This window comes from Bactrocera oleae, chromosome 3 (genome assembly GCF_042242935.1).
Source record: "Bactrocera oleae isolate idBacOlea1 chromosome 3, idBacOlea1, whole genome shotgun sequence".
Taxonomy (NCBI): domain Eukaryota; kingdom Metazoa; phylum Arthropoda; class Insecta; order Diptera; family Tephritidae; genus Bactrocera; species Bactrocera oleae.
This window is the reverse complement of record NC_091537.1, coordinates 25,732,100-25,876,278: the sequence shown is the minus strand read 5'-3', so window position 1 is coordinate 25,876,278 and position 144,179 is coordinate 25,732,100. Positions and strand designations below refer to the sequence as shown.

Here is a 144,179-nt window from a genome sequence, read left to right as displayed (position 1 = left end):
GTTTATACAACAGTTTGAATCCTTAATTGTCGCGTACGTTGATACGCCAATTTTGTCAAGGTGCCACATGTCAACAGTAAGCTCACGTATGTGTATTATTTCTGTACATATGAATAATACATACCATTTTACTCTACAAGTGTAATATTTTTCGCATATGCAGAAATATTATTTTTTCGTTCAAATATATCTTTGCTGTCATAAATCATTTAAGCTTTCCCAGTTGCGGCTAATTCTTTTATTTATTTTCATTTTCCGTTTATAATCGGCGATTACAGCGACGATTGTTAAATTGCGGACACAATATGATGTCAAGTTAAGTTTTTCGTGGGCAATAATGCCGCATATCCACACAAATACATGAGTGTCTATATAATAATAAACCTCATGGTTTGATTGTTGTCACGTTTTATTTTATTTTATCGGCTACTAGCGCATTTGGGATTTGATCATTTAAAAATTTAGTTAATGTAAATTTTAATAAAAAATAATCATTTAAAACTATAAAATTTGCTATATTACACATATTCACCATGACTTGTCCAATAATACATAGTAAGAAATAGGCCTAGAAAAGTATAGAAAGCTTACAGGAATGATTATTGTAACTAAACTATCCCAAAAAGACGAAGATTGGGATAGTTATTAAAACCTGTTAAGGGTATAACAAAATTAATAATAAATGGTATGGAGAGTACGGCAGAAGTGTCTAGGCTTAGGAAAATAGTACCACAGTTGGTGGCATTGGTATAGCATTGGGTACCTTCAGAAGGCAGACCGCAGCTGGACGTTATCCAGTGAAGAGTCCTAAATCCTGCTGATGAATACTCACATCACTGGTAGGTCTGAAACCGATGTAGTTGAGTACAGACAATACAAAGGAATAGATATAGATTCTATTTCTGTAGATTTAGTATCAGAAAGTAATGTATATTGGGCGATAAGCAGTTTCAAGCATTCAAATCGCGGGACCTACGGTATATTCCCGGCTCAATTAGAGCAGTTCCAGAGCTATATAAAAGTCTGGTTAGTAACTATTCATAAACGGGCGCTACAGTTAAGCTATATGTAAGTCCAAAGGATTTCAGTCTTTCCTCATTCCCCTTAAAAACGTTAAAAATACTTATAGAATTACAAATAATAAGAAACAAATTACTCCCAGAATAGCAGTTTTACAACATGCGTATTCTAAGGGAAATCCACAGAAACAGCACTAAGCTAGATGATAGCAGAGATTGAAAAATCTCTGGAGGTCCTAGGAAACTAGGAAACGCTTTCAGTAATATCCAGCCTAACGTCATATTGAGCGCGCTTAAAGATCTGGGCATCTCTGAACCTATCGTGAAATTAATTGATCAAATGCTGATGAGCAGTAGGGTTGATAGAAACAATTTTTCTTTTATTTTTTGCCTAGCCTAAATGTCAAATTTGTAGAGTACAAAAAAATTAAATTTTTGAAAAACTTTTAAAGTAAAGTTTCGATTTAAATTTTTTATTTCGTAAAAAAATTTTGATAAGAGTTCTAGAAGCTGTGGAGAGTCCCCTTTCTGGCCAATTAAAAGTTATCAACTTAAAAATACTTTTTGTGGTCATTATTGGAGTTTAAAAAAAAAAGTCTTAAACGACAACATGCTTTCTGTAAGCGTTAAAATAAATTTTGAGTCAAAACTGTCAAATTTGATAGTTTTTATATAAATGTGAAGAGTTTAAAATTTTTTCCAAAAATTTTCTCTTTTTATAATCTACAAATTTATTATCAGGCTAGCAAAAAAAAATGTTTTTTTCGCTCCACCCCAATGAGCAGGTAAATAATTTCAACGCTTCAACGATGTGCAGATCTCTGTAAGAGGTACACTTCAAGGAGAAGAAATGGAGATTAACGCCTCGTATAACTCATTGGTGGTGGTCATTGTTATGGTGGTCAATAATGGAAGGCAAGTAAGGAAGAGCTAAGTTCGGGTGTAACCGAAGACTTCATACTCCTGCAACTTGCCAGGATCAATGCCAGGTGAACATAAGGTTTGCTAGAACAACGAAAATTAATATACATATATAGTATATGGTAGTGTGGGGAATTTGTGAACCAATTTCGGCATTGAACTATAGTATACACAATATTATACGTTCAGTAAATTTGTCTAACGTATCTTACTTATTTGCCGATATATGTGATATAAAGTCAGCCGGTAGTCGAAAAACTTTCTATTAGGTATATGGGGGCTAAAGAAATTGTTGACCCCATACAACCCATTTTTGACATAAAGGCATATTATTATCAGAAAGAATTATTTTCGAATTTCTGTAACATATCTTAACGATTGACCGATATTTTCGATAAAATGTTCGCAGTAGGAACTGGAGTCCACATATTCAATATATGGGGGTTGAATAGTTTTAGTTCGATTTAGAAAATTTTAGTTCGATTTCACCCATTTTTGCTCTAAAACATAGGAATGTCAAAATAATAAATACTACATTCTAATTTTGATCGAGGTCCTGAGATATGGGATTTCACCGAAATGGGGGTGGTGCCACACCCATTTTCCACTTTTAACCCCAGATTCTATAAAGTCTTCTTGCATCATCCTATGTGTAAAATTTCATGTCTCTGGCATAATTTTTTAATGATTTATCGCGCTTTTAGTAGCCTTTAACAAAACCGTCATATGGGGAGTGGGCGAAATGATCACCCGATTTCATCCATTTTTACAGTATCAGGGGAGTACAGGTGGTAGGTGCGGAGATTTGTATTGTTTTTGCTTTTGGGGATATGTACATAAACTTCTTAGAGGGCGAGGCTATACACATTTTCTCAAAGTTTTTAGCCCACAGGTCCTCCTTGCTACTGTGGTCCTCTGTGCCGAATTACAGTTTTATATCTTAATTTAGGGCTTATTTATGGATTTTTATAAATTTGAATTTAATGGCGTTTTGTGGGTGGTAAAGCCAGCATCAATTTTCATTAGGATATCTCAATGTTTACTCAAGTTACAGCTTGCACAGACAGACGGATAGACAGACATCCGCATTTCAAATCGCATTGTCACCCTGATCATACAAGTATATATTCATATACATATAATAATTCTATCTCGATTAGTTTAAGGTGATATAAACTATCGTTAGGTGAACAAAACTATTATACTCTGTAGCAACATGTTGCAAGAGTTTAAATATACGCGGTAAGGCGTACGGAAAGCATACAAAGTATAGCTAGTTTATGCGTCAGTGGAGCCTTTAGAATAACGCCAAGCCAGGGACTAGAAGTTATTTTACATTAAGTGTGCATAGGCTTCTTCTGTAAGCAGCTGGCTGCGAAGTCAGCTACTGCTCGTTCGTAATAAGGGGTATTTGCAGATAGTAAGCAAATTCCCGTTTGTACCCAATACCCCAGAACTCGAAATCCTGTAGAATTATACTTAAATTTGCATTACTTTTCAGAGAAGAGTGGGATAAGGGCGAAGTGGACAGAGACACACCTTTCAACAAAATTAGATATCATAATCGCCTTCCGACTACAAGACCACTGCAGTGTCTTTCACACGGATATCACAACAATTAAAAAAGCCTTCCTGTTCTGACAAAGAGAGTGCTCACAACAAAAAATATATTTATATATACATATAGCTTAAAGTCTTTTAAGCTTTCATTGAAGATAGTGAAACCTGCAATGGGTTTCAGGACATAGTGACATTTCTGGTAACTGTGAAGCAGATGAACTAGCCAGAGCAGGCAGCACCCTATATTTAGTCAATCCCTAACTGGCTCAACATGCAGGCAAACGTGAGATGAATGGAATATGAGCCGTACATGCCGACTATTAAAATTCAAAAGGTATAACTTAAGAACTCTAGTAGAATATCTAATAGGTCACTGTCTAATTGAGAGACATGCCAACAGAATGGGAATACCATACCACGACTATTGTAGAAGCTGGCAAGAGGTAAAAGAAAAAGAGACTATAGAACATCTTCTATGCGATTGTAAGACTTTGTATAGAATAAGAATCACAACTATCGTTCGAGAGTTTCTTGACGTTGTACATATAAAACTTTTTGTATTGACGAACTTCATCAGAAGCAGATATTGGTTCAGACAGGACATAATAGAGTGAAGGGATTTTAGTCCCGTTGGTTTCACAGGGCCTCCTAAGGGCCTAGGCATCCCACGCACCTACCTACTTACTTAAACATATTCAGTTCTTCCTTTACCAATTTCTTAGCCTTTACACTTTAATATTTGCCCCCTTTACATCATTATACATTCCGATAATCGGAAATTCGAATATATGTTCATGGATTGTTTATAAAATTTGTACTAAATGTTCAAATATATTCCAAGTCCACATGAAAAGTAGGAGTGGTTTACCTCGCATATTATATAAAAAGCTGGCATTGTATAATATTTAAGACTTACTAACGAATTGAGTTAGTTAGACATATTTTAAAAAACACCAATTACAAACAACGACGGAATAGTGACCCTTTACTTTGTGGATCTTTCAGCTAGGTTTATTTAATATGCATATCGTCGACAACATCGTAGCCAACAGACACCATCTGACAGGAATACTCATCGTCTGGAGCCGCACTTTATTGTGCACGCCGCAGTGAGAAATCGTCAATATGTAACAACAACCAATGAGTTCGAATGGACTGGTTGAATCTTTCGTTAATTTGGTCTGCAGACTTTAGTGAGCGAAATTGCCGCATTTGAAGAGATTCGTAATGAACCTTCTTCAGTAGCAATAACGATAATTTCTAGAAATAAGAGACAAAAGGTTTGGCGGTTTTCTTTGTATAGCCTCATTGTAGCTATAAAATATTATTACTTCCGATTAAGCATATATATTTATTGCGAGCCTTAAATAACTAATCAATCGGTGTTGAAGCTTTTCAACACATAAAAAGAATTTAAAAATAAAATACACAAATATTTATACAATCAACCATTAGGCGATATTTTGACCAAAATTGGAGGCTATCTAAAGAGTTTATTGAGATATTAAGAAATAAGTAACATCACATATGTAAATCAAAATAAAATCTTAATATTAAATATTCATAATTTTGCTTGATTTCTTACAGAAAACGCAATTTGTAACCTGAGCTGATATATGCGAGAGGAGTTACGAATTTCGGGCAATTATCAAGAAGTTATTGCTCGAGTGAAATTTTAGTTGAATATGTAGAGTAGGAATCTGGTAGTCATGAGTAATAACACAGTGTGTTGTGGTCATAAATTCGTGTCACTTACGAAAGTGCAAAAACACCGGCAGCAAGGAAACGGCGCCAATACATATACAGGTGTGAGCATATATATAGTAAGTATATATTTGTTTGCACGTATACACACACACACATGCAACTCGTAGCAAATATGATGACTCGACTGCATGTGGAAACAAGAACGATTGCACCTTATACATACCCCCTGCCTGCCGGGAACGAAAGGTCCACTGAAGCACGTTTGTGGGTAGGCATGGGTTGTGCGAGTATGCATTTGCCGAATTGTATGCAATGCAATGTGATCTGAAGCCACCAACGAATTGTGGTGCCTGTCACAGTCATACTCTTTGTTTGAGCGCTGAAATTTATGCGAATGCTGAAAGCCCAAGGATGAAAAAAAAAGAAAATAGCAGTGAAGGCAGTGAAACAAAACATCGGTGCATCGATGCATTTAAGGCGGTTGAATGTCTTTATGCATCATTCCTGTTCGTTCTGTATTGCCAGCGCGGCTATACACGATTCAATATGAATACTCCCCCCCCACTCACTGCTGGGAAGCAGAAGAGGAATTATACAACCTTATACTTTTCAGAAAAATATCAATTGAATACCAATTCTAGAACGATTTTCTAAGTTTTTATAACAGACCTATGTTTTTGCTTTGTAAGCAAACTAGAAATGATGTTCCTCTATTTTTTGAACCGATATAACTTGTCTGGTGTATGGTTGATATTTGAGAATTGTCTTCTTAAAAAATACCTCAGAAATTGCAGTTGACTATTTTGAAAAGGTACAGTTGGCTAACTAGTCGTGTTTCTGCTTAATACCAGTATGCCGATTCTGGTTGATCTCGTTGATTCGACTGCCTGGTATGCATTCAATCAAATACAACCCGCGGCAGTTGCACTTCATTCAACCGTTTATTTTAAGTTAACGATTTTTGTTTCTTGGTTTTCGAAATTCATTTTTCAGCGCGCTTTCCAACGGAAAACTTCACAATTAGTATTTCTCCCCTTCTACCAACTTACTCTGCGCTATAAAAACTCTTTTATTTATCGCATATGCATTTATTGTTTACACACACGAGTATGTATATGTGAGTGCAAGAGGCTAAAATTTTAATACGGTGCGCCATTGTGCGTGGAAATGAATTGTGAATTGAATGAAAGCTTGACAATGGAGCAGCTGCTGATGCAAAGCTGGAGATCAAACCAATAATGTAGTGTTTTCAAAGCTGTAGAGTGCTTCGAAATCTCTTCAATATTGTATAAACATTCTATAAAAATCGCAGTTTTCGCAAATCTTGTTTTATTTCGTGGCTTTGTTGATATGGATACATGTGCAATATGCACATAGATTGGATATACTCGTGGATTGTAGTTGGTGTTTTGTTGTTTCATCCTATGGTTTCGACGCGTTAAAATATAAAACAATTTTGATCAATACATTTAAAATTTTTAATACACACTGTTTAGGTAACCAATAAATGAAAAAAACTTTGCTTTTGAATTATCATTATACATAAATAAATGTAGGAGATTTATAGGCACGGGCAGGTGTAGGCTAGGAATAAGTGTTCCTAAAATTTCGTCAGTCTATACTTCCCATTAACTCTAAATCGGTCAAAAATAACCTTTGGAGAGCAATAAATAAGAATGTTTGAGAACAGAAAATGGAAAATTAAATTTCTAACTAAACAAGTAAGGAAGGACTAAGTTCGGATGTAACCGAACATTTTATACTCTCGCAAAGTCAAATGGTATACTCGTTTGAGATTTCTTTGTGGATTGACTGATATTTTCGGTAGAAGGTCAACTATAGGCACTGGGGTCCACATATTTAGTACTTAGGGGTTTGAACTGTTTTGGTTTGATTTAGACAATTTTTGGCCGCAAGGTGGCATACTTTAATTGCATTATTCGCGCAAAGTTTTACCCCGATATAATCATTGTTACCTGATTTGCATAGTGGAAAGTGAAAGAATCAGATGGAATTGAAAATGGTGTTACATGGGAAGTAAGCGTGGTTGTAGTCCGATTTTCGCACTATGACATAGAAACATGAAAAGAACGTTATGCACCGAATTTGGTTGAAATCGGTTGAGCAGATCTCAAGATATGGGTTTTCACCTAAAATTAGGCCATCTCAGAGATAAAATTTAATGTCTCTGGCGTGTTTAGTGCTTGATTTATCGCGCTTTTAGTAGTTTTTAACAGTACCGTTATATGGGGAGTGGGCGTAGTTGCCACCCGATTTCAACTATTTTCACACCGTCAATAGAAGTGCTAAAACCATTTGCTTCTAGTGAATTTTGTTATTATAGCATTAGCGGTTTAGGAGATATGCTCATTAAATCTATTAGAGGCGGGACCACGCCTACTTTTTTAAAAAAATTTTATTTGCAGATGACCCTCCCTAATATGATCCTGTGTACCAAATAACAGTCTTGTATCTTATTGCGGAGCTTAGTTATGGCAAGTTATTTGTTTTTGATTAATGGCGTTTTGTGGGCGTGGCAGTGGTCCGATTACGCCCATCTGCAATACCAACCGTCTCACGGTACCAAGAAACATGTCTACCAAGTTTCATAAAGATATCTAAATTTTTACTCAAGTTAGAGCTTGCACGGACGGACAGACGGACGGACGGACAGACAGTCACCCGGATTTCAACTCGTCTCTTCATCCTGATCATTTATATATATATAACCCTATATCTAACTCGATTAGTTTTAGGTGATACAAACAACCGTTAGGTGAACAAAACTATTATACTCTGTAGCAACAGGTTGCGAGAGTATAAAAAGCGAACTATTATTGGTTATGTTCAAAGTAACAAGTCAGTGACCGAACCTGATGAATTTTAATATGTAATATTAATATTATTAAATATTTCACCTTACTTATTCGATAACTAATTATATACATTAAAGGAAATCAAACATATTTATTTCCAAACAAATAAGGAAGAGCTAAGTTCGGGTGCAACCGAAAATTTTATACTCTCGCAATTTGCATGCTCAAAGCCGAGTAAGATTTTCAGGTATTGGCAAAACTTTATCTTAAATAATATTACATAAAACTTCAACATTTATAATTTGAAGAAACCGAGTGGATTACAATAAAATTTTCGTTTTATGAAAATAAATATTTATTTATCCGTCTACATTAATGGTGTCATAAAAACACGGCTAACCCCAGTAAGCAATGAATACAGCTGGAAATTGTATCGTACTTCGGGGGCATGTATATCGATATAAAAAAGAAATTTCGATAATTGGACTCTCTAAACCCGCGAATTTTAAACTTAAAAGTTCTTGTTATTTTTTGAACACCCTTGTGGGCGTGAAAACAGCCCGATTCCACCCAATTGTAATGCCAATCTCCTTTATTTATTTATATAATTAACCTTAATTTTTGAGATATCGATCTGAAATTTAGCACACGTCTTTTTCTCCCTAAGAAACTGTTCATTTTTAGAAATCGGCCATATCGTGCCACTGTAGCATAAATATATGTAGCTGCCATACAAACAGACCAATCAGAATTAAGATCTTATTATACCCTTTCAATATAATATATAGAGGTATAAAAGAAATGCTCCGGTAAAGGTATTATAGCTCCAGTGCAGCTGAAGTTGAGATTTTTTCTTATTTGAACTAAAATATAGTATAGCATTATTAGTTTTTAGTGACCTGAAGCAAATGAAGAGAGAGTTATTCTAGTGTATCGCCAATTCGAATACTGTAAATTTACTCACGTATCAAGTATAGAATTTACAATCAAGTAAGCAAGTATTTAGTTGATTAAAAGCCACAATGCATGGCAAATTAACTCACTACCGTTGTTTGAAAACTTTTCACTTTGCAACTAGCCGTGGAATTATAGCACATGAACTATGAAGTTTGTGCAAGCTTCATACATTGTTTAGATTCCACTGACTGATTTGTTGTCAGACATGTTGTAACTATATTATTAAGTAAATATGTATAGTTATTAGACTTATATCAAACAGGCAGTACTTTGCAGTATGAAGTACGGATAGTGTACTAAGTTCCGGTATGTGCTCCTTTCCACCACAACAACAGCCGTATTAAATATTGTAATGCACTTAGGAAGTGCCAACTCGTAAATGATATATAATTGTATAACTCTTTGTATTTATATATATATATATATATTTTTATTTTTATATATTATTATATTTATATATATATATTAAAAATTAAAAAAAAACTTTGCTTTTGAATTATCATTATACATAAATAAATGTAGGAGATTTATAGGACGGGCAGGTGTAGGCTAGGAATAAGTGTTCCTAAAATCTCGTCAGTATATAGTTCCCATTAACATTTATAGCTATTATATATAACTTTAAGTATATATATTTATATTTTTATATATTATTATATTTATATATATATATATAATTCTACGAACTAATAAAAAAAGATAAAAATACAGTTGACTAGCTCACGCGGCTGTGTCTTTTCATTCACGTTACAGTAGGGCTTACGTAAGACCCGAATTTTAATTTCATTTAAGGACTGTCGAATCGAAAGAATATCACAAAATTATTTGAAAAGTATTTTTTGGTGCTACAATAAAAACAGAAAGCAATTTTTCCCATATATATGGTCATGGATGGCATTTTCTTAAAGCAAAATATCTTCGAAATATTCTCTGAAAATTCTAAGTAAATCCATTAAATATTCTTCGAATTATTCGATTATTGGCAAATCTCTCTTGAGCACTCTGGAACGTTCGTGTAAAACAAGAAATAACAATGTACCTATTTTAAGCTGGAGACCACTGATCCTTTTTTTTTTGAAAATGTGCAAAACTAGTGCCTGATAGAAGTATTTTTGTTTTTATACTCTCGCAACATGTTGCTACAGAGTATAATAGTTTTGTTCACCTAACGATTGTTTGTATCACCGCAAACTAATCAAGTTAGATATAGAGTTATATATATATAAATGATCAGGATGAAAAGACGAGTTGAAATCCGGGTGACTGTCTGTCTGTCCGTCCCTCTGTCCGTCTGTCTGTGCAAGCTGTAACTTGATCAAAAATGGAGATATCTTTATGAAACTTGGTACAAATATCTCCTGATACCGTAAGACGGTTTGTGTTGCAGATGGGCGTAATCGGACCACTGCCACGCCCACAAGCGCCATTGATCAAAAACAAATAAATTGCCATAACTTAGCACCACAATAATATACAAGACTGATATTTAGTATGCAGGATCACATTTTTTTAAAAAGTGGGCGAGGTCTCCTATTAATGGGGTTTAATGTGCATATCTCCTAAATAGCCAAAGCTGTATTAACAAAATTCACTGAAAACAAATGTTTTTAGCATCTCTATCGCCAGTGTACACTGGGGTGAAATTGAGTGATAACCCCGCTAACTTTCCATATAACGGTACTGTTAGAAACTACTAAAAGCGCGATAAATCAAGCACTAAATTCGCCAGAGACATTAAATTTTATCTCTGGGATGGTATGAGATGACTGTATATATAAAATAAATAAATGAAACTCTCGATAATAGTATGGTTTTGTGTCAAAAATGGGTTGAATCGGATCAATACTTTAATATACAATTTTGCCAACACCTGAAGCTATTTCTCTGGAGTTGATCCTTGCAAGTTGGAAGAGGATGAAATGTTCGGTTACACCCGAACTCATAACTTTCTTAACTGTTAGTTAGGACCTCTGCGAATGGCAGGCACCTTGCCGTGGTGCAGGGGCTTAAGTCGCAATTAAAAGGCTGTATTATAACGGAGCCTTCCCAACACCGGGCCGCATTGGGAAGTAACGGTGGCCTTACCGCGTCAAGGGCTCTGGCGCGACGGACTCTCTGTTCCCCTATACAAAAGCTGACCCGACTGCTCGCCCTGTCGAGCCAAGGGTCGTAAGAACAAGATGAGTAAAATAAAAACAAAAACCACAACAACTACAACTACTGGAACCCGGCAATAACAACAGCAAAAGACCTTGGACAACGGTAACAACAAGAGCAGCGGTGCAGGTAAGGGCGATTAAGGGGCTAAACGTAAGTTCAGCATGACGGTATTCCTCCCCAGATGCGCAGGAAAGTCTTACGAGTTTGCTCTAGGACTCATCCGCAACCAAAACGATGGCCTCGACACATCGGCCTGGCGGGTGACCAATAGCATAGCTGGGGATTCAGGGTGGAGGCTCAACCTCTGCATTGATGACGAATCATACAAATTCGTCAGGAGGGTGAACTTCCGCCTGAACTACAGGTTCAGCTCGGTGGTCCTGAGGCCATTCAAGCCAAAAACGATCACCGAGGGTGATGCGGGATAAAATGCAGGTGGATGAGGTTGCGATTCAACCCTGCGCAAGGACGTCGAAGCAGGCGGCAACTGCTGAGACAACGGCGAAGGTCCCTTCCGAGAAGACGGGCGAGCAAGGAGGGGCGCTACCCTCGACTCAGGAGCTTTTGGAGGGGCTCACAAACCTGGCGGGAGACATCGCGGAGGACGGTGAGCATGAGGACCAATTCCTCATGGAGCCGATCCTGTAGTGGGGCCGCGCTTAGAAGTTGCCCAGGTGAACCTGCACCCCGCGGCGTCGGCATCGGCGGTTATCGCGAGCAGGTTCATGATGGATGGACTGGGCTTACTACTGATCCAGGAGCCATGGGTCAATAAAGGAGAGGTCAGGAGCCTCAAAACGGAGTCAAATAAGGTAATCTGGGATCTCTCAAGTGAGAGACCTAGAACCTGCATAGTACTTAGGAACGGTATTGACTTCTTCTGTATTTCAGAGTTCCTAACTCAGGACCTGGTCGCTGTGCAAGCAAGGAACGACGAAGGAGCGACTTCGTCGTGGCAGCGGCCTATTTTCCGGGGGAGACTCCGACAGCACCCCCAGAGGCAGTCGGCAACCTGGTGGAGTATTGCAGGCGGAATAAGCTGCCCCTCATCATGGGTTGCGACGCGAATGCCCACCACACCGAATGGGGCAGCACGGACTGTAACACACGGGGTGAGTCTCTTATTGAGTTTATGGTCAGTAAGAATTGAAGTAAAGCAATCGTGGGGTGTGAACCCACCTTTGTAACTAGCGTTAAAAGGGAGGTGCTTGACATCACTCTCAGTAGCGAGTCTGAGACAGGGCTGATCTCACAATGGAGGGTGTCATCGGAACCCTCCATGTCGGATCACCGTATCATAAGGTTCGCACTGGGGATGGGGGCCAGGCAACTCCCTCCCAAGCGCATCCCTAGAAACATGGACTGAGCCGCTTTTAGGGATTCGCTTTCAACAAATGTTAGCAGTAGGGTGCAGCTGGATAGGAGTGCGTCGGCTTCTGGATTGGAGAGCAGACTGTCTGCCATAAACCCATCCATTATAGAGGCATATCACAGCAGCTGTCCCCTAAAGACAACCACCAAGAGCCGTAACTGCTCTTGATGGTCTAGCAAGCTCTCAGTGCTAAGGAAAACGGTGCGCAAGCTATTCAATAAGGCTAAGCGCACCGGTAACTGGGAGGATTACAAATGCAGCCTATCTGCTTATAATAAGAAGATTAGGACTGCAAAGCAGAAGAGCTTCAGGAAGTTCTGTGAAAGCGTCTCCTCAACCCCAGAGGCAGCTAGGCTGCATAAGGCTCTGGCTAGGGGTAAGACGGACACAGTACTAGTGATCAAAAGATCTGATGGGACCTATACGTCCAGCGCAGAAGAAAGAGCCACGGCTCTTCTACTCGCGCATTTCCTGGAGACGATTCAAGAAGACCATATCCGACCTATGGTCGAAAGCAGGCCATCACGCTTGGACTGGGTAGTCGCAAAACAGCTCTTCACTGCAGACTCCATCAAGTGGGTTTTGGCCTCCTTTGAAAAATATAAGTCCCCGGGTGCGGATGGTATCCTTCCAGCTTTTCTGCAACAGGGGGAGCAGGTGCTACTGCCCCACCTTGTTCGGCTGATGAGGGATAGCCTTGCGCTGGCATATATCCCAGAACCATGGCGCACTGTAAGGGTGATCTTCATACCCAAAGTAGGTAGGAAGGACTACTCATTGGCGAAATCTTTTAGGCCAATCAGTCCTTATTTCTTCCTACTTAAGAGTATGGAAAAGATCATAGACCACGAAATACGATCGAAGGTGCTGAAGGCTTCACCGCTTCATGCGAAGCAACATGCCTACAGAGCAGGCAGATCAACAAACACTGCTCTGTACCAGCTAACCTCAGAGATCCAGAATTTGTTAGATGGGGGCGAGGTGATGTTATGTGCCTTCCTTGACATCGAAGGTGCCTTTCACAATACGTCTCATGAAAGCGTGTCAAGGGCACTGGAGAAAAGGAGTGTGGCAGCACCAGTGCGCAGATGGATTGAAGCCGTACTGCGCACTAGGGTAGCGGAAACCGCAGTAGGTGACACTAAAATTCGTCTGGGCACAACAAAAGGATGTCCACAGGGTGGAGTGCTATCCCCCCTACTTTGGAGCCTAGTTGTAGACGATCTCCTTGAGCGGCTAACTAGCAATGGAATCCGCTGTCAAGGATATGCGGATGACATTGTTATCTTAGCTAGAGGAAAATTCGAAGACACACTCTGCGATATCGTACAGAGGGGACTGGGACTGGCAAAGGGATGGTGTAGCGGGGTTGGCTTAAACATCAACCCCTCCAAAACTGCAATAATTCCCTTCACCAGACGGAGGTCACTGCCAGGCCTCAGAAGCATATCCCTTGACGGCAGAGTGGTGGAGATGGCCAACACAGTCAAATATCTGGGCCTCACGCTGGATTCCACACTACGATGGAAGCAGCACGTGGACCAGACCTTAACCAAAGCCACAAAAGTAATCATGGTGTGCAACCGACTTGCTGGGAAATCCTGGGGGTGCTCCCCAAGGACAATCAGATGGATGTACACCATGATTGTGAGACCGATTATCACGTATGGAGCGGTATCGTGGGTTGCTAAAGCAATGCAGACTTCGGTAGGACTCAAACTATCGAAGCTGCAAAGACTTGCCTGCATTTGCGCGTCGGGAGCAATGCGAACGTGTCCGACCGCTGCACTGGAAGTCATGCTGGAACTTTCACCGCTACATCTGGTAATCAAACAGACAGCCAAACGAACTCTACTCCAAATGACATCAGAGGGAGTTGGCAAAGGGAAGGTAATCTCATTCCAGCAGATGAAAGCGCTAAGTGAGGAAATACCACTAGCCCTTCTTCCAAGGGACAGCATTACCAAAGTAGTAAACTTCAACAGGAAGTTTAAAGTCACCCTTGGCAGCAAGTCTGAATGGAATAATTCATCACTAGACCTGCTGCTACGGGAAAGTACTATCAAGTGGTACACCGACGGGTCAAAAACAGAGGAGGGGATTGGTGCAGGGGTCGCTGGGCCAAGCACCAAACTCTCCATTCCCATGGGAAACTTCCCGAGCAGCTTCCAAGCCGAGGTCTATGCTATAAGTCGGTGTGTAGGGATAAACCTCCAACGCAACTATCGCAATAAAAGTATTGCTATACTTAGCGATAGTCAGGCGGCACTAAGAGTGATCTCTGCCAATGAGGTCAGATCTCTTCTAGTGCTGGAGTGTATAGATTGACTGAACAGCCTATCAGAACACAACCGAGTGCACCTTATTTGGGTACCTGGCCACAGGGGTATAGCCGGAAACGAACTGGCTGACGTGTTGGCCCGCTCTGCGGCCTCCACAAAAATGATAGGACCGGAACCATTCATAGCGGTTGGTCCACATACACATACAATCAAAAAGGAAAGAGTAGGTAGGGAGACCCATTGGCAACAACTTCAGGGCATGCACCATGCCAGACTGCTAATGGGGGGTTACGACCACAAACGGTTCAAAACCATAATTAATCTCCCAAGGAACAAATTCCGGCTACTTGTCGCTTTCTACACCGGCCACTGCAGGCTTAAGAAGCACCTCTTCAACATGGGCATAGCTTCTTCTGCAAATTGCCGGTTCTGCGACATAGAGCCGAAAACACCTGAACATCTGCTGATGAACTGCACAGCAGTCTGCAGACGCAGAATCAAGGCCCTGGGATCCATGTTTCCACACAGGGATTGTATCGCCTCACTAGCACCCAGCAGAATTTTGGAATTTATCAACATGCTGGGCCTAGATGATACGATATGACTTAGGCAAGGGCACAATAGACCATAGGTCGCGGTGCATACCTCGAAATTAATCTATCTATCTAACTGTTAGTTTTGAGCTTTTCACGCGATCTCTGGGATGGGAACTTTATCAAAGTGTCTAAGGTACAGAAACGTGGTTGCGTTAACTCCGCGGAAAGATTTTTCTAAATATGTGGCCAGTTTATCCCTAAATCACAGAATAGGACAATTACTAAAATGTTATGTATGTACATATAAAAAAATATCTGTACGTCATGGAAATTTTTTGATCGCAAATTTGTAATCGTGACACCTCAAATAACCCCACATCAATCGCAAATTTTTCCTTCAGATTTGTTGAGAAATAATATTAAAGGATTGAAATAATTAACATACTCGCATGGGAATGGGGAAAGGTGTGGATTGGGCACAACCAAAGAATTTACTTTTGATTTTTTCAGAAATCAGGTTCAGTGTCAAACGTTCCAGCCACTGTTTGCCCGTATTCTCACCAATTATCGGATAAGAAAAGAAATTGTTGAAAATTCATAACATACTGGCTCCAATGATGTGGAAATGTTGAACGCCTAAATCCAAATTCTTACATAGTCAATACCGACAGAAATGACACACCCTGTACATATTTAATTACCGATTTATACTATTTGAGAATGCTTTGAACATCAGCAATATACAGTTGTCACAGTATTTGCAACACAAGAACACATGTTAGGCAACTATAATTTCCTTAAAGTTGTACTCTATTGCATTCACCATATGCAAGTGTTTTATACATTAATGGAATTATACAAATCATTGTATATCTAACTGATATATTTATATTAGTATGTAAGGAGGTACGAAATTAAAATATATGCCTTTCGTTTTCAGATTATTTAATGTTTTTGAAACCACTCACCAGCCGTCAGCTTTGTTACAATGGCAATTAAGCCTATTCTCCCATCCATTGATTTGTATATATATTTGTTTGCCCTCTAGTTACTTTTAGTTTTCTACGCCCCTTGCTACCAGAAACTCGAATTACGTCCCGTTCTACCTTTCTATTTTACTCATTTTATTCTGTTGTACAATTTTATTACTCACACTTGTGCTAAATCGAATTTACGTTTACTCAACGCTCATTGGATTCACGAACCAGTAAGGACACACTCGCTATATTACCTCAGATTCGCACACATGTTTGAGTGTTGTACTACAAGCACTCACCCACTTATCTACATACATACATATGTACGAATGTGTTTACGTACCAGTGTTGTAAGTGAATCTAAGGTAATAGCCTGTCTGAAATGTGATAGAGATGGGTAAACTGGAAAATCGCGATACAACTCTGGCATTATCAACTGCAGGTCGATTTACCTTTATTCACTTTTATTACAGATCGAACGCGACAAAATGCTAAATCGGAAAAATGGCCATAAGAGATGTGGCACGTGTGAAGTGTGGGTGGTGTATGGTTGCTGTTGGTAGTGGAGCAGCGGTATTCCTTGTTATGCAAATATTTTATTTTACTACAGTGTATTGTTACATTTATATCAAGTAAAACATATACCTATTCACATTGCATATGTACACATTGTACACGGATATGCAATATGGTGCTTGCAGTGTTAGTAGAGTTAATAAAATACGCAGAATAGCTATTATATTTTTTGAAACAGTTCGTTATTGTTGAATTTTTGTGATTTTGTTTATTTTTTATTTTTTATATATATATATATATATATAATTTACAATGTAAGAAATAATCGTTAAAAACAATAGTGTAGAACTTAAGAGATAGCCACGTACGAGTGCAACGGAATTTTATTTGTTTGCGTAATTTGTAGGAATTAAAGCTACTCCTATATCATACTAAAGTTGGAAGAACGTGTTGGCGCCAATATTATTAATTTTTGTTGTTGTTCTACTTGTACTTTGCTAACACAGGGTAGTTCAGAGAGGACATAATAGGGTGGGGGATTCCTATTCCAGTGGTTTTCCTCCGAAAGCCCTATGTGCGTTATAAATCCACGCTAACTACCTATATACTTATACTAAGCTAAACGAGATATTATTTTTAATGTTAGATCAATCATTCTACCAAACTTAGCTAGTATTTTCCAAGCGGAAGTACTAGGCATATGGTAGGCCTGTGGAGTTCTACTGAATAACTACAGGAGGATTCAGAAAGCTACCGAAAACACAGATAGCCAGGCGGCAATGCTAGTATTGTTGTAGGGAGACTTTAAGCTCACTGGGACGTACACTAAAAACTCAGATATAAAACCTTTTCAGCTAAGAACGATCAAGAGGGAGCTTATGCACAGTTTGAACAAATAGCTCAGAACATATAAAAAAGCAGATAGTGTATCAAAATGGCACTAGTTGAGCTCGAATGGCCTGCACTCTTATCTACCTACATACCTAGATAAATCCAGATGAAAGGATAATACAAATTTTGATTTTAGATAAAATCACGTAAATTTCAATATTTTTAGGAAAATATAACTGAAATATAGGTTGATTTGGGCCATTCTAGATGAGAGTTGCCACATGTCGGAATATATACCATACTTTCACAATGTGTTCCACAAACATACATACGCATGTAATATAATATTTTGTTTAAGTATAGTAAAAGGAAAGTAAATATATCAAGAGTTAAGTATATGGTAAATTTAGCTACGTAACTTTAATTTGATTAGCAATGATGTGAAAGCTATCATCTTTCTTATTAAATGTTATTTCTTTGGCATTATTCAGAATAAAAATCAGATAACTAATTAACTAGTACTTGTAGTTTATGGCATATACACGTTTTCCTATTAGGTCTCGTATCCATTTTATGTATAACAAAATCGAGTTGTCGCCCGCCCCTAACAGGTTTAATGTACAATACATACTTCACAAACTTCAAGAGCAAGTCAGTCACACTTGCTGAGAACAAGTCTTTATAGCGCTAGGGTAAAATCGGATTATAACCGCACCTACTTTGCATATATCAAAATTTTAAACTCTTTCTGATCCTTTTACTTTATAGTATATACTTAAATCAAAATGTAATGCATTTATCAGAATAAAACTTTCCCGAAATAGTGCCTTTGAGTATGCCATCTTAGGTCTAAAAATTGTCGGACCATAACTTTTCAAACACCCATATACTGAATATGTGGTAAACAGTGCCTATGCCCTTTTCTGGTAATAATGTGGGCAGACGCCAAAAATTAATAAAATCTGGTCAATATTACCCATAGCACTTATATACCTAGATAGAGTGGAATAGAGGTATGCACCGCGACTTATGGTCTATTGTGCCCTCCCCTAAGTCACAACGACTTATCTAGCCCCACCTCATTGACAAACTCCAATATACTGCTAGGTGCTAGTGAAGCGATGCGAACCCTGTTTGCGTCTGCAGACTGCTGTAAAGTCCACTAGCAGGTGTTCTGGCAGTTTGCAGAAGATGCTAAACCCATGTTGTATGCATGCTTCTTGATCCTGCAATGGCCAGTGTAGAACGCGACAACCAGCCGGAATTTGTTTCTCGGGAGAACTTATATACCTAACATACGAATTTCAAGCTTTTGGTAGGCCTTAGACCTTATAAGTCGGTCAATGTGTTAGGTATCTTAGCAAAATTAAGGGAACATATATCATAAGATATACTATAGTTTAATGCCGAAAATGTGTTAAATCGGTCCACGAAATACTCCAGCTCTCATCTCATATACTACGTATAATGATTTTCGTCATTTTAGCAGGCTGAATGAAGAATATGTCGGTCAGTGTTTGAGTTATATTCAGAGGATGCGTTTAAATATGTTCTCCAGTATACTTGAATAATGTCAAAAGGTATAATATGTTAAGTTTCCTCTTGGGTTAAGTTTTTATCACATTTAAATTAATAAGATTGATTTTAGTATAAATATATCGGAGCTGAGGCAAAATGTCGTACTAAAACTAAGTGAGTCTATCACCTATAATATAGGTACAAAATATGATTGTAATTCATTCTAGCTTTTGGTGAATACTGTAAATTGAATTCTTACGCAAAATTTTTTAATATAAAGTTTTGCCAACACCTGGAGTCCACTTTCTTGGTACAAAAGTTTTTCAAAATCCTATAACTTACACAATCTTATATTGAGGTTCGATGTCCATTTTCTTGAAAATTAAGCACTGCAGATGGCGGAAGTATAAAATCTTCGGTTACATCCGAACTTAGCCCTCCCTACTTCCTTGTGTATGCAAATTTATAAACACATACCACACATTATGCAACATAAAACTGAACACTGCTCTTGTGTAAATTTTTACGCGACTTTGAAACGGTATTGCATTTTACGACCGATTGTACATGCGGATAATAACTTTATTTTTCACTTTTTATTGTCAAGCATAGACTTTAATTTGCGTCTGTAACTGCTTCCGCTGTAAAAAAGTTAGGTGCCGAAAATTAACACCCTTCTGAAGGTCCCAAGGAAGGAAAAGTGTTGAGCTAAATAAACAAACAAAACAACTATGCTTGTAGTCGCAGATTATCTGTACTCACAGGCGGTAAAGTCTTTTCGTTTGGTGTTTAGTACGAGCTTGAAAGTCGCCTGAAAGTTGACAGTTATTGCTTTCGGCTCCTTTATGCGCCTTGATCGCCTGCAACGGCTCTGGAGCAATTTCATTTTACTGGGTTTAGTTTATTTTTTACTGCATTGACTAGATGACAGCAGCTTGGAGAAAACGTTAAATATATGCGCACCAAATGCCCATGGTTGCATGAATTCAAGCAAGTATGTAGGTATTTATATGTAAGTACATACATATGTATATATAATTGCATGAGTTTGTGTGTTTTGCCGGGTGGCAATGACAGTTATTGTTTGTTAAACTCAGAAAGTTCCATTGACATATTTTTATAGTCCAAATCATCGCTATCACTTTGGTGCATGTAAATATATGTATATATATACACATAGTGTAGTTCCGCAATCCAACTTTTTTTCAGGACACGTTCGAATAATTGCCGTAGTCTTTAAAATTTCCTTATGAAAATTTTTAAGGGTATTTTTTATGCAAGTGGATTTCAAGAAAAAAAAAAATTTAATATTAAAATCCTATGGCTAAGAGGTTAGTTTTATTATGAAGATAAGGGTTTGCCATTATGTTTTAAATAATATCAGGAAAGTGACCACCGCTTCTGGCTCGGATAAATTCCAGCCCAACTTCGACCACGTTTTGCAGCAATTGGACATTTATGTCAGCAATAACGCGCCAATTCGACAATCGTCTTGGCCTTGGATAATATGCTTAAGACCCACAACAGGAGATAGGGCGCTCACTAAAAATGTCCTTTAATAAATTGATTTTTGCCTTGATAGAATGGCATTTAGCGCCGTTTTGTTGGACTCAAAGGTCGTTCACATCAGTAGCCTTTAATTCAGGCAGGAAAAAGTTATGACTCTATAGCTCAATGGCCGACTTAATTTTTGAAGAAATATGGATCACCAAACAATCACTTTTTTAGGATATAACGGCGTCTCAAGAATGGCTTGAGGATTATCATCACTCTAAATGTGACAATTTGGTTTAATAACGTACACAATAAACCAAAAGTGAGCTTCATCGCTGAACAAACTTTTTCTCTGAAAATCGGGATCGGTGACCGTCATTTTAAAATATTAGTCTGGACTCCATTGTTAATGTTAAATATACAAATACAACTTCAATATATAATGATTGTGCCATAAACAATGCTATGGCAGTTGCGATTTTATAATTGGTAACATTAATCGTTCGTAAGAGACAGTCATTGCAAATATGAGTTCCAAGTTTATCCCAAATAAAACAAAACTTCTAGCGAGCTTCCATTTACAATAGTGTTTGTCAAAAGTTTGTAATATTGCTTACAAACGACATAAAAAAGTTGTATCAGAATGTAATAATCCAGACAATGATTTCACTTTTACTCGTAATATTTTCACATTCGTTTTGATTCAGAACTTTAAAATTGCCGTTTACAAAATTTATAACCACAGGCAGTGCGAAGAACATGCCAATACTTTTATTGATATAAATACACGTAGCAAGATTTGTATAAAGCTTTGTCATATGGTAGTTGAAGTAATAATTTTAATTTTAAATTAATTTTAAATAAAAGTTCTATCTAATGAAGCTATAAAACTCAAATCGGAAAAAGGAGTTTATAGGTGGACATCGGCAATTTTGTTGATTATACACGATTTTCCAATAAGAGTGTTATGATTTCTTTAAAAATAACACACTATTGTTAAGGAAATTCAAATGTTTTTTAGTTACAAATTCGATTAAACCAAGTTTCGAGTTCTTTTTTCACTAAATCAAGTCGTATGTCAAACAGCACGTTCAATATTGACTTCTAAAGCTTGAAGAGAATCTGATTTCAATGATTTCAAATACACCTACAAAAACTAGTCTTGGAGGCCATTCAATGTCCCAATTTCTTGAAATTATCGAATCTCCAAACTTTTCTCACAATAATTCGGTGGTTGCACGTACTGTGTGGCGCTTAATCCCGTCTTTTTGGAACCAGATGTTGCCAAGATCCACATCTTCCAATTGCGGCCATTACAAATTGGTTATCATCGATCTATACCGCTTTCCATTGACAGTAACGGTGTCACTAGCTTCGTTTCGAAAGTAGTACGGACCGATGATTCCACCAGAACAAAAATTACACCAAACGGTCAATTTAAGTGAATGTAATGATTGTTTATGAATAATTTCTGGATGTTCTTCGCACCGGAATCGACAGTTTTGTTTATTCACCGCACCACTCAGACGACCATAAAATGGCAAAAGTGCACGAAAAGTTGCTATTGGAGAACGGTTATTATACTCTGAACTGGGTATATTAAGTTTGACACGAAGTTTGTAACACCAAGAAGGAAACGTCGGAGACCCTATAAAATATCTACATAAATAAGCAGCATGATGAGTTCGCCCGTCTGTATATATGCAAACTAGTCGCTCAGTTTTTAAGCTATCAATTTGAAATTTTGCGCCTGTCCCTTTCTCAATAAGAAACTGCTCATATGTCGGAACGGCCGATATCGAACAACTATAGCATATAGCTGCCATATAAACTGAACAATCGGAAGCAAGTCTTTGTATGGGAAACTTTTTTATTTGATGTAATATCTTCACGAAATTTGGCATGAGTTATTTTCTAAAGCAACAATGTAATTGCCGAAGAAATTGTTTAGATTGGGTCGCTATAGTATATTCACGAAATTAGATCGGAAAAGTTATTGTAAGGAAACTTTGTATCTGTGAAGAGTATTATAGCTTCGGTGCAACCGAAGTAAACGTTTTTACTTGTTTTGATAATAAATTTGAATAATTTGTTACAGTTGTTCTTGCGTATATCTTTGCACAATGAAATTGTAAACATTACTGAATACAATGAGAAAAAAATTAATGATCATGACATATTAAACATCCCTCATAAACACGCACAATATGATATAAGGCCAAAAATTAATAAGGTCCCTCCATACCTTCCCTTAAGCACAATTTATTAATTTTACATCGTCTTTGCACTATTTCTAACTGTAAATGGGTTATATGTGTATGAAGTTTGTATGATGATGAAGTTTACTTATAACTTTCCCTAACCTCCATATACTGATACTAGCCTATTTGTACTTGTATTGATGTGCTAATAGCGAGCTGATTCTCATGTGGGCAACCAACTAAATATATGAAGAGTTGGTAAGGTTTCTATGCTAACTCTTTGACGGAGACTACAAGGATACTACTTGAAGAGTTAAAACACCGGTACTTTGTGATTCCAAAAATTCTTAGGTATGTATCTAGAGACTCTCATTTATCGATAATGATATCGATTTGAAAACTCAGTCCAGTGAAATCTGAACATTAAGGAGAATGTGTCGATAAAGTTTGACAATAGGCGTACCTAGCTAAAACAGTTAGTAAGGTTAATATGGAAACATCAAATATAATTCTTTAATTTTCGACTTACTGACCACTCGACAAAAAACCTGGTTTAACTACTTATATATACGATTAAAAAAATAATTTCGGCTTTATTGTGTTTTATATTGCTCATATATTTTCTTAACTTGGGTATATTTTTGTTTATTTATTTTGTCCTTTTTAAGTAAACCTTTTATTTCAAACAAATAATAGGAAATTAGACAAACTCATAAGGGGAGTAGGTGAGCTATCCCACTACTAGTCTCCCGTTAGGTGTCTATAATTTGCGGACTTGCTGTTGTTCAACTGATGATTTTTACCTTTTTTGCTCGCGGTTTTTTAATTAAACACGCACACTTTACATCAGATTTGTTTTTTCTTTGATTGCTTTCCACAAGGTGACCACTTCCACCACTTTAGTGTAACCAAGTGCTATTTCTGTCGGTGTGAGAATTTCTGCAGCTGGCCCAAGACACATAATTATTGGTTAGACGAGCTTTTATTACGCCAACAAATTACATACGAACTTTTCGACACACACAAATGAAAGCGTAAGAAATTCGACCCTACGCGCTTCAAAGAGTTTTGTCCTACACTTCTGGCTTGCTCAATCCAGTAACTGGGGATTCGTATCGTATGATTGTTGTATAGTTTTGTTTCGTCTGTGCGTTGATTTCCGCTATTTTTCGGTACATTACTGCACGTTGCTAATCTATTTCTTTCCGCTCTTTATGGTTTGCTACTTTTTTGTTTTTCCGCTTTTTTACCCACGTCTATTTTTATAATCTAGCCACATGTTGCAAAAAGTATAAAAGTCACTACTAATGGAATAGGGTGAACTACAAGGATCGAAAAGTTTTTGGCCTGAGCAAAAGATCGCACCAAAAACAGAAAATCTCTATATGTATCTGTATAAGTGAACTAAGCTTTTTAGAATGTTATCAAAGTTTCATGATATTTCACCCAAACGTTTACAAGTTATTGGTCCTTGTTATTTCTATTTAGTTGAAATGGGAGAAGTGAGTGTCGTCTTTTGATAAAACATTGTTTCCTGATGAAAAGAAGTAACATTGATGCAAAGCAATGGCTTGGATAGTATTACATAATATCTAACCTCGCATATTCAACGGTCAAGCAAAAGTTTGCTAAACTTGGTCGTAACTGCACTAACTCAAATGATGCACCCTTTCAAGTAGTAATGCGAGAAAATATCGTGAAAATTTGAGAATTTGTGTTGGTTGACCGTAGAATGAAGTTGCATGAGTTTATTAATATCATTGGTATCTGAAGGAAACACGTAGGTCATATCATTGACGAGCTATTGAAAATGAAAAGGATTTGCTTGTGATGGGTGCCGCGTTTTGTAAACATTGCACAAAAAGCCAAACATTTACGACTTCAAAAGAGCAATCTGGCACTGATGAATCTACGTTGATTTGTAACAGTAAATGGATGCATTATTATTTGATAGTCCATTAAAACATGGATTTTTTACTTTCATTGACTACCTAGATCTTAGTAAAGCGCTCAGTATATAAAATTAGTACGCGTTACAGGAACGATTGAACGACGATGTGAAAGTTAAACCAAATGGTTCGGACAAGGTCTTTCCGCCCCTTGTAGTATATCAAATGTTCGTCGTTTCACTGTACGCTAAACTTGAGCAGAAATTGAGGTATCTGATGAATCTTACACTTGAAACGTTCGTTTCTTAGTACCATATGGAAATTAGTTTAGCAAATCGAATATGAAGCAAGCTTTTGTTACGCCAACAAAGTAGCATTTCTCCAAAAATCAATTAAGTCTAAATGCTACCGTTTTTTAAATGGCCGAAGACTAAAACTTTACCATAGAAAAAACTCATATGAATAATTTACAGCCAGCGTACGGCTAACTTTAAATTAAAAACGTAATTATATTGACTTTATAAAAAATAATTCGGTTAGTTTACGAGTTTATTAAAAAAATAGGGAAATCGTTTTCTTTTTGTGGTTATCTACAAGTATTAGGGAAAATTGCTCTAACCTAAATATTGTGATTTGACGTAGTACCTTGGTGTTAATTTTTTGAATGCTTTACCTTTCCTTAAGTCTTTGATTTGAATCTAAAAGAGAATTAAATTTAGTTGAGAGATACTTGTTATTCATTTATTGTTCCAAATCGGCATTAAAGATAACCGAACGGACTAGAAACGATATTTTCGTTATACCGACTGCCGATGGAATTTTTGATTGATATCATACTTTTGTATGGAAACGTTCGCTCCCAAAAATAATAGGAATTTATGCGATTTTAAGTTAATTAAACCATAGACGACTTTTATTCGTTATCCGCGAGTTAGGGGGACGGTTTTGCTCACTTTCAATACTAAACCTTAACTTTACTAAGAAGATCGGTTTGCGAAAATCCTTCGCTGAATCCTCCTCCACTGAACCCTCCAGGGTGCCGACTGGTAATAGATACCACAGTTTCACGACGCAGGCAGGGACGAGCTGGCAGCAGTTCGCCCATGTTGTAGTAGTGAGGTGTCTAGCGAAGGTCAGGCTTTCTATCTGGGTGTTCGTTACTCTTCAATAGTACATCATTTAGATAGGAGGTCTTACTATGGTAGGAGGTGTATAAGACTGGATGAAGGTGTCATGCGACCGGTGCCGATAATCAACCTATCTGGGGGTCCTTTAATGGCCCAGTCAAGCTACTTGGGACTTATTTTGTACAGGAAGCTCTCTTGGAAACCAAACTTGGAAGATAGGGTAAAGAAAGCACTCACTGGCTGTACACAGCAATTGTAAAGCCGATTATGACTTACGGTATATTGGTATGGTGGCCAATAACAGAGAAGAAATACGTGATTAGAAGTGTGGAAAGCATACAAAGAGCAGACAGACAATATTACCTTCCCCTCCAGTGAGGAGTGGGAAAGGGGTATAGTGGACAAGGAAGCAGAGATAAGCTTCTATACGGATGCGTCCAAACTTGATAACCAAGTAGGCGGCGGTGTCTTCTCAGTTTAACTAGATACCAAAAACGCCTTCGGCTTCCAGACCTCTGCAGTGTCTTCCAAGCGGAGGCTATAGCAATTAAAGAAAGCCGTATTGTACTGACAAGGAGTGTGATCACAACAGTAAATATATTTATATATACAGACAGCCGTGCGGCTTTAAAATCTCTAAGTCTCATAGGATTTCGTTTAAGGCAGTGAAAGAATGCCTTGATATTATAACGGATTTGACATCCTATTTCACGACAAACCTGTAATGGGTTCCAGGACATTGTGATATCAATGGGAACTGTTTAGCAGATCAACTAGCCAGAACAGCCACCACCCTACAACTAGATTCTTGTAAGGAGGACATATATATGCCTCTGGCTACTTATAGATACTTAATCGACAAACATGTCATAAGCATAGCTGAGTCTCAGTGGAATCAGTCCCTTACTTGATCAACAAGCAGGCAAACGTGCCATGAATGGAATATGAGTCGCACATGTCGACTGTTAAAATTCAAATGTAATGATATAAGAACTCTAGTAGGAGTACTAACAGGTCGCTGTCTAATAGGCAGACATGCAAGTAGACTTGGAACGCCATATTTATATAACGACTATTGTAGAAGCTGTCAGGAGGTAGAAGAGGAGACCATTAAATATATTCTATGCGATTGCGCAGCACTATATAGGAAAAGAATCGCAGCCATCGGTCGAGGGTTTCTTGACGACGTCTCGGAGGTTGCACGGATAAAACGTGTCTTACTGTTGAAGTTGATCAGAAGTACGGAGTGGTTCAGAAAGGAGCCAATAGAGTGAGGGGACCTTAGTGCCGGTGTGTCGAAAGACAACCTCTCTACCTACCTACCTACTGAGAACATTCGTACCGTTTCGTAATCTTTTAATTCTAATTCTTTAAGAATATTTCATTCACTATTTATATAAGTTATATCAAATTTTTGAATTAAATTCACTTTCAAAATTTAAATATTAAAGAAGTACCACACTTCCTGCATTTTTGAAGAATATCCCACAACTTTTCTCCATTTTTTAAATTTAAAATTCGTTTCGGGATATGTTTAATATTAATATTTCTTTGATTCTCGTTTTGAATGCAAAAATCGACATTTCCGTTTTTGTGCTTATTCTGCCTTGACTAAAGCCTGCGGACAGCTGTTGATGCATCTTGTTTACCTAACTCCTTATTTTGTTTTGCAACGTTATGCAAATACGGTATGAATGTACGTATGTATTTATTTTGCTTGCCACTTGAAGCTTCGTAGATAACTATTTGCACAACTGTCTATTCGAACAGTCAAAGGATAGAATCATACATGCAACTAAGGAAGGCTGTCAGCTCCACATTGACTGCGATAAATGTTCAGTTCAGCAAGAAGAACATTTATGTGGAGAAACACTTTAATTCATCCCTTAATCTAGATTCTACAGATCTCTAGAACTTTTGCAATCTCAAATTTCCACCTTTCGTGGCACCAAACAAAATACAGGCAAATAATGTACTATTTTAGTTTTATAAAATTTCGAATAAAAATATAAAAAAGTGATTTCTTCAAATAAAGTTTAAATAAAGTCTCAAACTTCTTTATTCCCATTAATAAAAATTTAATATATATCAACTGCAGTATTTCCTTCGTAACAAGTCAGTTATCGGATATAAGATGGGTGGGGTGGAAACCAACACCGCTAAAAGCTATCGGATCAAACCGTTCCTCTAGGTTGTATATGGTCCATCACTTACTTAGTCTAGTATTATAGTATTAATATCATTATTATTAATATTATGATAATAATATTATGAGTATATATCCCATCCAGTTTTAAACATCACGATCACATTAAGCGTTTCGTAGTGTAAATATGTACATATATAATATTTAAATTTAGCTCTACGCCTTAAACGCTCACGTACTCATTTAAGCGTATATTATGCATTCACTGTGTGTATGTATGTATTTAGGTTCGCTGCTTCATTGTTCAAACGGATGCGAAATTGCTAACAAAATTAGAACAATTGTACTATACAGCTATATAACAAAACCAACAATTACAACTATCCAATAACTATTGTAGCACACATCTGTTGCTGGTCATTTACATTGCGCTTTGGAATGTTTTTATTGGTTTGCATAAATCTACTCGTATTTATGTGTGAGTTCGGACTAGGCTGAAAGTGAACTAGTACGAAAAATACTATGCACGATCAATTATATTTGAGTTATGGTTTCACTTAGCAGCAAAAGTTAGCATAAAATACTCCAAGTAAATTCTATTCGGATTGATCTATGTTCTATTGTATATTACAAAGGGGATTTAGGCATTAGCTGCATTAACTATGCGAAGTTGAAACACATGAGTAACAAAAATGAAAATTATATATGTGATCTCTTTACATTCTAATAAGTGTTTTATTTAGACGAGTCGTTTACAATGAAGCAACACTTTTTTCGCAGTTGGTCTTTTTGACAGCTATTTTACAATAAACAAATTTATTCTGGAACAACGGTTGCAAGCAGTAAAAATGTATTACCTAGATAAGGGTTCGTTTCTCGTGAAGCATTGCGCGCTGCGTCTAAAAATAGGTCCACTTAATCACCCAGCAATGTTGGATCTTCAGAGACGCTTTTGCTGCTATTGAGGAGAGTATCCATAAAGACCCGAATGAGTCCATTTGCAATTGCGATGTAATATGGAAAAATTGAGGTAGGATCTTGGTTTGCGGGCTTACAAAATCCAACCCCTGCATGAACTGAAACCGAATGACTACCAAGCACATCGCACTTTCGGCGAATGGGCTCAAAAAGAGATGGCCAATGACCGCTCTAATTGCTACAAAACGTAGTCGGCTTGAGTTTATTTGAGCCAGTCGCGGTGGTCAATTGCCTGAAATCATTTGTATGACATAATGGCAAATCCGTATATTTACAATAAAGCTACACTTTTGGAAATAACTCTCATCTAAAATTGGTCGAAATTGGACTATACTTAGCTGACACTTCGTCCCGGTTTGCCCGGGACAGTCCGGATTCCAAATTAAGCGTCCCGGCTTAGAAAGTAAAAAAAAAAGAATAAATTGAATAAAATTGTGTTGCTCTCTCACCTATTATATGTCGCGATTTTCAGTGAATTACAATATGGAAAAAATCGATAACTAAAACAAACTGTCCCGGATTTTGCAGGGCCAAATACTATACCTTTTCAAACCCGCAAATGAGGAACTCAAAATTAATGGTTGTCTTTATATCGAAAATATCAGTAAATTTGTAAGATATTTAGAGGACTTGAATATGGTTAAAATTGGTGCAGTATTTTTTCTTGTCCCAAATGCCTAATATAATGATATTGAAACTTCCAGTTTCTTAATACCACATATCCTAGTCATTATACATGATATCTTAACAAAATTAGTTGAACGTATTATCTTGTACTTACTGTGATTTGGTGCAAAAAATGGATGAAAATTATTCATGAAATACCCTAGCTCCATAAAATTTAATTTTTTTTTATGCCTCTGATATATACAAACGTGCACAACTTATTCCAGTGTGAGAGCGTCTCAAAATTTGCGTTTTTTGTAACATTTTGCATTGTAGCCAGACCAGTCGAAATAAATATTGTTGGGCATTCAAATTAAAAATTAATATATACCTATGGAGAAACTGTTTAAATTTTTTTGGTGATTTTGTGATATATGAAAACGGTAAACGGCTAGTACACATGGCTATTAGACGGTTCTCTGATTCCGTGGAAAATATGAAAAATGCTATCCGGGCAACGTTCCTTCACTATAGTTCAACTAACGAAAATTCAAGGCATAAAAACGCCCGATTGGCGCGGACTCCTGTTACGAACGGCAAAAAGATGTGCAAATGCATTGGATTCGTACAAACACAAGTGTTGTTTCAAAGGGTGAAGATTTAAGGAAGGATGATTTCCTGGAGCGACGTGTCGGAGGCTTCACGCAAAACAAAAATGAGGGTTTCGACCAACTTATTTGCAAAAGTGGAACCTCTGAAATCGTCGAAATTTCGGCATATGTGGCAATCAGTGTCTCCAATGAAGGTTCTTTTATTATACTAACTTTTATGTAAGAGAAGCAATCAATCAGCTGTTTATTCAGAGCACGTTTTTTAGTTTTTTGTCATAAAATTACTAAAAACGAAGCCGACTTATAGAAATATTTCTTAAGTCAGAGAAATCGAATCCACGGTGGAAATGTCTACAATATTTAAACAGGTAATAAATATCATTTCTGATAATAAATGGGGCAACATTTAAAAAGTACAATAGATTAACGTGTTTTTGCAGTATTGCCTGTAACAACAGCCATCTCAGAACGACCGTTTTTGACTTTAAAAATAATCAAAAGTTTTCTTAGGAACACGATGAGACAAGATCGTGTCAATGGTCGATTCTAATAGGGATCGCACTTGCACAGTTGATAATGCTGATCCATTGATGTACCTAGAACTCTTATAAAATTTGTCATAAAGACCCTCATAAATCGTAAAGCGCTTTGAGCTAATCACAAATTTATTGAAGCGTCCAAATTCAGTATCGGTTATGTCTCTTGGTTCGCCGTATGTATGGGTGTATGCATTAATTCGTGCGGTTTTCTAAGATAGGGCTCTACTAGTATTATTTCGCGTTGTATTCATCTGTGGCTATATTCATTTCAAAGGTACTGCCATTTCGCGTCGTTTTCAGTAGATATAAATTGTTTGAGCGTGAACAACAATTTGTTTCATTCATTTGAAAATGTCGAAATTTGTACCAGATAAAGTGTTTTTACGGGGAGTTCTTCTTCATTATTTTAACATGAAGAAAAGTGCTGCCGAAAGCCATCGTATTTTACTGGACGTTTATGGTGACCATGCTTTAGTTGAACGAACGTGCCAAAAGTGGTTTGCACGGTTTAAAAGTGGCAATTTCGACTTAGACGACGGAGAACGACCCGGACAGCCAAACAAACTTCAAGACGAAGAATTGGAGACATTGCTTGACGCAGATGCAAGCCAGATGCAAGAAGAACTTGCAAAAGTATTAGGAGTTGATCAAGCAACCGTTTCCAGACGATTAAAATCATTAGGATTCATCCAGAAGCTTGGAAATTGGGTGCCTTATGAATTAAAGCCAAGAGACGTCGAACGTCGATTCTGCATGTCGGAAATGTTGCTTCAACGCCACCAAAAGAAATCGTTTTTGCATCGGATTGTCACTGGCGATGAAAAATGGATTCATTATGATAACCCAAAGTGCAAGAAATCGTATGTGAAGCCCGGCCAACCATTAACATCTACGGCAAAGCCGAATATCCATGCTGCTAAGGTTATGCTATGTATTTGGTGGGACCACAAGGGTGTGCTCTATTATGAGCTATTGAAATCGGGTCAGACGATCAATGGGGACCTCTACCGAAAAGAATTGATTCGTTTGAAAAAGGCAATCGCAGAAAAACGACCAGAATATGCGACCAGACACGAATCAATAATTTTTCATCATGACAACACTCGGCCACATGTTGCAAGGCCAGTTAAAAACTATTTGGAAAACTGTGGGTGGGAAGCTCTACCTCACCCGCCTTATAGCCCAGACATAGCACTTTCCGATTACCACTTGTTCAGATCAATGCAGAATGCCTTTCCCGGAGTACGCTTCTCTGCAGAACAGGGTATCAGAAATTGGATTGATTCTTTCTTGACCTCTAAGCCGGAGAAGTTCTTTTGGGATGGGATCCACAAACTGCAAGAAAGATGGGCAAACATCATAGCTTCCGATGGGCAATACCTTGAACATTAAATGTATAACAATTTTTTCACAATAAAGTCTTAATTTTCGTAAAAAAACCGCACGAATTAATGCATACACCAACGTGTTGATTTTGGGCTCAGTTTTGCAAAAGCTGAAGAATGCAGAGAAAGTGCCTGGATTTTTCCACCTCACCTCTTCCAAACAACTTTGACAATTTGCGTCCGACTGAATTTTTGACAATGTCCGGTAAGAACTTCTAAGGTTGCGGCAAGATGAACTTTTCTAAGGGCAAGCAGATCATTAGTTCTCCCACGTTCTACTCTAAGCCAGAAGGACAGTCGCACAGGAGCTGATCGTCAACCAACGCCTGCTCAGCGCTCGCTAGCTCGATAGATCCAGTGATAGAGCGCATGATGACAACAGAGATCCAACTTGTTCCTACTCCGATATGAGGGGGGTATTGGTTCCCCGTCTTGCAATCTCATCGGCTATGCAGTTTCCAGCAATTCCGCTAAAACCAGGCATTCAATCGAGTTTGATTATGAAGTAGCTTGATGCTATTTCTTGTGAGAACAGACACTCCTTGACTAAATTTGAGCGCAGAGTTTCCGTGCTCAACACTAATATCGCCGCTCCGTTGTCAGTGTGAATTCTCATCTCCTTGAAAGAAGCTTTATTTCTGAGCAGTAAGCCTACTGCTACCTTAATAGCAGCCACTTTATCGTCATATATGAACGATTTCGAAATACATGATTCATCCTAATTCCTTTGGGAAAGTCGTGTCTCTGTATTCATTAGCAGTTTTCAAAATTGATTCATTGAAATTCGACACCAACTGTGTACTGGCTGGGTACTAATATGTACGGTTTCCACTTCTATACATACAGTCCATTCATCCGCCCATTTTTAATTTCCTGCAAGTGCTTAGCAGTAGCATCCTACACCGAGCTAGCGATGCTGTCGTATTGCCTGCAAAGCTATAGCGATTACGAAATACTGACACTTGCGCTGACATCCTTGCAGGACATCTGCCAGCTAAGCGTCCGCTTGCATTGTTCACGCGACCGTGAACTCATGAGACGTGCTATCTTCTTATACGACTGATGGTTGGCTCAAGCAACGGCTTTAGCCCGCGCCAACATGCCGCATATCAATGACATACTGCTATTCGTGCCAGTCCAGTATAGCCAACCAGCTAGCAGAGCAATCAAATAGGAGCACAAGCCCAGATCCAAAGTTTGTAGCTGGCTAAGCAGCGATGAAGTGTCCGCCATTCGAGCGTGCTTCATTTCCATCTGAGCGCAATGCAGCTGCAGCTGCTAAGCAGTCACTCAACTACGGGATGAGTGTAATGAATGAACGAATACATGAATGAATAGATGAGTGATTGAAGGAGTCGGTGTGTATAAGAGATGCGGGCGAGTGATTAAGGCATGGTGTGAAAGAGTACCATAAAAACGGTATATAAATATGCTCTACTCTGTGTGTATGTGTGTCTGTACGAAACTTGCTTCTTTCTAACTGGTACACATTTTTAGCTGCTGAACGTTGATTGCGATGTATTGCAACAATTTTCAAGTCAGCGACAAATTGCACATCCATTGGAATAGTGGGTGGGCACCCGCACATAGACATATACTGCAACTAATGCCTCTTGACTTACAACTCGGACTACCGGCTGGGCATTGGGATGAGCACTTGTCATTATATACAGATGTGTATGAGTGGATCGGTTAATTCTTAAATTTTATTTCATTCTTTTGTTTTGATTTTATCACTTGATTTGCTTTCCAGTGAAGCGTGATGAAAATGTATGACAAAACAAGTATGAGCTCAGCTGTTGTCAGAGTGAAATTTTGCATAATTGAAAGAGCAAACGGGCCGCAACTGACCTTAATTAAATATCGAAGAAAAAACTACTTTAAATGTATTAAATTATAAAAGTTTCCTCTATAACGGTTAACTGTAGCGCAAAAAGACAGTAAACTTATTAGTAAACTTGTACTTGGAATATTAAATATGAACCGATCTGCTTGTTGGAAAATAATTTTAAAATAAGTTTTCTCATTCCTTAAGCGTGAAACAAGACCAATCAAAGGACTAAGGATTGTTGAGAGCAATGACATTTAAAAAGGATAAAAATCGATTGCTCTTAAGAAACCTTGTAGATTGATTTGCTTACGAGAAGAATAAGTGCTTGAAAGCAGTATTATGGAGGTAACCAATTATCACGAGTATCATCCATTTTTTTGTTTTTGATTTCACTTATGTAAAGCAAATGGATTACCAAGAGTAGAAACATAACAGTTAGGATGGGCGAAAAAAAAAACCAACCACTAAATGATTCAAAGTTGCTTTTTTATTCCATCCACCTACAATACCACATAATTTTTTTCTATGGGACTCGTAGGACCCCAGTCGGATCTTTCGTTTCCAATGGCTAGCTCGACTCTTTCAAAAGTTATTCGGTAAGTCCAACCTTAAATTTTTTTTTGTTTTTTTTTTTGGCCCTCTTAATAACCATCATTAAGTCCAACAGTCATAAAACTCATAAACTCGTGGAGACAGTCTATACACTATGGTATTTGACTCGGTCAGTACAGGTTTCAAAAGTTGTGCGGTGCCAAGGTGTATTTGTTACCAAGCGTACCTATCGTAGAATAGCTCCAAACGAAGCTATATTAGTTTGGACTACTACTATTAAACTCGACCCGAACAGTTTATACTGGGTTGCATGTCAATTGCTGCATGGGGACCAACTCGTCGCCCACCTGGCTTAGTGTCTTTATATTGCTATATTGGACGCTGGTGGTTGTTACTACTTTGCTCATGATACGCGCCATACCGACGAAGCAGTAAAAGCGCAACAATTTACTCAAGCGTAAATAAAGTATTGCATTCTTTTCACAACGGCAGTTTTTTAGCGCGTAATTTCATTCCTTTCATGCGCCCAACAAAGGGTGTGTGTTCTTCTGGGAGCATTCGTCCACAAGCGTGTGTTGGTTGTACTTATTGCAGTTGGATGTAGCTATGTATATATAAGTAGATGTACTCACATATGTGTGTTTTAGTTTTTTCTTCTATTTTTTGAGAATATTAGTCTGCGCTGCGTCAAAGTGACAGAACACCTGTGAATTCTGTTTTTGTACCGAAACGAATGAAAGAAAATGAAATGAAAAACGTCAACACAAACAGCACAATGTGCAAAACAACACGAGAAAAGAGCTAAGTAAGAGAACAGTTAGTAGAAAGACAGCGAGTGGCGCCAACAGGGATAATGGTGCTTCTTATATTTTAAGTGTATTTATATTTTATACAGATATTTTTATTGCTTCTGTATGGTATACTCGTACACCTAATAATAACAACCAAATGCATTTGCTTTGTACTTAAATTGAAGCAATGACTCGAGCATTTTTTTAAAGTGAGATTAAGTGTAACGATGAACAAATTTTTTATGAAGCTTTTTGTTTCTATACTTTTATACACTCACCATATGTTGCACGGTGTACAATAGTTTTGTTCACGAGTACACATTTTCAAGTATTTTAGTACAAATCCTTACTGTCGTCTTCAAAATAGTCATGTTTTGAGTCAATAGAAGCATTCCAATGTTTAACACAATTTTATATACACTTGTAATGAAATAAGCTTCGACTGAGAAGACTTTCAATGCCTTCAGCAAATTTGTTTGGTTTGGTATTTTTCGAGATTGTTGGACCGCCTCGCCGTCATATTCTTAACTCACGTATCGTCACTAGTAATGATGCGACAATGAAGATTCAGTTCTACTATTGAATATTTCATACCCAAAACCTTAACCAAAATGCATTCAGTCGAACCATAAAATATGCTGGGATCCTCTGCTATTTGTCTATTTTAAGCAATGTTTCGTTAACATTTTGGTATTAGATGATGGACTCGCGTTACGCACTTTTCTATGACTTCACAACCTTTACGGAATGCTTTGTACCACTCAAATACTTTTGATAAAGTAGACTCCCAAAAATACATTTTCAATGATTCTGTAGCCATGATTCCATTGGAATACATAATATATTGGTCAAAATGTAACATATTTACATGAATAGAAACTACCTGAGCTGTTTTCTTAATAATAAGGCATTTTTAAGTTAAAATTTATAAAAAAAAGATATAGAAATTCTCCTCTACCTTATTTCCCTCTCATATTGTACATCCAATATAATCAACTTTGTCCCTTCCATTGACATTTAACTGTGTATATCGGTTTGAAAGAATACTTTCAATTGGTTTAGTGTCACGTACAGAAGTGAGTGGTGCTCATCCGACTGCGTTTAAAGTATAAATTTCGGATATTAAAATATTTATAATTAATCTGGCACTAAAAATATTTAGTTTATCAATGTTTACCGATAAAACTATATTCAAACTATAAGGAAAATTGTTAAACTTTTAAGTTATCTATTATCATACTAATATGAATTAACCAATATATCTTGTGTGTAAATATATAGTAAAACGCTGTTTTATCTAGATATTTAAAACACAGTGTTGCCATTAAAACCTGAATGCCGCTTAAACGAGCACAGAAAATTAGCCCTGCAGTTCAAGGCGAGCACTGAAAAACTGGATGTAAACATGTTTCTCAAATATATGGTATACTAATTGGAATACCAACATTTGCCTTCAGTTTTATTTAAAAAAATTTTAAAATAAGATAAGGAAAAATAAGTAAATCAGTGTTTTTTATTACGCGGAGTTAAGGTACGATTATGATCATAGTTAATAGGAACTTAAACATTTAGTTCTTGATATTTTATTTTTATTCTCTAAGATAATACATTCAAAATCTAATTCTTCGACCAAAATCATTACATTCAGTGTTACTTTCAATTATTTATTAAAAAGCAAATCAACTGATTAGGTTTATCTAATAATGTATTTTGAATCGATTTAGCCAAGTCATTAAATAAAGTAAATGTCTTGGAATTGTTACGAATTAACCTCAAATAGTTATCATGTTTTCATGCTACATTCATCTCCATTTCTGACGAGGTTCAATATTATGTAAATTCAAGTAAAATCCCTATAAATAATAAGCTATAGAGGCAATTAAAATATAATATTTACAACAAAAAAAAACAGGCATTAAGCGTAGCTTTAAAATCCGACCAAGTAATACTACACACCTTTCGCTTTTATTATCTTCTCTTAAATGTAAGGTAATAAAACTGTGAAACCATGGCAGCGTCATAAACTAATTGAAATCTCTTAAGCCATTATTATCATTGCATCGCTAAACAGAGACAACGCTGAACGCTAAAGCGGCTAAAAGGAACAGTGCGGAAGCGTAAACTAATAACACAAACGACATTAAAGTAGATATGAATTAATTATTATAGACGGGCTAAGGTATACATTTTTTTATTTATTAAGGGCGAGTAGGGTCAATTCGTGTTAGGCCTTGTCTAATTTGTATACTTTTTTTTGATCAAATAGTTAAAATCTATTTTTGGAAACCAACGATACAATATATAATATTATAACATTTAAAGAGTATTATGTTAAATCTATTTTATTTCGACAAATATTAAAACGTAAGGCAATGTCAGCAATTACTCTGAATCGCATCATCGCAGTAAAGAGTTGAAATGCGTTGCCCCTCATAACTTGGTGCTCGATCATCTGACATTAAAGAATATAAGCAATATCATTAGATAATTGCCTTGTCCAGGTAACGCCGATAGGGATTTTTACAATTTTTATTTTGCACTTCTTGGAAACACTTTGAAGGAAAAAAACGCGATTTCTTGCGAAGAAATCGGTAATTTTTTTTGGTAAAATGAAAATTATTAACGAGTTTGTTTAAAAAATCTCCAGCGTTACCTCGTAATATATGTATAACAAGTAGGGATGGGCTAAGTTCGAAAGTAGCCGAACATTTTATACTCTCGCAACTTGCAAGGATCAAAGCCGGGAAATTACTTCCGGTGTGTTTAGTGCTTGAATTATCGCGCTTTTAGAAAATTTTAACAGTACCGTTATGTGGGGAAAGGGCGGGATTGTCACCTGGTTTCAACCATTTTCACACTATCTTTAGGGGTGCTAAAAGCACTTGCTCTCAGGGAATTTCGTTATTGCATCTTTAGCGGCTTAGGAAATATGTATCTCATTGTGGAGCTTAGTTATGGCAATTTATTTGTTTTTGATAAATGGCGGTTTGTGGACGTGGCAGTGATTCGATTTTGCTCAGCTTGCACAGACGGACGGACGGACAGACAGTCCCCGGATTTCAACTCGTCTCTTCATCCTGATCATTTATGTATACATAGCCTTATATATAACTCGATTAGTTTTAGGTGATAGGCACAACCGTTAGGTGAACAAAACTATTATACTCTGTAGCAACAGGTTGTGAGAGTATAATAAGGTTAAGATATATGTGGTATATGCTCAACCCAAGATGCTAAACTTAATATATTGGTTATTTAAAGAAAAAATCAAGCTGTGAAATAGTATATAAAGGAAAAAGGTCTAGACTCATTTAATTTATACTCAGCGATTAAATATGTATTGACTAATATATGTACATACGCAAACATGTTTCCACGCAATTTTGTGAAGAGAACACACAAACTGGGTAGGTAGCTGGTTGCTGGGGTTATTATTTTTTAACCAATATTACACATCTTCTCCATTAAACTATGACATTACCAAAATTGGGCGTTCAGATAATTTTGCTAAGCTATCTTACGTTAATATGTAGGATATCGATCGTATATATACCAGAAGTTTGAAATCTTTATCTTATATTGGATATATGAGGCTAAAAATAGTATTGGCCCGATTTTATCCTTTTAATATTACGATATATTAGTAAGAAACCTCGCAGATTAACCAACTTATACGGCACAAACTCAACCTGAATTTCCAAAATTTCCAAATTCTTATATTAGGTTGGGAATTTTCCCTTATTCGATTCAACCCAATTGGGAACACAGGCCTAATATTAAAAGGAAAGGATTATCTCCAAATTTCAATTATATATCTCACAGATTGGCCTATATTTTCGATAGAAAGTTCGCGAATATACTATACTATATAGAACTGGGGTCCACAAATTCGGTATCTGGAGGTTTGAATAATTTTGGTCCGATTTTGACAATTTTTAGACTTACAAAGTGGAATCCCGATATATTTATTGGTGCTTGATGTTTATATTGTAAAGTGAAAGAATAATATGGAATTTGAATTTGTGCTATGTGGGAATCAGGTGTGACTGTTGTTCGATTTTGATAAACTTCACACAGTAATTTAGGAATAACAGGTTAGTGTTCTTGTTACCTGAATGCCATGAAACATATGTACAAATTTTAATAAAAATATCTTAATTTTTACTCAGGTTACAAGGTGCACAGACGGACGGACAGACAGTTACACGGATTTCAAGTCTTCTCTTCAATAGTTGCAGTAGTTTTGATGTTATGAATGGCACCTACTTTGAAAACGTTTTGAGTTTTGAAATCTCATGTAATGATCGGATGTAAAACGTTCATAAAATTGGTTAAAAATTACCATAGTTTCGTGAATTTTACTAGGATGGACTTGAAACTTGGGCACGACATTCTTGAGATATTACGCTTTCATTAAAATATATACAAACCCCAACTCCTAACTAATTTTGGCTTCTTATCTTTATCATTGTTTAAGTCATCAAATGATAAGCCAGCAACTAAAGGGTGGTAAGGAAATATTTAGAGATTGGTATTTAAATTACTCTATATAAAGAGTGTGTTTTTATGTGGACTCAATACACACCTTTGTACACCATACACTCCTTTATGTTACTTAAATTTTCTTGTGAATAGTTAATATACTTTAAATTTCAATTTCGTTTCTGTGGGGATTTTCTTGAAGTCTTAGAAGGGTCGTCATCACCATTTTAACTTTTTATGACACGATGCATTGTCTTGAAAATACAACACTTTCTTTTCAAATGAATCGTGCTACTTCGACGTGGACTTTTCTGTCCTGTCTCTATAGTTAATTTACTTAAAATAAAGTAAATTAAGATATGCCAACACTCAGTAATTATTGTATTAGAAATAAGATGAAGTTCCTAGTAAAAAAGCATTTAGGATCAAGTCAACCTAAAAATTTTTAATATGTTTAATATACTGCGTCAAATAAAAATCCTCTTTCCCATCAGTTCCACATTTCCTTTTGATTTATTGTGAAATTGTATTGAATATGAAAGCAAGCAAAGTGATAAAAGGCGTCCTCCTAATAACGATTCAAGTAGCTATTCAACCGTTATCATGACCTGGGGAGACGTCATCTTTAACCTCGGCTTACACGCTTTACCTAAGTGGCATGTTGTTTTGCGCTTTTGAGCTTCTGTCCATTTGCATTTCTAATTTTATTTTTTTCCGTTTCATTTCTTTAAAACTTTCACATTACATTTTGTGCTGTTTCGCTTTCATTGGCTTTTCTTGCGGAGAGAACTGCTTTGTTTAGTAGGCGAATAAGCGGACAATGGCAGATTTGTTTTGTGTTTTATTTTTTATATAAGTCTGTTAAATGAGAACACCACTGACTTCCTCTTTTGTTCTTAAACGCTTAAAGTAGCAAACGCTAAAGGTCAATCGGTAGTAGTGTAACATTTTAAGAGGGCAAACACCAAAAACACACCTAAGTACAAGTGCTGCTTATCTATGGAATAAAAAAAAAACCTAGTAAAATGAGAGTCCGGTCGAAAACTTAGCTGACACAAACAAAAAGTCGTTGGGTTGTTGCGGCACTTCTAGATTTTTTTTTCCCCTTGTCAGTCGGTTATTGTATTTAGATGCAGATTTCGGATTTTAGTATATCCCTTCTCCAACTTCTGTCATTTGGCTGTAGAATCTCCTCATTTTTTCCTGTTCACCGGCCAGATAAACATTTAATTTTAAATGGTATTTTTAATTTGCATAACCTTAAAAACCCTTTTATTTCTGTTTGGACAACACTTTCGTTCTCTTCGCAGTTTGCTTTTTCTGGCTCGACCACGTATGCAGCATTGTTCTTTTAAACTATTTGCAGGAGCAATGAAGGCAAAAATGGTGTCTGCAATAATAATCGTTTCTTTTACAATTCAACATTAGCAAATATTCAACTTTAAAAGGCAGTATATTACTGTTTGCAAAAATATATATTAAAATATAATAACGGGTCTACCAACAAGAACGACGTAATGTTAAAATGAAATAATGTTTTTGATTTTGTTATGCAAATAATTTTATGCCATATGACTTGAACAAAATGTTGGGGAAATGGCCACCACATCGCTATAAAGCGCTGAATGTTGTCTTCGATCTCCTCGAGCGTTGCTGGGCGATTGGCGTTAAGACCTTAATTAACATATCTCAGAAAAAATAGTCTAGAGACGTTATGTCGCATGATCTTGGTGGCCATTTGATTGGGCAATTTCTTGAAATGAACGAGTCGCCATACTTTGCACGCAATATGTCCATGAAGAGCTCTTACAGTAGTCACCGAAGAACGTAAATTTGCGTAATAATCTTGGTCATTTTCCAAGCGTTGTCCCAAAGTGAAACATGCCATGATGAAATGGCAAACACAACACTCTGACAAAATTTGAAACAAATCCGTAAACAAAATCACGTCATCCCTGTTGGCTGACGCTGTATATATACAATAGAATGGTATAAGAATATATTTCGTTCGTGGAGAAAATCCTTGATATCTGCGATAACTGGGCAAATGGACACAAACTCACAGTTAATGCAGATACATCAGAAATCTACCTCTCCACGAAAAATACTCAAACCACGCAAATTTCTTTAAGAGGTAGAACTCTGTTAAAATTCTTACCGTTGTAGTTGATAAAAACCAAATCGGCGGATGAGCTCTGAGTGTAGTGTGGATAGTGGACTTGCTAAAAATCTTCTATTTTTAGGAAAGTGAGAATTAACTTTTTAGGAGTCATCGCAAGGCACTTACACTTTCAGAAACTTGGTAAAGTCGAATTGGCAGAATTTAGAGATGTACGGATAATGAACCGTTATAACATTTACAAATGGCCAGCTTGAAGTCGACTGTGAAGAGAAGATGGCTCCAAATGTTCGAATTTAGGGAAACTGAATAATTTGTGTGAAAATAGCTTAAAAATTATTCAAACCCATTGATGCTTAGTTGGGAATCAATCATCGGCAACTTCCGGTCTTTATTGCGCCCTATTACAAAAATAATTATATCATCTTTGACATATATTTGATAGTTAAGACATTTGTAAGAATAAAGATAGCTTGAAATCAAAGCGGTAAATTTACTTGACTGTGGTATACACTTACTGTTTTGTATCAAATTCAATTCGTTATCTTTAATATTGCTCTTACGTAGATTATTTTTGTTTTGAGAAGAGCACTTAAAATCGCGAGGAAAGGTATGGTTACTCGAAGCTGGCTATTTGCAACTATTTTAAATGTAGCTGTAATGTAATGTTCGTTAATTCTCAGAAACAATTATATAGGCTTGTGCAGAAGCCTTTGATAATAATAAAAATTAGGAAGAAATTCATAGTAGGCTTAAACCCATCGAAAACGAAAAATAAAATAACAACAATTGAAGGAAAAATAATTTACCGACGATCTGACCTCGGAAAGTCGAAGGGGAGGGGCGTGATTGAATTTTTAAGGGTTAAAAACGATTTATCTCGATTTTCGGCAAAACTACGAGTGCTATAGATAAAAGATGCCTATCAGAGTTGTAGGTTATAAAGATATTTACAACTTGTGTATTTAACACCTTTTCCACTTATCCTTATCAAAGTAATTTATATACAATATATACCATATCTGTACAAAATATAGGCTCAACACCGCCCATTTTTATACCCTGGACAAATAATCAGCATGACTAGTTGAGTTTGTGTTTGATATCGATCTGAAATTTTGCACATTTGTCAACACTACACTACTTACATACAAACTGAACGATCGGCATCAAGTTTTTATATGGAAAACTTTTTCATTTAACAAGATATCTTCAAGAAATTTATTATCCAAGATATTGTTGTAGTCTCCGAAGAAATTGTTGAGATCGAGTCACTATAGCATACATATATGCTGCCATACAAACCGATAGATCAAAATCAAGTTCTTATAAAAAAAATGGCACTGTAGCTTCAGTGTAACCGAAGTTAACGTTTATTCTTATTTTTTTATAAATATTTTAGATGAGCGGTTACTTATTTTCTTCGAATTTCTGAGTTTAGCAAAGTTTTGTGATGCCATAATTTATCCGGGGGGAAACTTATTCTGTTTCGGATTTAAAGTGGTCGTATATTTTCGCAATATTATTTGTAGAAACCTAGTGTTGCAACCACAATAAATTGGAGACAGTCCGATGATATGTGGTGTTGTCGTACTTGCATAAAAAGGGTTCCATGCATTTATTTCTGTATGTATTACTCTACGTGAGCCACACCACCTACGCTTTTACAAATCTGAAGCGGAAACAAATGATCCACTTCCGTTTGTGTTCATAGCAGGAAAATGGCGACAGACAAACTGATTGACAAACCAGATGCAGGTTAAAAAAAAACAACAATGACAAGCGAATGCTGCACTAATGACAACAATTTGCAGAAACAAAGCTGCTCTTGCTCTCCACAGGGCAGCGCTCTTGCATTTAAGCGGCGGCGCTTGTACCGAGTACCCGCTTTACTGCAGCTTAATGGAAACACTGCAAGGCAAGACAAGGATACTAGCGTAAAGGAAGCAGAAGTGTGTTTGTAGTGAAATGAAAATGATAGCGAAAAAATAATAAATGAACATTGTCTGTTCGAAAGACATGAGCAGCTAGCACAATATGTCCGGCAATCGCAATCACATACACATGCGCAGCTACATGACTTTTTATAAATTGCTAGTCTGCGAAACAGGATGCCCAACCAACCACACAAGTAGACATTCAATTGTTTACATTGTTGTGTGTATTTTATACGAACACAAATTCATACATATATGAATTGCTACATACAGATGGCAGATGGCAAAAGGAATCGAGTTGTTAGGTAAATACACTCTAAGCTGCCAGCATTACCGCATTACATAACTACAGATGCCGCTTATTTGCCTCTGTACACACATAGGTGGCACATAAATATGAGCAGTTATGTATGAAACAAACAGCATTGCGAGACTACAATGAGTTTAGTTCCACAATGTGGGGTTACAGGCTTTTGTCGCTTTTGTTGCTTTCTTCTTTGGAAAAAAACGTCACCTCTCTTCACTTTGTCGTAAAGCATCAGCTGCTGCAATCACTAAAGCCATCGGTTTCATTCATCTTCGTTAAAGCTATCTTGCTTAGATAGTGAAACTCTGCTGGCGAGTGCTGATGGACGGATGGTATAAAGTCAATAGAGGGCATCGCGTAGAGTGACAGCAATGAGAGGTGAAAACTACTTGAGAAGATACAGTTCTACACGTATTGGCAAAGGCACATTTACATAGAAAATCTGAATGGTTTGTTAAAATTGTAATAATTATTTAGTAACTAAATAATAATTAATTTTATATTGAAATAATGAATTATAAATATATAGGTTAGATTAGGTTATCCGGTCAGTATGGCTATGTTAGCATTCACACCATAAATAGGTCTACTGATCCTTAGTAATAACATATGGAGATTAAGTTTAATTCGAGCTGGAGTATTCGTCATACAGAACGTCAACGCTTTTTGCGAACTTCAAAAGAGACTTGATATCTCATACTTGTTACATTTAGTCCACTGAACTGCGAAGTCCTAAGACGACGATGGTAATACGAGTTATAGATAAAGCTCGACAGAAGCGGAGGAGGGGTTCCAACGTCTCTTGCTTCCTGCATTTTTTGCATGTATCATCGTTACTAATACACACCGGCCAGTAAGGGCAACAACCGTTATGCAGTCCTTAAAAAACCATTAAAGTAAAAAATCAGGCGTTTTTCGTTCTTTGTGATTTAGGTATTTCTTGTATTGGTTCGGTAGCCGGACGGATAACATTTTTGATTATCTCATTTTTCGTTTCCCTGAAACTCGTTTCCCTGAATCTCAATTCGATGTGAAATTGTAGCTTTTATCGTCGGTTGGCTATCGACTTATGTATATATTGATCCTCCTTATGTTGTTTCCTACGTTGTTAGCTACCTTAGCAGCTTTTCTTACCACAAATACTACTATCCGAGGTGAAACATGTGGATATGTCGTCTTTTTTATCCCCCGTTATGCAGAGATCAGCGAGCCATTACATCCGCTCCATCGACGGTTTTATGTATGAGATTTTGCTGGTAAGGGTCCACCACACCAAAGCACCGTAAAATAAGATTAGCTTGACTACCGCAGCAAAAAAATATAACTTATAATAATTTTATGAAAGCTTTCAAATTCGTAAATGCTCTAGAAATTAAAAAAAAAATATATATAATCTAAATTTGAAGGGAAAAACATTAATCAGGAGGAACCTAGTATAATTCAACAATATCGATTGTTTTAAGCACTAAATTAGTCTTAAAAAACTAAAAATAAATTAGGTCTTTTATAGTATATCGCTTGATCAGAAATAAGAAAGTTTGTTCAAAACACGAAGCGAATGAGCATTCCAAATTATCATATTATATTTGTCCACTTACAGTCTTAGAAACGAATTTTGAAAATGTAAATAGAGACAATATTGAGTAAGAACCATATCGAATATTTAAGAAGGGAAAGACGATTTACTTTGGTTTAAAAGTGTGAGTCAAAAAATTGTTTGTTGCAATTGGTAGACCTACCTTAAATTTGAAGTAAATATATGCAGCTCCGGTAATATGCTGTGAAGTTTTTTTGCAATCCTTTGGACTGATAAACAGACATGTGAGAGAAGTTTTGGTTCACTTAAAGCTAATAAGGATATCAGGCACTTTTATTTTCAAATAAGAAATCAGGGAACAGAAAGAAATCGCTGAGGAGCAGTGAAATAATTCAAAGCAATTTTGCAATCGTTCTCATGTATTTGAGATACAATGCTTCGATTGCCCTTTACCCCTTTGTACAAAGCTTTCGCATATCCAAATATGGTATAATAAGCTTACGAAACATTATGATTAAATCTAATTTTGTGACGTATTAGAGATGCTATCATTTTTGCTCTAGCCTACCTTATGTTGTTGTAATTCATTATTTATACTATTGTAAAATGTGTAAAACATGTTTATGGGAAATGATTACTGATCTCAAGACGAAAAATTTTCGTGAAAACCGATAATATTATCTTAGTGAGAATCCTAGGTTATGCCTATGAATATTCAAATCCAACATCACATATGTACTATTATTGAAATTTTTAATACGAAATATTAATTTCTTTGTACTATATCTTCTAACGTTGAATTTTGTCATACTCTTTCATTTTCATTTACACAAATTCTCATATGCGATTAGATATGTATTTATGTATGTACAAAAATATTGAATTTGTAATAAATTAAATATTACCCTGTTGAATATTTAACGACGCTCAAAAGCATTTATTTCCAGCTTAATATAAATTAGCATATTACGATGTGATAGCAATAAATATAAAAAATATTGAACATTTTATTTTAAAATCTTTTTTTGCACTTAAAACACAAAAATAAACGGCAAACGACCTGTGGCGAATTTGTTGTTGTTGTGCGTAAAAATCACTCATACCGCCGCGCGTTAACTCGCTTGGGCCAAATCGATTACAAATCGCATTGACCCACAATTTAATCTGTTGCTAAAATTAAAGATGCCCACAAGGCAACCCATAAACAAAGCAAAAATGCGCACAGAACTACATAAACAGGTATTTGACGCACACGGTTACATAAACCATACACAGGTATATTTGTATGTATAGACGTGTTGCGCATTGCTGTTGTTGTTCGACCTGCAGACATGTGTAACTTTAACAGCCCAACATTAATCATTTATGATGGTTGTAAAGTACACAAATTGCACACATATAGACGGGTACATACACACTCACAAACAAACATATACATACATGTATTATAGCAACTTTTAGCATTGATTTTATGAGCTTGTAATTTGATATTGGGAATTGTATTAGTGCCGTGCTAACCACATAACTGCAAGTCAAGCGTGCGGGAATATCATAGAAACACACCTGCATGACAGGATAAATACATATGTTATGTGTATGTATCTTATTGCAGTTATGTACTGCGTATACCCAATTGGGACTTGCTTGAGTTTGTTATGACAGATATATTCATAAAATCTGAGGTGTGTGATAGTCGACATAAAAAGCCATATACGGCAGGTATACAGTTCAATGTCAATGGAAATCAGATTCCCACAAAAATCGCTGTTTTTCATGAAAATTTTCAGAGAAATCCAAACCCTTTAATTTATTTATTTTTAATGAATTAAGCCTCAAACATTTTGTGTTTTAAAATATATGTTTAATTAGATTAGATTATATTGTTGATCCCAAAGGTGGGTATTCCGTTTGGACTAGAGCCTTAGAGCTATTGTAAATAAATTTCATACACAGATAAAGCACTTTGTGTACATGACAAATCTTCTAACCCGTTATTATTTGCATTCCCTTTAGGACACCTTAATGTATGAAAATGTGGGATTCGAGGTGCCAGAAAGTCAGGACCTTCAAGAAGAAAGTGTGGATATTTTCCTTCCCCAACTAGGCTTACTGGTTAAAGATTATTGAAGAACAAGCCAAGATTATATTAGAAATTGTTTGATAAAAAAAATCGATGTTTAGAGTTTGTTAAATTTAGTTTAATTTTCCGACTCGCGATTTTCCGAATCGCAAATGGTTAAAATTTGGATTGTTCTTTCTGGTTAATTTGGAAACTTTATAATAATAATATATTTAACATTTACATATATATTTTTTTTTAATCACGTAACTCTTAATAAAAAATAATTTCCGAATGCCCAGTTTGAAATAACGAATTTATAATTAAAATTGAAAACCTCTATTTTTGAGTTTAGATTTTTTAAAATTAGTTTTAATTTTTTAATTCTAAATAAATCAGAATTTTTCAATTTATTACATCCAATTTTTGGTTACAACTTTGTAAACTAAAACTTCGCAACCCTGACTGTAACTATTGAAATGTTTGGTATTACAAACTTTAACGTTTTCTTTCTTGGGACTGGAAGAAATAAGTTAAATTATTCAAAGATATTTCTTTTCATTTTTGTGATTTACTAAAGACTTAATCAATGCAATCACTAGTATTGAATACTAAGAATTTAATCCCATATGGGTCATTTTCCTCACACACACATACATATGTGTTATATGTATCTGTTTAGATCAAACGCCGAATGGTCAATAAACGTCATGCTTCACTTCTTCACTGAGTGCACTGGCGTACACGTGTATATGAAACATGTTCAAATATACAGCACTGCTTAAGCACACAAACAATAATGTGCGGCAATAAGCTTGTGAACACCAGCTAGTTTATTTGCCTAGGTATACTTATGTATATTACATGCATATGTGTGGGTGTATACGCTTTCTAGCTGGTGAATTTGTTATGGTGCAAAAAGGCTTTAATGTAATACCGAAAATTGGCATAAATTACTAACCTATAGCAAACAGCTTGTGTCGACATAGCGCTGTTGGCAAAACACACCAACACTCCAACACACCTACACATCCGCACAGCGAGCGAGCGCACCAAAAAACAGACCCTTACACGCACAGAGCCACCTAAAAACAAGGGCAACGGACACACTGCAGTTGCTGCTGCGCCTGAAAGTCGACACAAAGGCAGACACGAAAGTGTGTCAGTCGTAAGAAACTTGACTACGACAACAGCAGCAGCATCAGCTATGTCGGCAACAACAAATAAAAACAACGCACAAAAAACAGCCAGAGAAGTTAGGTTAGGCAACGGCATAAATGCAAAAATGAAACGCACGGCGACTGGCATCGCTCATACGCCACGGCTGGCACACATTTGCGTTTGAGGCAACGATGCACGACGATAACGCCGATGATGACGACGACGACATTGGTGCTGGCGACGAACAACTGAACGGCGCGTCTCAGCGTGTGTGAGTTAGCGATTTCGAAAGCGCGTCTTATCAGTGACGACATAGCCAACACGTGTTTAACGAACAGGGCTCGTGGAGCGCCACTTAACAGTTACGCGTACCGCTATTGCGCTCTGAATGCTCTCTTGCGCCGGCGCTTTATAAACACCTTCCACATTCGTGCGAAACAGCCGGCGTAAATGTGAGACATTCGTGAGAATTTCGAAAATGCGTTTTGCTTCTGTTTTTGTATTAACTACGTAGAGAGCGCTCAAAATGCTTTCTGCTCGCACATTTCGCTAGCCTTCGTCTTGTGTACGTACACGGCGTATGAGTAACAGATTGCGTAGAAAAAACTATGCAACGGCTCGTGAGCAGCATCCAGTCATCTGGTAATGCTAAAAGTGTACACAACGCGTGATCAATTACGCACTCGAATACCAAACGCTGTCGGTAACCTATTTGCTAATGTCGGCTTGTATATTTATTTGTAGCGCACCTAAAACGTGTAAGCTGGTGTAAAGAAGTGAGCAAAGTCTATGAAGTTGTCAAGAAAAATGTTTGAATTATAAAAATTAAAAAAAAACAAGGGCAGCAAAATATTTATTAGCCAACGGAGGGTCGTAGCCGCCTATTGCATATTCGTTCATGACGCGTTATGGAAGCGCCTTGCTTTGTGTATGTATGTGTGCGTAGCATTTTTACTGAAGCCGGGTGGTAAGCATAAAGCGAGAAAACACATTTTGATGTTAAACAAATAGTTAAATAATTACGTAAATACAATAACTAAAAAAAATAAAATTTTAAGGTAGTGTTGAAACAAATAAATAAATAAGATGAATATTGTGTGAAAAGGCGCGCAGTGCAATCGAGCTATTTGATAAAGTTAAATAAATTATATAAAATTATGATAAATATTGCTTAACAGTAAAAATATTTCAAATTTAAACATATAAGTGTTCGTGAATGTGTAAAAACTAAACCAATTGTTCCCTATGCAAGTTTTTCTAAACAAAAAAGTTTCAAACTTATTATAAAAATAGAAAAACCAAGCAGTTAATAAGAAAAAATATTTACAGGTGAATAAAAAAGTAGTGCTTAAAATTTAAAATTGTAAAAAAAAATTTAAATAAGTTAAAATATTATTTGGTATATAAAAAAGTATTGTATATAAAAAATAAGTGTTGAGCAATTTCAGAAAAATAATTAACAATATCATTACAAGAATAAAACTAATAAGCGTCTATAAAAATTATAAGCCAAATGAAAAGAATCAAGCAGAGAATTGGATAATGTGAGCAGCAATTTAAATAAAATTTTGTGATTCAAATTAAGTTTAAGTAATAATTAAAAAACTAATGCCGTCTAACCACTTATTCCAGGGAAATATAAAGCAAAAATAATAGTAAAACATTTAACAATATTTATCGTGCTAAAATTAATCACAATAAAAAATTTGCCTAAATTAGAAACAAAAAGATATATATGTGCATTATATTAATATCATTCTAATAATTTAATAAAAAGTTAGCAAAACATTTTGTTTGAGAGATACCAAATATATAAATAATATATATATCCGCAAAATAATTAGAAAAAATATCAAAATGAAAGTTTGCATAAAATACTCGTAAATAAATTAGAAAAGCATGCTAATTGCTCAAAAGTATGTAAAACTTCATTTAAATTAAATTAATAATATAAAAAAATCCATACTTTTTAATATAAATAAATTGATTAATATTAAAATCAACAAGTGCAGCGCTAAACTAAAACCTTTAAACAAGAAATAAAATTTTCATACAGAATTGAAATGGAAACATATACAAGCTTACATACCAATACCCACAAGATAATGCAATAACAGCCAGGTGTCCGTATATTTTAAGGGAAAAAGTTCGTTAAAGATTATTTCAAGTCAAAGAGTTTCAAAATGAAATTTATTACAATTAAATAAATCACCGACGAATGAACGTTGCCCACATTCCAGCAAAAAAAGGTAAAGAATTTCGCACCGCAGCAAATGTGTTATGCGAAGACTTTGCTGTGAAGTGCCAATATCTGCCACAATTTGTGCCACCTTAAAGCACTCGCAAAATTATCTTGCAAGCGTGTAAGAACACACGACTGCGGGTGCGAGCTGACGCTGTTAGTGCAAAAGTGCCATGTCACGCTAAGCAGTGGCAATTATAGCTGTCAACTTGAGTAAAGAGCCAATAAAATTGGAGCTATGATATAATAATTCAACAACGTCGGGATAAAGGCAAGAGTGAGAAGAAAAAAACGAACATAAAATTGTGCAAACAAAATGCCATCAAAGTAGACATGAAAATATGAAACAAAAAATTTAAAATAAAATTAATAATAAGAATATAAAAGGTCATTTATGAAATTTAAATTGAAAAATGAATTGATAAATTAGTTAATGTGGAAAAGGGTTTAGCTATTAAGAAATGGTAATTGAATATAGAGAGAATAAGAAGAAGAATTGTGTGGCGTCAAATTCAACTCTAGAATATATTAAGTGTATAAAATAGTAACAAAAGAAATAAAAATGGTGCTAAATAGCGGAGTAAATTAAGCGAAAAATTTTCTGTGTAATAAATAAATACAATAAGTTTTGATATTGTTAAACGCACTTTACAAGGGTGGTAAGAGCAGTTTGCTGTAAATATAAACATATAAAGAAATTTGTGTTTTTATGCTGTAAATGGATTACAGCAAAGGATATTTATAAAGTATATTTTAAATTCCTAAAGTTGTACTGTAGTTTATAAAAAGAGAAAAATATTGCGGAGAACTGGCAACTCTTATTTTTTATAAACTCAATCAGCTAGTGCAAAGGTAAGCCTCGAGTGTATTTTTAACCCACAAGCATTTGTTATTTATATTAAACTACTATGAAACGTGTGCTTTTTTTCCAACGAAATGACAAACTTCATTTTTCAAAGTGACACTTAGCAAACCGCAAAAATATAATGTATTCTAGAGTATTTTACATAAAGCAAAAACATTAGACAAATGGTAGAACAACCATGAGCTGGCATGCCACACCACACAATAATGAAAATATGTCGGTGTATGTAAGCTAACGCAAATGCCAAGAGCAGCCGAAACGCCGCCAGGGCAATGCTAGTCGCCTTGACGAAAGTGTAAATTTTCACACGCGACAAAAGGCAATTTGCTGATGTTAATGAGAAAGTTAATTTACGAAATGCTTGAGAGGAGTCTGTGGTGAGAGGGGTGCACTTCCGGCGCCGCTGCCTGTGCCTTTGAGAGGGGCAATGCTGCTGCTGGCGACGTTAAAGTTATTGCCGAGGCTTTGTTTGTAATGTTAAGTGCCTACGTGTGTCGGTCGCTCGCCGCTCACCGCTTACCACTCTGCACGACACTCTCACAAACGACATACACACATTGCGGCATGCCTCTCAAGTATTCAAAGCCCCTGTGCTAATTGCTGGTGCCTCCTGGAAACACGGAAATATAGCGTGGCGGTGAACGCAGTTTTCTCTCTGGCGTGCAAAAATTTCCGACGCACAGGAAATTATTAAAAAAAAAAAAAAAATTAAAGCAAACCACTGTGTTGCCACATCCATTCAATACCAAAGGTTCTTTTACACATAAAGTAAATTTGTTAAAATATTGCTGGACTGATAAAGAGTACCGTAAAGCGGGGTATAAAGTTGAGGCGTAAATTAGGAAATACAAATAATTTAAATGTGATTTACAAACTAGGAGAAGTGTTGAACTGTGCTGTTTAAGTCATTAGAATATAACAGAATGTTATTGGAGGTATACCCAGTGGATTTATGGATCCGAGGAATTCCCTCTTTCTTTCATTGAGCGCTAAGCAATTAAGAAGCAGGTGCTATAGGTTGTCTTCACTTTATACCTGAAGAGGTTTATTACTTGCTTGAACTTCTTAAATTGTTGCCAGTGCTTGTTTCTCTGGATGGTATGGGCTCTTTCTGCGGGGATACTGGCTCTAAAGACCTAGTTACCACAACTGAGCTAGGTCAACTGTTAGCTTACTTACCGCTATGCCTCTGCGCCCAGGTACCCAAAGTACTTACTAAGCCACTTAAAATGTGGTTCAGTTTGTTTAACTTTGTTATCTATCGTTCCAAAATTAAATGGTTAAGCAATTCCAAGCACTCGATATAGGAATATATCTAAGAATTTACTATGGCTTAATTGGAGATATCAGAATATAGTGTCGAAACAGATCTGTCTCCCCATTCGAAATATTTCAGCAATTAGTTTAACCAAACCGAAAAAAAAACGTTAACTTCGGCTGCACTGAAGCTTTAATACCCTTCACAGATGAATTTATTTTAGTACAAAAGGGAATGAAAACATATTTATTTTGATTTTGATTCGGCCAGTTTGAATGCCAACTATATGCTATATTGGTTCGATCTAAAAAATATGTTCGAATATTGTAGCGTCGCCTGAAGTAATAATGTAAGCCAAATTTTGTGACGATACCTTGTCGAATAAAAAAGTTTTCCATTCAAGGTCTTGAGTTGGATCGATCAGTTTATATGACAGCTATATGCTATAGTTGTTCGATATCGGCGGTTTTGACAAATGAACATTCTCTTAATAGTAAAAGGCCGTGTGTAAAATTTCAAAAGATATTTCATAAATTTTATAAATTGAGAGACTAATTCGCGTACGTATAGCCGGACATGGTTAAATCGACACAGCTCTCCACGTTACGACTTTTCATTTTGGATGTTACAAACATCGTGGCATAGTTAATATACTCTGTTCAGGATATAAATATACTATTTACTTACATGAGACTACTTTAATTAGTTATTCGACTGAAAAATATTTATCCTCACTTTTATTCTCTTTATAAAATATATAAAATTCATCTTCTGGACAGACATAGTTGCATCAGCAATGATATAAAGTCTACGTACCTGTTCCAACAACAGTCAGGTATACGTTATCGGAACTAACACAGATTGTCAACTCGAAACATTTTTTCAAATTCTTCGATCACTACACCAACACGGCTGAACAACAATATTTTCAAGCATTAAAGGACATTAAGACCACTACAAAATATAATCAGTTGCGGTTAGGTATACAAATTGTATTGGGCATACAATGCGTAACCCTAAACCAACACAACAACGTCAGTCACACTGCTGTTATGGTCACGTGTGTGTGTAGGCGGGCATTTTATGTGAGCCGGAAGTCAAGCGCACTAAAGTTCGAAATAAGTTGAATGTGAAAAAAAAATGGGAATTCAAACAAAAACATAATAAAGAAGTAAGATAGGGCTAAGTTCGGTCGCAGCCGAAAACAAAAAAAATTGTAAAGAGCTAAAAGTTAAAGACGGCAAAATTTTCTAATAGACAAAGTTGTGGTCGACTACGCTCATTTAGTATCAGTGATATCGGCTGCGAATTAAGTTTATTGGGAAATATAATGACCAAAATCACTCAATTTGCTAAATCATATAGTTTTATTGTTATATCTGTCTCTTAACCGACATGTATGATATTAAGTGAAGCAGAAAACCTATTTAGATCAGATTCGATACTCAAACCTTTGTTGATGATTGAGTTATCTTTTGTAAACCACTTGATATTTCGATTTTATATGGATGTAAGCGTGGTGAAAGGACAAGTTTTTATAAGGTACGTAATTTCACATACAATTAGGCGGTATCGCGCCCATCATTTGGTTTTGAGCTGATTCAAATAAAATTAGTCTTACGAATCTGACCATATATAATATCAGAGAGAGTTTGAAAATTAATTCTGCATTATGAGGATTTATATAAATATAATCCGGTCAATGGATTGGAAACAACAGTTCGGTTAGAAACCAATTATACCCTATATAGTTATTTGAATTTCGCATCACACAAAGCCCTTACCAGCCGGCGCCAATAACACTCGATTAAAGCTTAAAGCCCTAGTAAAAGTCAACACATTGACAACACAAACAACAAGAGCAGAAAAATATTCAAAACTGCGAGAAGAATGAGCAAACAAACAAAGCAAAACTAAAACAAAACACAAAATTTGTTTAATAACATAAAGTGAAGAAAATGTATGAAAATCTCCATACATTAGCAGCATAATGTAATGAATGTATGTACGAGTATGAGCGAGCGCATGAACGCATCATGTTTTTCACCAGCTGGCTATTTACAAACCAACCCAGTGGCGGTCTTATCTGCACACTCAAAGTGGAACATCCAAACCGCTCGAGTGTAAGTTGGAATGGCATGAAATAGAGAACTGTGAAGAAGATAAAGAAGCATCCTGTGTATATATGTTGTGTCTGAACCTAATTTGTGAGCACAGAGTTGTGTGTGTGTGCGTTTGTACTGTGGAATTTGCTTGCTAGTGTTGCAAATGAGTGCGCATGTTGAGTGTGATGAGGTTTTTTGTGTTAATTAAAAGTGTGTATTGTTGCTGATTTTATTCCTTTTGCCAAAAACATGCATGCCGTTTGTACCAGTTCATTTTCTCACACACATGCATGCATAACAGATTACCTGCAAACGTCTATAACGTGTGTATGTGTTTCTGTTTGGTAAATATTGACGCAAAAATATAAAATTAGCCTGTTTCTTAGTAGCCTCCAATTCGCTCTCTGACCACCTGCAGTAAGTGTGCGGCTAATTATGGTGAATTTATGCCGTTCCATAGCAATCGAATATGCTTTTGCTAATAACGTACGTATGTCTAATGCCTATATTTCACACATCAATGCATATATACATACATATATATAATAGCAGAGAATATGGTGGCAAGTTAAGGAAGAGCAACTGCAGCTGCTTGTTATGTTTGCATATTAATAAATTTGTTTGTCTAATTAATGTCAGAGGTGGAAAAACGCCGCTGGCAGCGAATGGCCTTTCATGTCTAATAAATGTCATTAATATTTTATTGCATTAAATTCAATTTAGTGCAGGATAAAGTGTCAATAAAGGATTTTAGCATTGACATACTTAAAGGCTTTCAGTTGCAAGGAAAAAGCCGCCTCGCCGTTTCTTTTCTATTATTTTAGAAAAGAAGAAGACTATTGTATTTAAGTAGAAGAGAGTTTTTTCAAGAAATATTGCATATTCTTTACTTGCAAATTCTTCTATACGAATACTTTGCACGAATTACGAGTGAACAGGATAAAGACTGTGTCGCTTTAGAATGAATTTCTGAAAAATTCTTGATGTAGTGAAGTATGTATATATTCATTTCCCACTCTTCTGTATCGGTTTTTAGAAAATCTACACTGTTTAAAGAAACTCGTTTTTCAATTGAATTAAAAACTGTTATAATATTGCCGAATAAAATTTAAAATACATTACACGATTTGTGTAAGATTCACAGAAAGGACAAATCAGTTTACTTTACAACAAATACACTGCGCTTCATCAGTTTTGCGCCCTTCAATTTTGCGTGCTTGCTTGATGTCATATATTATCTATTCTTTAATCAATTTGCTGTAAATTAAGCTATAGAGAAGACAATACGATTCAATATAATATTTTATGGTATTAAATAGCCAAAAACTTGCTTATAAAAATTGGTGTATTAGGATTGCGAATTTCTTTTTGCTACTTGTTTAGTGACAATTTTTTTCGGAGTTTCAACCTTTTAAAATAAAGTTGGAAGCTTCTCAAAATATACACAGCAGCTCAGCTTAGCTAGAAATTGATATTTGTTTTTCGATGTATTTCCGTTTTTCCGCAATTTTATGCAATCATGAAATGCTTCGATTTTTAATATTTCGTCTACAGGTAAAACAGTTAATTTTCCACATTGTATTAGACCGAGAAAAAATGTATGCGGGATAATTAAACCATATTTACTAAACCATTTTAAATAAATACCATATTACGGTAATTTCCGTGCACTTTGTTTTACTGTTAGATCGAGAGCGTCTGCGTCTATTATATTGTATATTACTGCAAATGTGTTGTCATCAATTTATCAACTCTAAATATAAAGAATATATATTACTTACTAACATATCACTGTAAAGAAATTTTATTTTTACTTTTTAAAATGTAAATAAACAAGAAAAAACGTTAACTTCGGTTGCACCGAAGCTATAATACCCTTCACAGGTACAAAGGTTCCTTACAACAACTTGATTCAGATCTAATTTCGTGAATCGGCAATAAAAAATATATTTTTTTTCCAAGCAGGCACTTTACTCCGATCGTTCAGTTTATATGATAGCTGTATGACGTAGCGATCCGATCTAAACAATTTTCTCGGAGATTATATTCTTGCCTTAGAAAATAACTCATGCCAAATTTCGTGAAGATAGTACGTCAAATAAAAAAGTTTCCCATACAAGGACTTGCTTCCGATTGTTCAGTTTGTATGGCAGATATATGCTATAGTGGTCCGATATCGGCCGTTCCGACAAATGAGTAGCTTCTTGGTGAGAAAAGGACAGGTGCAAAATTTCAAATCGATAGCTTAAAAAATTATGGACTAGTTTGCATATATACAGACGGACGGACGGACAGACGGACAGACGGACAGACGGACATGGCTAACTCACCTCAGCTCATCATGCTGATCATTTGTATATATATTTTAAAGGGTCTCCGACGTTTTCTTCTGGGTGTTAAAAATTTCGTGGCAAACTTAATATACCCTGTTCATGGTATAAAAATCTCGTTTCGATTCTTCAACTGCTTTTAAATATTCGATTTCATGAGCTTTTCTAATATTTTGTAATCAGGCTAAGATATTGTATTGGCAAAATTACACTATAATAATCGATTAGGTGCCGTTGAGACCGATGGACACATTAAAACAATTTCGCAACTTTTTGACCATTTGACCTGTTTCTACCATTTTCGTAGAACAAATGGTTTGTTGCTTCAAACTAGTATCCAGATTCATTAATTTCATTCCAACGAGCATTTTATTGAGGTCTGACAACAGATTCGAAGAGGCAGATTCGAAGGATACGAAAACAATGCGTGGCACGGTACATTGACTTGAGTAATAAAAAGTATGGTCAACACGTTCTGTTGTATATTTTTAATGTCTAATATTCCGATTAATTATGTTTTATATAAAAAACATTTTTTTTGGGCTTTCTACTTCGTAATAGCCGGTTTCGTTAGTGCAGAATGCCTCGATATTTGTCAACAGACTTTTTTTGGTGTCAACACTCCTATGAGTCTCCTTTTCACGGTTACATTGCCATTCTAGCTCGAGTTCTGTAACAGGATCAAGTATGATTTCAGTGTTAAAAGTCTATTTTTTATTCATAAAAAATATACTACTTTATAAACACAATACTATTAGAACTCTCTTTTACCTTTCAGCTTCGCAGCTATATGTAAAATTTACGAAAATAGAACTTTGAAGTTCCACTCTCCATTTATATGATACTTACCAAAAGTGTTACACAATAGATTTTTTTTTTTCACATCTAAAAAAAAGTTAATGTTTTGCGAGCGGTGTTTTATTAATTCTTTGCAACTAACGGTTCAACATTCAGGGCGAAATGGATCACAATCACAAAAACTGTATAGGGTTAAATTATTTCTTTCAACTAGATCTAGATCTAGACAAACATAAGAGAGTTCCATAAAGTATACAAATACATCTGAGAAATCCCATATTCTAAGAGAAGTATAAGTATAATTTTCTAACTTTTAATTGTGTTGACTGTAGCGATGTTTTTAAAATAACTTATTATCTTTCATTGGATGCATTTACATATTCAAATATGTAAATTAAAGATAGTACCACATGTTGTATGAGTAAAATCTAAGTATGTCTATATTCATACATACTCGTTTGCTCTGCTAATTCTTTTATATAATGCATTAAGTTACTATGAACCGCTTAAAAACACCAATTAAATGTTTCAAAAAATATTTTTTTATTAAGTAATTGAAATGCAAACCAGTATTAAACTAGCATGTGCAAAATAATCGTCTAAATTACGGCTTTACATTGCAAATTCAATCTGATTCAGTTACAAAGCTGATAGTAATCACAAAAATATAAATATAAACTGCAGATTTGGTTCATCAATTTTTTTTTCGTGCTGTTATATGAGTGGCATGCAGCTAATCCGAAATTGAATTGACAATATTTTTTATGAGCGTACAGTGTGCCCGGGATAAAAGCAACTGACATACAAAACAAAATCGAATCACGAAAGAATTTGATCTGTAATGAAATGCTAAAGAAGACATTTCAATTCTTAAGTGTCTAACGTAAAGTAATATGTGGGAATAAGACAAAATAAAAGTTTTAATTTAACTCACTTTAGTTTAACTCACCTATAAGTCAGTGAGCGTAGGCATTTATGTCGACGGCCGACTTCCTCAGTATTTGAAAAGATTTAATATCCTATTTAATAATATTTAGGTAAATCTTTACTAGGCTCTGGAGACAAGACTTGCATTTATGACAGCTCCTGAACTGTCTCTGAATTTTTTATGTACATGCTTTTTACATAAAGATTCCATTTTTTTTTGGGTAGAAATTGTATGCCCTCACGTCGTTGTCTCTGGAACCACTTACAAGACGCTGTTTTCATTACTTCATACTCATAAGTATACAGAGTTAAACATTTACCCGGTTAGAACTCCATAGGAACTTATTAACCTTCAGCGAGCGGGCGGTTATTTGTAACGGCAGCGGTCCCGCGTTACTTTAACGACATATTGTATATATTCGAGAAATAAAACACTAATTACTTAATATCTTTTATATTTTTATAATCAGAAATGTTATTCATTGTCTAGGAAATTAATTTGTCCAAAAAAACTTAACGTTGTTTACAAACTAAGTTAGTAAATGAAAAAAAAAAGAACTTAACTTCTTTTTTGTTCACAGTTTTAGGCACAAAAAACAATGATAAGTGCTAGAAACTAGCTATAATGTCTAGTAACTAATATAAAAAAATAAAATGATAAAACCAGTTGGTTTCATGAGATCAAATAATTAAAATAACCATCATATTAGCTTTATATGCTATTACCAAGGGCGTACTGTATGTGTACTGCCAAAGCTAATTTTAAGACAATTAAATTTTATTAGTAAATGAATATCGCATGTTTTACGAATTGCTAAATAAAATATTTGACATTTTTAAAATATTTTTACAGAATAAATGTAAGTATGGCGGGTATTTATATAAAATCTGTGTTGAAATTTAATACGCAGCAAAAACTTTCAATACAACTCTATACTGCCGTACTGTCGATTAATATAAAGAGGGTACATAGAGCTTAGCAAAAACATGATATATATTTTTTTGAGATACTTCTATGCAAGTGACACTGCCGGTGCGCAAAGCGCAAAAGTATATCTATACTAGTGTAAATAGTCAAGTTCACATTGATCAAGTCAAAATGATATTCCCGAAACTTATTTTCCATTTCATTGCAAGATTTGTCTATGAAATGCACTTTTACTCTATTCTGAACAGACTTAATTATTCATTTGCCATATTTTGGAATTTTTAGTAAAAACTTTTCACAACAAACCAATCCTAATATTATTCAATTATGTATGCACCAAATGCAAATATGAGAAAATATGAAGTATTTCAATTTGTAAATATATAATAATGATTCAAAATATATTTTTACCCAATCTTAAATTTGCATATTTTAGTGCAATTTAGTAAATACATGCACGGCTAAGAGAAATACATTTACAGTAATGAAATATATAACTAATGTATTACAGCATAACCCCAAAACAAAACTGAGCCATGTGACCCATTTCTAACCGGTCTACTATTAGTGATAGAAATAGAGGTTAGGAGCCTAACTTTTAAAATGCTCTTGATAGAAAAATACATAGCCGATGCCAAAAACAAAAGAAATGGTTCAACCATCTTAATTTGACAGTTCGTGTAGCCTATTTTTCTTGGCATTCAACGAAGTGGTCCTCTGTGATGCTGTCGGGGATCATTCATATCTTTAAATCGGGTCATTGGTATACGACCACTCCTCTCGTTTTAGGAATTTACAGTACAAATATGTATATAAATAATAAATAAATACTAAGCTATTCATTAAATGAAAACTAACAAAAATGATTATATGAAAGTTTACAGCTTTATAAAATATGCGTTACTGTGATTAGATAAAGATTTTTAACTAAATTTACCGTTTTAATTGCCAAAACGCCTTTTATGTTAGGTTTAGGTAATAATAAATAAATATTTTCTGGAGCAATTACCCAATTTTGTCAACCTCGGTACCCCAAGGTTCAGTTGACAAGTTCTAAGGTGTCTCACGTTTATGAACGATAAAAAAAAATTGTGTGACTCCGTACTACAAAATGGCTTGCTACCAAACAGGTTTGGTCGATTCCTGAATAGGGATCGGACACAGTCCAATTAACCGTTGTTTCCTTTCTCCTTATTCAAATCGCCTAAAACTTATTAACTTTCTCACTCTTGCCACAAGTCGTGGGGAAATGCTTGGCATAATTTTTCTAGTTAAACTACCTCTAGGATCCATTTCAAGATCATATCTTTGTACTAAAGTTAAACTAAATGTCCCCTCGTGTTCATACACTTTTCGATAATAGTTTCGAAAAATTGCAAAACTAATTTGGAATAACGTTAGCTACCGCGTGACTGGGGACTACAATTTGCTATGCAAATGATTTTTCAAATATGAGCTTTTGTTGTATTAAATGATGGCATTTATAATAAACTGAGGAATTTAGTTTTGAAGCTGAATATGATTCACCTATTGCCTACAAAGTGTAAAGTCAACCAGATTTTTAAAAATTCTGATATTAGTTATAATCGATCCGCATACTTAGAGGTATTGAATCAATCTTGAATATGAAGTAATTCATTTTGAAAAGGATTAATAACAAGATGCATATAAAGAGCTTTTACAGAGCACTAGTTGTTTAAACCTAGTAGTTTAAAGTTAGTCATGTGCTGTCACGACATATTTTGTAGATAATTGTGTTCTGCAAAGTCGTAGTGAAATATTTTGTTTTATAATCAATAGTTTTTTTGAAACTTTTTTACACTTAAGATCATATTATTGGCGTTTTAGTAACGAACAGTAACCTTTTTGAAAATATAATATAGCCTATGTGCACTGGAAATAGTGTAGCTGCCGAACGTAGAAATCAAATCAAATTTTTACGCTTTATAATATTAGTATGGATAAGTGATTTGTAAATATCCTGCAGTAACTAAGCACACCTTTTTCTAGAGTTTGTGATTAAATTCTAAATAATTATAAAAGCAGCAAACTTATAACATTTTTTTTTTAATTAAACATATATATTATGTGTTTGGAACTTGTACGAAACTAGTTTATCTATGGCCAAAATATTATTATTAAATAAAAGAAACACATGTTGCGTGTTAACTAACGGTTAACTAGTTGGCCTTGTAGTTCACAGTATATAGATTTGTAATCTTTACTGAATTGTTAAAAAATAAAGTTATATGACAAAACTAAAATAGTTAAACTAACTAACCTACATAAAATATTGCTCGCTTAAAAATGGAGAATCGAAAATTTTTCGGTAAATTCCTTCGAATATATTTCTAGATCAGCAGCCATTGCTTTTTTATTTGACGTTATATACATAGTATACGTATGCTAAGGTTTGCACGATATTTATTTATTTGACTTGGTTTGCAATTTCGAATTTCATTCGATTTAGAAAATAATATTTATTGTGCTTGAATTTTCATGCGTTCTACGCCTCTGGCCGCCACACGCCGTCGCCCCTCCATCACTATTAAGTGGTGTCTGCTCTGATTCTTTTTCCAGCACTCTCGCATACTATATCTTCGTTTCCATTTCACTTATTGTAGCTTTAGATTTATTACTCGGCGTTGCGTTGTGGCCTTGGCATGCTTTTTCATTTATTTCGTTTGATTTCATTCCGTTTTCAGCAACGAATTATCCTGCGGCGATTTGTCTGCTGTTTTTTTTGCCGCAGACCTACGGGCCCTGCTGCTTTTGCAAATAACCCGTCAGTCAGCGCAACTAAGACCAGCTCAGTGATAATCGAATGTCTTAAATCTAGCGAGCATATTGTGTATCCGCTGTCCTTAAGTATTGTCCTCCACGAATTTCTAATAACATGCGTGAGCTTACTGCTGCGTTCCTTGTCAATTTCTGTGCGTACTGGTTTATAAGAGATTGAAATTGGATAGCCATATATTTTCGAGTAATAAATGTGGAATGTGTTTTTCGTGCTTATTCATTGCGAGCCCCTGCTGTCTGCCTGTTTGTCTGCGCAAAACTCATAAAAGCAAGTGTGTATGAGTATGTGTGTCATTTTGACCCACCACCGGCGGCAATTTGAGACATTTTAAAGAATTTTTATGTTCTTTACGTTGGTGGCGCTGTTGTGCGCTCCACTTAATTTAATGTCGAAGCCGAAGTTGCGAAACAATTTCGTTTAATTTCTGCTCTGCAAGTAAAGTATTAGTTATGCTTTGACAATTATAGGCAGTTATACTACATGTGTATGAGTGAGGTGGGCGCTCAATTGTTTGTAAATTAAACACGTATGTTTTTAAGGGCACTTGCACTCACGAAGACATAAGGTTATGCAAGGTTAGCTTGCTCGGATTTTCATAAAATGTTGCCTATGTCAGTGATGTGTTTGTGTTGAGCGAAGTTTTGCCAACTATCAACATGTTTTTAATTATTTCTACACGTTTTGTTGACAATCTTCTCCCACACACGCTTACCGCACCTGATTTTCCATGCAACGCACTCACGTGCTGCATGATGGCGCATGGCCTTTTCGTTGCTTAATGTACAAGTAACGGGTATTACTATAAATAACTGCAACCCTATGTATGTTAATAAGTGTATACCTTTATAAAACCACTTGCCGTTATGGCAGACACAATTTCACATTTAGTTCTCATACACACCCGTTCACTCACATATTTATATATGGTAGGTATATACCCTCATGTATAGACACATACATTTCCTCTGTTTTAAGTTGCTTCATTTTCCGCACATCTTTTCCCTTGCGATAATATGCCGACAATTCTGAAAACTTCCAAATGACAATCAGAACTTTTAAGTCGAAAATATTTCATTAATTACGCGCTTGTGTTCGCCGCATCGTCCCAAATGCGCAGGCCTCCTCATAACGCGTGCCATGTGCATACGCATATGAGTATATGATATTTGCCTTAAGTTTTCTTCAAAAAATGTTATAATTCGCAAAAGTAAAGTTTAGTGGGGAGCTTGGCACCAGTACAGTACAGTGTTCAAAATCATGTGAAATCCATAAAAAATATTTTAAATAATAAACACTGGAACCAAATTGTGTTCTCCTGGCCTAAGAAATTGCTGTCTTCGGTTGGGCAATCGTTAGAGAGTACCGACTCGAACAGTATAACAGCTGTTCAAACATATTCGCACCACTGAGTAAAAACTGTCGGAAATTATATATAAGTATATTATTCTTATCAAATTATAATTTAGTTCAAGTTTTAACCTTTTTTTTAACACGCTTAAACTCTTGAGCGATTTGAAATTTATGGAAAAAGATTGCATTGCCATTAATCGAAATATTATACATACTTAAGGAAATGCTTCGAAGTAAAGAAATATCGTAAATTTGAAGAACAAGAATTTCTTTCAAAACTAACCACAGTGCGGTGTACAAACTTCGCATGGCAACTTTTCACCATAGGGTACAACTTTCAATGCTGATTTCCCTGCTGTGAGAGGCGCGAAAAACCTGCCAGTGGTTAGTTATGATCGTTAGCTCATTTTCTTAACACACAACTTGTATAATAACGACAGTGGATGGATGCATGTGTGGAAATGCTTGAGGAAGAAAAGTCTGAAGAATTTTGGTCGGTACAACGTAAAATTTGGTGGGGATGATATACTAGTTCTAGAGGCGGTTCAGTTTACTGCCCCCTTTGGAATAAATTACCTATGTGGCAGATCACTTAAACAAATTCGAACAACGAATTTTTCGCAAATTTTTCTATTTAGTAGGTATATGGGGTCTAAGAAAAGTATTGACCCGATTCAATCCATTTTGGATATGCAGGCATAGTATTATCAGGAAAGGATTCTCTCCAAACTCCAATTATATATATCATATAATTATTTAACGATAACGAAAAGGTCAACCGTGGACACTTGGGTCCACATCTTCGGTATATGGGGGCTTAAACAGTTATGGCCCGATTTTGACAATTTTTATACTGGATATAAGTTTGATTTGTATACTGGAAGTTAAATTTGTGTTATATGGGAAGTAGGCGTGGTTGAAATTGGCCAAATAGATCTCGAGATTTGGGGTTTCACCTAAAAATGGGCCCATTGTCCAATTATTGTATTGGCTCCGACTAGGCTTAACTATACTATTTTCGGTGTTCGGCCTTTGTTAATTTAATGAGTTATCGCACTTTCAGTAGTTTTATCAAAACTGTTATATCGGGGGTGGGCGGTGTTATAACCGATTTCACCCATTTTCGCACTGCCGTTAGGGTTGTCTTGAATAAACTTGATTTTTATAGCTTTAGTGGTTTAGGAGATATGCACATTTAATACATTAGAGGGCGGTGCCAAACCCACTTTTAAAACAATTGTAGCAACTTGTTGCAAGAGTGTAAAACGTTTTGTATTTGACAAGGTATATTCACGAAATTTGCAATGCATTATTATCCAAAACAACGGTACAAATTGTTCTGATGGAATCACTACGAGAGCGCTACAATAACGTAAGTAATTTTTTAGGTCGAGTTACTATATCATATAGCTGTTATACAAACTTGCTGATCAAAATTCTTGTATTGAAACTCCGTGGTTTGTGAGGGGTATTTTAGCAGCCGAAGTTAACGTTTATTCCTGTTTTTTATGTTTTATAGGTATTTTGTTACATAAAGCTTACAATATAATAGAAGAGTAGTTAATATCCGGTTCCGTCCAATTTTATGCGTTTCTTACTTACTGTAGTTGCATCTAAATTTCTGTCTCATATTTGTTGCAATTAAGTGGTGCATAAAGCTGGCTCTTTCACAGCGCACGTAGATGCTAACTGTGCTTGTGCTTATATAATATATATATTTTTTGTGTTTCCGTGACTATGTGTTGTTACTTTTGTTGTGTGGCGCAGCTGCTGTTGTAGTGGCGCACTGCATGCTCATTTGTTTAAATTTAAATGTTGATGGCGGCAGCAGCAATGCCGTCAAGTGGTGCTTATAAATCGCATTAAGTTTGAGTTGTTTAATTGAATTGAATTACCGCTGTGCCGGTATGTGTAAGTGCTATTTTTGTCTCAACACTGTACTGGTGTGTGTAAGCGATTGCCAGATTTTCCATGCGCGTTTGTGGTTAACCTGCTGTTGCCACTATTTGCTTTTCACCTTTTGACTTCCGACTGCCAAACAGCCAAGTGTGCAGCAGCCAGATGTTGCTGACTTTTAACTATTGCTGCCTGACTGCCTACATAGCAAAATAGCTACCTACGTGGATCCCATTGCCGTTGCTTGCTTTCGTGTTGCTGTAGTTTTTGTTGCCGCAACAACATTTGGCAATCCGACCGCAACGCGGCTAAAATCTAATTACGCGCTTTGAATTGTTGCCAGCACTGCTGTGCTTTGTCTATTCGCATACAACACCACTCACGGAACGTGTGTGTGCGTGTGAATATATGTACCTTAGTATTTGCGTGAGTAAATCTACGTGTGCCGCTGCAGCTCTGGCCGGCGACGTGCCACACTTGCACTTGACTTACTGCAAATTCTTGTCATATTTTGCCCGCTCATTCGGCAGCATTTGGTTGTCGGCAACGGGTTACGATCTGTTCGCGGCAGCTGCTGGTTGGGGCATTTGCGAAATGTCGTTCGTTTTCACCGCTCTGTCCGCACTAAAACGCTACTACGAGCTATAGCTGTCTACTTTTTTTTATGACCAACAGGATAGCTCGGCTGCCTGCTGGAATACTTGCGTTGCACTTGGGCACGTATGCAGCAAGATATTAAATTGGAGTGCATTAGTACACCACCTTTTACAGGCGATCCTCAGGTGGGCGGATGTGAGAGCGCAGACAAATGGCAGGCGTTGTAAGCAAGTAAGGATTTATGACTCCGCTATCTATTTGTATGTGTGCGTGTCAAATATATTTGCATGGAACCAAGCTTTGCATATGTGCGTGTCTATATGCGCTATAGACTTACATATCTGTCAATGCCTGACCATGTGCGTGTGCCTGTTTGCATTTGGAAGCCTGCACTTTCGGCATTGCTTACAAGCTGCTTATGGCGAGCACCATGTGCAACGCCACTCCACTTTACGACCGCAACGTGTTTGCACCACAGACGGACATTTATGAGTTTTAGAGCGTTTAAGCAATAATATTTACACACGTCAACATTACCAGCGACGCTAAGGTCAAGAAGTACAATTTCAGGACTAAAAGGACAAGCTGAGAGAGCTCACAAGAAATTTAACTTAAGGAAATACAAATATTTATATCAGAGATATTTTATTTTGACCAACATGAATTTAAAGTCATAAGGAAACTTAAATGGATGGAGTGATTTATTGAGTATGTTGGGGCTGGGGTAAAATCTGGACAGATTGCATTAATATTTGTCAGTACTCGAATTCAAACATATTCGGCATAACTGCAATCACTATATGTAAAATATGGAACCTGAGGTAATTTGTGGACCGGTTTAACACACTTTCTTCATTAAACTATATTATAACGAGTTATACGAGACATACTTATTTAATTACTGAGTTATAGCACATTTAGTAGTTTTCAATGTAACCGTTATATAAATTTTTAAACTAATAAATTATGTTTAAAACAAATTTAAAAATTAATATTTGCTAAAATATCAATTACTTGCACTAATTTCACGCAGCGTTTGGGCATAAAATCTATTAAATCATAACATCTCTTTTGAAACCCGAAGCTTTCAGATGGTTGTATTATGCACTTATATATAGGGGTGAGGGACATAAATGTAACATTCGCATCTAATATTGTTTCATTCTAACCAAATGTATCTATACTATGAAAAAGCCGTAGCAGTCACTGACATACATATGTCAACCGAAATGGCATTAATATAAAGATTCTCGTATATGGAAATGGAGTGAGGATTTATGAGTTATGGGTTTTCAACCATAGTTAAATCAGAGTTGTCATATCCCAGTATTGTTATTTATGATAAATTTTATTTCGATAGAAGTTATTGTAGATGGGGTCAATTTCAAATTTTGTTATGTACACGTGAAGAGAATATCATGAACCAAACTTGGTTCAAATTGGTCTAGAAGCTTAGACCATTTCAAACCCATTGACTAATTTTTGAACAAATTCGCATACATTGCGTCATTCCGATTGTGTATACCATTGCATATGTTGAACAAGCTCTTAGGCATTGCCGACTTAATTAATTTTGAAGCATTGTACAGAATTGATGCAAGAAAAATAAATAATTTTTCTGCTGCACAATTTTAGCGACAATTTTAATATCATAAATTGCCCGGAAATATTTTCCTCTAAATTAAATACGCAATGCATTTTTTCAGTTCGCGATATTGCCAACTTTCTAGAAATAATTGCAATGCCAGCGTCCAATATTAGGTATTTGGGTCAAAGGAAGAAGCCTGAAAATCGACTTTGAGTTAAATTGGCTGCTGTTTAATAATTCATGCAGCCGAGTGTTGCAACCGTTGGCCAAGTGCATAAATATTTTCTTTCGATCAGCAAGAGCTTCCTCACTGCAACGCACTGCGAAAATTGCAGTGAAAGTTAGCTACTCCGTTTTTTTTTCCTTCTGTACAACGAGTACAGCATTTTGTAGCAATAACAATAAAAAAAGAGCATTGAATTTCCTTTCGATACTTTCAGTTTCTTTTAGCACTTTAATTTGATTCTGTGAAACATTTTTGTTTATGTTTTTGTATTTATGGCAACCCCGCGAACAATTTTCCACTTTCGTAAAATGTTACACAGATAATAATTGTTAAATTGAACAATTGTAAAATTCTTATTATTTGCCACTCGTTCAGATAAATTTCAATGAAAGTCCTGATCTATAATCGCTTCTTTGAATGTATATATGTGTTTAAGTCCCAACACTAATTGGTTGTATCTTAGTTCGTCTGCACTTGTCTAACACACATTTGTAATAAAGAGCAGCCAAACCCCATAAATTAGTCACATTATTGTACCCACAAACTGTCGAAGCTATAAATCGCACTGGCAAGAATAATTGTTCGTTGGGTTGGGCCATTCGTGAATGCAACGCCCCTTTGAGCGCAAGACACTGCGAATGTTGCAATCGAAGCAGCGAAAAATTCCGGAAAGGGGTGGTGAAAGGAAATAAGCGAAAGCGTAAAATTGAAAATGAGCGACGGAGTAGATGATGGAGTCCAATGTTCTGCGCGTAAATTGCAGCATTAATAAAAATGAAAGAAGCCCAAGAAGGACGCGAGAACGTAAATACCTTCGGAGCCATATACACATACAAACCATCTTGCTACATACTGTCACATATCTGAATTTCACTTTTAGTGCTAAATTCAATAGTTTACACAAAGAGTTATTCTGCGAAAATAATGAAATTCCCACGTTTCGCACTGAATCAAATATTTTTGGCATTCTTTTAAATACGTGACGGCAGTTCCCAGTGGTCAGCTGCAAAGGGTATCCGTAAACCGCCACCATCTCTTATACAAGCATATAGTATTGGGCTCCAGATTCCCGGGCATTTCATTGTACGCAAGCAAGATGATCATATCCCTTCGAGGCAATTTTACAGTGGACACGCAATTTCCTTCAGAATTCTTGTTTTGTTTCCTAGTTACATATGGTGTGCAATGTATTATTATGTTGTTATGAGTAAGTGAAAATGTCAAGGAAAAGGGAATAGGACATGTGATAGAACGACTCAGCAGTCTTTACATTTTCATTAATTCCAAAGTGGTTCCATTTCTTAGTTTACACAGTCACATATTTATGCAATTTGAAAGTGTCAATTTTATCTTGATAAAAAATGGATAAAGGGAATATCGTGTATTAACAGAATACTACTTTGTATGAAAAAAGCGCTGATGATACAAAAAAGTGATTATGAGTGCTATCTGGGATATGCGTTAGATGCCGCAACAATTCGAAATGGTTTTCTGAACTTGGCACATGCCGTATAGGACCAAAGGCATCTACAAGTGGTTGTTATGTGCTAAAACATCCAAACAAAACTCGAAATAATTTAAGATTATTACCTTATAATGAAGTTGATCGATATCACGAGAGTAATTTTGTTTCGATCGAGAAGATTCTTTTGTTTAAGTCTTGGTTTGTTGGTTGGTTCTAAAAGTAGGCGCAGGACCGTCATACCCCAAGCGGCCGCACTTAGGCCATTACTAGGCCCATTACGCAGGCTGGGTATTCGCAAAGTTATGTTCCAGCGTCTCATCTTTCTTCGCGCATGCTCTGCACCGGCGAATACACTTTAGCAAATTTCTGAAGGTGGGATCTTAGGAGTAATAACGCTGTGATCACCCCTACAATGTTACTAAATACTAGTTTTTTGGCCTGCCCATCATCAACAGTACCCCCAAGCACCTTCGTGGTATGCCCTATGCTCCTAATGTTCCAAAACCTAAGCTTTTTCTCTAGGGTTCATTATTTAAAGCAACTCTTGAAGGAGCTGAATATCCTATAGGTTAGGGGCATTGTGTTTCTGGCTGTTCCCGAGCGGGCCAACGCGTATCCTGTTTATTCTACCCATATAGCTTTTACCGACTTTCGACTAATATAGGCCCTCTGTATAGCCTCAATTGCGGCTTGGCCGTCCGCTGTCCGCTGGCGGAGATCTCAATGACCTTTCTGTGACAGGATTAGATGAATAAGACAACCTGGAGTATGAGCCCTTTTCTTGTCACCTTAGCTCGCATTGGTTGTGTTCATTTTTATCTTATGCTAAAGGCGGATGTTGCCGAGGATATTGATCGCTTCTTCCTTCTATTGTCCAAAACTCTTACTAGAAGTCAATCAGAATGCCTCATCCATCCCTCCTTCTTTTATAGCGCGACTTGGGATTGGCCCCTATAGCGTTTGTTTTACCCATCCTTGGGAAAAAATCTTTCAAAAACTTTTGTTTTTATATTTTTCAGTTATTTTATAAATAAATCCTAAAGTAGAGATACCTCAAAGTATATGTATCTTATTCTTCTCATTCCATTTTGGCTTTGGGAACTATAAAAGCATTCTATACTTCTGTGAAATTTGATTTTTATTTAAGGCGAACTTTTGAATTCTTTTCATCAGAGCTTATCGCTCTCTTACTTTATTTCCGATTTTCGAAATGCTTTTAGAAATCAGAATCAAACACAATTTTTTGAATTTCTACTTTGATCACGATTATTCAGCATTTCCCATAGCTCGGTTGTGGCTTCATATTTGATTCGAAATTTCACACCTTATTGCTGCGGGTCTCCCCAACATGAAATTATTCATGCTGATTTCAATCAAAAACTCATTATGGTCATGTTTTGTCATGAATATGCACATATACATACTCGCATGTATTATTTACCACACTTCCACACTCTTATTTCTATTCGAGCTTTTTTTCTGCATGACTGAAGTGCAGCCAATTGTGTGCAACGTGATTCCCACAGCTAATAATGGCAAGTGATCCGCATACATAAATGCACGAATATCAGGAACGAACGAAACTATGCATTCGCAAATAGTGCTTTGTCATCAAATTTCATACATTTGCCAGCAAATATTTGGCTAAGGATAAGTAATTTCAAATTTCCACTATTCATCGTTGCGCAAATAGTTCGTACCTACAAGTATACAGGGTGACGGGATACAGGCATTTTTGCACCAGCACTACAGAGAGTCAACAGTTTAAATCACCGATTATGTTTTCAGTAATTTGATTTTATAAAAGTTAGAATGACCCATTGGATTTAATTTTTAGTTTTAGTTAGCGTAATATTTCGGTGAAAAGTTGTATCCAAGAGTTTGTTTCTTGTGTGAGAGTAAAGTTGTCAACAACAAAGAGTCAGTGCATGTCAAAACAGTGTAATTGAAAATTCCAATCCGAATAAGCGTCGCTTTAGGACAACCATATGCTACGGGTACATATTTATGAATTCGTATATATGGGTATTTTCTGAATTTTGGATCAGAAGAGAGAATTCAAAATCAGAATAATTAATATTCTATTATATCTTAGCGAAATATAAAGGAATATTATTTACTTTAGGAAGCTACATTAGCAACAGTGTTCACATCTTGAAGTAAGGCGATTATCGTACCAGTAGCGTAGAATTATCGTACATGAAACGAAATTATCGTACTTTTAAAAAGAATGACTATAATTATTTTAATTATTGCTAATTTTTGCAATTTTTCTTGGAGGTGTAATGTCCAAATCAACATCAGTTGGTTTAGTATTATTTATTTCTTCGGAATCTTCACGTAAAGAACTCATTTTTCACTTTACAGCTACAGAGTGAAAATGATAGTTTATATATAGTTTATAGCCAATGAATTAAAGTTTTCGATTGACATACTTACTCATTAATATAAAAACACAATCATTTAATATAGAAGCATAATCGCGTTCAGCTTTCAGTTACAGTTTTTTTTCGAATTACTATTTTAAATCTTGATCGCGAGAACGTTAGCTCAATACAATAACAAGAATAACAGCCAACATTCGAACACTAAATATGCAAAGTCTGTGAAGTCTGAACATAATCGAAATCAAACCACAATATCGATATTATTTGTTCGTTGAACGAACCAGTAGATGGCGTTGTGAGCAAAAAGACGGAAGAAATATTTGCTAGCAGTAAGAGCCAAGAGCTCGCGCCTTCTCCTCCTTTGCCTATAAAAAAAAAAATCGCCCAATTGTCTGCGAGGGTAGAAATAAGATACATTTTTAATGCGTCATAATGAAAATTATCGTACAATCTGCGTACGATAATGATATCATATCGTACATCGTACGTAGGCATGAAATTATCGCATATGTACGATAATTATCGTACGGTTGCGATCACTGATTAGCAGTACTCTGTTTCATCTCAGTATACCCGTATATTGGATATCCAGCTACTCAACCATACATCATTTGACTGGAAGAAGATTTGCTTTCCACACAAACTGATTATACACTGTCTCTGGTATGGTATGTGTAGTCATACAGTGCCGAAACGTTATTTTGTAGTTAGATAATGGCAACATAATACTTCCTTTATATTATATATTTTGGAAATATTATTACACATTCAGTCTAAAAATGGTGCTACTGTTATTTTTTTTTATAGACGAGTTAAAGAGGTTGGAGAATTAACCGGGCATTTACTGTCGAATTTACTATCTTATTCAATGAAACTTGATGTTGTAATATACAATGTTGCTTCTCAGATTGTTGGAAAAAGAGCAGGCAATAGATGAAGTATGCCAGCTTTATTGAGAGGAGCATGTTTAGTGAATTATTGCATTTTCTTTAATTTAAACCACCGTTATTGGACAACTATAGCATATAGCTGTCAAACCAACAGCCCAACCAAACTCAAGTACTTGTATGGTAAACTCTGTTAATTTGTCAAAGTATCTTTAGTAAATTTGGTATAATTATTGTCCAAGGCATTACTATAATTTCCGAACAAATTGCTCAGATAGAAGATCCATAGCGGACAGTTGCATTCAAACTGGCCAATCAAAATCTAGATAAAGACATTTATGTAACCTTTTAAACTATAAAAAATGTACCAGTGAGAGTACTATTGCTTCGGTGCAGCCGAAGTTTACGTTTTCTTGTTAGAAGCACTTTTTGTGCAAATGTTTTATCTACACATATCTACAAGTACATTATTTATGGTAGCTCAATATTTTTTATTATTTATTTTATTTCTCTTTAATTAATTTATCTGGCAAGTTGTCAACGCTAAGTTAATTATGAAGTGAAATAATATTGTTACTTATTACAACAAACTTGCTTTAATCTCCTAATAACTTATGTGTTTCAGAAGTAGAAAAACTTTCAACCCACCATGTGTATTTGTAGTGCACCCAACCACGAGTAAGACTAATTTCGTTTTATTTTTTCATAGAATTTGGCCGACTTACACAGTTTCCGGCGGATCTATCTGAGTGGTACTCCCACATATTTCTGGCAAATTAACAACTACACACACGACGTTATATGCCCCAACCGTATTCTTTTTACTGTACGCCACACATTAATTTCCGTTGCCAATATCCTGTTTCCCATGCTCTATGTCAGACGTTAAATTTAGTTTCGAATTCATTTCTCAAGTGACTTTATCTCTTGCAATTCCCATACGCTTGTTGAGTGAGTTCGTTCTATTCAGATGTACTCGTATACTTATGAAATATCAATTACCAATGAAACGGGGTGGGTATGAAATATGTACCTTTGACGACCAAGTTCTTCGCTATCGGTTTTTTATGCGATCTGGTACTTTCCGACTGCTGTAAGCTTTCTTCGAGACGTCAATGTCTAAACAGTTCAGACACAAAAAACCTCCTTTGAAGAAAGTGATTGAATATTGTTGAATTAATCAATTAAGTTAAAAAATTGCATTTAATAATAACTTTTATCTGTTTTTTGTTTCAAAACTAATTTGATTTATAGTCGGCTGCGAATATAGGAAGGTTTCACTTGTTAGTAAATAATTTACCAAAAGTAGAACTCTTCATAACTTTCATACTACTTATTGTTGTTGCGAGCACAGTTTTCCGTATTTTTTCAAGACTGCTATTGTTTTTGTATGAACAACTTTAAGAAATAGAGAAATAAGAAAATTAGTACAGAGTTCTGTGATTTGATGGTGAGCACTGATGTTGTGTGATGTCTTTTTGACTTCCAAGTACTTTAAAGTACTACAAATTTTCCATGAGTATTGTGTTCTTTCGAATCCTAAGAAACGGTAATTTTTAAGCGAAGTATATGCTCTTCCGCAACGATTCCTAAGTACTTTTGCTGCCGATACTACTCCACATTAATGCTTGGCGTAGGATCGCATCATTTCCGGATCTCGCCACATGCACCGCCCTAAGTACTCTCAACTCTCTTTGGCGTACTCGTTTACAAATTTTGATTTTGTTTTCACATGTATTTTATTGCCGATTTGTTTGTCGGTCTTTTTGATTCAGGCTGTGGAATCTCTTTAATTTATTGTTACGGCCTCTTATATTACACTTATGTCCTACGAACAGACATAAAACATACTTTGCTGCCAAACTGACTGCGGCAGCTTCAAACTTGGTTCATGAAATTTATATGTTTACATACAGATCTGTACATGTATATATATAATGGAGTTTATGGTATATGTAGTCTAGCAGGCAAAACCAATTTGCTTCGTTTGGTGCGTTGTCGGTGGTGATAAGGCCCACATACCAATAGTGTGGCGCTTTATTAAACAAAAAAACAAAAAAAACAACAACTTATGGTATAAAAATATGTGTTTATTCATGCTCTTTCGTTTAATTGAGAAAGGGTAGCGCACCCACACAGTAATTCAAAAGAGCCTGCATATGCTTTCGGTCGACCTTTTCTTCATGACCTCGTTCATTGCATTCCTCCCCGTTCTCATTGTTGATATTTTAAGCTGCCATTACAGCCTCAAAGCTATTTGGTTTTTGTGTGTTATTGCCGTTCATATAAAGTATATATGTATAAATGTGTATATGTGTGTGTGTCTTTTTTAAATGAGTGCCAAATGCACTTAAGTTTATTTATGCGTCTGTAGAATTGTAACTGTGCTTTTTGCTCATGCAGCCATTTGAGCTGGGTTCCGTGTTGGTGTTGTTGGTCATTACATTGTCGTTGTATTTCAGCTTTTGGGCGCAATAAAGTGGACACTGCCAATTTTTAGTGTTTGACTTGCTGTTGCCTAAAAACCACAACAAAAATGAGTCCACAATAAAATATGTACGAGTGTAGTTGGCAACAACGGCCGTCTGTTGTTTTATCGAATGATCTTTCATTTAATGGCTTTAGACAGACAATTTTCACCTAAAAGAGCAATCTTTAGCGCAATCTAAGTGAGAAATAAATACAAAGCATGGCATTGCTATTATCATTTTTACAGATACGATGCTTTTATGTGTAAATGTGTGCGCTAAAGTGAGAGGCAGTAATATTATGAATTAAACGTATCACAACTACTTCACAACAAAAGTGATCTAACTTTTTGGAGTAAATATGAGATGCAGCTACTGCTCTTCAAATTTGCAAGCGTTGTTCAGAGGTAAGTCCGTTAATTAAGAAATAGCTTACCAAACTGAGTATAAATCAAGTAACAGCTGTCAAAAAGAGCAATTGTAAACGTAATACTTGCTTTAATTGCCGATTGTATTTTGACCCACCGTGAATACGTAGATTCCAACATCGTGACTATGTACGGCAGTTATGAATAGTTTGGCTACTGGAGCGTCAACAACATAAAGCAATCTTATTAGAAAGTTGAAACACTACACTACCGTTTAATAATAACCACTTTACATGGTATTTCTGCACTTGCTGAGGTCTCAGACGTAGTTACGGCAACCACAGGTGGGAGCTAATACAATTAGGAAAACAGCAACATAAGTACTTGTGTTGCTTATATGCTTGCGTATCGGATATATGAACTAGGTAGGTAGGTAGGTAAAGTGGCTGCAATTCGACACACTTAGGCCTTTAGAAGGCCCATTGTGATACCACTGGGACTGTGATTCCCTCACTCTATTGGCTCCTCTCTGAACCACACCGTACTTCTGATGAACTTCATCAGTGAGACAAGTTTTATCCGTGCAACCTCCGAGACGTCGTCAAGAAACCCACGACCGATGGTTGCGATTCTTTTCCTATATAGTGCTGCGCAATCGCATCGAAGAAGTTTAATGGCCTCTTCCTCATCTACTTCCTGACAACTTCTACAATACTCGTTATATGGCGTGCCAAGTCTACTTGCATGTCTGCCTATTAGACAGTGGCCTGTTAGTACTCCTACTAGAGTTCTTATATATCATTCCTCTTGAATTTTAACAGTCGGCATGTGCGGCTCATATTCCATTCTTGCCACGTTTGCCTGCTAGTTGAGCAGGTCAGGGACTGATTCCACTGACACTCGGCTGTATTAATGACATGTTTGTCGATTAAGTATCTACAAGTAGCCAGAGGCATATTTAGGTCCTCCTTACCAGGATCTAGTTAAAGGGTATTGCCTGTTCTGACTAGTTCATCTGCTACGCAGTTCCCAGGGATGTCACTGTGTCCTGGGACCCATTACAGATTTACCGTGAAATAGAATGACAGATCCGCTAGAAGATCATAGCAATTTTTCACTGTCCTCGACGAAATCCTATGAGACATCAGAGATTTCAAAGCCGCCTGGCTGTCTGTGTATATAAATACACTTCTTGTTGTGATTACACTTTTTGTTAGTACAAGAAGGCTTTCTTTAAGCACTGCACTGCAGTGGTCTGGTAACCGGAAGGCGATTTTGGTATCTAGTTTAGCCGAGAAGACACCGCCGCCTACTCGGTTATCCAGTTTGGAACCATCCGTATAAAAGCTTATCCCTGCTTGTCCACTACGTCCCTTTCCCACTCCTCTCTGGAGGGGAAGGCAATATTGAGGACCGGATTTAGGTTCAGCTCCATAGGATTGCGAAAATCCGTAGTTATGGGAAGAAACGGGAACTTACTGAGTATCATAGAATGCCCCTTGTTGTTGGCGACTAGTAGGGAGGATTCGCTCAATCTCAGAGCTGACTTTGCTGCCATTTTCTTGCAATACAGATCTGTGGGCGCAAGTGTAAAATTATGTTGAGTGTCTGGCTTTGCGTAGTTTTGAGAGCTCCGCTGATGCAAATACTAGCTGCTCTTTGTATACTTTCCATGCTTCTAATCGCATATTTCTTTTCTGTAATTGGCCACCATACTACTATACCGTAGGTCATGATCGGCCTTACAATTGCTGTGTACAGCCAGTGAGCCACCCGAGGTGTCAGTCCCCATATGGGCCCCACCATTCTTTTACATGTGTAAAGCGCTGTAGTTGCTTTCCGTACCCTCGCTTCCAAGTTTTGTTTCCAAGAAAGCTTCCTGTCCAAAATTAGTCCCAAGTAGCTTGCTTTATCTCCTATCGTTAGCCTGGTGCCATTTAAAAATGGCGGCGTGATTTCTGGAGTACTGTGTTTCTTAGTGAACAATACTAGTTCTGTCTTGCTAGCATTTAAATTCAGTCCGCATGATACGGCCCATCGATTAATATCGTTTAATATTGTCTGCATAAGGCTAGCGAGGGTGTTCGGGAACTTTCCCCCAACCGAGACTGCCACATCATCAGCGTAGGCCACAACATGTACCCCCTTCTTTTCTAGACCCACCAGTATTTTATTCATTGTCAGGATCCATAGAAGTGGGGATAACACGCCTCCTTGGGGTGTACCCGTTCGGACAGATCTGTGCATCGTTGAAGTTCCCAGCGTTGAAATAATTGACCTGCCCAAGAGCATCTGTTCAATTAATTTCCGGAGAGGCTCAGAGATGCGAAGATCTTTAAGCGCGCTCAATATGGCCTTCGGCTGGATGTTTTTGAAGGCACCTTCTGTGTCTAGGAAAGCTACGTGGGTGTATTCTTTTATTTCTAGAGACTTTTCAATCTCTGTTACCACTGAACTGCTGCCAGCTCGTCCTTGCCCACGTCGTGAACTTGTGGTATCTATTTCCAGTCGGCACCCTCGGTGAGGGTTCAGCGGAGGATTTTGCCAATTATGAACTAAGTTCCATATCGTCATTTGGGGAAGTATAACGTTTTAAGAGGAGGTACAAATGATCTGCATGTTGAGAGAAGAAATAGCATTTTAAACTCCAAGTTCTCTTTTTTCTCAAGTTGGTGCATCTGTCGTGAGGACACTTGCAAAGTTACAAGTCATTCTGTCAAATAATTTTTTGTTTACAAGCCATTTGAAGTTGACATGTCGGGGTATTTTTTTAATACGGAAAAAATCGAATGTCGTGCAGTGATTTGGTTCTTTGTTTTGAAATGTTTAAAAGCAAAAGAAATTTATGAACAATTGTTTAAACTGTATAAGGAATACTCAGCTTCACAACGCACCGTTGAAGACGATCCACGCTAAAGACGAATTTCACAGCATGATTTGGAGAGGAGAATAAAACCGATTTCTTGCGTCGTTTTATAACTATGGATGAGACTAGGATCTACCACCATGATACTAATTTGAAACAAAACGTTTACAGTGGACTGAAGCTGGTTGTTCAGCTCCGAAGCAGGTGAAGTTACAAAGATCAGCAAAGAAGGTTATGGCATCAGTTTTTTGGGAAGAAAAACAAATTTTGTTGATTGAATATCTGCAAAAAAGTAAAACAATCAACTCTGAATATTATTGCAGTCTTTTGGACTAGCAGTATCAAAAAAAAATTATTTTGATTGTAATGTAAAAGGATTACACTTTTGGTCGAATAATAATGCTGCCGAGTTATATATGGTATATAATGGAGCAGGATGACGAGATGAGTTAAGGTCCGAATGTCTGTCTGTCCGTCTCTGCAAGCGATAGCTTTACATAAGTAAAAGTTGAGATATCTCGATGGAACTTGGCACACATGTTCCTTGGCATCCAAAAAGGATTGGTATTGCAAATGGAAGTCTAATGTAAATATCTCCAATACAATTCAAGCTATATTATTAAAATTTGGACAGGGAAAATATTTTGGTAGCCCTAACCACTCTGTGAAATGGTTACTTTGAAAGGAACAAAATAAATATTCATGAAATAATAAACACTTTCTCAGGAAATACAAAAGTCGTGATACTTTTTAGACAAATCTCGTATGTAGTAATTCCAAAAATAGATCAAATCTTGCCAATACTACCCCTATCTCCCATATGCCTAAAATAAGATTGTCAAACTTCGGGTTGGCTTTATATCGTATTATATGTTGTATATAGGCCAATATGTAAGATTTCTTGGCAAATTTAACAGAACGTACAATATTGGATATACTATAGTTTAATGACCTAGACCTTGACCTTAACATTCGTGAAATTGGTCCATGAATTGCCTCAGCTGTCATACAATACATATACCATAATGAATTTCGGTATTCGGCTAGTGTATGAGTTATATATTTTTAATATTGCTTGAAAATATGTTCTTGAGTATACCTGAGTAATGTCAAAAGTTTGTGCAATAAACCTAGACCTCTTGTGCTTCCAATACATCCTATTTTTGATTCCGATGTAAAAATTATCTTCTTTCTCGATAGTTTATTACCAGATATTTGTATTTCGTTTTTAAATATTTCAAACTGTTGTAAAACTGTAATTACGAAACTGTTACATCATATCACGCTGGCAAGACCCCACTTACCGCACTTACCGATATTGCCTAGGAATACCCGCTTTCTTGCTTACATATTGCTGCTCTTGCGGATCAGCTTTTAAGGAACGTACAATTGAAAACCAATCAAATTTGTGGCATGGTATACCAACTCAATAATCCTTTGATATATTATATGTAAGACCCTGCCAAAAGCCATATGCCTTGTAGTGTTATGTAGATTCGTGGAATTACATTTTCGTCTGTTACTAATAGTTACCGCTTATGTAATACCTTGATACGTAGCTGAGGTCAATAAATTGATGAGCAAATGCGTTGATTGCATTTGAAATGATGCATTTGTATATATTTACCTAATACTCTAAATGTAATTATATATATGTATATATGTCAATGTGTCTGTAAATTTACTGGGAAACTGTTCCGCCTCTAAATCATTTAATAAATACATTTGCACACTTACCAGAATATATACTCAGTCTTATCAGTTTGTTAATGTTGCGGAATACGTACACTTACTTACAGTGAAACCTCTAAGGGCCGTTTTCTCCATTTCTGGTTAATATTCTCCTTAGCCGCTGGCAGCTTAACTAGATGATAGGTTTAACTGACATAACCGTTTTCACCCAGTTATTGAAAATTGCAAAATTTGCATTGTGAACACGCAAAACTGTGTAAACGTCTTGAAGCATGTGTGTGGATGTTCAGATGAGGACTCTTTTTGCCACGAAAACGACGGGGAAAGACAAAGTGACCGCTTGCTGCTAGGTAATTCGGCATTACTTTTCACTTTAAAATTTATTTAAGGATTACAACAGCGCTCGGTTTCAAAGGAATATTTTTTATACAAGTATAACTTATTATTTATTTTTAATTTACCTTGTGTTCGAATATTTTAATATTATTACCCTTTTTTGTACGTGCAATAATATGCATGTATGAATGTAATTATGCATAATAAATAATGATAATGAGCGACAAAAGAATCCCCGTCTGAACTCCGTCTATGCTTATAGATTTTATAACTGACAGCTGTCATTTCATGTTCTGGTTAGAAACTAACCAAGACTCCTTCTTGTGGTAGAGTTGACCAGAACTTAACTGACAGATAGTTGCTAACCAGATATTGAGAAATCCATTTTTCAACATGTTGCCGATAAAGCTCTGGTTAAACACTTAATCAGACATTGAAAAAACGGCTCTAGTTCAATATAAACACACCCTTGAAGTAAAATTTTCTGTTCTGTCGAACTGGTCCCAAAACCAACAGGCTTATACAATCTATTTGGGAAAGTTGGTTCTGAAAGAGAGCACAGTTGTGAACAGTTTTCGATGAAAGTACATATAATCTACAGAAACAATTGTATTATTCCTGAGAATCTAAACTGAACTAGGCAGTTGTTTGTCTGAAATTGGAATATTTCTGACAGAAAGCTAACAATCGTAGAACTGTAGTCGACTGGACTAGTTGGGCTTTTGATTTATACTAGTTGTGACGTAACTTAGTTTGGGTTTATTTGACTACGGGGCCTAGTGGCGATGCAATTTGCTCGTATAGCTAAATTATTTGACTATAGGGATGTTCAAATATTGCAGATGATATACTTAAGTGACAGATTTGATTCATTATTAATATGCTTGGGCAAAGACACATTTACGGTTACAATATTAAAGAGCACATATTCATAAATGTAGATCAGATTAGAAGTACTTAGTATTGCAGGGCACATACTGCCTTATTGTTATTATTATTGTTATAACAACAACTTTATTAGCATAACGGTAAATAAGGCAACTGAGCAGTCGGCTTGTGACATACAACGCACCTGTGACGCAATGAACAGCTTCCTGTCACGTCATATCTACATACATATATGCCTATTATGTGTAGGTAAATAAAGCCACAAAGCTTGGTAAATCAACCGCTTCCTTTGGCTTACAGCGCCACTTTATAGGTCTTACTTTACCTTATTCAGCTGATGCCCTGTAGGCGCGTTATTGCCTTTATTTGCCATTTAACTACGTGATGCGCTTGCGTTTCACAAGCTGCTATGACGACGTTAACACAGCCGCCACCAAAGCCTCCGCGAATTTAAAATCCTCCAAATTAACCACCCACCTAATTTGCATATACGAGCATAAAAATTTGCTGCTGTAACCACGAAATACAGAAAAATGCGCTTTCCTAAATGTGTACCTATACTTTTTAACGTTTCCCACAAGTATTGCGCCGCCCGCCATTATGCCACTTTTCAGAACAATTTTTTCCCGATTCCTTTCTCGCTTTTGTTCACATAACATTACTGTTGCCGGTTTATGTCATTTAGCGGGTAAGCGTAAATAATGCTGCCGCTTCGTCTGTCGCTGTTTCCTTTGTATTTGTATTTGTTACTTTCCGTTTCTTTGTTGGGCACTTTGGCAAACATTTGAGTGCCAGTATTATAACATTACAGGCATGTTGAAAAGTTCTTTCGCTTTAAAGGAAAGCACTATTTGTATCCAAAAGTTGCTTTTATTTGTCAACAGAGATATCTTCGAGAGCAATACTCTGATTATAGCGATCCTCTAACCTTTCGAAACCACATTTATAATTCAATTTCTTCCTTTCTTCAAACTAGACCTCAGGATCGTCGATTGCTTTTCAGCTTTCCTTTGTTCTGATGTTGTCTGAGGGTAGAAAAAAAAACTCTGCTGAAGGTCAGATTGAGTAAATACATAAGCAATTTGAGATCTAATGCAAGCAAATTTTGACTACTTTTTCATTGATTTTTGACTCGGTTAATCATTCTATTGTAAGCTCCCTAGGCATTCATTTTACACAGAGCATTCACATACCCAAGTATTCATGACCAACATGTTCAAAACCTTTTTTATAGCTTTAGAGAGGCAGATATCCCGATCAACTCCATTCCGTTGTTGTTGTTCCCGGCACAGTTGCGTCCATGTAACCGGAACGAACCCGGATGTTTATCCGGCCAAAAATTGTCAACTCGGTAGAATTCTAATCCAAATATTTGGTAATCCAAAATATTTTTCGTTCATCGTCATATTGAGCAATCCACTTTGGAATGATTGCTATGTCTGTCGAAGAGTATAATTAAAACTCATCAGTTATAGTTTTGATTTTTGCAGAAAAGTTTTACCAACAAATGGTGTTTCACATCCGAAATACCATTTTAAATCTTTTAAATTCTTATGTCTTCAACACATAGCATTAAGATTTTATTATAAAATTTCACTAATAAGCACAGCATTTATGAAAGTGTATCTTCTATTCGGCGAACCATGCAAAGAGTGTTAATTCTCTTAAATTACCCACAAACGCCAGCTGTAAATGATCAGCTGTAGTTGAGAGTCATAGACGCAGAGAGCACGGTACACGGTTAAGACCAATCATCGCGAATGAGTCAAAATCTTGTTTTGAGCAATATTTCATATACGCGAAATACCTTACCATACACCTGTCTTATGTATGGAAGTGTATGTGTTTGTTAGTGACTGTGTTGTGTCCCACTACTTTACTTTCACTCTCGTTGTTCACCGCCCACCCCTGGAGCTGCGCTATTTATTATCCCTGTTTAGTCGATGTTGCCTTCCGTCTTATGTCTAATCCACGTAATACCGCCTAAACATCTTTCGGCGATGTGGATTTGTAGAGGCGTAGGCCATTCGTGCCACCGCTATACCTACACATTTACATAGATAGGGTATGAGATGGATGCCAGTACATTCCCCTAAGTCGATTACTAATGCGAGATGTGTGTAATGCGGTGGCAGGAACGCCGCTTAAATGTTATGCTACAAGTAAATTGGAAGATGATGTGTTTATGTGGTATTATAATAAGAAATAAGTATCGGCAAGAAAACCAAGCCACCTGCGCACCAATGCAAACAATGTGAAGGTCGATATGCAAGCGTTAAGGCGTGTCTCGGGCGTTTCGGTGCGGCTTGTTTGTCATGCGTTGTTTGCGGTGACAAGGTAATAATTTAATTTGGTAGTCGTATTTGTTTTACTAAGCGATAAGTTTTAAAGCAAATATTCGAACGGTAAACTAAGTTGCGTGACGTTTACGAAAGTTAATACAAAAAAACTTTGTTTTTAAACTTTGTGCGAGTGGGCTACCCTAAAGTTTGCGTTGCTAAATTGAAAAGTTGCTGAAATCAGAGAAAACTTTCCCAGAATAAAAAGACTTAAATGTACCGGGTAAAGGCTTTAAGTGACCCACATAAATTATATGGTTTAAAAATATAATAGAATATGAATATTCTGATAATATCCGATTTACATTACAGCTTTAGTAGCAGGAACAAGGAGTGACATCTTTCGCATGAGTTCAATGTAGTAAATAATTCAATAGCTATGCATACACATAGATGTTATGAAGTGATAAGTATACACATATACACGTATATAGGCGAATTAACCTCTGATTTATGCTTGGTAGAGCTACTTTTCCCATTTGTGGGATGACATTGAGGTTGTGCAGCTTTTAAGTAAATTTTGTTTGCAAAACAAAAAAAAACAAAACGTTAACTTCGGTTGCACCTATGCTAGAGATTCCTCACAAGAACTTTTTTTGATCGTTCAGTTTGTATGACATGCCAAAATTTTGTGAAGATATCTTGCCAAATAACAAATTTTTAACACAAGAACCTAATTTTGATTGTTCAGTTAGTATGGTGGTGTGGTTACTATGCTATAGCAGTGCAATATCGGCGGTTCCAACAAATGAGCAGCTTCTTGGGAAGACAACTACGCGTGTAAGAGAAGTAAGCTATTGTATCGAACACGGCGAATAATGAACTATTGTAAGCCCTGTTTAGGATAAGTTGTATTCGTTATAGTTTTTTTTATTCGTGATTCATTAGTCATTAGGCTGATTTTATGCGTTTTGTAGTTAGAACTGGTTTGCGTTACGAAAAAAAATCATAAGGCCGAAAATATCAGAGGACTCCACAAAGAAACTTTGAGTGACTATTTAACGAAGTGGATCAATATGGCTGACAATGATGCTGTGTTATGAAGGGAAGGTGTTGGACATATTTCAAATTTATCGACATGCTTCTGTGTAAAATGTCACCTCGTCAAAAATCAATAATAACTATGGTAAAATTTTATAAACGTGATTACAATTCACTTCGCCGTGTCATTAGGATCTGGCCTTTCGGTCTGCAACTGTATTTGCCTGTCCTCAGAACTCAAAAAAATGCTTACTGCAAAGAAGCCACTCAGAAGTGTTTTAAACTAAAAATCCATAACAGTTTACACCGAAAACTTGCAAAATCGCTGATACTATTAATTAAAATCTAGAAAACTGCTTCATAGGGTACTACCCAGTATTTATTGTTTAATATAATCAAAGTTACTTGATTAATATACCGCAAGAGAAATAAATTAAAATAAAATAAAGTTATCTTTATTTAAAAAGTTGTGTACTCCTCATGCGATAGTTTACTCACTGCTATATGTATATTAGGGTTGGTTGTTTTTTTCGCAAACGTCTTCTGAAGTTTTAGTTTTTGCACTAGGGATCTAACTAAAGCAAGCTCTTTATTTTTAATTTAAGCCGTCTCTAATTATATTTTTTTCCGTACAATGGTTATTTGATATTTTGCATTAAGCAAGTAAATCTACAACTTTAAGAAAGTAATATATATATACTGAGCATTCATCCAAGTGATTAAAACATTTTGTGTCACTCATACGACATGGTGGACTGTATGAATAAAGTACATTTGATGTATTAACTTAACTGCGTGTAAGTGTATAACCTTTTTTGTAGAGTACAAATTTTGTACTAGAATATAATTACTTTAAGGTTCTAGGTTTATTTGTTTTCAAGACAAAAAATGTTTTGCAAAAAATTCAAACATTCCACGTCCAATATTTGGGAAAAGTAAAATGATTTAGGCACGGAAAGAATTGAAACTGAGGGTTTGCAAAAAAAAAAATCAACTTGGGATATAGCGGACACCCTAATGTACATGCGTACGTATCGAAGAGATATTCTGTTATTTTAAATTTCAATTCAAACAATATATTCGTATACAGAATTCATATTAAAAACGTATTGCCAGGATTATGAAGATATCTATCGAAATGCAAACTCGCAAAGGCTTAAGTCAATATCACGGTGTTGGCTTATTTACCAAAGCCTCTGCGAAACAACAAAAGCGAAAGCGCTTCTTAAATCCTAGCAGCACATACATTCGTACATGCAGAACCATACAGCAGTTTCATTAGTTGCACCTTTAGCATTGGCAACAGTTGCGGTCAGTTTCCATAATTAAAATGAATAATGTATTGTAATTTGTTCACAAATGACCGCAGAATGAGCAAACATCGACACAGACATGCACACAAATGCTGCAGCGTCTATAAAATTAATAAAATAATAATATAAAATCCTGCGTTAATATCACGCACATGAATTTATTTACATTTTTATCGCCAATACATAGGTACATTGATTCAAATAACTTTCAATGTTGGCAACAATTAATTAGTGTCAAACATGCATATTAAATTTTATGAAAATCCCTTAAATTAATAATGCAGGTGAAAAAACCGTTAAATCAAAATTTAAGTTCTTATTATACATCTCGATACATATGTTTAAATACGCCAGATAAATTAAACATAAATTATCTAATTAGTGCTCTGATTACGCTAAGGAGTTGATTGGCTTAATGAAATCGGGAAAGAAATAAAAGGGGCTTTAATAAATTTCAGTAAATTGATGGAGAAAAAAATTGTTTTCTTAAATTTTATCGGATTATTGGCATCCGCTTTCGACATGCAATGAAAAGGCTATACGATATCAGTATTAACCTTTAGACGAACCGAAGAACCAACATCGCTTATTTCTGCTATAAAGTTAATTTAATGAGCGCAACACGTGCTCATACGTGATCCGATAAGATATATATTATTAATATTATATTAATAACCAAGGTAAAATTTAAACCACTGGCTAATTTTATGTATTTAATCAAGATACCTCGACGGAAAGATATACGATTTTAAACCAAATTCAGCAAGAAAATCTTTAATATCTATTCATACTTTTAATAAAATTTCGAACAACCGTTAGTTCTTATGAAGTTTTGATTTATCTAAAAATATTTTTATCTATATTTTCAGATCACTTATATGAAGAGAAAACACAGGTTTAGAGTCCAATTTAAAAACACTTTACTTCATCATTAAGTGAACTATTTAAAATTATGATACAGGTAAGTCATATTTGAATTGATATATTATTTGTCCACCGATTTTTTTGTTTTAATATTTACTAACTGCTGCAACTTCACTTCAAACGATTAGGCTCGCTCACACAGATCATTTAAAAATAACGCTATTCTTTTGGTTGCGACACTTTTAACAACATTGGCAGAGCTGCCATTGATTGTATATATAAAACCATCCCGTAACTTATATTAAATTTTTTGGCTATTTAGTACAGAACAGTATTGAACAGAACTATCGAGAGCCCCGGAAATGAGTTTCCTCAAATTCTTCTTCGATCTTAAATTATGTAGAAAAACACACATTAGAAGTTGAACCAATTTAGTTACAGTACAAAGTGAATGTGGATTGAGTGATATAGACGAAATTTGCGTATTTCTTGAAATAAATTGGGTTAAACTTTAGTTGAACAAGTAAGGAAGGGCTAAGTTCGGATGTAACCGAACATTTTATACTCTCCCAAAGTCAAATGGTATACTCGTTTGAGATTTCTTTGTGGATTGACTGATATTTTCGGTAGAAGGTCAACTATAGGCACTGGGGTCCACATATTTAGTAATTAGGGGCTTGAACAGTTTTGGTTCGATTTAGACAATTTTTGGTCACAAGGTGGCATACTTTCAACGTATTATTCACGCAAAGTTTTACCCCGATATAATCATTGTTGCTTGATATGCATAGTGGAAAGTGAAAGAATCAGATGGAATTGAAAATGGTGTTATATGGGAAATAAGCGTGGTTGTAATCCAATTTCGCCCATTTTGGCACTATAAAATAGAAATATGAAAAGAACGTATGCACCGAATTTGGTTGAAATCGGTTAAGCAGCTCCCAAGATATGGGTTTTCACCTAAAAGTGGGCGGTGCCACGCCCACTGTCTAATTTTAAACGCGGTTCCTATAAAGTCATCTCATACCATCCCAGAGATAAAATTTAATGTCTCTGGCGTGTTTATTGCTTGATTTATTGCGCTTTTAGTAGTTTTTAACAGTACCGTTATATGGGGAGTGGGCGGAGTTGCCCCCCGATTTCAACTATTTTCACACTGTAGGTAGAGGTACTAAAAACATTTTCTTCCAGTGAATTTTGTTATTGCAGCTTTAGCGGTTTAGGAGACATGCACATTAAACCTATTGAGGCGGGACCACGCCCACTTAAAAAAAATAAATTAACTGCTGATGCCCCTCCTTAATGTGATCCTGTGTACCAAATAACAGTCTTGTATCTTATTGCAGAGCTTAGTTATGGCAATTTATTTGTTTTTGATTAATGGCGTTTTGTGGGCGTGGCAGTGGTCCGGTTACGCCCACGGCAATTGGCAACACCAACCGTCTCCAGGTACCAAGAAACATGTCTACCAAGTTCATAAAGATATCTCAATTTTTACTCAAGTTAGAGCTTGCACGGACGGACGGACGGACGGACAGACAGTCACCCGGATTTAAACTCGTCTCTTCACCCTGATCATTTATATATATATAACCCTATATCTAACTCGATTAGTTTTAGGTGATACAAACAACCGTTAGGTGAACAAAACTATTATACTCTGTAGCAACAGGTTGCGAGAGTATAAAAATATCTTTAGTAGATTATTTTGATATAGGTTCCGAAACTAAACTTTTTTATCGGCGGACATCGGAATTACTGCGTTGAAATTGAGATTGCGGGACAACCGGTAGAATGAAATAAATTATTTATTATCTGAGATAAGAGACTGAATGAGCATCAGCTACGCTTAGAGAAGCAGTGTTGATTACTCAGGCTTCGATTTCACTCTATGAAATGTATTCAGTAGTCGTTATAATTCTTGAACCGTTTTGAAACAGAGAATATCAAATATTTACTGCTGAAGAGATTGCGCGGGTCCTCAATATGGATGGTGCATGCTAGCAGGTTCGCATTTGTTTATGTTTGTGCTCTTTACGGAATGAGTCAGCAGAGGACTTTGCTAATTCTTTCCTCTCTTATACAACTACTATACCTCGAAAAATCACCTCTTGAATAATGAAGAATATCACCGATATAAAGTGAACACATCATACATCCACTAATTAAGTACGTGTTGAAAGCTTAGAATTTTATAAAACTTTCAATATGCCCTCTAGCTCATATATGTGAGCATGGTATTTCGATCAACGAAAACCTAGAGCACATCACTTTTGTAATACTGACAGATCCAAATAGAAAAAATCAACCGAAGGACATATATTACAATAATATAATCCTTGGCAGAGGTAAATTGGATATTTATAAATGATCAATACGACAAGCTGAGTCGATTAAGCCATTCCCATCCACCCGTCTGTCTATACATACGGGGAGACTAGCTCAATTTTTGAGATATGCCTCTAAAATGTTGCAATCTTCTTTTCTCCCCCAGAAGTTGCTCATTTGCCGGAATCCCTCTAGCATATAGGTGCCACACTAACTGAACGATCGCAATCAAGTGCTTGTCTGGAAATTTCTTTATTTGTGAAAAGTATGCTAGCTCACTGCCACCGAAGTTAACCTTTTTTATCATTGTTTTTGTTTATATAGGCTAGAAGTTGATTAAAAAATTGTCTTCCCGAATTATTGGTTAAGGCTACCATGGAGGGAACAAAATGCATAACGTGAATTTGATCTCTCTGATGAATTTAATATGTATCACTCTGCTTTTTAATTAATTTAAGGCCTAAGAAACATCTTCCCGTTCAATTGTATTTATACCCAAAATTGCATGGGTGTGCTAAATATTTACAACTGACCAAACTTTGGCCTTCTTATTTTTATTTGTGAACATAAATGCATTGTAATATGCTCAAAAAATATTTGTCTTTCGCGAAGTATTTTTTACTGAAAACATTGCGGCATGCATAACCTAGCACACCAGTGTATTATGCATTCATTTAGTAAGCTTTTATGTTTTTATATCGTCGAACTTTATTAAATTACAATTCAGAAAAAAATTATATAAATATATTTAAACTGAAATGTTTATGTAACGAGTTAATTGAAATTCTACTTGCTGGCCACGGGTGAGGTTGCCCATGGCCGCCGAGTCCACCGGCATGAAATCGAACACATCTGCTGCCAGATCGAAAAATAGTAGCATGATTGTACTTGTCACACGCTCTTAAATAAGTATTTTATTCACACTCTGACATGTGAGTGTGCGCCAGACACATATATATGTCTACATATGTGGTGTATTTAAAAACACACACGAGTTAAACCCAATTGTTTTGTTAAACAACTTTATGCACAAGAGCACACAGACATGTATACCTATAAATTATATGACTATGAGTATGGTATAAGTATATGTTTGTGTTTAATTGAAAAGATCAGCGTGGAAAGCCGCACATTTTTGCGAATCGGTTTAGTAAATTTTCCTTTTGTCTTTAAAAAAAGGCAATTTTAAAATCGTTTTAGCGAGCTCGAGTTTCAGCTAAAAATATAATAAATAAATTAGAAATCCAAACATTTCGTGGAACTGATAAATGAGTCACGAATAGTATACACGGATACCATGCAAAGCACGACGTGAGGTCATGTGATTTTAAAATTTCACCCAGCAGTAAATGGTTGTGTAAAAAAAAAAGACTTATGAAGCAAAAAAAATGTATGAAGTAAAAAATACTTAGTTTTATTTGTCTAGAAAATGAATATTAATATTGAATAAAAAATAATCTCGTTTGTAATTAATATTTTTGTTGAATAATTATTAAATTGCTGATATTAAATGCTATTAATGCATTTAACGTATTAGCGTATATTAAATATTTCAAATAGCAATTTGTAACTGGTGCGTGCTCAATTACACTTGTTTACACAACTTGTGAAATTCATTTGTCTGATGACATTTTTTAATAGCCCTTAAGCATCATGTATATACGAGGGCGGTCCGATAAATACTTAGCCTACGAAAAAGGAAAGAAAATTTTGGAAAAATTACAATTTATTTCAGAACACCGTATCATCTTAGCCTTGTCGTCGCCAAAGAAAAGCTTCAGCGTGGTCAACAAATGTCGGTAGACTTTAAGCTCACTGGCCTCCTATTGTCCATAATTTGGGTTCCCGGTAGCGAAAAAGCAGGCGAGTTTGCCAACTCAGAGGCCTCTCTAGACGAGTCTGAGGCGGAGACAATACCGTGCTAGCTAAAAACTATCAAAAGCGAGCTCAGTACACAATTTGAACAAATAGCTCAGAATAGTTGGGAATCTATAACCAACTGAAAGATAGCAAAAAAGATATGGCCAAAATATATCAACACAAGAACTGGACACTTATTAAATAGAGGGTTCTCGAACGAAGAATTTTCCGTTTGGAGAACACACGTTGAAAATGGAAATGCCCTATAACAATACGTATATGTGCCGCAGCTGCAAACTCGAAGGGAATAAGGAAACATTTCTACACTTCCTTGTGAGCTTTTCAAAAGTTGGCCTATTCTAGTGTTATTTTTCCAACTTCTCAAAGAAAAAGATTTTCCAAAAATTAAAGTTTAAAAATGTTTTGGTCCAACAATTTTAAATTTCAATGAAAAATAAAAGTTGGTTTGAAGTTTATCTAAATGTGCAAAGAAAGAGAGATATAGCAGATGTTTAATTGAACAAAAAACGCAAAAATATACAAGTAAGGAAGGTCTAAGTTATAACATTTTATACTCTCGCAAAGTCATATGGTATACTCGTTTTAGATTTCTTTGTGGATATTGTCGCCTTGTTCTATGTTGACCGATATTATTCGAAAAGTCAACTATAGGTACTAGGGTCCACATATTCAGTACCTAGGGGCCTTAACAGTTTTAATTCAATTTAGATAATTTTTGGTCACAAGGTGGTATACTTTAAACGAATTATTCACACAAAGTTTTACGTCGATATAATCATTGTTGCTTGATTTGCATACATAACTATATAACATAGAAATATGAGAAGAATATTATGTACCGAATTTGGTTGAAATCAGTTGAGCATATGCCAAGATATGGGTTTTCTCCTCAAAGTGTGGCCCCAGAGATAAAATTTAATGTCTCTGGCTTGTTTAGTGCTTGGTTTATCATGCTTTTAGTAGTTTTTAACAGTACCGTTATGTGGGCAGTGGGAGGGGTTGTCACCCGATTTCACTAATTTTCACACCGTCGATAGAGATGCTAACAGCATTTTCCAAGTGAATTTTGTTATTATAGCTTAAGTGGTATAGGAGATATGCACATTAAACTTATTAGGGGGCGGGACTTTAAAAAAAATTTAAACTGCAGATACCCCTCCCTAATGTGTATTGTATCTTGTTGTGGAGCTTAGTTATGGCAATTTATTTGTTTTTAATTAACGGCATTTTGTGGTGGTAGCAGTGGTCCGATTACGCCCCTCTGCAATAACAACGGTACCAAGAAACATGTGTAACAAGTTTCATAAAGATATCTCAATTTTTACTCAAGTTACAGTTTGTACGGACGGACGGACAGACAGTCACCCGGATTTCAAATCATCTCTTCATCCTGATCATTTATATATATAGGTATAACCCTATATCTAACTCGATTAGGTTTAGGTGATACAAACAACCATTAGGTGAACAAAACTATTATACTCTGTAGCAACAAGTTGCGAGAGTATAAAAAAACACTGACTAAACAACACCGTCTTACCTACACCTACAGCTAACCGTTAAGTGAAGGATATGAGTATACTCTGTGCAGAAGGGTATTTTGCTAGCACAGGATATCTAGACTATGCATATTTTTAATATTGCAGCATAACGGCGTAATCTTCTTTTTTGCTGCGCAGCGGTATTTTTTCATACATGCTTAAAATATACAATACACTTTTAGAGAACAAGGCTTGTATATTGAATGCAGCAAAAATTTGATATTGGTTGGTAGCAAGGAAGCAGTTAGGAAAAATATTTTTGTGAGCTACTGTAAGTAACTGCCACCTAAAACCTTTCCAGATTGCTTAGTCGAGCTATTTTTGGTAGATGCATTGTTGGTACCTTGCAAATATGGTGTTCTATTAATTTTGAGCTACTTTTGAAGGGCTGGTTTGATAGAAATACCCTCGAAGTTAAGCCACTTCCCGCTAAATTCCGAACACTCGTTACAAAAATTTTATAGGATGTTGGTGTTGTTGGGTTCGAAAATAGTTACTGCAAAGTGGTATTGGACTATTCTTAACGCTACGTCACCGAATTCGCATTTTGTAGTGACCAGATTTATATTTCAAGTCAAACTAATAATTATTGCAATTTTTAACACAACTGCATACTGCAGTTTTTTTTTAAACGGACTATCAGATTCGCGGAAAATTAACGAACACCATAACACAGCGTCGGTGATTCCAGTCCAGTTGTTGGCTACCGATAGTCACCAAGTCGTGTGCGAAAACCAACGCGACCTCAGCACATCCACTAACTGTCGGTCTTTTTCACGCAATTTGAAAGGCTGTCGTCACCGGTTTGCATTTGCAAACGCCAACACACTTTCTCACACATACACACACACATGTATCTGGAAATTCATCTCACACTTGATAGTGACAATTATGCACTGAGGCATGAAGCAGCAGCGAACGTTAGAATTAAACGGCATTTGCATAATTCCTACGTACCTCTACACTGTCGCGCTATCCTTTCGTAAACAACAAGCCGACTATACTTACCAACAGGGACAGCGTGTAAACACATGCTCGCATGTACATGCTTCTACTGCAAATGATTGAAATTTCCATTTTTTCCGACAGAAACACTTTCATGATGGCGCAACTCCACCCCTGTGCATGTGTGGTCTAAAACCCGACGGCAACGACGCATGAAATTTGCGTAAATCTGTGGTCTTCTCGTTGCTGTCGACCAGTTGGGTAGTCGCTCATTCGCTTGGTTATCTAAACATCGCTTCGATTTTGAGTGTGAATATTCGCATTTTCATTCGACCGCTTGTTTGTGTGTCTGAGTGGTGTGAGATAATGACGGTTGTATATAATATTTATATAATCACCGTGAAAACCTAAGGGAGTGGGCTATAAGCTGGGTCGACGTTTGTGTTGACATTTGATTGCTTGGGTGGCAATTCATCCATCAAGCTTCTAGGATGAAATTTTTGACAAATGATTTCGGAAGGTTCAGCGCTACTTAATGTGTTGTGTAATTGCGTTATTATATTATGTAGAAAGTCATAAGTGCCTTGACATCGAGACGATCATTAGCTTAAATGGAAACCATAATAGGCTTGTTAGATGTCTTAGGCCGACAGCCAAATTAAGTGCTTCATTTTCTTAAATTATGAGCAATTCTTGCAATGTTCTCTAAAGCCCTTACCTTAACATAATTTTTTAACTTCTAATTCATTCTTTGAAAGTACTTGTGTTATAATTGGCATAGGCTCGCACACAAATGTTCGTAATTACTCGTTAGATTGTGCGGTCGCCCTAATACTATGTACGCCATTTGTAACTATAATGTGCTGTTGTTATTGGTTGTATATAATCACACTTCCGTGTTGATGGGAACATTACCCTAAAATTAGCCATAAAGCTAACATCTACAAGTAAGGAAGAGCTAAGTGGGGTGTAGCCGAACATTGTATAATCTTTCAACGTGCAAGGATACCTCAAGACACTATTTGTGCAAAGTTCTATCCGAATATACTCATTGGTGCTTTATTTGTGTATTTGAAAGTGAAAGACTCATATATAATTATAAATTGTGCTATATGCGAAGTAGGCGTGGTTATAGTCCGATTCTATCCATTTTCTCGATGTGGCATAGAATCGTCAGGGTTATGTTATATACCGAATTCGGTTGAAATTGATCGTCTAACTAACTCTTGTATCATGCTGGATTAAAATTTATATGCATTAAACAGATTAGGTGCCTGAGACGAGTGCGTGTTGTTTTAAATTTTAGTACACTGGTGCCATTTGCTACTGCAATCACTTGTAAATAACTGGTTCATATTTTAATTTAGTGCTTTATAATGGCATTTTATAGGTTTTCAACTTTCAATAATATAACTTAATGTTTAATCAAACTATCGCTTACACAGACGAACGGACGGGCAGACAGGCAGTCACTCGGAATTCAACTCGTCTCGTCATCCCGATCATTTATGTATAAATAACCGATCATTTATATATAATAATCTTACTCGATTATTTTTAGGTTAAACACAACCGGTAGACAAAACTATTATACTCTGTAGCAACATGTTGCGAGAGTATAAAAAGCAGTTCGTTGCCATTTTATGAAAATATAATATTAATTTTACGCCGTTGTAAATACCGCTTTATAGCAACAGTGGTTAATGACTCGCCACATGCCACATCAAAAAGTCGTACATATATTTTGAAACAAATAATAAGAAGGGACTGAACTCGGATGGAATTGAACAGATACTCTCGTTTGTTTTATTTATTTAGGATGCTTGAAATATTTCGAATTATATACAAATTTTTTTTTTTTACCGGTTTTGACTATTTTAGCGCCGTATAGTAAGTGTCGGTACGGTGTAATATTTCCCTTACAGTTTTATGATGTTCATTGTGAACATAAACTAATTTGAGCATTAGTAAACTTATTTTGATTAAGATATATTCCCCTTTTCAGTTGCCCCAATATTTTCCCACAGTTACTTTCCATAATTTATCAAATATTAACTAGTGCTATGAGTTTACTCATTAAAACATGTTGTTGAAATTCAAAATCCTCTTTTAAAATCATATTCATCATATCACAGTCATCAGAAAAAAAAACACAAAAAAAAAAAAACGAGAAACAAACAAGAAACCCCGTTAACTTCAAAATATTCCTTACAAGAACTTGATTGGAATCGTTCAGTTGGTATGGCAGCTATATGTTATAGTGAACATCGATCTTAAAAATTTCTTCGGATATTACAATATTGCCTTTGTTTGATAGCAGATTTTTGGTGAAAAAGGGTGCAAAATTTCAGACCAATATTTCAAAAACTTAGAGACTAGTTTGCGTATCTATGACGTTTCCTTTTTTGGGTTACAAACATCGTTAACCAACTAATTATACCCTTGGTCAGAGTATACAGGTACAAGACTTTAATTTTGCTGTTTAATTAGTTTAGAATTATACAATATATTCGTTGTTCGAGCACCATTGTTTTCGCAACCCTGACGATGGTAATTCCTTTTCGCTTAGTGACAGAAAAATTGAACGCTATAGCTTATCTAATAGTAGCTAGTAAATTACATATTGGCATATTAAAGGCTTCTAGCGAAGTGTTGCAATGCTAAGCGAAAGTGTTATTAAAATTGATTACATGCTAAGGTGAACAGTTTGTAAAACGTTTCCATATCTTATTATTTTGGGTTAAGCTCCGCAGTCTTGCAGGGAAAAGATTATATCCCCATTTCATACAGCAAAAGCTCGAAATGCCCAATTTTAATAACTGGCCTTCCTTTGTTGTTTCGCAATACTAGCTTTGATGAATTGTTATTTATTTATTTTTGTTACAATTAATTTGCTTTAATTGCTGCTTGCCTTACGTAAAATATTTTGCGTGCTTCAAAGTTGCTTAGTTTATTGGTCATGCAACTTCGGTTAGTTGGTTTCATGTTGCAGAAAAAATCATTCGTAATGAAAGTTAGGAAACTGTAAATAATAACAGTTTGTTGCATTGTGTCGAGCCCAAATATTCCGGTATTCCGGACAAGCAACTAAACAACTTCAACAATAATGATTCGTGGAATACATCAAATAGCGAAAAATAATTGTCTTATTCGATAATTCAGGTCATGTCAGATTCACAAATTGGTAATATTCAACAAAACGGGTCACAGTAGGGAAATTTAGTGTCCATAGTTTTAAAATTGCCACCTAGTGCTGTAGGTGTTAGTATGGATTTGTAAAAAAATTTACATTTATTTGGCCGATTTCAACCAAATTCAATTCATTTCAAACTGGTCAAAAACGGCTACAACTCAAACTCACATTAAGATAAAAATCAAAGTTAGACGATTATGCCTAAGCCCAAGGCCACACATTCCTTAGAAATTATAATAACAGTATCAGTCTTTCCGGTGATCTTTGTGCTATATATGACAGATATATGTATATCAATATTATTATACTACAATGGTAATATACTCGTAATGAGCTCTTGTGCCATAGATCCTACTTTTTTCCTTCACATGCTGAGTACAATAGTACCCACCGCTACCATCGATTTTTACGGTAAATAAATTGGTATGAAATGATTCAGTTTAACAAGTGTGTAATATCAATACATATTTTCAACAATAAAAGTCAGTTGAAAATTTCATTCAAAACGAATTTTACTGTATCTGTATTTAGCTCTCTCATGCTTAGTTAAATATGCTTGTATGAATATATATGTATGAATATATATGCAGATTACTTACAAAATGTGGAGAATAAAATTTAAATTTCCGAATATATGTATTGTAGGTATGGACTTGAAAATCAACCACTGTATGAATTTCAAAACAAGAAAAAACGTTCACTTCGGCTCCACCGAAGCTATAATACGTAGGTTGCTTTTTAAATTTTGGGGATCTGGCAACCCCAGTATTGCAATCTAGCAACTCAAAATTTTATTAAGCCTGATGCTTTTGATGTTTTGTGTTGTTTACAGTAACTTAAAATATTCACCCAAAAATGAAATTAAATCGGGAATATTTTAGCGAGATTATTTTTTACAGATTTCATGAAGATTAACTCAGAAACAGTGCATCGATGAACTTTTGAAAAATTTTTGGCGAAGAAGCTCCATCCAGAATTACTGTTTATCGATGGCATGGTGAATTCAATCGGAGTCGTAGATCACTCCAAAACGAATTTCGTGAAATTCGCACAAAAATCAGTTTTTGTTTCGTAAACTATTGATGCTGTGATATTGCAAGATCGTCATGAGACCTATCGTGAGATAGAGAGTTGTATGAACATTTTAATATAAAAAAAATTTGTTCACGTTGGATCCTACCCAATTTGTCAATCGGTCCAAAAAAGACTTGTCTTCAAAAAGTACGAGAGCGGTGCTTCGAAACACGGCTATGACATCATGATAGGGGATTAATCGTGAATTTACGCGTATGAGCCCGAAAATAAACAGCAGTCGACTGTATGGGTGTTTCAAGGTGAGCCGAATCCAACAAAAGTTGTTTGCGCACAAAGCATTTCCAAGCAAATGGTTGCCTGTTTTTTTGGAAAACCTGACAGCAGAACAGTAAATTCTAAGTGGTACATAACCATTTGTTTGACTGTTATCTTGCAAGAAACCGCAGAAGACGGATCACTCTTCACCACGACAGCGCGAGCTGCCACACATCGACTGAAACAACTACATTTTTGAGCACTCAAAACATCGTTTTGATTAGTCATCCACAGTATAATCTTGACTTGGCACCGAATAACTTCTTTTTATTCCCGTACTATAAAAATAGACTAAGAGGTCAACGTTTATCGACACTTGAAGAGGTGGTTGATGCGTTCAGAACGCATGAAGATACCTCAATCAGAGTGGCAAAAGAGCTTTGAAAATTGGTTTAAACGTATATGTTGTATATAATATCTTAATGCAGAATATTTTGAAAATCAACCAAGCGTTTTTCGATGATTAAAAATTGTTTTTGTTCTCTAATTCCGAAACATAAAAGGCAATCCTCCTACACTCCTTAGGTTGACTTCTTGTAGCCGGTTTGCTAGTCGCTTTAACCACGTTGTTTGATATAAACAACCTTTAGTCGGTCTGATCGGTCAGTATCATTGATTGTCAGATAGTCTGAATAAATTATTCGGAGATTATAGCGTAAAATATCTTTCCAAATAAAAAACTGTTGCATACTAGAACTTGAACTTGATCGGTCAGTTTATATAGTATACAGTTGTCGACGGTTTCGACAAATGAGCAGCTCCTTAGCAACATTCTAGATCGATATCTTAAAAACTGAGGGAATAGTTCGCATATATATGTATACAAACAAGCAGGCGGACATGGCTAAATCGGCTCAGCTTGACAAGCTGATCATTTATATATGTACATTATGGTGAGCCCTGACGTTTTTCTCTGGGTGTTGCAAACTTTGTGACAAACTTTATATACCCTACTCTGGTTGAAATAAACCGCAGCGAAAGGAGAATAAAGGCAAAAAGTGTGTTGCCAGAACACGAGCAAATGTTACCCCTTCATTACTTAGTCATTCCTTTTCAACAACCTTAACAAGACTTTAGTAAAAGGTGCCGCATCTGAACAAAGATATATGGCTTCTGTAATATGTTGCCAATTTTCTTGGAGTGTCAAGAAATATATGTTCAAAGTGTCATTAAAATATTTCAATCAGTTTGCAAGAAACTGATCTGGACAAACAATGCGAAAAAAAACTCGTGTCTCTATTTGGATATTGCTCTTATTAATGTAAGCAAATAATATTGTCCACTCTTAGAAAATAAATGAAAATGCAATTACGTCCAGCTAGGATTCACTTGGTAGTCGTCTAATTTATAATTACATATACTTACAATTTAACTATCAAATGCAATTAGTTATCATTCAATTAAGAGAAGCCAACTTCTACCGATAAAGCAGGGTGTAGCAGCGCCAGCATATTGCTGCAAACTATAGTAGCACTCTTCAATTAGTAAATGCACAATTCATTTAAATAGTCATTCAATCAATGCAACATAATACAATTCATTCTACCAAACCGAAGTGTTGTTCTTATGCAACGTCTTTTCGCTGCTTCCGTTGAAGATAATCAGCCAGCATCCGCTTCCTAACTTCGTTTCCAACAATAAACATACAAACCAACACAGTACTTATTAGACGATGTGAACTTCAGAAATGCGCACCAAATAAAGGGTTCTCCGATAGGTTGTTTCGGCTAAATGTAAAATTCGCCTCAACTTTCAATCTATCAAATGGCAGACTGTTTTCGGAAAGAAATGGTTGTAGTAATATCATGCTTAAAGGTTAGGTCTAGTCTTAGTACCTTATAAATACTGGTATAGCGGAGAACCATGCTTTCTCAAATAATATAAATTTCAATGGCTTTTTACAATCATTTTCTTAGTAGATACTCTTTAAGACAAAAGGTCTTCAATGGTTCAATTGAAAGTCAGCATTAAACAATGTTATTAGTGGAATCTTCTCATCTATTCGCCAGGTTACCGATTAATATGAGCCCCCACCACCTGGCATCAGTTTAATAGAAGGTATCATCCCAAATATATGGTTTACGAAGCATTTCCATTTCGATAAAATTTTGATATGCTCTTTAGAGTCCTAATAGTCTTTCAGTTTCCCAGTATCAACTCATCCCTCTTGAATACCCCCATAGTCATCTTATTCTTTGGCTTCTTCTACATTTCTAAGTACTCTTGCATACTTCCTTGTTTTTACGTTTTAATTTATGTAACTATGTATCTGTCTTTCTACACTTCTCGCACTACTTATGCACACAGCTTTATACTGAACAAGTTTCAGATAATGAAATGATCAATATTGAACAATTCAGTTAGCTCATTCACTTTGCTACGCCATTAATTTGTCAAGTGCTGACTGACGACGAATGTCGACGACTAGCAAACAATCCACATACTTTTCCATTTCTCCACACCATAGATACACGCCATACACATACAATGTGATGTTGTGCCATTAGCAAACGTGTGTACTTGTTGCATTGAAATTGCTAAGGTACTAGGAATTAAGGATGCTTAAAAGCCAGGCAAATGCAAAAGCAAAAGCAACAACTGACTACCATGAATTTCTAAAGGACGACGGCATTTGCTTGCAGGCTATATTCAACTCAATAATTACAAAGACGAGTTGTAAGATTAAATTTAACAGCAAAATACTGGTAAATGCATACTGACTTATTCTATAACATATATACGAGTATGTAGATGAGGCGTTAGCAATGATGTTCAATGGTGGATGAATTTTAATTGGTTTACACAACAAATATTAATTAAGCTAGATTTCAGAATGGAATTGCTTAAAGTGCATAAGTAGCTGAGCTGCAGCTGTATGCCAAATGAGCGGATGTAAGTAAGTATTTTTAGCGTGAAAATCAGCCGTGCGAACTGCAATCGAGTTATTGCACTAGTTATTTCGGGGCACAAAATATTATTATATAATTAAGCGCAAAAGAAGAGGGTGATCCGGCAGGTGCTAAGCTTACACAATACCTCCATGTTGGCCTCCTCATGCGATTATTGCCCGACGAGTGCCCTTTACAAGTTTTGAAACGAAAAGAAAGTGCACAGACCACATTTTGAGAAGTCCACTTTTTTAACTCTTCTCTGGTTTTTGTTATGCACCAGTTTCCGTTTCCAGTTCCTGTTTCTGTGACAGTCACGACACGACGTAGAAAATATTTCGGACTCCGCATAAGTCTCCCGCGCACCTTCAATCAGTGGTCCACTAATACGGAATTGTGAACATTCGATTCCTCCGTAAGAGCCATTTTCCACCTGGTTTTGTCTCATCGAAAGCCACGTTGAAACTTTTTAAACCAATATTTGATGGTTGTCATCGAAGGAAATGTTCAGTATCCAAAGACTCTCACATGTCAGTGGACGATTTCTCTTCCAAAAAGTAGAGCAAGAATCACTCACTGATACTGATTTTCCAGTATTTTAAAATACTCTGCTTATGTACGCCGCTATTACCCAAAGTTCTAACAAAACTGCGAGTCCGCTTCAGCTGAAAACTTGCTATTAGCCGTCTAGAGAATGTATTACAAGAGATTATGTTTCACTTTCGATAGAAGAGTAACTGTGAGTTGAGGTTAAGTACTTATCAGGCTGTTCTGCAACCATTTCAATCATTTTCACCACTTCCATATTCTTTACAGGTTTTGAAAGAGCTCCGACATTTAATCAAACAGTCAGAGATGATAATTGTCAGTGTTGCTACTTCTTTGCATCATATTTCACATACTTACAATATAATTCCTTATATGTAAGTAAATTATTTTCAGGAAGCAAGCACCTGCCCATTGCATTACTATATTGTATTTTTAAGCAGGTGTCTAGTAAACGATAGAAGCTATATAAAAGAAATGAAAGACAAATTATATACTTATGTATATATTATATTGGGTCAGTATAGCATAGTTCTTATCAGTCGTCAGCATAATAAATTTGGTAATAACCAATCCAATATTTATCACATAGCAAAGACATTTCATGTTATCTGGCATTAAAATTCTTAAAGCATTTCCTAAATTATTTGAGGAACGCGTACTTATATATTTTAATGCATCCATTTAAATGCTAAAAGGCAATGACAACACATATGTTTAGTAAGTCAAGGTTTATTCTGGATTAGCACGATTTTAGTCTACTGCAATATCTAGAATGTGGTTGCGTGAGGGTCTCTCTGGTTTCATGAACTTAAGTTCATGGTGAATACCATTCAGTGCTCGCCTGAAGTTTGTCGCGTCTGAAATTACTTCGGTATATTGCTGTAGTTCTTCGAAGTGTTAATGTAGGAACGTTCCTAGGAGACGGTTCCGCGCCAAATAGTGACTGCACAGATGATTTCTGAAGAAACTGCTTAAAGAAGAGTACGTTTTGTTTCTTAACTGCAATCAATAGATATCCGAAACTTCTTCAACTACGTTATGCTATATCCAGGTGGCCAGCGAGGTAGCGTAGTTTATGGACGGTCGTGGCTAGTAACGTTTCTTTGTCCTTTCGCCAGAGTGAAGAAGTACAGACTATCAAGGTCCAGATATTTGACTCTACTAAATAATTTTTTGTAGGATTACGATCTAAGTCGATGTCCATTGTCCCGAAATTTGTGAATCTATCCTGGAAATATAAGTAAAATTGGATCAATGGTATGGCATTATTATGTTAAATTGCGGCGACCTTACGGCCGAAATGCGGTCCGAACACAAAATTTTATAAAATATGGCTATCGAAAAATGAGCACATTTTTTAAGTCAAAGTTCCACGTTACAAAAGAATACCCTTTGTATATATATCTCAAGTAATCCCACGATATTACAAAAAAGTATTTTCCACTTACTATAATTTTTTATACTCTCTTATTTTGTTCTACAGAGTATATTAGTTTGTTCACGATAAAGTTATTTGCGTAATCGAGCGTTTTATACTCTCGCATTTCATGTGGCTTAAATGCGTTGACAAAACTCTGGGAATATGCAAGAATCAAAGCCGGTGAACTGCTTATATAAATGCGAGTACATACCTAAATGCATAACTCTTAATCATGAGTTTTATACATATATTTTAGGTATGCCTTCAACTGATTCAATGTCTATATTCATTAATATTCGCTAGCTACTTAACAAACTTATAATACAATGTGGTATATAAAAGTGGTTAAACAGAATGTAAGTGCTTTATTCTCGGTAAAAGGGTATATACGCAAAAGTATTTCTTTAAATCATTAGCATTTTAGGTTGAGAAAAGAAAAGGTTAAATAACCGTGAGAAAAACACAAGTCAAAAGAGCATAAGAAATGGAAAGTCCCTAGAAGTATGTATATAAAAGTGCATAATCTTTCAAGATGATAGTATCACAAAAGTTTTGCGAACACATGCGAACAAAAATTGTAAGTTTATATACACTTATTGTATATACCATATACTTGTATATACGTTTGTGGTCACAAATTCATTGCATGTACCATACTCCATGCGTACATAAGCATGTCTACGAGTGATCCAGCTGTACGTACTTCTACGCGAATTGAATAAACCACTTATGCAAGTTTTAAGACGTTGAAATACCACGTGATTGAAAATCCGAACGAGCAGAAAAAAATTGAAGAGCCAAAAATGGACACAACACCCGTTCATAAACTACTTTGTGAGCCAAGCAGAAAAAAACTTAACAACGAAGAAAAGTGTTGAAGTATCAAAGTGTTACAGGAGGATTTTAACTTTTTACCCTGCTTACTTACACACGCACAATACACTTGGTTACAAAGAATATGTCAAGTTGCATAAAGATAAAGTAATAGAATTTGTTGAGTAGATAACTCATACGTCCCGTGGTGCATTCACGCTGGCTATTTGTAACTTTGAAATTAATCAGCTGCTTGTGAAATATTATGTGGCTGTTCGAAATTTGTTACAAAGAGAGTTACTTTTGCTGAGTTATTAAATCAACAGTACGAAATTTCTTGTGTGTTTGTAAGCCGGCAGTACATATAGGTATTCTGCAATTATAACTATGTACATACATATATAACCTTTTCTTTGTGCATAATGCTTCCAGACGAACTACTTTTGTATGCTGAGTCTATCTTGATATTAGATCCGTATATCCTCTCTATATATTCTGATAAATAAATGTTGTTTTGTAGTTGCACTCCAGACTAACATACTGAAAGTGTGATTCGTGTCAGGTTTATTTATATGCGGACGCGTATTAATTAAAATTTGTTTTTAAGAATGTAATACCTCATAGAGCAAAGGTAATAAAGTGTATTATGACAAACATATATTACAATATATACTGCATAGTGATGTTCCTCAGGGCGAATAATAAAAAAAAACATATTACTTAAAGTTAAACTTAAGTTAAAATCAAAAACTTAGAGGATTATATAGACGGTTGGTACACGAGTTGGTTCCCAAATGTGAACCGGATAGAAAAATAAAGGAAACAATTTTATCCCAAGCATATAATTAGGATTAAATTAAAGATATTGTTTTAGAATAAAAATTCTTTCGCGTTTGCATACTTAGTATTGTACCATTTCAAAATAGAGCTCGCAAAGAGCCATTATTTTCGCTACTTAAGGTCAGCAAATATACACATTCAAATTAAAAAAATAAATCTCCTAAAGATCCAAATATCGCAATAAAAAAGTTATACATAATTTAATTTTTAACTTCAACCATGATAAGGAATTACATTTTGAAATTTTTGAATTTAAAAATTCGCAACCCTGATTGAACTAAATTATTTTCATATTTGGTGAGCTGTATTAGATTCATCAAGTCTTCGTATAACTTCATTCTACCAAGTAAACTGATTTGGGAAAAAAATACCAATGTCAAGACCCAGCGCTTAATATGAGTAATACATACAAAATGCTGTACAAAGCAAACAAGTACACTCAGGAAAATGGAAGAGACGGTCTCCGGCTACTTTTAAAAGCGGTCTAGAATTATAAGGAATTTCAAGAGAGCTTCTAGAGGCGACGGTGACTAGCAACTCGTGAAATAGCAAACGACATTTTAATCAGCATAAGACTTGCTGGTAGTTAGAGAGATATCAATTTTTCACAAAATAGCGGACTTGTAAAAAAAGCAAGAAATAATTGAAGTAGGTAATTTTAATGCGAAGCTGCTGTACATTTTTTTTATTATTATGCAGATATTTACGATACTCACAGTGCTTTGACACCACGGTGGATTGGGCATTTATTATTTTAGTATTCTATCAAGTTTTAGGACTTTTAACTGTACATTCAGCGAATACAAATTTTCAATTTTTTAAAATCCCTTCATTTAGAGTAACATATAATAAGACCTATACCTCATTGATAGCATTTAGTGCTTAAATATATTCTTTTAAAAATTATTTAGAAATAGGCAATTTCAAAACACCGCCAGCCTAGCTTGTGTCCGACGAAAGAACAATAAACTATTATATAATGAATAAGAATACAGGAACAAAAGTTACCACAAATACATGAAACCGTCAACTTCACGGATTTGGCCTAAAATACCATTTTATGTTAGAACCTTTTACACAAATATAATATATACATGTAGAGCATTGGGGAAAACTTGAACATTCTTAAATTTACGTTCAAAGTCTATTTTCTCGTAACCTGTATACTCATAATAAGCAACAGCTACGTTAATCACAAAAAACACATCAACATCGCAGATTTGGACTAACACGTTAACACTGAAGCTCGAATACCCTTCGCAAATATTATATAAGAACTTGAATTTCAAAGATCAGTTTGTATGGCAGTTATATACTATAGGGGTCTGATATCGGTGGTTCCAGAAAATGAGCAGCTTCTTAGAGAGAAAATGATAAATACAAAATTTCAGATCGCTATGTCAAAAACTGAGAGACTAGTTCGCGTATATATGGTACAGACAGACAGACGAATAGGCGGTCAGACGGACAGACTAAATAAACTCAGCTGATCACGCTGATCATTTATATATACATTTTAAAGGGTCTCCAACGTTTCCTTTTGGGTGTTACAAACTTCGAATTTATAAAAATACAGAAGAAATAATTTCAAGAAAGGGGGAAATTAGGTCACACAATAATTTTATTAACTTCAGTCCACCCCTCAATGAAAGATATTGGACCTGCTATACTGCATACGAACTTAGTCTTGCTTAGTTATCCGCTTTGGTTTTGAAGTAGTGATACCACTGACGTTTTCAGCTGGTCACAAGCATGGAATTACAGCAAAGTTAACTACTTTCAAAGCAAAGTTTTGCATTTGTTTCTGTCAGGTTTGTTATAGCCATAACACTGAGGAAAGCGCTGCTCTTGGAATTGCTGCTGAAGCGGCATAAATACTTTGGATGCTGCTTTTATGTACACACACTACCGGCTACTTGCACTGCACTTTTACTTAGGAGTATATAAGCATGAAACGATGCAATCGTGAGCTATGTCTGCAAATAGATTAACAGAAGAATTTCTTTGCAGTGAAATTTGTTAGTAATAAATGATTTTGGAACTAGTACGAACCACAAGCGCAACTAGTCGGATGACTGTTTTTTTCTATAGCAGGAACTGGTATCTTCTGTTTGGTAAGGTTTTTTATGAAGTCATTGCCAAAACTTTGGACATAAACACGGCAGTTTAATAAGAGTTCGATCCAGTTACTTAGCTTAAACTAGTCATCTATGTGATGTTCTTCGAATCAATTATAATTTACTATTTTCAGGTCTTTGGCGCTTTTTAAAAAATATCGAATCCGGCAGATCTATGTTCCCTTTCTGCAACAACTTGTTTAAAGGTTTGTGTAAATAATATGCTAATCTGATCTGATTTGATACCAGTTGAGTACTAGTTTAATACTTAACTAGATTTATTTTAGCTAGTATATTTTGAGACTAAATTCTATAGCCCTTGATAGAGGTTTTGTATATATATCCGTATGTACGTGTCTCTGAATATGTGCAAAAGTGAGTGATTGGTTTATGGAATATGCAACACACTCTCCATTCCTTCTATGCACAGCTTCCCCTGCAGCGATCTTTGTACGAGCGCATTTTAATATTATATTCGCTTGGCAAAAGAAGCAACACTTCATTTGTTGGCTATGAAGTTGCTAGAAGCTGGAGTGCCACTTGCCTGCTTAGCACATCTCTAACTTATGCACTTTTATAGTTTTAAGTGTGTGTGTGCGTATATGTGGTTTTATGCTATAATGCACAACAGAAGAGCGTGAATAATGCATACATTTTTGTGCATACGATCGTTGTTGCTGGCATGTGAAAAATGTGTGTCGATTTTTCAGCTTTCAAATACTTTTTAATGCAATTTCGGGTATCTACCAGAAACTTTTTGAATTTTTGCGAACCAAACATAGCGATACACACACACTTCCTCCCCATTTGCTTGTCGAACTACGTTGTGCATTCAGCAGCTGAGCATTTATGTTGACACCCCAACAAATTCTTGCCGAACCAAGCCACCAGCTTCACTGTCTTCACAAGCCGTGAATTGTCCGGCAACCGGGCAACTAAAAGTTCACATGTAAATTCAAATGGATCTGCAAACTGACCGCCTACTCGCCGAAATGTGTTCATGCTTTGTTCGAAAGCGTTCGAGTGCCGACTTCAGATGTTGTTAGGGAAAAGTTGTATTCGTTTTGTTGAATGAAAAATTACTTTTAAGATACTATGCTCAGCAGACACAGCAATTTGCAGAAGTTTTCTAGATGATATGCAAAAATTTCAATGCAATGTGTGCTTGCCAAACACAATTGCATGTACGTATGTATGTATATATATATGTACAGGCCAGCCCATTCGTCTTCATGCTCGCTGGAATGACGCAGCAAAGTGTCAATGGCTCGCAAAGTTAAAATGAAATCTAGTTATGCATGCTTGCGTACATGTGTATGTAATATCAGAAAGTATAATTCTTGTTTAATACAACAAGTTATGTAAGAAACATAAATGCCTTCAATTACATCTACAAATAGGTTAGCCAAACTGCCCAACTATGTGTATCAGATAGCTTATTATTTAACTTCTTGCTGCCGGATGTAGGATATGTTTGGAAAGGTAATTTGCTTATTTCGAAATGGAAAAATATATATTTTATATTTAAATTTAAGATATTTTTGGACAAGGTGGGACAAGCTTTTGACCATTGAGTGCAGAGGCTGTGTCCTCGCGGAAACCAAAGATTTTATTTCTACATAACGGAAAGTGTTGTCTCAACCGTCTAACTACTCCATTTATTTGTTGCTCATTCAAATTTCTAAATTGTTTATAGATTAAAAGAAAACAATACCCTTTGTAAATTAGGTACGTAATGCCTAATAAAAAAAAAAATAATTTAGAGAAATTTAGGCTCGTAGAGCTTAGGCTCTAGGGCTAAGGAAGGGCTAAGTCTCAAATGTTGCGAAAAAATTTAACATACTATACATTATTCGACGAACCCGTTATAGTTTTTTTAATCAAATTTGGTATTTTATTAAGTTATACTATATTTTATAGGCTCACTTAGTTTTATTACTATATTTTGCGTCCCGTCAACGAAAATTATACATATTAAATGCATATTCAAATGAGATATACCTATGTGCTATAAACTCAACTGAAGAGGCTTAATTTACTATACTCGTATTGAGTTGAGTACTAAGTTGTGGAAAACGTCAACCAGAGGATCGGAATTCTTTATAATAGGAATTTTAGATTTAGACGAGGGTATAGACCAACTTCTTATTAATTCAGCATTAAATAACATAGTTACATATACTTATCCACTTAATTTTATTAAAATATCATACATTTTAACCAAGCTGAACGGTTTAGAGTCAGCTGGAAAGTCGAAAATTACTATACATTAAAATTGCATCAATCTTTAGCATTACTCACATATACTCGAGAACATATTTTCTAGCAACTTATAAATAAATTACTCACATACGGACCAACATATTCGACAAAAATCATTACATGAAATATAATGTAATTTCATATAGATGGCATACCTTAATTTAGTTGGTGTTTCAGTACTGGAAAGTGATAGAATCAGATGGGAATTGAATATGTTTCATATAGGAAATACGCGTGGTTGTAGGTCAATTTCGCCAATTTTTGAACTGTAACTGAGAAATGTCACCTACCGAACTTGGTTGAGGTCAAGTAGGTCCTGGTATATAGGTTTTCATCTAAAGGTGGGCAGTGTCACGCCTCTCATGCAATTTTGACATCAGCTTTTGCCCTCTTGCACCGTCCCGACAGTAAAGTTTACTGTCTCTGACGCAGTTATTTATTGATTTTTTGCATTTTTAGTAGTTCTTAATAAAACCGTTTAATGAGGGGTGAATGGTTATCGTCCGATTTCACCTATTTGCACACTGTTGTTAGAGGTGTCAAAAGTATTCTGCAACCTCTGTTCGAATTTGGATGATATCGTTTGGTGGATATATACATTAAACTTAGTAAAGGGCGTGGCTACTCCTAATTTTCAAAGAATTTTAGCCCACCACCAATGCGATTCGTTGTACAAAATTACAGTTTTATACCTTAACTTGCGGCTGAGTTATGACATCTTTTAAATTTTCGATTTTTAGCGTTTTGCGGGCGTGGCAGTGATTTGATTGCGCCCAGCCAAAATAATATACTTTTTGTGATGCCAAGAATAAAATTGCAGACAAGCACCCGGATTTCAACTGATCCTGATCATTTAAAGCGAACTAAAGTAAATAATTCTTTTGTTGGTGTGGGGCGTTCGGAAAAGCTACACTTGCGAGACAACAGTGTTCATGGAGCATCTGTAGTTTGTCACGGGCAACAGCAACAATGGCTCTCATTGCTGTTCTACAATTTCTTGCAGAATATACCCTATATTCTCTGAAATCCTTAAGCATCCCTCGTAATCAGGACTATTGATCATAATGAGCATGTTCACGTACGAATCCGATCTCAGGGGGAAGGTTGGAGGGATAGTCTTTTGACAAAGTAGCCGTAGATGTACTGATGCCCCCTCCGATGTGCCCCTTCCTTCAGAGAGGTGAGCAATAACTTTGATAGTAGAGAGAAAATACTCCCCTTGATCTCGCTGACTGTGCACTCAGTGTTAGTGAAGGAGCCTCTGAACTATTTAATATGTAATATGGAGCCACTTTGTTTTCAAACTGGGAATACTGTACTTTCTAAATGAACTAAGTTCCATTGAACTACACGCACTTAGCAAGCCTCATCTTGCCGTAATTGTAGGGGTCTTATCTGGGTACTGTGTAGGTATAAATGCAATGAGGCTAAAATTTTGTCGAACGCAAATAGTCAAAGTTGCATGGATAAAGGCCAGATGGAAGCAACCGAGGATTAGATATCTCGGGTGTTATGACTTTAAGGGAACCGGACGAGTTGGATGAAATTGATATTAGCCGCTTAAAAAAAGTACACTATATGATTCACATTTTCTTGGTCTTATCATTTCAATGGTCTTAGCAGTTATTCAAGTAGGATTCTTCGGGACCTTTATCACGAGGTTCTAAGGGGCTGATTGCGGGAATCATATTCTAACTTAACTTATATTCAACAAATTTGGATTTTTATTGTAACAGTACTGCCAGCCTTAATAATGGTGTAAATGATGCCCTGGAGTCATCTCAGTACTGCCAAGGGAAAAGAGTAAGCAATTACTTGAACTTACTGTTTTTATGCCCTGAATTGGGTATATTAAATCTGCGACGAAGTTTGTCATACTCAGAAGGAAACGTCGGAGACTCTTTGAAATAGGGTATATGTATTTACATGACCAGAATGACGAACTGAGTCGATTTTCCCATTTTCGTTTGTATGTGTGTCTATATGCGAACAATGTCCCTCAGTTTTTGAGATATCGATCTGAAATTTTGCACACGTCTTTTTCTCCCCAAAAAGCTGCTCTCTAAGGGTGAGCCGGAATCGGCGGTTATAAAATATAGCTGACATACATACAAACAAATCGATCAAAATCCTTGTATGGCAAATTTTTTTATTTTTTTATTTATAATCCAAGGCAGCGCTACAGGCTCCGAGCAAATTGTTGAGTTCGAACTACTATACCATATAACTCAAGATAAAAATCTTTGTATACCCCTAAATGCTATAAGACAAGCACCTTGAAGGGTGTTGTATTTTTGGTGTAGCCGCAGTGAACGGTTTTTTTTTTGTTTTTGCTAGTTGCTATATTCTCTTTCTTAATATGCGAATAATTATCGATAAAAAGATGGCCTAAACCAATTCTTACTATATTGACTTGACCGATTTATTCTCACTATTTCTCTATATATCCAATGCCTCAATAATTATTATTTGATAATTTTAAAATGTACTATATAATATAGCAAGTTAATAAAAAGTTCTGCTTGGAAATATAAGTCGCAATCGAAGCGCAAGTAAATTTATCAGAAGCTGCATTTTGCCGTAGTTCAGCGAAGTTATTGATTTTATAATAAATCTCTGCTTCAGTAATTAAATACAAGAGGAAATGTTTAAAAATGGTTACCGCTTGCTAGTAGAAAATTTCACCAGGAAACTTCCTCCATTGAATTTTTAGCTTAGCTTTCTGTGGGTTTTTTGAAAAAATTTTACCTTTGAATGCTTTTGTTGTCAGATACCTATGAGCATGTTGGCATCTATAACAAGAGTTTATTCATTTACCCAAACTCGAAAGTCTATTAGCATGAAAGGACATACACACATGCAAAAATATAGCCAACAATTCAATCATCGACACACACACGTACACAAATAGACAGGCGTTGGCAGCCTTCGGCGATAGCTGAGGCATTTTCACTTACACAAGAATAACAACAGGAAAATAAATTCACACAAAACCACTCCGATATGTTTACACGCCATTGTGTGTATATACACCAACACAAATATAGATAATTGTTTACAGACTCCAACTTAAGTTTGTGCTGAAGCGTGTGTGTGTGCTTGCATTTGCATCACTTGTTAGTAATTTTCTTGCACAAAACAAATTTATTGACAATCAAAGGAAAATCTAATTTTCACAAAAATACCTCAACGTGGCATCATAGTTGTAAGTTAATAGAAGTGAGTTAGTTGTGCCTTTCTCCCAAAGTCCTACAAGCACTTGAAAATAAGGTTGAACTAGCAGACATGTGCATGTATATATGGTACAAATAATTGTACATATATCTTGATACACTAGGCTACCAAGCGCTGTCAGCATTTGATGACAATCAGTGAAGTGATAAGTACAAGCAACAGTGAATGCCGGTACATGCGCCTAAAGCGATAAACTTGTAGTGTTTGATTACTCACATGTATTTACTAGTATAAAAGTACTGCTGTATGCAGGTGTTGTAAATATGGCTTTGCCAACTGTTTCTAGTGCAAATAACACTCAAACGAACATACTTTAAACTAAAATTTAAAGTGGATGTTCAAGGAACACCTCAAAAAGATGACGATTAAATGAGACTGTGCGGAAAGGAAGCAATACAATTAAATCATCCAATCGTATCAAGTGAAACGGTTGTTTGTAACACCTAAAGCTAATCGAGATCGACTTTGAAATAAAACAAGTAAAAACGTTAACTTCGGTTGCACCGAAGCTATAATACCCTACCATAAAGGAGTAATAAAAAATCTTTATCCCGAACTTAGCACTTCCTTTCTTTATGTCAATTTTTTTGTTTCACATACTAAAACTAGCATCACTCAAAACGCCTGTCTTAGGAATCAATTTTCTGGCAGCTGTCAAATTTATGTATTCTATATATATCAATTTGCGTCTGTACAGTCATAATTACATTAATATAGGTTAAAGCTTTTGAGGCCGCCAAGCTGTAAAGACGATCACAAGTGATTTTCAAATCAAAGTTTAGGAAGTTAAAAATAAATAAAAAAAGTTTGGTTTTATATTCCACCATTAGTCTTGGGTGTTAGCGACATCTCTTCGCCAACTATGCAATCCTATAAGCAAGACCATAGAACATATTTCACCATTTAGTTGTTTTAATAGGTATGATCAAAATGAAGTTCCAGTAAGAAAACTTGAGCTTTTGAAGGGTATTAGAATGGATTCGGTGTAGCCGAAGTTAACGCTTTTTCTTCATTTTCCTAAGTTTTATGATTTTTCTAAAAAATGATGAAATTTATTGGATATGCGCGATAAAAACAATAGTAATATGGAAATTTTATTGCAGAACATTTTCTTATTAACATAAACGGTAGAAACCGCCCGATCCGACCGTGGTAAACTCATTAGACCGTGTTAACTTCGTTTGTTGCAATCGAGCCACATTTTCAGCAATCTAGAAAGTATACCTCTAGATACAAATATTTCGCAATCTTATCTTTTAATAGGCAACTGTTGCAGCACTTTCAAAAATAACTAAAACTGAACAATAAATAACAATGGTATATATGTATATAAATACCATATTAAATATACATATAGATTTCGGTATATCACTTCTCTCATGTAGCCTTAGGTTGGGTAAACTTTAATATAAATATTTGTGTTAGTTATATTACACATATATCTATGTACAATAAGATCATCTTAGCACACAAGGATTTGTAATGCTCGCACTCGTTGTGCATGTACTCGATAAGCACTTGTGTTTATACGCCTGAAAGCACACTACCACCTGCAGAGTGTACGTGCTAGTGACACTACAAACATATTTGCCTACGAGAGCTGAAATTATAAAGAGCAAAACTAACCAAATAGGATGGAAGTAAAATTATTTTGGCCAGTAGGCATTAAATAAAGGAATTGCTGCAGTGGCAAAAAACCAACGCAAGATAAACGATATGCACATGCACAAATATGCAAATGTATATCTGGTATATACGAGTACATGCACGTGAATTTATGTGGGCAAGTTGATTACATTTGTTTGCAGGTGCACTTAGTGCAGCCTCAACCAAAATACATTTGTCGAATTACATAATACTAGTAACGAAGCTTACGTATGTAAATATGTGCATGAAAGAAATGTTTTCAAATATGACTATATCGAGGATAAAGTCAACTTGAGAGCTTGTAAGTGAAGTAAAATTATCGTGCAGTGAGGGGTTTATAATTCAATGAGAGGGTATATTGTTATTGTTGTTTTGTGTGTTGAATACTTCATTCTAGAGTCGGTATTGCGTACTTATGGTATGAGTGAGATGTGTGAGGGAATATCGGTTATTCAATGAAATCATAAAAGTTTGTTCTATTTAAAATATCCGTAAATGGTTAAAAAGAATAAAACTAATGTAGACTTCATGCAATATTTACATGTGTAGTAGTATTTACTTAGTTCTAAGTTTATGAAAACTTTTAAGTAAAAATAGTAATTGAAAGTATTTGCATAGTTTATTGTAAATTCAAGGAAATAATATTTAACAATCGCATTTCAACACAAATTTATATTAGTGGGCTTAATTTTTCGAATTTCTTTATGCCAAGGTCTACATTTTAAAAAACGATTGATCTCTCCCTCTCTGTCTCACATATTCATTAAAGTCCGACAGCCATCAGCGCCAGAAATCTGTTATGTTCAAAGACGTATAAACATATCTTACTCAGAAACCAACTAAAATTAAGGATCACAGATATTATATAATCTCTAACAAAATGTTAACAAAATGGCAGATAGTAATTTTTAACTTAATAGAAGCTCCACCTGAACTTTAAGATCCAGGAGCTTGTAAACATCGTGTAAAAAAATTATTGAGTTTTAAGTGCCGCGGTTGGGTATTGGATCAAAAAAAGATATGAAAAAAAAATCGGAGATACTTAGAAACTTATTTCAACCAGTTTTGAGAATATTGATCGAAAAAAAACAAATATATGAAATTACGAGTGCTCAAAACTTTTTAGAACAATTTAATCTAATTATTGTGTGTGTTGTTCAGTTGATTTGAATTGATATAAGAATAAAATCTTGACTTATTAGGCCATCATTAGGACCATTGTGCTACCGGGCGGTAACCAAATTAAGCTCCTATATAACTGGGTACCCAGATGCTATTAACCGAGTTACCAGCTGAGAGTCTAGTTATTGCCTGCTAGCGCAGTAATACTTAGTATGGGCGCTACGGATAGCCTTATTACCATTTCTTTTCTTTCGGGTTCGAGCAGAAGCTCACTTGGTACCTTCTGTTATGCCCTCAATTCCGGTCTGAAAGACTGGATTGTAGTCGCTTAGTTTGAAGCTACTTTCTGTTTATGAATTACTACAGAAGAAGCCCTCCAGTTCTTATTTCATCCTTCGATCCGTTGGTGAATAAATATAGTATTGTACACTTGTATGTGTATTGGCCGGATACCGAGTATAATCTTCAGAGTGTTTGTTGACGTAGTTTTCATTGCGCCGGTAATCCCCAGCCCGTTGCACCAGTTTCACCGATTTAATATTTCGATAATGTCATCTACCATACCTCCGGCCCATATGTTAGCATTTGACGGATTACACTTGTGTAAAGCCAATAGACCATATGGGTAAATTGGGAAATGTCAATTAAGCCGTGATCCTCTTACCAGTTGGCGGAGATCTCAAGGGTCCTTTCTGTAAGTCGGGATTGGCGATTAAGATTCATCCGTGAACAAAAGACAGCGAAATAGTCCGCCTTAAAATTCTCCCTGTCGATTAAAAGTGTCTGGTGAGGGAGTTTTATACCTTCCCCATCGTGTATCAATTAAGCGGTTAATTCAACTAATTTCATTAAAGTATCTTTGCGATAATGGTAATACAATATAATCAGAGACAGCCAGTGTAAAATTGCAAGAATTAAATATTGCAAAAACTCGTATATCGTAGATGCATGAATAACGGAAAAATGAGAATGCAGAGTTCCAAATAAAATATTAGTTTTTAATATTGCAGATATGCTAATCCAAGAAAAGTGCACCTAGTTCTACGTAGAAACTTACACATATTAATACTAACGCGTGGGATACGATATCCCAGCAGAAATAAACACTTATATCTGTACATATGAAAATATACTTTTGTGATATGTAGTTTAAGCTAGAAAACTATTCATTTAATATGCTAAAGTTTGCATTATCAACGTAATGTGCGCCCAGTCTTTTATGCAGATCATAACTTACCACATATACGTAATGTTATGTATGTATGTACATACGAATGCATGCCTTTGGGGGTAATACAGAAATATTTGTTTAGCTTTGGAAAATATTTTTATCCCTTTCAAACCGACGACAGCCGCCGGGTGAAAATATGACAACGAAGTTGGTTTGGAGGAATGGCACATCTGATGTAGGGGCTAAGTGAGACATCGATAATACACATGACAAAACGAAAAGTGTGTACATAGATCTTATATACATCTATCTGAAAAAGGATTGAGAAGAAATAACACAACAGATAACAATGAATGTGAATGTAAAAAAAGTGAGTTTGTTGTGCTTAGTTGCCATTTTGTGATATCTTAACGAAAAGCTAGCGATTTGAGTAGAGAGATTTAAATTGAACTCGAATTTTATTGTTCTGTTCAAACAAAACTGGTTTTGCCTTTATTGTTTTTTAAATGCAGCTTTAAGCAATGTTAACTTTGTGATGAACATTATTACTTGGGTTTCTACTCGACTGAAGAAAGCAATGAATGTAACGAATCCTAACATTTTTGAAATTTCACTAACCATACCTATGCTCTTGAAAACGTATATATGGTTAATTTTTCCTCTATAAAAACTCGAAGTATTAGTAAATAAATATTAAGTACTTTTTGCTTTTCCGACAGTTCACAATACCTCAATAACGTCGCATGATCTTGTTTCGTCTCTAATTTTAAAACACTCTCACAAGCTGTTGACACATTTATGCTATAAAAACATATATAATTCTCTCCCTCGCCAGCACTTTGACTACCTTCTCAACTGTGGAGTCTGACTCTGTTAAAAATAAGTTCGTGGACCCTTTTATCTTGTGCGAAAATTACTGCTGCTAATGCATGAATTTAGCAAAATACTTTGCCTTACCATATACCAACACACAGTGCTAACAAATTGTATATAATCTTTCTGCATTTAATCTGATATACATATGTATATGTAGGAACGGGCAAGAGACGTACTAACATGCAACACTGATTAGGAAAAGAAAGACAACGAGTAGCGATAGAGAAAGATGAATAGTAGGGTAAACGAAGGCAGTGGCTTTGATTTCTTGGAATATAGTCGGTGTTATAAGTTATCCAATTTTAATTCATTTGTTTACAATCGTTATCTATATTTAGGATGATGTTACTTACGGAATAGGTTTATATTTACGGAATAAAGGCAACCATTGGAACGGATTTTCATTAAAGAGGCATTGCTAGACTTTTATCTATGGACCGATGGTAGCTATGATAAGCACAAATAACTAACTAACTTTGATTTGATACCCTCATATATTTTAGAGAAAGTAACGAATTCAAAATGTCATTCTATGGGAAAAGATATTGTTTCGAACCGATTGCGCGTGTGTTCAAACTGTAAAAAAAGGATATTATTAAAGTACAGTGAAACAAAATATTAAAAATGAAAATTCTCCCAAACGCAAGTTTAAATAAATAGACCTACTTTTAAACCTATCTTTTAGTAATTTCGAAAATAATTATTTCTGGTATGTGGTTATCACCGAATTTATCCCACTTTTAGACTGTAGACTGCATGAATGGAATAAAGTTTATTCACATAGATTTAGTAATTGATGAAATACCTATGTGTTCTAAACAAGGAAAGGACCTCATCAAAATTTCAGAAAATTTTAAACCACACTTGCCCGCTTCACTATTCCCCCCGGGGCAATTCGGACATTGTCATCACCTCGTCTGGTCTTTTCAATTAGTTTAGTTTAGCTTATCTAGTGTATCTCAAATAGTTATAACACAACACAATTCAAACCTAAAATTTGATGGAGTTACGAGAAAAAGAACATTCTTCCTTCGGTGCGGATGATGTGATTGAACCGAGCTCTTCAAAAGATCTAAATCACCTGGTCGCTTCTCGTAAGGCTTTTTAAAAATTTGTTGGATTATGCTTAATGAATTGCCTCTTTTATTTGGTTAACATTAGCTAAATTGAGCTATCTCCGTCTGTGTGTTAATACTTAAGCAAATTGTTGATCGCACTATAACATAAAATTTAACAACTGCTATTTTTATACTCTTGCAACATGTTGCAAGATAGGCAGTTTCAAGCCCTTCAAATCAGTTAAATGACATTATTTCGTTATGGAGGAAAGTAAAGATGCTATATATAGCGGCATGCCGATTCTATTAAATATAATAGATGTAATATTATTACATAATTTACCTTATCAAGGTAACCCTTTTATCAGGCAATTCATTGAATGAAATTAACTTATTTCATTTAAAATAGGCTAATTTCATCTAATTTTTTTTTTTTTTTTTTTTTTTAATACTTAATTTTTGATATAAGAATTCTAGTATGAGTACGAACAAGTCACTGCCTAATTGGCAGACATGCCAGTAGACTAGGAACGTCATATAACGACTACGGAAGAAGCTGTCAGGAGGTAGAAGAGAAGGAAAATAATCGCAACTATCGGTCGAGGGTTTCTTGACGTCGTCTTATATAAAGTATTTCGTAGTGATGAACTTCATCAGAAGCACGGGGCGGTTCAGAGAGGAAACAACAGGGTGAGGGGATTTAAGTCCCGGTGGTATCACAATGGGCCTACTAAATGCCTAGGTGTGTCGTAAGACAACTATTCTTCCTACCTACCTAAATGGTGCTACAGAGTATAATAGTTTTGTTCACCTAACGATTGTTTGTATCACCGATTGTTTTATATATATAAATGATCAGGACGAAGAGACGAGTTAAAATAAGGGTGACTATCTGTACGTCTGTGCAAGTGATAAGTTGAGTAAAAATTGAGATATTAAGATACTTATACTTGGCACACATATTCCTTTGCAGCCAAGGGAGGTTGGTATTGCAAACAGGCGGAATCAGTCTATTGTCACGCACTCAAAACGCCAAGATTTTTAAGAAATAGGCGTGGCCCCGCCCCCTTAATGGTTTAGTGTACATATCTTCTAAACCGCTTAAGCTATGTAATCTCTTCAAACTCTTTAAAAATGAGTCGGATAATAACCACCCCCATATAACGGTTATGTTGAAAACAACTAAAAGTACTATAACGCACTGAATAAATGAGCCACAAGCATTGAGTTTTACAATCAGGATGGTAGAGAAGGACTTTTTAGAATCTAGTAAGAAAATTGGACAAGGGGCGTGGCACCGCCCACCTTTAGGTGAGATCTTATATCTTAGAAAATACTCGACCGATTTCAAATCCAAACTTGGTATATGAGGTTGCTCAAACATTCCTATTAGGCACTGTAAATATGGGCTAAGTCGGATTACAACCACGCCTAATTTGCATATAACAAACTTTTAAATTCCGTTAGATATTTTCACTTTACAGTGTAAATAAATCAAACATCAATAAAGTACTCACAATAAAACTTAGTACAAATAGTGTCGATAAGGTATTTCATCTTACGTCCAAAAATTGTCGAAATCGCAGTATAGCTTGTGCCAAAAATGGATAAAAGCAGGACAACACTTCTCTTGGCCTCAATATACCTTGGATTTGATTCCTGCTAGAGCATAAACTCTTCAGTTACTCCCGAACTTGGCTCTTCTTTACTTGTTTAATATAAGGTTTTGCCAACACCTGCAGGTATTTAGCCGGCTTTAATCCTTGCAAGTTGTGAGATAATAAAATGTTCGGTTATAACCGAACTTAGCCTTTTCTTACTTATTTGCTTTGTTTTCGACTCCGAAATTTACTATTTTGTTTTTTATATATTTTTCACTCACTCCAAGCATTTTATAATAACACAAAAAGAATTCATCAAAGTGAAACGAATTGCAGCTGACGCTGATTTCCGGCAATTCATACCGTAATATTTCATAACCATCACACTCAAATACCCAATGTTTCTCTTTTTTTTTCAAATATAATATAAATATTACATGTTTTTTATATTTTTTTATTTTTCATACAAAGGCTAACTAATGGCTACAACAGCTTGACACAGCTGTTAGGCGACTCCTGAGTGAAAAAAAAGGTTTGACGGTCGGGCTGGCTAACCTTTTTTGGGATATTTGAATGCACGTGTTTATATCAGTCACGAAATATAATCGTACATATATTGAGTCACAATCAGTGTCTATCCTGACACATGAGAAACTGTTGAATACTGAGCAGAAAAAGTGGTAGCAGCAATCAATTTTTAGATACCCTTCGTATACATATTTACTTAATGGTTGTCTTTTAAAAATAAATACACTCTCGAATTACAACATTAGGCAACATTTGTGGCATATCAAATTACACAAACAATTTCAGGAAATGCCCATATCCTACTTGGTTTTATGAATAATGCTATAAAAATGATAAGAAGGCAACTAATATTCATAGATATTTTGCGTCACTTTCTTTACTTAAGCTTGTTGTTCTTATAAATGACCTTTGTATGTTCCTTTGTGCCTTAAATAATATATGTAACGGGTGATCCAAGTAGAGGTACTTTTTTAATAGCCTTTCTGTGACCAATCACGCGTAAGTCGTGTCAAGCTTTCATGTTATTTTTGTGCAGTTTGGTTTGGCATTTCATCTTGGAGAGACTCACACTTGAAAAACGTTTACAAATCGTTCAACTTTATTTCATAAATACACGTTCTGTAAAGAATGTGTTTCGCGAGCTTCACTCAATTTATGATCAACATAATCGGCCTACTGATAATATTCGACTGTTGGATAATATTCGACTGAATAGATCTCGTCTAGCACGCAGTGCACTGAAGCCGCTCGGGCTTTCCAATCGACATCGTTTCGCTCTATGGATATGTAAACAAGAAAAACTGCCGCATTTTTGACAAAGAGCAACCTGAAGAGATTTAAGAGCTGCCATTTCATCTAGATTAAAAAACAACGGTTTGATGTGGTTTGTGAGCCGGTGGAATCATCGGTCCATATTTCTTCAAAAATGATGCTGGTGAGAACGTAACTGTCAATAGCGATCGCTATTGCGCCATGATAACCGACTATTTGATGCCTGAAATTAAAGCTCTTGCTCTCGGCGACATTTGATTTCAACAAGACGGCGCCACTTCTCACACATCGCATCAATCAATGGATTTATTGAGAGAATACTTCGGTGAGCAGATAATTTGACGTTTTGGGCCGGTAGATCTGCCACCAAGATCGTATGACGGTGTGATGCATTAGACTTTTTGCTGTGGAGATATGTAAAGTCTGAAGTATATGCGGACAATCCTGCTTCGATTCAGGCCTTGGAGGAAAATACCACGCGTGTCATTCGCCAGTTACAATTCGAAATGGTCGAACGAGTCATCGAAAATTGGACTCAACGGATGGATTATCTGAGACGTAGCCGCGCCAATATTTGAAAGAGATAACCTTCAAAAAATAAAAGCCAAATGATGTTATTTCGAATGATTCCCCATTAAATTTAAACTTTCTGTGTCTTTTTCTTTAAAAAATTATTATTTTTTATTAGTAAACCTTGAAATGGATCACCCCTTATACATAATGTTATAAATAACTGAGATTTCTTTAGCTTTAATAAACTAAAGCCCAGTATCCGCATGTTCTGAATACACCACTTAAGCCTAATCAAAAATCACTTGTTCTATAATCCAGTTAGGCCAACAATTATGCGCTAAATGAAAGCACCAAAGCACTCTAAATTATTTATGGACAATTGTGGCAATTAAAAGTTTCTGCGCTTGCTCGTAGTTAGTACTCTTCGCTAGATATTTATATTTATCGCTCATGTAGTACATGTGGTCATCTATAGGACTGGTTGTGTGTAACGGTACTAACCGAACGCCTACGGCAATGCGACGTACCTATTTACACAGTTGGTGGCTCGTTTAATCGTAAACGTAGAGGCTAGGCATATGAATTGCTGCGATAACAATTTTAGTTCAGGGAAAGCAATATTTGGCGGATCTTAGCCGCACACACCATATATCGCGCAAGCTAACTTTTTATGTGCGAAACTTATATTAAAATCGTCTTCAAATAACATATATTTAACATAAACTCAACCGACAGAGGCTAAGTTTATTAAATTGAGTTGATGTGCAAATCGTCAACCAGAGGATCGGAATTGATTATAATAAGAATTTGAATTTCGGACCAAGGTCTAAACCAAGTCCATTCCATGGCGCTAAACCACATAATTTTTATGAAAGCTTGTCCACCTAAATTTATTAAGATATTACTTATTTTGACCAACCTAAACGGTTTAAAGTCCGGTGGAAAGTCAGAAATAATTAAATAGGATATTTTGAGAGCAGATTAATAGAAGGGCTGATTTCGCTAAATTTTGACATAACTCAGGTATACTCGAGAACATATTTTCAAGCAATTTTATAAATATATAACTCATACACTGACCGACACATTCAGCATTGTTAGAATAACGAAAATTATTTTGTGTACAATAGTTTATAGGGGGTTTGGGTAATTTGTAGTCACATTTTTTTTACAATTGACTATATATATGCTTGTACATGTTCTATATAATACGTTCAGTTACTTTTGTTAAAGTATCTTACATATTGACCGATATAAGTATATGGGATAAAGTCAACTGCAAATTTGAAAAGCTTATACTAGGTATATGGGGGATAGTGGTAGTATTGAAGCTTTTATCTACTCTTGGCAGGACCATATATTATTAACAGAAAAAGATGATCTCTGAGTATCATTAAATTACCCGACAGAAAATAAGAACTTTAAAAACTAAACGGACATGCCAATAAACTTTTATTTTCTTCCAGATTCCATACTTAATGGTTTCATCTTAATCTGTTTTAAGTCTTAAATTTGCTTAAAATTTTTACCTTTCAAAAGTAAAATTGAAAAATGTGAAGTTTCGTAAATTTTTTTGTACTGAATAATTTCGGCTCTATTTCATTGAACATCACTGTGTGCGCTGCTGATAGCCCATTTACTGATATATATTTATTAAATTAAACTGGATTCTGGACTTGTATTGTCACTTTGTTCTCCTCAGCCTGGGGATGTTATTGGAATGTTCTTTCATCATACAAAAATTTATAAGATTACGCATAATAATAATTAAACAAATATTGTTCTTTGCTTTTAGAAGTAATTAACAAATTGGTTAAAAATAAAATAGTTGTCAGGAACTTTTCTGCAATTTACAAAAAATAAATAATTAAATACCTAAAGTAAGAGTTCATTTCCAATTTGAGGAAATAAATACAATTTCAAACTAAATATAAACTTTGGCCACTGACTTTATTGGCAAGTTAAGTTGAGCGCAATAATTTGTGCAAACGTTCGTGACGGAAAGGCGAAAAGTACATGTGTACTCAAATTGCTTTACAAGTCACATGTTTAAAAGAGTGAGCAACTGCCAAGTTACACGATGATGCCAAATTGCGTTTACAACTTGTATGACCTTGCAAGCGATTGGACCAAGGAGAGACATATAAAAAAGCACTACAAGCCTAAATAGTTGGAAAAGTATACATGTGTTTGTGTATGTATTGGTTAGTGTAAAGAAATGCATGTAATATGTTTGCTTCTGGGCAAAATTTGTGGAAAACTTTCGCAGGCGCATGCATGATTGCCGTTTGCTAGCTATTAACTGCAATGAGTTGTAAAATTTTAAAAGTGCTCAATGCTCCGCAAAACTCTCAAGTCATTCGTGTCGATTTTACTAGAAGAAACAAAGAAGAAGAAAACGGTAAGTGAGAGAGAAACAAATACTGAAGCACTCTGTGGCACAAATAGTGGTCAAAAGTAATGAAAAAACTATTAGTATATGATAAGTGGTTTATTGGCAATTAGTGCAAGCACATTTCAACTTACAGACATAGTTGGAGTTGTTATGGTATGTGTGTGAATCTTAGTAATTTTTATACCCTGAACAAGTTTGGCACGAATGACATATAAAATGTATATATATATGATCAAGATGACCAGGCGAGTTGAATTCCGAGTGACTGTCTATCTGTCCGTCTGTGCGAGAGATAACTTGAGTAAAAATTGAGATATCTTGATGAAACTGGTACACATGGTCCTTGGCACTCGAGGAGGGGTGGTATTTCAGATGGGCGTAATTGGACCTTTACCACGCCCACAAAACATCAATAGATGGAAACCTATAAAGTGCCATAACTAAGTTTCACATTCAGATGCAAGTGCAACATGCAAAAGGTGGACGTGGCCCGTCCTCTAATAAGTTTGAGGTACATATCTCCAAACCGATCAACCTATAATAACCGAACTCGCTCAGGATAAATCTTTTTGGCATCTCCACCCACAATTTGAAAATGGGTGAATTCGAATTATAACCGTGCTCACTCCCCATATAACGGTTTTGTTGAAAATTACTAAAAGTGTGATAAATTTGTAAATAAATGCACCAAAGACAAAAAATTTTACACCCAAGATGGTACGAGAGGGTTTAATAGAAGCCGGTGCAAATTTGAACGATGGGACTGTTTTTTAGTTGAAGACCCATATATCGGGACCTACCCGGCCGATTTTAACCAAATTCGGTAGGTAACATTACTTTGACATTCCTGTGTGAAACCCACGCATTATTCCCATATAGCACAACTTTAAATTCCATTTAATTTTTCCACTTTCTAGTATAGGTACATATCAAGTACCAATAACTGTATCCGGGTAAAAGTTTGCACGAATAGTACTTTTCAAGTGTGTCATCTTATGACCTTTATACCTGATAGAAAAATTTTCGAACTTTCCGCTGGAAACTTGCCATGGGCTCCATATACCTAATATCAATAATCCATTCTCGATTTTGTCGAAAAATGAATGTTGAATTCTTTCGCAATGAATTTTTAGAACCTTCCAAGCTGCAAAATAATAAAATGTTCGGTTACACATAAACTTAGCCCTTCCTTACTTGCTTCTTTTTAGTATAATGGACTTTTAAATCATAATTTTTAGATTTTTTGAACCATATTTATTATTTAGCCACAGGTGGTGTTTTCACATTCTTTAAGGATGTGTGTGAAAATTTGTTATTCAAATGAAAGAATGGAATGTTAATGCTTTTAGCTTCATAGTTTTAGGGTGACTTTTTTGATATTTTCGCAGTGCCTATCAAACTGTTGATTCTTTTGTCAGGATACAGGATTTCTTTGTACTACGTATAGAACAAAATTGGTGTGAACAAAATTTCTCCAAATAATATCAAATCAATTAAGTTTTTGACTTTCTTGGTTATCAATTTAAAGAAATATATCTGCGATAATTCTTCGAGTAAGTTGGTGCCTTTCTGATCTTATATATTTTAGCTACTTCTGAAAGTAGCTACTGGAAACGTTTTCTTTAAAAAACATACAGAGGTTTACTGTTGTCTGCTGATTGGTAAATGCTTTCCGACAAAATGCATAGAAGTTTTAGAACTTTTCGGATAGTTCCATATGCCACCATCTGGCACTCTTACTATAATCTATCAACAATAAAAAATATATTTCAACAATATGCATGTTGTAGATTCGGGCCCACCCTAATACAATATTTAATTTCTATGTCTATTTTACAGTTGTATGTTTCAATTCCAATTTCTTTATATGCTCTTGAATTGTCTCGCATTCCATTTTCATACATATATTTCCCGCTATACAGTTTCTGTTTCCTTGTTTGCGCGATTTATATGTTTGCCATTCTCCCTATGTTAAGTTATCTACATGCTTGTTGTTTGTAAACTGCAGTGTGCAGTTCCCCTATTCTCCTGTGCTGATCTGTACGGTAAATGACAATATTTGTGCATATAAGTTCTGGCAAATCATATTCGAGCTTTGTCCTCGATCAGCCAGCCAGGAAGGTGGAAGGACACACTGCGGTAAGTGAAATATATTATAATTCTTTGTAAGTGAATAACTTAAATGCTTGTGTATTTAGAAATAAACCATAAACCAAATATGCGTTAAATTCGCCCCACCTCATCGGTGACAATGCACGAGAATTGTGATAATATTTTTCAACAGTTGCCAATTCATCGCGAACTGCTTTGTACTGTCAAAAACCAACGCTCAGGCTTAAAACGATTTTTCAAAACCATCAAATGTCAATGGGTTCTTCAAGCACCTGTAAAATATTGTCACTGGTCGAGCTGAACAGTTGGTTGATATTTGTTTGCGTTTGTATATGTAGTTTTCTCGCAATATTTTCGCATTCGCCTGCATTTGTTCGCACTTACTCACAGCTATCAATTTCGCCTAGTCTCTGCCCGGTTTTCCGTAAATATGTAACTGAGGCGCCCCATAAATTTCCAACTTGCCCTGACAATTGTTGCTGTATGCAACAATCGTTCCGTCAGCTGCTGCCGCACAGTGCCTTTGGGGGCAATACCGCCTCTGCGATTGCATTTGTCACAACAGCTGATACATAATTTTGCTCTCCCTTACGCTCGGTCGCCTCGATAACTACATACAGTATAGCATGAAGTTTATTCGATGCGCGTATCTTTGCGGAGTGTTAAGCGCCATACGATGCACATCATAAATACCGATCGGGGAGTTCAGGCCTCTGCTTACAACAACAACAGTTTTTGCTCTAACTCCCGCATCGGTGCCGGCATGTTTCTATTAACTGGTTAGCAACTCTTCCGCCCGAACGCTGTCGTTTGTGGAATGACAGACGACAGGCGATAGGCGACAGACGGTGGATGGCGCGTCGCGGCGTGGTCGCAAAGCGTACGCCAAACATAAGCCAGGAAATATTGTTTTATTTTTGGATGCGCGAGTTTAGCGACATTTTCACGTTTTAGAATTTACAATGGCGCTGCTGGTTTATTGCTTTCTATTTTTTGGGCTGGTTGTTCGGTTACTTGGTTGGTTGGTTTGATTGTGTTGACTCTGCATTTTGTTCTTTTTTGCTTGTGTCCCTGTTGCATCCTCGAACGCTAACTGTGTATATACTTGTGTAAATATATGTATATATGTAGTTACTTATATACAAGTATATGCTTTTGTTTCTGCTGATGTTGGAGACTTAACGGTGATGTTGCGTAGTGGAAATAATCCTTGTTGCGCGTTTAGGAGTTATTCCGTCGCGGGTTATTCCTCTGCCGGAGCTGTCAATTGTTTGTGTCGCTCGATGGCATTTACACGCTTAACGGATTTATTCTCTCTTGTGCGTTGGTTGGCGTATGTTTCGTAATTAAAGTCCTCATTCTCTCTAAAAATTTTACCTTTGAAGTTTTGGGAAAAATTGTTTTAAAATGGCTGGGGAGTTCGCCAATGCTTGCTTCTGCATACGCCCACAGTAAATGGAAATATTTGGGATTTTCGATTGAAAACTCGCAATCATGTTTGTTGGTAAAAATTGCAAAAGAGTACAAAGAAATTTAGATCACAAAAAATACAATTGCATTATTTTTATATACGGTGTTCTTAATAGTGCATCCACTGCGTAATTAAAATCTAAGTGTAAACAAGTAAGGAGGGGCTAAGTTCGGATGTATCCGAATATTTTATACTCTCGAAAAGTCAAATGGTATACTCGCTTGAGATTTCTTTATATATCTTAATAATTAGAAGTAGAAACTGTTGCCTCAGTTATTTGCTCATAACACCATTTATTATATGAATTTCAATTAAATATCTTACACATTTACCGATATTTTCGGTATAATGTCAACTATAGGCATTGGGGTCCACATATTCAGTACCTTGAACAGTTTTGGTTCGATTTAGACAATTTTTAGTCATAATGTGGCATACTTTAAATGCATTATTCACGCAAAGTTTTACCCCGATAAAATTATTGTTGCTTGATTTGCATAGTGGAAAGTGAAGGAATCAGATGGAATTTAAAAAGGTGTTATATAGAAAATGGGCGTGGTTGTAATTCGATTTCGCCCCATTATAACATAAAAAATTAGAGAATGTTATGCACCAAATTTGGTTGAAATCGTTTAAGCAGATCCCAATATATGGGTTTTCACCTACAAGTGGGCGGTGTCACGCCCACTGTCTAATGTTGAACCCGGTTCCTATAAAGTCCTCTCATACCAACCCAGAGATAAAATTTAATGTCTTTAGTGATTCATTTATCGCGCCTTTGGTACTTTTTAACAGAACCGTTATATGAGAAGTGGATGGGGTTGTCACCCGATTTCACCTATTTTCACTTCGTCGATAGAGGTTCTAAAAACATTTGTTCTCAGTGAATGTTGTTATTATAGCTTTACCGGTTTAGAAGATATGCAAATTAAACCTACTAGAGGCAGGACTACGCCCACTATTAAAAAAAAATTTAACTGCAGATGCCTCTCTCTAATAAGATCCTGTATACCAAATAACAGTTTTGTGTCTTATTGTGGAGCTTAGTTATGGCAATTTATTTGTTTTTGATTAACGGAGTTTTGTGGGCGTGGCAGAGGTCCGATTAAGTCCATCTGCGATACCAACTGTCTTACGGTACAAAAAAACATGTGAACCAAGATATCTCAATTTTTACTCAAGTTACAGCTTGCACAGATGGAAGAACAGACAGTCACCCGTATTTCAACTCGTCTGTTCATCCTGATCATTTATATATACCTTATATCTAGCTCGATTAGTTTTAGGTGATATAAACAACCGTTAGGTGAACAAAACTATTATACTCTGTAGCAATATGTTGCGAGAGTATAAAAAACTGTTCAGCACAATATCAATTACAAACAGAATTTCAATTCATTAATCAAGATAATTTTCGTAGTTTCGACCGTTTTTTCTCAATGAACAATAAAATACAGTATTTATTTAACTGTTCTATCAGTAGTTAATTGACAATAGACTGATGTAAAGTCCCTATGCAACCCTGCAAAGCGTAAACATTGGTATAATGGTTGGTCAAACAATAAAATATGAGCAAAATAAAAAAATCAAAATAAAGTCTTTATTAAATGAAGCTAAATTATATGTCTCAAGTAAAGAAAAACTAAGTTCGGATGTAACCGAACACTTTATACTATTTTAATTAAAAGTAGGAAGTATTGCATCTATTATTTACAATCGCAGGCAAGAAGACACACTACATATTATTAGAAATAGATAGATTCGGAATTTTAGTAAGGTTTCTAACATATTGACCAATAGATGCAGTATAAAGTCAACCGGAAGTTCGCACATATTTATATTAGGTATTTGGGCCAATGGAAGTATTGACCGATTTTACCCACTTTTGATACAAGGGTATATTAATATCAAAAAAACATGTTTTCCCGAATTCAAATTATATATTTATTTCACAGATTGACCAATATTTTCGGCCAAAATCAGCCATAGGCTCTAGTGTTCACATATTTGGTGTCTGGGTCTTTGAAAAGTTACAGTTCGATGCCAAGATTTTTTGTCGTGTTGGAGGAGATGCAAATGAAATGGTTGATAAAGCTTTGGTGGTTTCTGATATATTTAGATTAAACTTATTAGAAGTAGGGCCACGCCCGTTTTTACAAAGTTTAAAACCGCAGATGCATTTGCTGTACAAAATTACATTTTTATACCCTAAACAGTGTAAATTAAGTTTGTCACGATGTTTGTAACACTCCGAAGGAAAAGTCGGAGATCCTATAAAATATATATATAAATGATCAGCATGACGAGCTGCGTCGACTTAGCCATGTATTTGTGTCCATCCGTCTATCTGTATAATTGAAAACTAGTCCTTCAGTTTTTGAGATATCGACCTGAAATTTTGCACACGGTCTTTTCTCGCCAAGAAGCTGTTCCTTTGCCGGAAGGTATCTTCAATAAATTTTACTTGGCGTATTGTCTAAGACCGAAGAAATTGTTTAGATCGGATCAATATATCGTTGCTACCATACAAACTGACCGATCGAAATAACGTTTATGTAAGAAATATTTTGTCTTAAAGGTAATATTGCCGTAGTGCAACCGAAGTTAAAATTTTTTTCTGTTTTATCTTAGTTTGCGGCTTAATTATGTTCTTTTATAGATTTTCGATTAGAGACATCTTGCGGGCTTGGCAGTGTTCCAATTCCGCTTATCTGTAGTACCGAACTTTTTATGGTACTAAAGAATAAATGTACCGAGTTTCATTAAGAGCAACACGCTGCGAGGTATAAAAATAACATTTTTTGCTGAATATATACTTGTGGGGTTTTACGAGGCTGCTGATTATATGTAATATAGCCACTAAAATATACATAAATATATAAATATTATATCATTTGATACAAGGCAAAGACGTACTTCCGGAAGGACATACTGTTGAACCTTTCTAAAACTGGTCTTATTTATCGTAGTGTTTAGACCGCAGTAGTAGTATTTTTTGATCATGTTCAAAGTGTTGGTTGGAAATTCATTTAGATATATAATATCGGGTTCTATGTGATGTAAAAAAGTATAAAACCGCTACGTAAACTGCTATCAGTAACATTTTCTTTTTATAAATGTATCGTATTTATAAAATTACCTATACATGAGCACGATTAAGCTACAATTTACGTCAGCAAATAGTTTCTGTTGACCTCATTTCCTTGTTACCATTATTGTAGCTACCATCAAATAATTATGTGATAAAATTTTATGCCAATAACACTAACAATTTCGCTTATGCCTCGCGTCGGCCAAACGTTCGCATTGGCTGTGGTGTGCCACGCTCATTAGTATCATTGCCCATTTGGGCGATTTGGTCATTTCCCGGTTTTGGCTATTTCAGCACAGAGCACTATTTACGAGTTAGCATTTCGGTTCTGTTGGCAAATGGTTTCAGTGCTTGCGCAAAATACGAATATCTGGCAGCATGCCAGACGAGCGGTAAATTAACCTGCCCAATAGCGCTGAGGGAGTACAGCAAATAATTGGTCAACCAGGAAATATTTGCCCGCTTCGCAAAGCCAACTGTTTGTTGCTATTGTTATTAGAAAATAAGTATGTATAGGAATTGGAATTTTTTATTCATACCCATTCATATTGGTTATTAGATATGCCGAATTTTTGGTGTTTGGTGGTTTGGCGGTGTTAAACACTGGAATTTTTATGTAACTGCAGTCGAGAGGTGGAAAAGTGTTGAAAGCATCATATGTATACGTATAGTACATATATACTGATTATCGCTGAAGTTTTAGTTGTTGACAGAAATTTTACATTTTTAATATAGAAAATTCTGAATAATTTACGAAAAGCATATTTGTTTATGGCGGCAAATTTAAATGCAAAACACTGGCTGTGAACTTTTATGGCTTAAAAGTGGAAAGTATTGCAAATATTTGTGGATTTATGAGATGCAAAGCCCAATGGGGATAGTGGTTTTACCCAAAAGAAAAAATCATTTATGTTAAACGAGCGGAAATTTCAATATTCATAGTATTAGAGAATCGGCATTAAATTTGTTGAAATTATTTTGTATTGACATATAATAGAAATAAAGTGTTTGCTACAAAGAAGACAAATATATATGGAATATAAAATAATTTGCGGCTGTCGCTTAAACTAAGGTTATGGGTACACATATTTGCCTCACTTCACTAATATCATTCGAACTATGAACACAAGCTTTATTCAAGTCAGAAATATAAAAACTGGAAATGTTTGGTTTTCTCATGCCTCACATCGGAAATGTGACGAAAACCTCAGTAGAAAATTTAAAAACTCCAGTTTTGTCTTGTTTACCAAAATGATAACCCCAACTCAAGTTGCTAACTTCGAAATTTGAAAAATCACCAAAAAAGACTTTTTTTTTTTAAATGAGAAGAGCCTAATAATGGAAATTACCAAATTTTTAAAATAATTCTGACTTACAGAATCTTGACATTTTATACTAAATCTTAACTTGAACTCAGAATTCAGAAGTAGTTTCAGTATAATGATCTTGATTAAATTAATATTTCTACACCCACCATCAAAATTCGCCAAAGTTTAAGAATTTGTAACAAATTATTTCGCCAATGGCAGTATATCTTCCTTAAATTGGGTTAATATGTTTTCAATAAAGATGGTTTTTATTGCATCAAACATATCAAAATTACTGGGAGACTAGCTTTATAAAGTACAGTAATTCAATGAGTTTAAATATTTAAAATTATTTGAAGGTATTCACTATCTACGAGTTCAAAAAAAAAACACTAAAACGGGCACAATAGACTAAACAATATTTTTGCCGTTTTAATTTTCGAAAAGCACTTAATCTAGTGCTTAAAGCACTACGTTGTCAACTATGGATTAACTTCTCTCGGCATGCAAGAAATGATTTGTGTGTTTACATCTAAAACTTATTAGCCACAAAAATTACAACAATTGAGATTTAAAATTACCTCACGATTATACTAAATTGTGAGTATGTTCAATCAAACATGATATATACGAACTAAAATTATGACATACATAATGGAATGGTACGTTTAGCTTTAGGTGACCATATTTATCCCGGAAAAATCAGGGACGGTTCTTCACTCATCAATTTTTCCCATATTATAATTCACTGAAAATCGCGACAGGTGAGAAAGCAAAACAATTTTTTTCTAGGCCCGGGACGACCGGGACATTTAACCCGGAATCCGGGACGAATAATCAGCTAAGTTTAGGTGAAGGATTGAAATAAGAATTGATTTTTAACGTACTTTAATATATATATGGAAAGGAATTTAGTTCCAACTGTTTAGTATCGTTGAACCACATTCCAATATGGGCCCCTTCTAAGTCGTAAACAGAATTTTTGTTATAAACGGATCACGTCATCATCTTCTAACGAAACTGAGAACATATTTAGCTTGTATTCACAGCACTGTATTCATATGATTATTTTTATATATATAATAGCTAGTAGTGAGTCTTTTTAGAGCATATACATTTGTGAGAGAACATGGCTGGAACGCTTTTTAATTACCCATTACAAATTCCTTATATCGATGTATATATATTCTAGACCTTAATTTTATCACTTTTCAATATGTCAAAATGACAAACCCACCAAATGTGCAAACTTAAACTAAGTCGCGGCAGAAATGCCATAAGTACGTTTTTGCATATGTATTTATATATCGTAATATATGTAGAATATCGAGGTCTCACATAAAACACATGAGCGTAGCTAAAGTATCATTTAGAGTATGGCGGAGGCACTTGGGCGAATGAACCTCACATCAATATTGATGATGCAGAAACGGAAAACATAAAAACAAAAATTATTTGTTATGGGTCATAGTAGTCAATTGAACTAGTCAACTTTGCCAACAGAAACAACAAATAAATTTACCAAATGCCACAACAATAAAGATTGCTCGGCGAGCTTCGCTTTTGAACTTGCAAGTAAACAACAAAGCCTCCATGTTATTAACTTTATAAGAAATGTTTCAACTTACACTTACACACACACACTACATTTAGTTGTTGTGTATTAAAACAACCTCTATATAAATGCCGTCTAAGCGTAGGAGCAAGTCACCAGAGAAGCTTATTATTCATACTTTCATATGTACACACGCATGAATACGAGCGGGGGAAGGCCCACTAAAGCTTGTGGTAGATACTTTGGTAAAACATTTGTATTTGTCTACTCTCACCCACAGATTAGATATATCTTTGTATGTGTCCTATATCGGGAGCAATGGCTTTGTTCGCAACTAATAAGGTTAAATAAATTAGCTTAATTAAGTCAAATGAAAAATATTCCATTTTGAGTGATGGTTACATATAGATATATGCATGGGTACTCATGTGTTTATAAGCTTCTATTTAATTCCAGCCCAGAAAATTGCTTACTAGCATCCCAGAACTTCTACTTCTTTGGTAATACAGTCGTGAGTCGGTCTGTGCCGAGAGTGAATGCGTGGGCGCTCTTTCTTCCGTTGTCCACACATGGGTTTCGAATCGAAGGAGTTTAACGCTGAAGCATCGTCATAGAGCTCATAAAGTTCGTGGTTCTATCTTCTTCGATTTTCACCGTTCACGCGAAACACAGTTCTCTCGAATGTTTCTGGGCTGTAGGTATAATTGGACGGAAATATCAAAAGACTTATAGATAATAATTTTGTTTCGTCGTGATAGGGATCTGCTTCTCAATTGCCTACCGACCCCAAAAGAGCCCAAGTTGTACGAGTTATTCTGCGCTTGATCACCAGGCTTAGAGTGTTGGTGAGATTTATACGGGTTTCGAGATAAACAAAGTCCTTCACTTTTTCAAATTTATAGCTGCCAACAGCACCGTCGTTCCCAATATGCGACGAATCTTTAAATGTAGCCTCCAAGTACTTTGTCTTGCCCTTGTTCACAACAAGACTAATCTCTTTCGCTTCTTTTTATAGGCTGGAAAAAGCTGCACTGACGGTTTTGTTGTTAAGGCCTACGATGTCAATATCATCAGCGTACCTCAGCGCAATTGTAATTTTAGAGCAGAAAGTACCATTGCGGTTCATATTAGTGGCGCGTTTCACTTTTGCCAGCATTATATTGAAGTAGAAGCACGAAAGAGAATCATCCTGCCTAAAACCTGGTATTGAACGAGTCAAATAGATCCTTCCTGATTTTAAGGGAGCAGATGGTTGTGCTTAATGTCATTCTGCATAATCGTAAGACTTTCGCAGGGTTACCAAACTTAGACATGGCTCGTATAGGCAGCTTCTGTCAATGTCGATCTGTTTGTCGGGGGTCTTTCCAACGATTTGACTTATTTTAATAATCTGGTAGATTTTCCAGGTCTAAAGACACACTGATAAGGTTAAGTCACTTTATTTACGTGGTAAGGTGCAAGATGTAACGTGAGGTCTTCGCTATTTTCTCATTCCACAGGTGTTTTAATAAATCACCACCGAAACTATTACTGGTTTCACTGACGAAAAGAGGGGATCTAGTGAGACGCTATAGGTCCCAGCTTGTTTACTTAGGTATTTTGATTACACAGTAAATTTTTTAAAAGTATGACTTAGTTTCATATATCTGATTATATATATATTTCTTATGAAGTGTATAATGCTATGTTATTCAAATGCAGTGTATATAAATTTATATATACTCACAAGCGACATTGAAGTGAATACAATTCCATTCCTTTCAGTGGCATTGAGATCGAGGTTTTGAGGTCACGATTACTATTTAAAAAGTAGCATAAGAGGGGCGGCGTACGAGTACACTGAAGCAAAAAGCTTAACGAGTACGATAGAAATATATCTGAGTGAGTTATATATTGTAGTATTCCGTATTTGCAAAGCTATTCAAAATTATGGAACACCGATAAACCTCAAAGTGACTTTATTCATTTTATATTTGGTTCAGTTATATACGAGCATTGAATCTTGAGCTCAAAACCGCTTGTCGGTTGGGTTTGGTATATGCTCGCTAATATAAAATTTGATTTCATCTGAGTTTGGCTTTGCACTCTTTTCTTTTACTATTAATCCCGATTTAATACACAGCCTTATTACAACTCTTATTACATATGTAATATAAATTCGTATAATCCATTATAATAAATGGGCACGCATATATTTAGTCGCTCTTGAGTGCTACTCATATGTCATGCGTTGTCTGCCTATGAGTACTCTCCACCACTTTTATTAACATTGGCGAAGGATTTACAAAGGCATTGAAGATTCCTTGTTTAAATATAACAAAAGAAGAGTGCGTAAAAAAGCTGCTATAAGTATGTAAAAAGTAAGTAAGTAAATAAGAGAAAGTGAAATGTGGGCAATTGAGAACGAAATGCACCAAAACAAAACGAAACTGAATATGTAGAACATTTATACATTGAAAATCCAAACTCGATAGCAGATATGTAGTGAGTGAGAATTTTTGTATGTATATTAGGTTCTTGGTTTTTTTCGAAGTTAATTGTTCTTTTGAAAATGCCACTGAAGTTCCAGTTTTTGCTCCAAAAATAAGAATCTAACGTAAATAAGCTCTTTATTTTCAATTTAAGCCATGCGTATATTATATATCTTTTCTTATGTATATAACATGAGATTTTTTGATATTTTCCATTAAGCAAGTTAATCTACAACTTTGAAAAAGTGATATTTTAATACAAAACTTTCCGCTCTATAAAAAAGGTCTGAAAGATTTTTTCATAAAAGTGATCCTTTAAAAGTTATACATTAAATGACCTGAGCATTCATACAAGTGGTTTATACATACTCATACGACATGGCGTACTATGTATATGAATACAGTGCAGGAATCACTATTAATAATAATTATAATATATAACAAATTCAAAGTATAGCAGTATTGTTCAAAGTCAATAAGATTAAATTATAAAATGAATGTACTTACTATAATGCTGTTCTAGTTATTTGTTCCAGAATTGAGTGATGTATGACGAATATTTTAATACCTGTTGATAAGAGACATAAGGTATGATATTTTAATGAAACTAGTAAGTACCGATGCTGTTTTTTGATATAGCCCAAAAATATACAAAATCGGCTTAAAATTTTACATGTTCGGGAAGAACCTCTAAAATTTGCATACACTTTTAATACTGATGATTTGAACCGATATTTTGACTCAAAGTTTGTTTATGCAGATGCAGATCGATATACTTATATATGGTACTCGATATATGAATAAGTGTTAAGTAAGCCAAAGGATAAGCTCAGATTTCTAAAATAAAACTGGTGTAAAAGCAGCCAAAAAGACTTTATTATATATATATATAAATATTATATTAGGTATTTTAGATTTTGGATCAGTGTGGACACTAGAAACATGGAAGTCTGAAATTTAAACGGAGGTCGTATGGGAAGGCTTTATGGGTATTAGTCAACTTGTTTGGGAATTATGAAATGTGTACACCAAATTCTTCGTTTTTGGTATCTTTATATACAATATAAGCAGATTTAAATGGGAAGTGCGCGTAGTTATGACCTTAATTTGTTATTTCGTTACCACGTTTTTACATTGATATACAGAGTGGTGGATCCTAAGATTTCAAGTCGTCATCGAATGACTAGATTTTATGTAAGAAAGTTGTAAAATTACAAAAATGTTATGGATATATATATTTAATGTTATAAATATATAAAAATTTAATATAAAGAAATATAGATAAAAGATTTTGAACTGAAGAATTAAGATAGAAAAGATATAAATACATGTGAGTAAGTAAGCATGGTTACTTAAACAAAAAAACTTTTACACTCAAAACATATGCTGAATATCAAATTATTTGTATTTGAATGATTTTTGCACATATACATATATGTACACATACTAAAGTGCAAGTCCATACACATTTTTCATAAATTAGAAAATAGTCTCAAAATATATGTTTCCCAAGTTGTGCAAATGGGTCAAAGTATTTTTAACATGAGTGTATTTGTACAACAAACTCACATACTTTCTAAGTCACTTAGCACAATTTTTAACGACTTTTTAAAAGCATAACAAGTTCCGATTCGAAACTCTTTAATACATGCATCAACATTTCTTTCCGTACGAGCGTAACAACGTCTGCAACTTATTGTCGATGCAGTCAGTGATATAACGGCCTGATGGTGTTTCCCGCTACTGATTGCCTATTGCCTGCCAAAGTGATTAAATCGATCATAAATTTAACGCAATTTCCAATCACTTTTAATGCAGTTAAATGATGTTTTATGACTGCTACCAATGGGGAACTGCATGCGTCGAGTAGTAAATATGTTGCCCATCACCATGAAGTACGCACGCATACACTTCGGAGTACTGGTACATATGCATTAATAAACATGGTGCTCGTAAGCACTGTCGGTTGTGCTCATACACTGCGAGGCACTCAATTCATGCAGCAATTGAGATATGTTCTGTTGATAGCAATATCTTGCATTACAACACTTTGACGCGTACATAAAACCCTCGATGGGTGTACAGCTGGAAGTGTTTGTATTTTCTTTTTATGAATTGACGATTTGACATACATCCCAGATATGGGTTAGGGATAACACTAAGTGAACTCTTGAACGTTTCAATTATATTAATTATATATATATATATATATATAAATATGACAATCATCTTAAGATACAGATTTTATTATTGATATCATGGTTCATTATACATTATAATTATAAAGTATTTTAGGGTCTTTAACGAATCAAAAACTAACAATAATAGGAGTACTCTATTCAAAGTGTAGAGCTTTATTCCTCATAAGCATTCATTTTTGCAGAAAACGTACTATAATAAATCTCAATCGTAGAGGTAAAAATCTAACTAATCTTCAAATATCTGTTCGGATTATATACTAAAATCCAAACAAATATAATTAGACATTCTAATACGCGACCTTCCTAAATAAACTAGAAAATATTATATAATATATATATTTATCTAACGAAGTAAGAATTCCAATAACAACATATTTTCTTTGATTGCAGATTTATTCGAAACAAGCCTGCAAAACTGGTAAGTAAATTTTGCATCTGACGTCAACTTATATTTTTATAATATATTTAAAGAAAAAACAAAAATTAACATCAGTCGTTAAATAGGTTTTAAAATCAAGTCAACTTAATCAATTAGAAACTTAAAAAAAAAATTATTTTGTCTGAAAATTATCTTGTACGTAATTATAGTTCCTATTCTGGAAAGGGTTTACTAAAACCGCTTATTAATTTGTACACCTTTACTAAAGGCTTCACTATGAGACGCACTTTCATGTCTTGAATTTTAGTTAGAACATTGATCGAACTCAGGTGAATCAGTGGGTATACCAACTACAGTTGGGATTGCACGGCGTATAAGTATTCAAATATTAAGTATATTCTATTTTTTTATTTAAATAGAAGTTAACTAGTGTTGGGACTACGTGGCCTATAAAAAACGAAAAACTTGCAGAAAGCTTCCTGTATTCATAATGAATTTTTTTGTTGTACCCTGAACAGGGTATATTAAATTTGCCACGAAGTTTGTAACACCCAGAAGGAAATGTAGGAGACCCTAGAAAAATATATACAAATGACCAGAGTGACGACCTAAGTCCCCGATATCGCACACCTATAACATATAGCTGCTATACAAGCTATCCCATCAAAAATTTTAATAAGTTGGCTTTAAAATCATTTACAGTATGAATTCAAGTTATTGAACGGTGCATATTATCATAAAATGTGATCTCGAATTAATAGATAAAATGCTACGCGACTCTTGCAAGGATTTTAATGATCTCAATTTTTAACAACCAGTTACAGTGCTCTTGAAGTGTTGTCAAGTAAGTGTGACAAATTTGTGGAAACAGTTTAATATTTTTGCGAACAAGAAGCTAGAGGCTTCTCCAAAGATCTTCGAAAACACAACTGCAGCTTGGAACATGCAGAAATGTTTAAGAATTAGTTAAAACTTGTCTGCAATCTGGTGTCACTTACTCGAGAAGGCCTTTTCGTGACTCGGTTTCTCGACAGAAACCGAAGCAAAGGGAAGAATATTAAACGTTCATTAAAGACTTTTACGACAATGTAATAAATTGGTTGTTGAATTATTTTACATTTAAATTCGCATAACTATTCCTACGTCTTAAACCCCGACTGTGTATTACCAAAGACCAGAATGTTCTCATGATCATTCACCAGCCGACATTTCAAAATTTGCTGCGTGCCAATCGAGTTCAAAGTAGAACATTCCTCGAACACTTCTCCGCTTTCAGTTTCACTTACTGCAACTCTCGCCTCCGCATTGCGTATGCGCATATTTCTGTCTTTTGTGCGGAAGCAAAACCGCAGCGACACACTAGGCCGCAAACATCCAATTAATTGGATAATTTAAGTGCAGCTGAATTCTGGCTGGCGAACGAAATATTGGCAATAATTTCTTTCGCTCTTTAAAGTGCCTCACTCAGTCAGCGTTTCTCAGGAAATGTTTGGCGATTCATTGCCGCTGTTGCTCTGCATGACGCAGCCGTTACAGCTGCTCTGCACATACGGTGTGTACGCATGCATATACGCATATTGTGTGTGAGCAACAGCCCAACCTTTGTTACATTGCTCACTTCGCTGAACAATTAATTAATTGTTCTTGCAACGGAAATGGCAGGACTGGCAATGCAAGCAGTTGAGCTGTATAGGCAACATTTATGCATAAATATATGTACTTGTCACACTCATGAGCTTACTTATACATGCAGATGCAAATGCAAATGCAAGTGTAGTCAGTCTAAAAGCGTAGATGCCTGCATCCAGCGCCATGTTGGAGCAATATGCATGACTATGCAATATGCAACTTTTTCAAGCACAACGCTTGCATGTGGTGTTTAGGTTTATTGAATTTTTCTCCGATTTCTGTATGATCTTATTACAGTTATTAATTTGTTCAATTTGTATAATAATTAGCAGATCCGCCCACGCGTTGCTTTGTCTGAGGTATACATTATTCTATATTCTACTATATTAAACTATTCAATATAGCGAAAATATTATTTACAATTAAAATAATTATTTACAAAAAAAGGCAAAAACCTTATTTCCGGTACAAAAATTCAACGTTTTGTACTTGAGGTTTAATTTTGATCCACCCCTACCGCTCGTAACGCTCGCGTTATTCTTTTCGCGGCCTTTTTTGTTCGTTTGCTGCCGTTTTTGCTTGGCATTGGACAAGGTTACAAGAACGCCAGTTACATGTGCCTAACAATATATTACCCAGTTACAGTTATACAGTTATACTGCACATATAGGTGTGGTTCTCTTGTATATAACTCCGCGCCCTTGACGTCTTTTTCAAGGGTACATGTTACGTATGCATTTCTAATGGCTTTTTCTTCCTTGTTTTCGTTAAGTAAATTTGCAGACGCTTTTATCAAGTTTTGTGGTTTAATTCACGTCGACGGCATCAAACGAAGTTTCACGGATTTTAGTGATGAACGGAGTAAAATTTGTTTGCCACGAAATTTGTAACACCCAGAATTAAACATGTGAGTTGAGTTCTTTTAGTCATGTCCGTCTGTCCGTCCGTCTGTCTGTATATATGCGAACTAGTCTCTCAGTTTTTGAGATATCGATCTTAAATTTAGCATATAACCTTTTCTCATCAAAAAGCTGCTCATTTGTCGTAATGGCCGATATCGGACGCTATATTGCTGCCATGCAAACTGAACAATCGGAATCAAGCCCTTGTATGGAAAACTTTTCATTTGACTAGATATCTTCATAAAATTTGGAACGAATTATTACCTATGGCAATATTGGAATCTTCGAAGAAATTGTTCAAATGAATGATCGGAATCAATTTCTTCTAAGGAACCTTTTGTATTTGTGAAGGTAGCTTCGGTGCAACCGAAGTTAACGTTTTTTCCTGTTGTTTTTAAAGTCTTAACAGGGTATATTAGGTTTGCCACGTAGTTTATAATACCGAGGAAAATGTCGAAGATCCCTAATAATACCTATATATATCATCAGTGTGATGAGCTCAATAGATTTAACCATGTGCGTTTGTTCGTCAGTATCGACGCGAACTAGCCCCATAGTGTTTAAGATATCGATTTTGCACACATCCTTTTTACTCTAATAAGCTACTCATTTGTGAAAACCGCGATATTGGACCACTTTAAGATATAGCTGTCATAAACACTGGATGAATAAAAATAAAATCCTTGCATGGAAAATGTTTTTATTTGAAAGGTCTCTTCACGAAATTTGACATGGACCACGACCGTTTTCGCTTGACTTTGTCGTAAGTGATCCACTTCTTATCGCCAGTCACCAACCGTTTCAGAAATAGGTCAATTTTGTTGCGATTCAGCAGCGATTCGCAGATGGAAATTCGCTCCATAAGGTTTTTTTGCGTTAACTCGTATGGCGCCCATACATCGAACTCCTTTTCGTATCCAGCCTTATTGAAATGGTTCCAAACGGTTTTTTGTGCAATCTTTAGCTCTTAGACAATCGAAACCGTGCGTAAATGACGGTCGAACTCGACAATGTCAATGCTTTTATCGACTTTTTCGACAATTGGCCTTCCAGTGCGTGGTGCACCTTTGACATCGAAATTACCGGAACGGAGTCGACGAAACCAAAATTGCGCGTGATTAGCTGTTACAGTATCAGAACCATAAATACTGTTCACATTTTCAGCCACCTGGCTTGGCTTTTCGCCCTTATCGAAGAAAAATTGTAAAATATAGCTATTTTCTCTTTGCTAATGTCCATCTTTGACGCGCGCTCAAACAAAACTAAATCAACTAAAACTGTCAGAAAGGATTTTTGTACGAAATGTCATCTTTCTAACGCCATCTAGCGGAACACGATCGGACTTATACAACGCGAGATACAGATAAATAACACCATCTATTGGAAAAATAATGGCTTTCTTTTTACTAAAACTAACATTATATAGGTGTAACCGAAGTTAACATTGTTGTTTGTTCTTTATAATATTAAGTCTTATTTCTTTAAGAACACTATCATAATCGTATTATTTTAACAGTATATAATACTTGTACTTTCCAACAACATTAACTATAAAGTATTATGGGTTTAAGATCTCACAATTTACTTTAAACTAATTGCCGTCACGAATCCTTGAAAAAATTTAATAACTTTCGTTTTTTCCGTAGCGGCGACTCAGAATGCCAGCTCTTCATTGTTTTATATCAGGTTGGTTACAGCAAAGCGATCAATAGCAATTCGGCATTTTACGTTGACCACAAACGCAGTTGTAAATTAACCCAGCTTGCCAACCGCCGAATCAGTTAAATGGCTGAAAGTTCATTTTATGAGCGTCCCTGGAGTTATTTAAAACTTAACTTGCCATTGGGTGGAGCCACATGAGCGCATTGGGTTGAAAACTGTTCGCTACTGGTTGGCAAACATCACTATACACTCTTCAATACCGTTAATGTTGTCCCTCGCAGCATTCCCCCACGTTAATGAATTACTTTTAGTTCTGATTTCATCAACGCTTTTGGTGCGCAGCTGGTGGCGTCGTTTTACACCCGACATCTTTTCGTGATGAAAGCGAAGTGTGATTGTAAATGCAGCAGTCGTTATTTTAGAAAAGTTTATGATGTCAACCATAAAATTAAGTGACATTCAAACGGTGATTAATTGCTGTAAAACCTTCCACCGTGACCTCAAAAAAATCGCTTAAAACACCACAATAACAATAATTGCGGCTTTCGAAGAAATATGCGGGTAAATATCAACGAACCGGTTAAATGGAATGGCACAATTCATTTACTAAAATTGAGGGTATCAAATCGAATAAGGCACACATCAAAGAATCCGGCTAAATTATTATA

General features: G+C 35.6%; 2 long non-coding RNA genes across 3 annotated transcripts; one reads left to right on the top strand and one right to left on the bottom strand.

The window, feature by feature from the left end:
- The first annotated feature begins 50,922 nt into the window (after positions 1-50,922).
- Positions 50,923-139,358, top strand: LOC138856363 (uncharacterized). The gene is made up of 3 exons (XR_011395585.1): positions 50,923-52,018; positions 87,694-87,785; positions 139,330-139,358. It is a non-coding gene; the product is annotated as an uncharacterized lncRNA (long non-coding RNA).
- LOC118683127 (uncharacterized) lies at positions 120,446-141,457 on the bottom strand. 2 transcript variants are annotated; one of them, XR_011395583.1, is made up of 3 exons: positions 141,403-141,457; positions 137,246-137,306; positions 120,446-120,582 (listed from the first exon to the last, which is right to left on the bottom strand). It is a non-coding gene; the product is annotated as an uncharacterized lncRNA (long non-coding RNA). The 2 variants fall into 2 exon arrangements; XR_011395584.1 differs by lacking the exon at positions 120,446-120,582 and adding an exon at positions 135,992-136,569.
- Positions 141,458-144,179: the final 2,722 nt, after the last annotated feature.